Here is a 107,734-nt window from a genome sequence, read left to right as displayed (position 1 = left end):
CACAGGAGAAGCAGCCAAATTTGGAGCTCAGCAGTGCTGTGGCAGGCTGGGAATAGCAGATAGGAGCAGAGACAGCAAACAACAGACCATGACTRTCCATCCTTGGGAGCCAGCCTGGGGTGGTTTGGCTCCTCACAACTATGGAGCTGCCATGGAGCTGGCTTCACTTTGCTCTGCTGAAACACTGAGCCATGGCATGTCTGCTGCTAATTACATTAAGTCCACAGAGGGTGCCTTGAGTGGGTTCCCATTTTTGCCTGAGATGGTTCTCAGTGAGCTCCGTCATGGTTTGCACACTGCAGGTAAGGTCCCTGTCTGGCACAGTCAACAGAGCTGGTACATGCTGGTCTGGGTGAAGGCTGGCTTGTGCCCTCCAAGCAGGAGCATTGATGAGACCAGAACAACCTCTCTGGGGTCACTGAGTGTCAACTGGGATGGATATCCACATCCCAGATTTACTGGCAGGCTGAAAAGTGTTCGGACTAGTGCTTGCTTAGGCAGACAGATAGACTTGGGATAGTGCTTACCACAGACTTGACATACTTTATTTACCCCAGCTACTGAAGACTCCTTTTGGATTCATGTCTAAATTTGGCAAGAAATCTCTGTTTTCCAGACTAAAATTATATATGGCCTGTTTAGTTAGCTTTTGTGCTAACTTGGCTTCAAACTTTACATAGCATCCTCCCCACTCCACTTATTTCCAAAGGTTTTTATAGAAGAGAGATGCATTTSTTCTGCCCTTGGCTAGACAAGTCAACCCCTTCTCGTCTCAGTAAAGTCCTCCTGCTGCTTACCCTGGGAGCTTATCTTTCCACAGCTATTCAAGTTTGATTTCTTTTTAATATGGAAAAGCAGACTTGCAGGCACCATTTTAGGTAAGATCTCACGGGTGGTTGTGCAAGACCCTTTCTTGACGTGCTCTCAACRTTAAATGCAATGTTTTGGTGTTTCTGTTGTGATGGTGGCAGGCAACCAACCCACGGCCAGTTTATGACCCCAGAACTTCCTCCYTTTCCCTTATTAACAGTTGGTGAGATCATGAATTTAGCCTTTGGCATGRTATTGGCTGTCTGCTTGATTTCACTCCACTTGTTTCTCAAGTCCTTAACCTCTTGTATGACTTTGTCCTCCTGTTTTTGGTTTTGACACTTTAACACTGTGTCATCAGCTTATTTCATTAGTGCTCTCCTACTTGTGCCAGAGTGCAGATGAAAATACTAAACGAAATCAACCCCAATGTTAACCTTTAGAAAACCTCCCTCCAAGGGAAAACTCTTCCTCAACCCTATGAGTGATCCAATTCTGAGACCTTGAAATCCCCAAAGTGGCATCCTCAGTGACCTGTGAAAAATTTGCAGATGAAAAACAATCTCTAATGGCATGCCAAGGTGATTAGAGGAGACCAGTAACTCATTGAGGGGTTTTGGCAAGATGAAGGCAATGAGCTTTCTTCAGAAAAAAACCCACATCAAGTTGCTGTTCGCAAAAAGGATCAAGGTGTGCTGCTGCCATGGGATTTTTTTTTCTCCCCCCAAAAAAAGCTTGGCCAGGAAGTCCACAGTATTCTCCTTGGCTAACCTGAGCTCCTGGATGTCTTTTTTTTGACCACCTGGGAAGACACTGATCAGTTCTGGCTTTGCTGTGTGACTACAAACCCCAGGCTAGATATGACAAAGCTAAGCAAGGCCCCCAAAAGGAGCTCTGCTGATGCAAATAATGATCCTGCTGACTTGAAGAGATGGAACAAGAGTAAAGGATTTCACCCAGATAAAAGACGCATGGACCACCAGTCTTCGGAGCCCTGTATTGACACTGCTCAAATGKGGCAACAACACCTGAAAGCTTTTCCCAGGAGGTCTGATTTGCTGGAGAGGATCACCTTGGGTTCCTTAGGAAGTCTAACAAAGTACAAGCTCTTTAGTTGCACCAGTGTCTTTTCATTTYCCTGCAGAATTTCAGTGCCAGCACATACTTGTCTGTGATGTAATTTTTTTTCCATTAATAAATCCGCAGACCCTGCTGGATGCCTCTGCTGTCATGTTTGCAAAATATTGCAACGCTAATGGAGCTCTGCTCATCTCGTGTATCCTGACAATCCGAAACATTGGCCTCCTCAGTGTAGATTTTCCAAGGTCTTTAAAGCGTTCCATTCTCCTTGGACTAACAGGCATCTTGTTAAAGCTGTCAGGCTTCRTTTCTGGTTTGGCAGATGCCGTGAYCTTCAAGTGRAGTGTAGAGGTGCCCTTGGRTTTGTTTTTAACACCCTCATCCAGCCACTGGATTCCCCTATCCCAAGGCTTGCCTCTAATAGAGATGTAATCATATTCTCCCACACAGAACATAAAAACATCCATTTTATTATGTAAAAGGGGTTTGTCGATTACACCACCACCAGTTTTAACAGCCGATCACTCGTTCTGATTCAGAACAGTGTGGTTTTCTGAGATGGGTTGGTTTAAGAGCAGCACAGAGGGAAAATCATATCTTTTAGGGTGTGCTCTGTACAAAGCAGCCTCCCTGCACATGGGATACTGGAGAATGAGGGGTGTATTATGCACTTAAAATAGAGCCCTTTAAAACTGGCATGGGATGCTCTGTTGTCTGACCATCATTCATCACAGTCATGGACTTTCAGACAAAACGAGCCTCGCCTTCGTGTTGCTTGTTAAAATAAGGAATGTATGCTCAGTGTTTCATTTTCACTCACTGCACTCCACAGTGCAGCCAAAACCAACGTGGTTTGAATCATTATTTCACATTTATCTGGACAAATTCTCCATGTATAGTATTTTTAAAACAAGATGGGTTATTTTGTCTATATTCAGTGAAAAAAAATTACTACGCACGTCTGGAATGCAAGAAAAAAGGATTTCTTACACTGCAGAGTGCATTCAGACTGTGATGTGAAATCTGACTGCAGTCAACCTCTAGCGCGTTCTCTTCCAATTTCTCTGCTTTAGTCTTTTAATTCTTCCTTCCCTCCTCCATCTTTCTTTCCCTCTTCCCCCATATTTCTCTTTCTCTATTTCTTCCCCCTTCTTCCTTTCTTCCCTCCCTTCCATTTATTTTTTTCTCCCCTTTTCCCTTCCCTTTCTCATATTTCCCCTGGATTTCTTTTTTCTTCTGTTTCTTCCCTCTCCCTTTCCCCCATCCATTTCTTTCCTCCTTCCCCTGCATTTCTCTTCCCCTCTCTTCCCTCTTCCCCCCACCCTGGATTTCTGTTTTCCCTCTATTTTTTCCTCCCCTTCCCATCTCCCATTCCTTTGTCCCCTCAATAGTCTGTTCTTGAATGAAAAACCTGCCTAGCCCAGGGCTCTGCAAGGCTTTCAGCCATGCAGGCAAAAGGCACTGATGGAAATCCTACTGCACCCCTGAATGGGAAAATTCCTTGCATGGATACGGTGATGCAGCTGCACAGGTGGCTGAAATCCCTGGGTAACAGGGACCTAAAAATAAGGCACTGCCCCGCCTCTTTAGCCAGAGTTCCTCAAAGGGCAGGGGCAAATGCAAGGATAAGGGATCAGGGAATGTGTTATGCAAAGCCTGAAAGGGTGATAGTGCTAAGCCAGAGCTTGGGGAGGTGAAGAAGGGAAGCCTGAGGGATATCCAGGAAAACCAGACTCAGCAATGCTTTGCCTCCAGGATGAGAGCTCAGTTTAAAGCCTCTGCATTGCCCTGCAGAGCAGGTCCTTTTTTATCCACTTGTGTGGGGTCATAGTAAACTTGGCGCCAAATCTGAGGATGTGACGGGCATTCTGGTGCCCAAGCAAGGTGGGGGACACATCCATCTGCTTCTACTGACAAAATAATCATCTGATCCTCGCAAAGGTAAACAGGCCCAGGTGCAAGGAGCAGCACCGATGCAGTATCATTACCCARTCAGTCTGAGGATGACTCAAATCTCAGGTGTTGTACATGAAAGCTGCCAATAAACGTTGAGCAGGCAGGTATTACCTTCAAGTTTAAATCTATGGGAAAATTAAATCATAAAGATTAAATGCAGCTTTCTGGTTAGAAAGGAGTGGGTGAATTTTGTAGCCCTTTTTTGGCCCTTTTTTGCTGTCTGTGTAATAACATGAGCTTGAGAGACTTTTAATTCATATTTAGGGAATTAGCATGAAAATTGAGGTGTAAGGACTGTGACAGGAATCCCAGAAAATACATGTTCCTTGTCAATGTGAATTAATTAAGCACTGATGTACTTGACACTAAAATTAATCATGTCCACTTATACTTAATAGGAAAAATCACTGTTGAAGAGGCCCCACAGATCTATAACACTATGAGAGGTTTCAGGGTGTGAACAGTCATGTTTCTGTCCTGCTCCCCTTGTGTTTGTGGCAGAGGAACACCCCAGTTTTACCACTCGTGAGGTTTTCATATGCATTTCCACTATTTATGGTAAATTCACTGCATCCAGTTCTGGGCTCCTCAGGACAAGAGAGACAGAGCTCTTGGAGCAGGTCCAACAGAGGCTGCAGAGGTGATGAATGGACAGAAGCATCTCTGATGAGGAAAGGCTGAGGGAGCTGGGGTTGTTCAGCCTCAAGAGGGGAGGGGACCTCATTAATGTGTATAAATATCCAAAGGGTGAGTGCCAGAGGATGGATCCAGGCTCTGCTCCATGTGGCCCAGTAAGGGACACATGGAACAGGCAGAAACTGATGCTCAGAAGTTCCACTTGGACATGAGACAGAACTTCTTCACTGTGTAGTGACTGAGCAGTGAACAGAGTGTCCAGAGGGAGAGTGGAGCCCCCTCACTGGGGATACTCCAGAGCCATCTGGACACAACCCTGTGCCCTGTGCTCTGGGATGACCCTGCTGGAGCAGGGAAGTTGATGACCACCACCAGATGACCCTATGTGGTCCCTTCCAACCTGACCCACTCTGTGATTCTGTAATTTCCTACAGCTTGGCGGGGAGCCTGGGCACTGCAGCAGGAAGGGCATCCACAGTGGGGCTGAGGGAGCAGGAAGAGGCATGAGGGGAGCAGCAGGGACCCTACACACCCCGATTTTGAGTGGTGAGGGCAGTGAGCAGGTCTCCCCCATACTCCGATTTCGTGGGGGCGGTGAGGGACATGAAGGGTGAGCAGGGACCCCACACATTCCCCGATTTTGGGCGGTGAGGGCAGCGGGCAGGGACATCACACATAAATCCCGATTTCAGGTGTGAGAGCAGGGAGCAGGTACTCCCACTCACACACATCCTGATTTCGGATGGTGATGGGAGTGAGGAAGGACAGAACCACACACCCGATTTCAGGCGAGAGGGCAGCGAGCAGGGACCCCCAAACACACCCCGATCCCGGGCCGTGAAGGCAGCGAGCAGGGATCCCCTCACACTCCGATTTCAGGTGTGAGGGCAGCAGACAGGAACCCCCAAACACACCTCGCTTTCGGGAGGTGAGGGCAGCGAGAAAGGGCCACCCCACACAAACCCCGATTTCAGGCGTGAGGGCAGCGAGCAGGGACCGCCAACACACCCTGATCCCGGGCGGTGAGGGCAGCGGACAGGAATCCCCCAACACACCCCGGTCCCAAGAGGTGAGGGCACCAAGCAGGGACCCCCAAACACACCCCGGTCACGGGCGGTGAGGGCAGCAAGAAGGGACCCCCAAACACTCCGCACACCCCGGCGGTGAGGGGAGCGAGCACAGACCCACACCGCGCTGTCGGGGGGGCGCGAACCGGCCCGTCCCCTCAGGGCGGGGGGCGGCGGCGCATGCGCGGGGCGGGGGGCGGTGACGGCCGCGCCGGCGGAGGCGGCGGAGGGAGCGGCAGCGGCAGCGGGAGGGTCGCTCGGGGCTGGCGGGCAGCGGCTCCGGGTTCGGCTCCGCTCCGGCCCGGGCCGGTCAGGGACCGCCTCGCCATGGGGACGCCGGGCGCCGGGCGCAAGCGGCTGCCGAACCGGGAGCGCCTGACGGCGGAGGACGATGCGCTCAACCAGATCGCCCGCGAGGTGAGCGGCGGGAGGCGGCATCCCCCCTTCTCCCTTCTCCATCCTCCTCCCCTCGCCTTCCCCCCCGGGCTCCCCCGAGCGCCGCGCAGGCGCCCCCGGCCACCGGCAACACGGCGGCTCAAGGGCGAGGTGAAACCGCCGCCTGTGCCACCATCCCCGGGCATCGCTCCGGCGGTCGGTGAGGGAAGGGCGTGCGGTGCCGGGCCCCCCCGCTGCAGCCGCTCCGGAGGGGACATCCATCGCCAGCCGCTGCCGCTGAGAACCACTGCCATTGGTGTTAACCACTGAAAATAGGCCSCTCGGGTGGATGCATTTAAATCGTAGAATCACAGAATGGTTTGGGTTGGAAGGGATCCTGAAGATCATCTCGTTCYAAGYTCCCTGCCATGRAACACCTTCCACTAGACCAGGTTGCTCCAAGCCTCATCCAAGCTGGCYTGGAACATTTCCAGGGATGGGAGTATATAATGAAAATCAGAATACCGCAAGGTGATGCTGGGTGTGGGCATAAGTGAACCCTGTAACTTGGAAACTGATTTTTACATTGCTGCCCACCAGACACTRCATTGTGCTCAATGTGACTTTACCTTCTAAACCAGCTGATTGCTGGTGCTTCCTGCCTCCTTACTCTTCTTGTGTACACTTAAATGATTCAGTGGTAACTGGGATAATTGAATTTGGTTTTTATGTTTGCTAAATCTGACACAGGCTGTTCTGCATCCTTGCTCCRGCAGTCTTCCAAAGGGGGAGAGGGGGATAAACAGCCCTGGGGTTCTTCTCCAGYAGGGAGCCTACAAGAAAGATGGAGAGGGATGATTTACAGGAGCATTTAGTGACAGGACAAGGGGGAATGGATTCACAGTGAAAGAGAGTGGGTTTAGATTGGATGTTAGGGAGAAATTCTTCCCTGTGAGGTGGTGAGGCYCTGGCACAGGGTGCCCAGAGAAGCTGTGGCTGCCCCATCCGTGGAARTGTTCAAGTCCAGGCTGGATGGAGCTCTGAGGAGCCTGGTCTGGTGGGAAGTGTCTCTGCCTGTGACAGGGGGTTGACACAAGGTCCCTTCCAACCCAAACCATTCGGTGATTCAGTGTCTAAACTGCTCCAGTGCTGGCTGCTGCTGAAGATGACCATCCTCTTCCCTTAGTGTGGGTTATATGTGTCACCCCACCTGGTGTTGGTGTGACCCTAAGATGAGTTACAGGATAAACCACCCTTCCAGAAGAGTTTTAGGTCTCTCTTGGTTCCCTTTCCTGATTCAGAGCTGCAGCAGGACCAGATGAATGCTAATGTATGGCTTATTTTTGGTGGCACTGGCTCATGCACCTTATTACCACCAATGCACCAATAATTGTGCACCATTTTGAAGGGGTTTGTAGCATCTTTGGAATACATTCRGCAGGCTGAGTTTTGTGTGAGTGATTCAGACAGTGATTTTTGTGGCAGTGTGATGAGAAGGTTCCTAAGGGTGGAGTTTGAGGTAGGAGGGCAAGAATGTCTCATGTCCTGGACATGAGATGGCAAGTAAGAGTGACTGTGCTGTCTGTTAGAGCCATGATAATATCCTAAGAATTGTTCTGGGATGACGGTTTGAATTCCTCAGCTATGTCCTGGCTGTGCTGTCATTCGRTCAAGGAAGACATCAGTCTCTGACAAGGAACCCAGTTGCTCTTCTCTGCTTTTTCCCCACTTTCTCTTTTCACTATCTTAGATGTGCTTTTCACTGCATTGTGTAGTGGTTTTGAGGCCTCAAATATTGTGGTGGTTTGTGGCTTTTTTTTTTTTTTCCTTCCTTCTCCTGGGGTTTGTTTAAAGGACAACTCCATTTGCTCAAAAAGCTCAACACAAGCATGTCTTTTATCTTTTCCCTTGAGTGCTAAAACTGTGAACTGCCAAGTTCAAGGTTCAGCGTTTTCCCATATTATTTTATCTATTTGCATTACTCTGTCTCAGAGCACTTTAATTGTTTTGTTGTTTAACTGCCTGTTCTCCACACAAAGGATCCCAGATGAATCCTTCTGTATGATCTTGGAGACTCGTAAAATACGTCAACTAAGCCTTGTCTCCTCTTAACAAGAATGTTGAGAATATCCATGTTAAGAACGCAGGAGGGTTACTGATCTTTTGCCTCTTCCAGCATTCCTCACAGGTGTTTAGAGAAAGCTGGGACACAGACATGTTGCTATTGCACGTACATTCTYACTCCTCTCTTTCCTTTGGTCTTTGTTATCGAGAAACCAGAGGTGCTGGCAAGTTATTTGCAGATGCCAGAGTCTCATTTTCCCTATGTTCAGATGGGAGCCCAAAAGAGCATGCAAACCAGACTGATTCACAGAGGTAYCTTTTGTTTTGTGGCTGTCAGAATATTTTGATAAATCCACTGTTCTCRCTCTACTACGTGCTCCTGTAAGAAGACAGCAAGACTTGGAAGGACCCTTTGAAACTCCTGCCATTTGAAATTAATTTTTGGSAGATTTGCAAAAGTCTTGCTCTGTGTGTGCAGTCTTGCACAGACCAGGAGGGAACCTGGSGTGGTGAAGAGGGCAGTGAGAGCAATTGTGAGGGGAAGTAACTAAGCAAGAGGAAGGAAATGGTAAGAGTGAAGCATCTTGTAGTGACAAGGGTTTAGGAGCAGTGTTAGTCATGTTAATCAGTAGCAGTTTTAGTGTTTGAGGCAGTTTCTGCGGTAGTTTATCACCTTGTGTAGATCTGTTCAGAGCAGAGGTAGAAGGTGCTGCAAACCACTCCCATCAGGAAAGGGTAGTGCTGTACCACCAGCACTGGCTGCAGTTTGACAGATGCAGGAATTAAGTGGATGGCGAATATGTAAATATAATTAACATGAAACGCTGTGTTCTGGGTTTCTAACAGMCTCACAGACTGCCACTCAGGATTTGCTGCTCACACCTGGCTTGTGCTGCTGAGCTTGTTTTTTCCCAGGCCAGCTCTTGCAGGCAGCAGCGAAGCCGATCAATGATCAGCTTCTCTGCTTTCAGGCTCGCCTTGACGCCAGTAGATTGTTCTGTGTTTAGGTCAATGGAAACTTTTGGGCCCTTTCATTCCTCATGTGAGCACATGCCAGCAGTGTTTGCAAAATCTAGCAGTTTGATACTGCTCAAGGTCTGTGCCAGCAGAGCCAGCAGGARCCGCGGCCGCGTGCTGCGCGCTCATCTGCTGGGATGGAGCACGCGTGGCTCGGGAAGGCGCAGTCCTGCCCAGCTGAACCTTCCAGGAGCTGGCTTCCTGCTTGGATTAGATGGCTTTGATGTGATTACTCGAGACATTGTTTCTAGGGGAGTATTTCTTTTTTTTTTTTTGCTAACTTCCACTCTGCTAGCTACAGTAATAATTGTTACGTGAGCAGGAGTTTTGCAAATCTAGCAAGGAGCTGTATAAATGAAATGTTTCTCTTGTAGGCAGATAATATTAGTTACTGTTTTTTGTTCACTTGAATGAGGAAGGACATGGTCTATTTCTTGTTTCCATTAGGAAAGAAACTGACACCTTGTTTTGCCACTGTTTTGTAGACAGATGTGTGTTACACAGCTCAGAAAAAAATGATCCTGCCATGTGTCCTCTCTGTACTAGAAATCTTAATCCACCATTTTACAGAACAGAGTTCTTTAGGTAGTAATTAATTTGATACTAGTAATTCAAGCAACATAATCTATTTTTTTTTGTCGAAGAAAGTAATGTTGTGAGGGTTGTGCTCATTGTACACTTTATGTCACTTTCAAGAACTGTCRCCTACATCTTTGTACATACATAATTATTACTTTTAAAAAACTAGTGTGATCAATTTATAGACCATACATTTGATTATTCCACTGAAGTAAATAGTTTGGGCATTGATTTGTGTTCTTAGTGATTCAAAAATTGGGATGCTATACTCCTGTGAAGGAGCAGAAATTAGAAAAAGCTCAAAATGCAGGTGAAACCAGCAGCCAGCTTTACTGGTTATGGTATAAAGCACTAAAGAACTTGAAAAGCCTAAAGTGGAGTTTGGGGACTAGGGAAGAGATGCTATGATCATTAAATGTGGAATCTTTTTAATGGAGGGGTTAATCTGGGGGACAAAATTCTGTTTTATGCAGCAATTTGGKGGACTTCCATAAATAGAGATGAAAACAATTTGGTAAAAGTTGAAGCTAAACCAAGCAGAATGGATATTTGTAAATGGGGACACAAGCAAACCAGAGCGTTTAAAGCAGTGTGTTCCCTAAGGATATACTCCCCTAAGGATATATTCCTTAAGTCTGAGATCCATGGGCCTTGTTAGGGTAGTGGTGGAACTTTTTTGAGCAGTATTTGGCATTACAGATGTGTCAAGGCTTTTGTAAGCCAGGTAAATGTTCCAAGAGAAGCCCTTAGAAATGGCCTGGTTTATATAGCGCGAGTACTTGACTTATTTTTTTATTGCCTTTCTGCATTTATGAGTGTTACCATATGATCTGAAAAAAAACCTCCATGTCTGGCTTTTCTGTTCTAGAACAGAAAGTTACGAAAGCAAGGGATGCTCTTGGAGGGCTTGACTCAGCCCGGCTGACCTAAATATAGGAAGGAAGGAGGACTTTGTAGGCGATGCTTGCCAGTAGGGCGTGGGGAATTGTTCCAAATTTGAGATGATTTTATGTGGCAAATATGCTCTTCATCAAACACTCCTTTCCCCCTCATGTTTTACATCTATATATCCAACAAACAGCGTTGGCATCACTTAGAATCTTTCCCAGAGTAAATGTGTGAAGAAGGAGCAGTTTGAAGAAGTGAGATAAAAATCTTAAGACCCATCTCACGCTGGTTAAATGGGTGACTGTCTCCCAGTGCACAATCTGCCTCACGACTTGAAATAATTAGTTGCCTGTTTTTGTGTCCGTGCCTGGCCTRAGTCCCCTTCAGCTGTTCCCTTGCTGTCCGAGGAAGCAGCTGTTTCGGAACTGTGATTCCTGTTTCAGTCAGGCAAGGGACTACTGGTAGGATTAACAGCATGGGAAGCCCAGCCTCTGTCTTTGTAAGCCCAGATGCTGAGCTTGGCTGCAGGATGTAGCACTGATCATTACCTCATCTAGAAGGATGTTTTTCCAGGCCTGTTGCTGTATAAAGTTGGAGCTCAGATGTACTTGCGAGGCTTTCAACACTGGGATTTTCTTTTTTTTTTTCATCCTTCACTTGCGAGTAGCATAGGCCACGTAGTATTTTGGGCTTGTGAAGCAAGGTATTTGTCCCTCCTGTCAAGTCAGCAGGTTGCCAAGAGCAGTGAATCTGTCTAGCTAGACAGGAGCACTTGTAGGCAATCCTTAAAATAGCAACTCTGAAATATCAGCTGTTGTCTCACTTGTGTTGAAATACTTTTTGGGGAGAAGCTGCCCATTGGAATGGTGGTGGGGGGAGGGGGAAAGGGAGCTGCAGTTAGCCAAATTTTCTGTCAGAAAAGTGGCTTTGAGGGTTTATGTTAAATACCACAGAAGAGAAGGTGCATGGTCATTTCAATACCAGAAGCAGAGAAAGCTCCCTGATAAATGGTGCTCCTGCTCATCCCTCTRAATCCACCAGTGACAGAGCTGGCCCTCCATGTCATAGGAAAATAGCTGATTTTTGGGCTTCATCCCACAGTAAAGATGTGGGAAGTGGTTAAGGGCTTCTTGTCAGAAGACATTTGTAACCTTTACTCCTAAGACACTCTCCTTTCCTTCACCTTATTTTAGTTATGGAGCGAGAAGTAGGCTGAAAACTTTCCTGGCTGATGCTGGGAAAATAAACTGGTGTGTGCAYTGAAATGAGAACAGGACATCAGGCAAAAATACATTTCAAAAGCATCCTTATGGGCAGGCTTGGTGTAGAAGGTTGCAAGAAGTAGTAGGTTGTAAGAAATGCAAGGCAACTCTGAAAGGCCTRCCTGTAGAAGATTTAGCTGCTGAAACTAAAGCTTGGTATGGCCCAAWAAATACTAAATAAAGCAATATTTAAATGGAAGGCATGTGATAGTTTAATTGTGCAGGAAGAGCCGTGCATGCTTGCAGCGTGCAAATGACTTCAGGTAACTGAATGACCATGTGACACAATTTTCTGTTTTGAAGATGTGGAAGTTCTGGTCATGCTGTTAAAAACTAATGATCTGGTGGGGGGCTACAGAGAGGGTACAAAAGTCTGGGAAAAACATAGAAGTGCAACTTTGACATTGGCAGGATGTGCCAGAATTCTACCACTGGGAGAGTTTGACAGGTGTCCTTACCTGGACTTCAGCACCAAAGGCATTTTCGATTAATATTTGGATGGTTTCTTATTCTGCCTTTGAACAAACTTAACTAGTTCCATGAGGTGTGAAGGGTGAGGCTTGGGAAGTATTTCCCAGTGAGCAGAGCTRGGAGCACTTTCATGGCCTGACCAGATGAGTGTCTGGAGTGTTGAGAGAAGGAAAGACGCAAGCAAACTCTGACTAATGCTGTTCCCAAAACTGAGCATTCCTTGTTTTGGGATGTGGATGTGTGCCTAAACCAAAAACTGGGCAGAAAAGGGTGGATCCCTGGCTACATAAAGCGGTGTCTTCCCAAGATGGATTTGACTTGCACTTGAGCATCTAGCCTGCAATTCAGTGCTCTGTTCTTCCATCCCCTCAAGTGTTTCATGTTTTCCCATAAGTGAAGCTCTGATTCAGTGTGTGTGGCTTCAGGGTGTGGAATTCTGAAAGGAGAGACTTTTGTCTTCAAATAATTTGCAAATACTTTGGTTTTATTCTCAGACATAAAAATGTGCAAGTTTTGTTAAAACTGGCTATTTCTGGGTTAAGGAAAGATGGATATTTTGGGGTTTGAGTACACTTAAATATAAAGGCCACAGCTTTGGTCTAAAACTTTGAGTGACTAGTTCTGACTTGAAAGTTTCACTGAATACATTGAAATCACTTTTGTTAATTTAAGGACTTAAGATCCTGTTCTTTGCCAAGAAATATGAGTGTCTGAGCTAATTGCTCATTAAAAATGTCTGACCTAGAATTGGAAAGTTTGCTAGATTGCTTTGAGGTGTGCTTTCAGTTAGAAATAGCCTGGCTGTGATGCGAGGAGGGGCGGATTTGTTCAGTGGCATCTGCTTTGCCCTTCTGTGAGCCAGCTTGGCATGGGCCGTGGGTTTMTCCACCTAAACACTCTCACAGCTTCTAAGACTTGAGCAGGAGACAAGGAAAGTGATCTAAGAGTGCCAAATCTGAGCTGTTCCTGTCTCAGATGTGGCAAGAAAGCCTCTTCAATTTTTATTGCTTCCAGCTCCTTGCTGGTTCATCACATCTCTTTCCTCCTTCCTGCATGCTGCTCTTCTCTGCAAGATGAGAATTTCTTTTGTCATGCAGCTTAATCCTGACATTAGACTTGCAAAAAACACTGGATGCCTTGTAATTCTCTGACACTTCAGGAGCTCCTGTGCTCTGGGAGGAAATATTTAGATTTTATTTTTGTATTATATGGTGCTGTACAAGAAACTGGAAGCTTTGGTAAACCATAATCGCCAGGTGTATCACCATGGCCATGTTCCTATTTTTAATGCCTGGTAATTAAGGAGAAGAGCCTGTTATCTTTGGCATGTGAAGAAATGCAAAGACAGTAGTTGGGTCTCAGGGCAACAGTTTCCTCTCAGCTGTCAGAAGGTTTATGTGAATGAGACTGGAATATTCAATTTGAATCTGAAGTTCTATCAAAGAAACAAGAAAGATGGTATCTCCAACTGGCTTCCTCAAAAACAGATCYCTCAGAGCTGGGCTTTTCCTACTATGATGTCATTACTTGCAGTGTTTGGGTGTAATTAGTGTGAGATTGATTTATGTCTCCCAGAACGGCCGAGTTTACTGGAGGAGAGTTCCACAAAAGGAGTTTATTTGCGCATTTGCTGGTGTAGCTGTTTGGGCAGTGTTGATGTTGCCTGCAGTGAGGTGATGATGCCTCTGTCCCACTGGTGACTCTTTGCAAACCATTCCCCCAGTCCAACAGATGCTCTGCACAGACAGGGAATGTAAAGGAGCAATATTTCTTCCCTCCTGGTTTCTGCTTGTGCATATCTTGTGACCTTTCCCTTCGCCAGCATCTAATTTAAATTTAATATTACTTTTTTTTCCTTCGCTCTCCTCTTTTGAGTACTTCCTACGTCCCAAAATAACCTTTCTCTAATCCCACTGAATACCATGTTTAGTTGAGTCTCTCTCTTCTGTCTGCCTTTGCCAGCCCTTTCCAGTAGGCAGAAATGGAATACAGGAGGATCTGGCACGCTAAAAGCTGGGTCAGGTTTTTAAACTCATTCCCTCAGGTCAGATGGATTTCAGGCATCCCCACTTGGGTCTTCTAATTATGGAGCGTTTATCAGCTAACATGCTGGGATGACAGGAGAGCAAGGAAAGGCTCTTGGTGTGCTTCACATGCAGAAAAATCCCTGGGCTCTGGTCTCCTATCTGGCTCTTGTAGCGTCACATTTTTTCCCTTTTAAAACACACGTTGCTTCAGAGTCAGATAGTTCAGATATGGGTGTTTTTATCAGTGCCAAAGTGCTGCAGTCTCCACACAAACCCATGAAATCGTATTTGCTTCTGCTGCCTACAAACAGACAGAGAAAACAGCCTTCTCCTTTGGGTTATTTTTTTTTTTTTTTAAATCTGTATCTACGTTTTGTTTCAAACCTGAAGTTCTTTCAACAGACTTGCTAGGAAACTGGTGGAAACCACTTCATGTGCTCTTAGGAAACAAGTCAATTTTTTTGGTGGTCTACAACCCTATTTCTTTGCTGTGTAACTGTGCATTTCCCATAAGCTGTTTTCCTTGAAATGTCTGTTCTCCCATATGAAAAATGCCTGTGTTGGTCTTGGTTTGCTTCCTTTGCTGCATGTGCTGCTGGGCTCTAAGAGGATTTACATTGACAAATATGTTGAACCAACATCTGTTGAAAATGAAAGTGGGCTTTTGGGACATGGTTTGTGATACCCAAAGGTCACGCTGCTCCATTGTCTCTTCCATACGAAATTGAAATCTGCCCCGATGTGAAATGAGTGCGTTGGAGCAGTGATGTGACCTAACCTTTGCATGAACTGTGGAGGAATCCGGGGGCTCTGGGAAATAGTGAGCTTGTGTGTGGATACAAGAGATAATGTTGGTGTATGTAGAGAATGTCACTGTTTTATTTATAGAGGGTTACACAGCATTTTTAGGAATATTTGTGCATTCTTGTTTAATTACCCTGGGGGAAAAAAAATCATTATTTGGTGAACTGGAGCAAGCGAAGAAAGGYTCTCWGTRTGTGCTGGTGAAATGCTTTTGCATCACTGATGGGATAAGCATATCCTGTCAAACTTAGCAATAATTTTCAGTCTAAAGGTAACCCAGAATTTGCTGTTTAACCAAGCAACCTACATTTTTAGCATTAGAAAGTAAAGATCAGTGGGTGTGCAGTGCTCTTACAAAAATCTAGCCTCATTTTTTAGGGGAGGCTCAACCTGTTAATACAGAAACAAGCTTTTTAGAGATCTGCATTACCTAGAGATGCTTCTCTGGGATCTGCTGCCTGTGCTGGTGGCTGAACAAGGCTCCTCTTTCAGTCTTCCCACTATAAAATCAATACAGTGCACCCTAAAAAAGTATTGAGTGCTCTGTGAAAACAGCAATGAGGTACAAACCCCAGAGGAATAACACAGATCTAAGATTCCCTGCTGCACCTCAGGAACTGGTAGAAAACCTTACGGGAATTGGGGTTTTATTGTAATTTCCTCTAACAGAATGTGATTCTCCAGGGGCTGAGCTTTTGCTGCTGGCTTATCCCATTCTCTCACCACTTCTTTTTATTTTGCTATTTTTCAAACACAGCCTCTCCTGACCTTAAGCTTACAGGTCGGCACAGTTTCAGTGTTAAATAGACTGAGGATACCTTTTATAATTGTGTCTCCTGGGTGGTAATGGCTGTTAGGGTGCAATGGAGCAGGCAGGGAAAGGAGCTGCCCAGGGGTGARCTGTTGGTGTATTCCAAGCGGCATTCTGTGATTTCCACAATTCCAGTAAATGCCTACAAAGGTCACTTTTGCTGTACCCCTAGACAAGGTGTGTGTGGCCCCGGTGGCGCATTTCAAACTGAATTAATTTGTTAGTGAGGGTTAGGACACAGATTCTCCAGGTAATCCATTACTGCTCAGACCCAGTTTGGAGGCAGTAATCCCGTCCCACCCCCACGCAAAAGCTGTCCAATCGTTTCTCAAACAATGCTGTTTTTTTAGCCCTAATCCCAGCTGAAGGGTTGTTCACCGCCATCGCTGAACTCTGGGCAACTTGTCTTGACATGTGCTGGCTCTCTCAGGGAATTCCTCTTCCCAGGAGGGAGAGGGTTGTGGAATGACAGCAGCATGAGAGGGTAACTCCTGCCCGCTGGCCAGGTAAGACCATTTTGCAGATGACAAATTTTTGAGCTGGTTGCAGCAGTGAGATACAGAGGAAGTGCAATTTTAGATTCTTTTATTTTTTTTAAATTCATTTTTGACAGGTCTCTTAAAATTGCTGGAAAAGTGTGATTTAAAAAAAAAAATGTGTTCTCTGTGAAATTTCCTCTGTGTGCTTTTTCTGCAAACTGAATGTAGGACTTGGCTCCTCTCCTGGAGAGCTGTGGTTTCAGCGCTGTTGCTAAATGTTTGAAGTTTGATATTTGTGCTTGAAGGACAGAAAATCCAGTACAGCACCGTGTAGTGGAAGCTGTTATCCATCCTCTGCAGCATCCAGCTGTACTAACAAGAAAAGTCAGGGGTTTTTTTAAGGTGGTTTCTCTGGATTTAGGCACTTTCCCTCGTATCGGATTTGCTCAAGCAGGTTTTGGCATTCCCTTGGTGGATGTTACGRATGGAGAATTTCAGCCTCTATTTGAAAGTGTTCTGGCTTTCCCTTGAGAATATGGATAGCCTGAGGGAGAGCTGTGGGCTATTTCCTGTAGCAGAATATCTAAATTAACTGTCCCTCGGCAGGAAGATGGTGCAATTTGAAGAATTGCATGCAACTCTTTCCCACCGGGCTCTCTCCAAACACTTGTTACACARAGAATTGGTCCAGTGCTTAACAGAAATGTATAGCAATGAGTTGCATGAAAACCACAATTTTTACAACAATTCCCTTGTATATTTTTTATTTTATTTTTTTTTAATTTTTATTTTTATAGGGGCTTCTCTTGTATATGGTGAATTTTAAATACAGTGTGTTTTATGTGTAAAATTAAAACAATCACCCCTGGTGACATCTCTTGTAGAGTCCCTCACACGATATAATTTATATACTATGCTTCTGATCTTCTCCACTGCTTCTGATGACTCTGGGCCCTTCTWTTAGATTTCACATGAAATCAGGGCAGTTGGAGAGCGTGGAAAACCAGTGCCTTGCAGCTTGTAACCATTGCACAGTGTCCAACAAAACAGTGCATTGTAAACATAATAAAATGGTCTATTAACAAATTGCTTTATTAACTCTAATCAGTCTAAAGAGCTAAATTTAATTAAATCTGCTTGTGGATGAGAACATTCCACTCATGGAAGGGTGCACTAAAGGTCATCTCCTGTTTTGAATCTCAATGTTTGCATGTAAAAATTTGTCTTTCATTTGCTTGGGGTCAGGTAGGGATGTGCCTTTAGGGATTCATTATTATTATTAATTATTTGAAGAGGCTTCAGCTCCCTGCCTTTTTGTGACAGAAATTAGAAGTACACCTATAAGGCATGAGGAAAAACTTTGTCTGTATGTAGCTGTAGATATTTTAACACTTACTGAAATGAAAGTGCTGTGTAAAAGAAGATGGAACCCTTTGTTCTGACTTGATACTCGAATGTTTCTGTTTCRAACTCCCACTTAAAAAAAGTACTCAACTCTAAGCACTAATTTGTTTTCTAAATACCTTCAAATTTAGATCTACTCTTTTCCAGGGCAAAAGGCTCTTAAATAAGGAAAAAGGAGAACATCTATTTTCAGATGCGTGGCTGGGAAAGGAAAATGCCACTGAGTGCCTGTGAAACCTTTTACACTACTAAAAAGTTTTTTAAAGTTGTTTTTTAAACAGTGCTCAAACAGTATTGAGTGTCCACAGTTTTAAGTGATTTCTACAGCATTATCCATTGTTTGGACATTTTAAAATTAAATTTTGGAAGCAGGCTCTGGACATCTGTCTTACCAAGAGAGTGTTCCAACACAAAGATTTTTCTTGTGCTGTCAATGAGCTGTGGAATTGAGGATCAAAACTGGTGCAGTGAGAGCTTTGCAGGTATAAAATAATAATTATTTTGACTTCCTAGTGGTTTAAATAGTCCTGACAGCAACTGATAATGTGGGGCCAGGTAACCTGGTTTGATTATGCAGTCTGTCAMAGTTAAGTGCTTTCTTGCAAAGAAATGGTGTGTGGCACCTGAGATGAGGAGTGAGGCCATGCTGATCAGTCAAATGCTGCAGAGACGTGCTGAAGCAGAGAATGAGAGTTCTGGAAATTGGACAGGTCAAAAATCCTTCAGTGGTCATTACAAAAATTCATTTCACTTGCATTTTTGACATTAAACTTCAGGAARTTCCAAGAACTTACAACTTATACCATGGGCATAGCAGGAAATCAAAAGTCTGAGTGTCACCTTGGGAAAGCCTGCAGAGTTTTATAAATTTATAAATTTTATTTATTTTTTTATAAATTTTTTAAGGACAACTGTGTTGTGCCTACATTATACCTATGTTTTGTTATAGCTGGAAACCTTCAGTGTTTTCATTTCTGTGTGGGATGAAACACACACTCTTCTCTGAGTAAATGCACGATGGTTTCTTGGATGTATTTTTAATATGTTGTTTTTAAAGAAAGGATGGGGAGGCAGAGGGGAAGAAAGCAAAAGCCACCTGGGGAAAGGTGTGATGGTGGCACAGAGCAAAGGAGCTGCTGACAAGATCTGACGATAGCAGCAGTGCAGCTTTGTCACTCCTGAAGGATTTTGTGAGCTCCTGGGCTCAAATCTTTATTTCTACTGCTTTGAATGACATTTATTTTCGAAAGGTTTTGCTAACTCAAAGAAATTCAGTAATGAAGTGTAAGTGGTAGGTGTGATGGCTTTTTYCCCAAAGACTCTGTGCACTCTTGCTCCTTGAGAATATTATGGGGTGCTTTGGTGCTTTGAAAATTACTCCAAAGGGGGACTTTTTTTTTCCCCTTCATCCGGGAGAATTTGGATTTGGCGTCAGGCAGGCTCTATTATTCAGACATACTGTGCACCAGACAGGCAGTTTATATATAGAAGCARCACACTTCTAGTACTCTCTTTAATGTGCTAAGCTTGACAGAATTCCATCTGAGATGCAGTAAGTGGTTGCTCTGGCTGGATTTGCTAGCTGGTGAGGACTGGGGAAAAGAGGGAAATTGTGCCATGGTGAATAAGGAAAATACAGATTGTTAATGTCATATATTGAATTGTTTTCTTCAAAATATTATACGTGCTTTCAAAATGGCTAATGAAGTAGTTATGTGATTTATTGATTTATTTATTGTCACACTCTTCAATTTGCTTTTGCTTTAGTTGTGCAACAGAAAAGCAGGCACTGGGTACAGTGAGATGAAATATTTSTCCTCATGCTGCCAAACCAGGACAATTGTATAAATGATTTAATTTCCAGTTGTGTAGTGTTTCAGGGGGTTCTTTGTGAGGTGTCGCCTGATTGTGCAGGGCACACCTTGAACAGTACAGAAATGAGATTTTTTGAATTTAACATAATGGGCCTAGTTGATAATCTTCTATGCTTAGTTATATATTTGATACAGCTTTTCTTGCACAATAGTTTTAAAGCCAGTCCTATTTTTATAGTGCATAAAAATACTTAGGCCGGGTGGGAGTTGGCAATAAATATTTTTATTCCCTGAAGTGGTGGCTCTTGGCCAACTTCTGTTCTCTTGCTTATCAGCTGCTGGTGTTAATTCTGCTGAATTCAAACTTTTTTCTTTTTTTTTTTTTTATCTCTGAGAAGCAGCAGTAATTACTTATTCATGATTCTTGCTCCTGAGTGTTGTTTCATTAATGAGATGCTGCGATTCTGTGGTTCTTGAAAGGAGTTCATTCAGGGGGCCTGGCTGAGCCACTGCCCTGTGTGACACCGGGCGACCCAATCAATGGAGATGTTGGCTTCAAAGTGTCCCTGTTTTTTCCTAGGTTTTACTGAAGATGGAGTCCCTTGAAAGATTATGCGGTTGGCAGTGCTCAGTACAACACTTCTTTTCCCCATTAAAAATAGATTAAATCAAACTTCCAKCATAAAGGTCTCTCTTAAATAAAAGATATCCAGAGTGAGGGCTGAGTCTGAGCACAGCAAGGAATTTTCACTATGTTGGTTTTTCTCCTCATCCTGCTTGGTTGTGAGATTATGCTGCATAAGAATGAAATCCCAAGACAAAAAAAAAAAACCCCAAACCCCACACACTTACAGCTTTCTAGAAGTTTGTCAGTCAGTGCTTATTTTAGAAATGGGCTACTTCAGGGGCATGAGACAAAATTATGGTAATGCCACCGAATGCTTCAGTAGTCAGATGTCAAAGCACGCTGAGTTTGTTTTGCTTGAATGCCATTTAATCTTGCTGCATTTAGAAGATAATGTTCTGCTTTCTCACTTCCATGCATCCCATGCTGGCATCAGCTGTCYCCATTATGGAATATTCTAAGCTCATCAAATCCAAAAGTTTCAGTCTTCTTTCTGGTTACTCTTAAGTCAAGTGCAGGAAACAAGAGCCTGGTTTGTTGTGTTGTCTGATGGCTTTTTCCACCATAGCTAGAAATTCCAGGGGAAAGGGTTATGGAATGGAAATGGAAAGCAAACTTCCCTCACTTGGACATGGATTCAAACCGAGAGCAGAGTGATCCTGGCTGAGAACTCTGGGAAAATCTGAGACAGCCAAATGCCATGTTGTGCAACTGTAACTCTTATTCGAAAGGGGAAAAACAGGAAAATGAGTTGATCATGGGAAAAAAGGAAGGGGAAAATGGGGAGAGATATCTTATACATCAAAATATCTTTGAAAGTAAATGCTGGTGTTGATTTTACCAGTCATAATTAAGGGACAGGACATGATCCTGTATGTTCATCCAGGGCACCTGCAAAGAATGAGAGCAGAACCCAGTAACTCTGCATCTTTATTTGCCTTTTCTTAATTCCCAAGCAGTTGCTTCCCTCATCTTTCCTGTTGTTGGGGAGGTGAAGMAATGCTGGCTCTGGAATGGTGTCACTGGAAGATTCTTCCTGCTTCCCTTCCCTGCTGCTGACTCACACTTGCATCCAAAGGACAAAGTTAACACCTTAAAAGAGGAAAAATAACAACTTTTCTGCAAATGTACAGTAAGGGAAAATTGCTGTCTTTTCCTTTTATTTTCTTTTTTTTCCTTTGGAGTTTGGATTTTGCCTCAGCACTGGAAATGTACTGAGCRGTTATCCAGGCTGAAGTAGGTCAGAGTGTGAACTGGCTCAGTCTCTCTGGTTCAGGTGTCACAGAGCTTTCCTGCTTGCTGGCTAAMTTTCAATTCCATTCTGAAAGAGATTAGAGGTCGTTGGCAGCTTTTTTTTTGGATTCAGCATCTTGCGTATTAGTGAAACCACTGCAGGAAATGCTTTTTYAAAATTTCTTGAAGAAGACCTGTCTTTTCCTGCCTGGATTTGGCAAGATAGGAAGCCAGAACTGAAGGATTATTGAGATGAATTGGCTGGGAGATTAACCTTGATGTTGATAGTCCTTCACTATCTCCATGTCAGGATGGTTTYAATCTAGTGCTGGTCTTGCATCTGAAATCTATTACAAAGTGATTACATTGGATGGACTTGCACTTCGGAAACCACAGTCTGAGTTCAGCAGAAATTGCACTGGACCTACTTTCTGTGAGTATAAGCTCCCTGTGAGTATAAGCAATTGATGCTGTTTTATGATRCCTCTAGAAGACAGGGATGTATTTRAAAGCAAGACTGATTTATTAGAAAATCTAGAGAAGATGAGGTTTTATGCTTGGCAGTTCTCCTYCTCCTCTAATGCATATTTTTTCCAGTGCTAATTTGAGAAGTTGTGTGTGTGTCCCCAAAGTCTGTCAAGTTCAAACTATGTAACTTTAAATATTTAATCCCGGAGAAGAGAATCAGTAGGATTTATGAATGAGGTGAAAGAATAGCCAGGACAAGCCAAGAGGTTCTTAATAGTTCTGGCTGCTTTGTATGTGGCGCACCTTTTATCATTGCACTTGGACTGGAGTCACTTCCTCACATCCAAGATTTTTGACATCCTGGCTCTTCCTCTTAATCCAGCTGCACATGCTTTAGACCGTGATAGCTTAGCAGTAGCCTCGAAGAGCTTTTTAACAGAAGAGCTAGGGAAGCATCCTGGTAAAGTTCAGGAGCAGAACTCTTCCCCTCATCTGTTCCTCCCGCTCTCAGAGCCACCCAGCTGGATGTGTGAAGTATGTGCAAGCAAAGGGGGCAACAAATGACATCCCAAAATRGGCTGGGAATGCTTGTGTGCACCTAAATCTGGTAAAAAGTGTTAGTAAAACTGTGAAAAAAACTCGTGTAGAGCTTTGCACTGTGCCTGTGGTTGGAGTTTTCTCCCATGCAGAGAGGCTGAAAGCTTAGCTCATTTCTTTTACAAGATTGTGTTGCCATCACTTGCCATCTGAAACCAGAGCTTTKTCAAAAAAGACATCGAAGATGACAGCTGAGAGCTGAAAAGCTGGCACCCCTAGAAGGGGAGGGACTTGTCACACTTGCTCCTGTTCAGATTCTGTGCAGGGTTCTCTGGAGACACGTTCCTGCTCTGCAGATTCGATATTAACRTTACCACGTGGTCTGTGAGAGTGAAGCCTGAGGGACAGTGAACCTGTGCATGACAGCTACAAGTGAACCAGCCCTTGGYAGCTCCACATTGTTCCCTCTATTTTGCCTCCTCTAAGGTGGCAGTGTCTCCTTTTCCCAGTGTGACAGTCCCCCCTGATGCTCACAGGTGTTGTTCAGGTGTCACTCCTTGCCTAAAAACTAGATTTCCTAATTGCTGCAAAATACCAGTTGAGATCTGAGCCTAAATACATCGCTGAGTTTAAATTTATGAAGCATGGCATTCCAAACAGGTGTGGAAGTAAAAAGATTTATGTAAAATCTTAAGAGAAGCATCAGTTCTCTTCAACACTTGCTCAAAAGCCCATGTCATATCTCCAAGTGAGTTTTGAGAGGGGAAGTGCAGACTCATTGCTGGATGCTAAACCTCGTCCACAAAGATGTTCATATTTACCCATTCCAGATGCTCATTGTACTGAGTGAAGCTGTTCCATCATTCTGAGCTGTTCAGGATGACAGTTGATCAAATCAATTCCTTCAAAAAGTAACCACAAAAAAAAAAAAAACCCTCAAAAAATTACTCAGAGCTTTGATTTGTACTGGTAATTATGGCTAAAGACCTCTCTGAGTCTTATAATTAACTTTAATAACCTTATAAATATTCTCCAAATATAATTAAGGGAAATTACATGTTAGGGAAATAAAGATTAAGTGGCTGTGTTGGTGAGGACTAATAGGCCCTAGCAGAGCTGTGATTTACAAACAAGACCTCACAGAGAAAGTGGCAGCTGTCTGGCAAGGATTTTGTTGATGCTTCTAGTTTGAGGAGATAATACTATTTATATACCTTGTGCATCGAAATTAATAATTATACTGAATAATTTAAGATGGGTCAACACTAATATTACCAACCTCTGCTTGGATTTTTGAAAGGTAAGTTCAGCTTGAACCTGATCTTCTCCTCTTACCCTTTTTCCCATTGGAGGGGAAGGGTGAGAGAATCTTCCTTGGAGTCATTCCCAGACAGGGAGGCACAAATAAGGAAGGGCTGTGTTACATGAGGGAGTTATGAGAGTTATTCGGAGTTGGTCGACAGCTGCAGCCCTCTGCTCTCGTGTGAATGGTTTCCTTTTTGCCACAGTGCTTATTTTAATGAACTCCATCTGCACAGAGCCCAGTCCCTCACAGAGAGCAGCTCATGATCCCTGTGGATGCAGTATGGATGCCACGAGTTGTCCAGTTTATCAGGTTGCACATGAAAGCTGCATATGAAAATGAGCTCATAATCTGTGATTTTTTTTTTTTTTTTAGTTAAATCCCTAGGGTTTTGTCATCATTTGGTTTTAGTTTTGGGTTTTTTTTCCTCCCTTCCAAAGGTCATGATGATAGTGGCTTACCATTTGGGTTTTTCCTGTTGTGCAAAGTGATTTTCTTTCTGGAATCTCTGGTTTTATTCAGATGTTGGTGTAAAAACTCAATGCCCTGTTCTTCAACCTCTTGCCGAGACAAATGTGACAAAGGAAATACAGGATGGGATTATTTTAAGGCAAATTMCATCTTAAATCAAAGAACTTTTCTTAAAACGTAAACAAGGAGGCAGAATCAAACCAGAAATAAGAAAAACAATTGTTAGATTTGCTAATGAGACTTAAATGACACTAYTTTTGGCCTCAGCTTACTCAGGTAAAGTTGCTTCTGCCTGAATCTAAATATGAAGGATGGCATCCAAAGCTATAGCTGGCTTACTGGGAATATATGGTRTAGCATATTTTCCTTTTCCTCTGCCATACATTACGTTATAAATCCTCAAACAGCTCACCACACCAAAAATAAGACTGTATAAATATCTGAGCACATGGAAAAAATACCTTTCCTATTGCTAGGCCATTAGAAATTAAAAGAATTAGTCTATTTGAGGCACTAGGCGGGGACCTCTTAAATTAGTAACAATTCTCTGAACACAAACATCCAGGTTTTAGGCAGATTTCTGGAAATGAGCGAGGCAGTGCTGGCACCGAGATGACAGTTCCTAAGTAGTATTTCAGAGGAAGTGTTTATCTGAGGGCTTGAACAATTTCCAGCAGCTGACATTTTGCAACCAAAAGTGTGCCAAATTAGGTAATTTACGTCGCTTTTTTGCTCTTTGTGTTCCACTTGCCTCGCCTTAATCACAGCATTGACACAGAGAATTCCTGACTTAAATYTGTGACTGCCTGAATGCATGAATTAGTCACCTGAGCACTTTTAATAATCTTAAGTGACACTGTAGAAGGGAGTTAATGCCTTAGGCTGTCCCTTGGTGGGATCTGTAAACTCTCATCTGCAGCTGTCAGGGCTGTATTGATAAGGAATTGCTGTTGCAATTGGATGCCTGTGATAACGATTAGGATGGAAGAGATGCAGACAAGAAACTCGAYTTAATCTGGGGATGGTTTGCTGGCAGAGGCTTCTTGGTGCCTCCTTTGGACACTTTCTAACAACTTTACATCTTCTTATATTGTGGTGCCCAGARCTGCACGCAGTAATCTGTGCACTTGGTAATCTCAGTCTCCCAGGCAGATTTGGGAGTACTCTTAGTGCTTTTCCTGTTAATGAAAAGTTAATACCACCCGCTGCCCACAAAGCCTGTGGATGGAAGGAAGAGAGTGTTTTACAACATCTTCTTATTGGCAKAACTAAGAAGTCGCTAAAATTCAGKGTACTGTATCTGTCTTGGTCCTGTTCCTGAGGCATTTCTTCAGTTAAAGGTTAAACATGACTTTAATATGCTAATCATCAGAATACAGAATGTTCATTCCTAGATTTTAGCCCTAAGCCCCTTGTGTTCAGCTGAGCTGTTTGTTTCTGGTGTGGCTGAGTCTCGTTTCTGTTCAGAGGAAGTGAAGTTTACATGGATGCTCCTGTTCTGGTGGAAGCAAGAATTCATTGCTGTGTCTCTGGGCAGCTTTTTACAGCATGYGTGGCTTTCATTGCTTCCAGCCCTGAAGTTGGGAATAAAAACATTCTTTCAGGTGAAATCAAGTGTTCATGAAGAATTTATCCTGTATAGATTCTGCTCTGTAGGAGTGGACTTCTTSCATTGCTCCCAGGGCTGTGAATCCTTAGACACTGGGGTGACTTYAGTTCTCTTTATGTTTCCATGAACCTGTCCTTTTTCTGTTTGTAATAAACACTGTGCTCAGGTGTATGAACAAACTAACAGTGCCAGTTGGCAAATATAAAAACTAATGCTAAACACGGGGTGAGAATAAAGGGATTGTCACTGGATTAACCAGGATTTTGCTGGAGAACTGGGTTAGAAATTCACTGTATCATGTGCCAAGGTTCCCGTCTGGTTGAATTTGCTGAAGTGTTAAATTTTTTGAAGTTGTTTCAAAACTCAAACATTGATAGACCCTGCTTTACTAATGGGAGCTGGTGGRTATTTCAAATTTTTATGTAGGCTGTTGTTGATGTTGGTTTAAGTTTAGATCTGGAAAAGTCAAAACAGTGCCTATTTTTAAATGCAATATTCTATAAATACCTCTGCGTTAACAATGCGTAGTAACTTTTTACTTAACACCATTTTGTCCCTAAGGTCCTCTGGAGCAGCACAGACACTTTGAAACCTATCAGTGAACTTGAAATCAAAAGCCTAAGGCTCAGATCTWTGAAAATATTTTCTTGATTATCTAGTTCTCAGTGACTTAAAAACACCTTGTGCTTGCCCCTCTCTGCTGTTGTCTACATTTTTTTAACATCACGATCATGCAGTTAAGGCTCAGCTTGGAGTGGGATTTTGAGGCTCATTGTCTCATTCCCCTGTGGCTTCATCACATCAGGGCTGATGTGAACATTTCACAGATCCTGATCTTGTGTTCTCTGAATGCTTGAAGGAAATGCTTGACTCCTGTAAGTTTGCAACCATGAAACTGAAAAACCTGTTTAGAACTATCTAAGTAGAAAAGTCCATAGTTAAAAGGTTGATTCTCATTTCCAGCCTGAGCAGTTGTTGCTGATGGCGGTGACAAGAAGAGATGAATTAATTTTAAAGTACATTTTAAAGTTATGAAAAAAAGAATTTCTCAGTAAATTTTTGTGTTTCGGTTTCTCTTGGAAATGGTTTCCTGGAAAGCCTGGTGATGTGTAGATGGCCCATTGCTTGGGAAGCTGGGACTGAGAATGCCTGGGGGAAGTGCAGTGTGAATCTAATGGAGTGGTCTTTGAGTGCTTTAGTGAACACATTTGAAGGATAAAAAAAGCTCAAGAACTGTGCTGAATGCACGATGAAAAGCCCCGGTAGCATCAAGGGTTTAAAATGTCACTGTGAGGCATAAAAGTCTGGGTTTAAGGAGAAAAGATTATTTTTATACAGCTTGTGTGCTAGAAAAAAATCGTGGTCACATACTGTCAATTCTGATGCTTCTTTAAGATTAGGAATATAATATTCCACTTCTATTTAGCAGGACTATGGCTCTGTGTGAACACTTGAACACTTGTTCTTTTTGTTAAGGCTATGGGCAGCTCTGTGGGATTCAGGACAGTGCTGGTGCTTTTTGACACCGAGGGGCTGCAAAGTTGAGGTCTTAAGTGCTGTTCATGTTAAGCCAATAGAGAAAAGCCTTTAAAAACACACTAATAATTATATTTGTAACAAGTATTGCTACCTACTAGACAGGAAGGAATCTAGTTTTGGAGGGTGATGTATGCTGCGAGGAACATGCAGCTTTCCAGAGTCCTTTCCTGGCTTTCCTGTCATCAGAATGGCATTTGCTCGTAGTAAATGCATTTAATGAAACTAATTTTAGAGCTCTAGGTCAGCACTTAAATTTGTTTTCTCCTTGTTAGYCTCACAGCTAGATCAGGCCTTAGATTTTGTAACAAACAGGACTTGCAGGTCTCATTTCTTCTCCCTGTGCCAGAGCTGTCTTTCACAGCAGTGAAAGAACACAGTTGTTGCCAGTTTTGTACTCTTTGTAAAAAGTCAGATTCCATTTTTTAACACTTGAATCATATTTCCAGCACAAGGGTGGTGCTTTYCCCTGTTTCTTACTCAATTTTCCTTTTGTTCCCCATCCTTTATTTCTTTTATTAGCGACAGAAACGACGGTTGCGCAAATCAGCTKCGTTGTCATGGGGAGATTTCACAGCGTGAACGTGATGAAAAAGGGCCAGTTTTAATTTTTTTTYYYCTCTGCCCTGAGACACCACAGGGGGATGAGCCGGGAAATCACTGATTTCCTGTGATTTTTCCAGGGGCAGCCTRTGGCTGGACAAGGAGGGATGGGTGGTTGGTTCAGCTGTGCCGCCGCCACTGGGCTGAACAAAGGGAACTCTCGGRGTATCCCTGGGCATCCCTCGGCGGTCCGAGCGCCGCTGATTCCTCGGAGCAGCAGATTTGTGGAGTGCTGTGGATCCCGCAGGAAGCGGCGCCGGTGCCATCTGTCCCCTGTCGCTCGGATCCGTGCGGCTGAGGCCGGAGCTGTCGCTGCTCCGCAGGACAAACGGGCTGGGTGGCAGCTGCCGTGCCTGCTCTGGCATTAATTCCCTAAGGAGATCGGATCAAGCCGCGCCTGCAGAATGGGAATAGTGCAGAAGCTACGGATTCAATGTGTGAATTCGCCCTGCAAATGCCAAAGTGAATATTCAGGTTGTGCAGCTGCCCCTGTGGGCACCTTCTGGATAGCGGTTTTCAAGGGATTGGTGATTATCAGCCTATTTAGAGTTCTTCCTGCTGGAGGGAAAACAGTGGAAGAGCGTGGCAGGGGCTCAGTCCTGAACATCATCAGGGGAAAACAAACCCTTCATCTTGGCTTGGTGCTGCTGAGGGATGGTTGTTATTGCAACTGGTGCAATAGCACAGCAAGATTTAAGAGCTTGAATAAGTACAGGGAGAATGATCAATACTCCCAGTGGTATAACTGTGTGSGATTTACAGGACTAATAAAAAACTGCACAAAGAGGGAAACATGATAAATAGTCGAATTTCTTCATAAAAGAGATGGCTGGAAGAAAAGCTGTACGATGYTTTGCTGTAAGGAGGTGGGAGTATGTGACTTCACAGTGACTGTGATAAAGCTTTCCTTTYCCAGAATATTTAAGCCATGGGAATCTGCATGGAAATGAGGAACATATTCTAGAAGTAGCATAATAAACCTGTCACCTGCTTTGCTAATTATGTGCCATTTTGAGAACAAAAGCTAAACCATGTGAAACATCTAATATAGAGCAAACTCTATGTTTGATCCTGCTCAGCTAAATGGTTTATTTTAGGTGGGTGACGGTATTGGCCAGATAAATTGGGTACGGCTGACACTGTAATGGTATCAGTGTTACACTTGCATTGTCCATCACAGCTAGAGTACCTTATGGCCAAATATTTAGACAGGTAAGTTGTGATCTTAGCTGAATCTCACCAAAATATAAACCTTTAAAAGGATATTTTATAAATGAGAGATGAATTATACTTACTTGTGAACAGTAAATATTGGAACATAGCTGCAACAATCTTCTTTTACAGTTAAGGTGGATAATTTATCTCCAGAGGTGATACCTGGTGAACAAACTAAGGACAGTTTTTTATCAGGCTCTTAAAATCAATCATCCTGGTTGTGTTTTTAGTGGGAACATCTGTCAGAGGAGATCAGATCATGACAGTTCCTGGTTCCAAAGTGGCCACTGGAGAGGCAGGGTTGTAAAGCATCAGCATTTGTGYGCTGCATCCTCTGCACTGGGCAGAAGCGGCACCTCCCAAGCCAGGCTTGGAYGGGACTGTGCAGAGCAAGTGTTTGTTTGGCTGCCTGAGATAAGCTCAGCAGGGCCCCGTGTCTGATGTGGACAGTGGAATCCTGTCGGTGCTCACGGGGAGACGCCGGGCTGGGATCCGGTGCCTGGTGTTGGGAAGTGGGACAGTGGCTCAGCTAGCTGCTGGGCTGGYTGCCAGGGCCCTGGAGAGAGGCTGCAGTGGCCGGCAGGAAAACCTGCATCCCCAAGGCATCCCTTAATTATGGAYTTTTGTGGGTGTTCCCTGTTGAAACCGCTGCACATCTCTGCTCCTGCTGGAAATGTCGGAGAGCAGGGGCATCCTTCCCTYCACACCTCAGGGCAGTGTTTGGAGGAGATTTATTCCTAGGTTGGAGTGGGAGAATGCAGAAATGGAGGCTGGGCTGGGGACCTCCATGGCCTCTGGCTCTCCTGGTTGCTGCTTACCCTGTTTTCAGTATCAATGCTCTGCTCTTAGTCTGCCATAAAACATATGCTGGCACGTGCTTAATGCCTAGTGACTTGTTACTCCGGAATTGTGCATTGCTAAATTCTTCAAAAAGCAGCCAGTTAAGCTTTTCTTGCATAGCTAACTAACTGTTTCAGGTGTATCTTTGTACCTACAGTTTCTTTAGGATGGTACTCTATGCTTATTTGTCTTTTAAATATTCTATGGATCAGGTTTTCTCTTCTGGTTCAGATAAAAAATAATTTGGTAGGAATTAAAAAAAAAAAAAAGCAAAATATTTAGCAATATTCTCTCACATCCCAATTTCTGGATGCTAAGTGGGCCTTTGATATGGATTCCACTGTGACCTTTTCTTGTGTATAACCTTTCCTTGTGTCCAGGATATGAGCTGTAGTATCTAAGCAGGTGTAGTGTGATGTGAGAAATATTCTTCTAAGCATGTGAACATTTCCAAGCAGCRGAACAGTTGCAAAGGCATTTTTACAAGAACCTGGGCTGTTTATCATGCTTATTCCTAATATACAGCTGGATTTATGGCAGAGCTTCTCCCGTTTGAAGGGATTTGGCCTTGCTTKTCCCAGGCCTGCTCTGTGTATTTGCATAAGCTGCAGTTACACACTCCAGTGGCTTTTCCAGTCTCTGTACTACTGACTTTCAGCGAAGCAGACTTTGCTGACTGCAGCTCTTGTTGAGCCATTAATTTAACCGGGGAGTGTCCTCTGAATGTTCAAGGTGGTTTCCAGATAACCTTGGCATTGCCAGGATTTCAAAAGCCCTGTCAGGTTAATAACAGCAGGACTCCACAGCCTTTCCCCCACCGTATGAATGGAACAGAGACTGATTCTGTTTGTTGCTGCCCACTGAAGTGACAGTTTCATTAACTGAGTAAGGGTGTGAAATCTGCAGCTCCACATGTTTTATTCAGAGGAAACCTTAAACCTGCTGGTAACTAATGCACAGTGTAAGCTGGGTGCATTCATACGCTGGCCCAAACCTCGGCACTTCCAGCTTTTGTCTTCTCTTAAATGTKTTTTTCAGAGAAACAGAGTTCCGAACCTGCTTTACTTTACTCTCTACTAGCARCTGTATGAAGAGGTGGCTGGATAGCAGGAAAACTGCATCTCCTAGATAGAATGAGGCTTGATGACCTCAAGGGTTTATTTTAAAAACTGTTTTTGGCACCTTTATCTCTGTGTATAAATAGCTCCCAAGTCTGTTCCTCAGCGTTGGCTAGATGGAAAGTAGCGTTAAATGCTTTTGGAAGGTGAAAGTAGGCTTCCTCAGTTCCTTGTGCGTGGAGCAAATCCAAGCTGCATGCTATATTTACACACTTTGGTTCCCTAACAGCTTTTATTCCTTAAGTAATATGTGCTGATTTGGTGTAGTGTATTTATAATGCACACCTAACAAAAGATTTATGCGGGACTTAAAGGATGSGTAAGTGTTTTCCTTAAATCAGTTTGTAGCTGGATGCTGTCAGCAACTCTCTCTTAAATTTATTCATACAGTTTTTAGGGGATAATTCAATCAGCAGCAGTTCTTACATCTTTTGAGGAGTCATTTAAGATGGTCAGGTAGTGCTGCTTCCCCAGTGTTTGCTGTGAGTASCTGAATAAGCTTGTCATTCATGCCCTTGAGTCTCCACTGATTGATTTTTTGGGAATTGGCTTGGCAAGGGTACGTTTTTCTCAGCTCACTGCTCACACCACAGGAGAATTTCTCAACTGTATAAAGTACCCTGGCACCGGATCCTCGTGGAACTGCCAGGGAGGCACAGGTGGAGTTCACCGGGGACAAACCCATGGGTTTATCTGCGTTTGCAAAAGGTCACAAGGAATTCTCAGTGACCTCAAGGAGACTTTTTTTTTGCTTTCAGGCAGCATCTCAGGTTTCAGGGAGCTCTGTCGCTTCCCTGCTTAATTGGTGCTGTTGAGCCGTGGAGATTTGCTATCTATTAAAGCAYCACTGCTTCTGGCGACATGGAAGGCTTTGAGGTCTTCTCTCCAAATTTTAGTTGGTTTAAACTCTTGTGCTGACTGCCAGCTGACGTGAGCATCATGAAAGCTTGGGAGAAGTTGCTGTGAGTCTTTTCAGAAATGCTACTCTCCATGAAATTGTTGCCAGGGCTGAGAACATAACTGAAGTTGTATAAATTCCTTATGTATTGTGGGTTGTTTTTTAAATATAAACTAAAAGCCTACTCTAGTAGTAAGCTGTATTGTGATGATTAATGTTTGACATTAATATTCTGGAATCATTTACAATAAATCTGTTCTCTGGCACACATRCCTCTAAACCCAGTTGTGTTTTGTATGTCTGTAGCTCCAAGATTTTCTGCATCCATAATAGATAGCTKTAAAAAATCAGGGGAGCATTCAGAGCTTTTTCTAAAGTCTGCATTGGGGTAACTGATGTGTGCAGGGTCTATTGCCAAAGGAACCCAGATCGTGTAAAAATGCCTTGTGTGGTTTGGGTTTTTTTTTTTTTTTTTTTTTTTTTTTTTTTTTTTTTTTTTTTTTTTTTTTTTTTTTGTGTGTGTGTGATATTGTCACTGTGTTGAATTTTTAAGATGAATGTAAAATCCTCATTTTTTTTTAACCATCAAGGGCATAGCTTCAATTAAATTCAGATTCCTACTTCCYCCCTTTTTCAATGTGCATATAATGAAATACCTGTGGAGGTCACTGTGGGTAATCCCAGAGGGAGAAACCTGTGAAGGGAGAGCAGTAACAAAAAATACCAGGAGGYTGAGAAGAGGACCAAACACACCCTCCAGGAGCTGCCACAAGAACTAATGATGGGTTTCAGCTGTGGTTCCTGTGTCAGGGACCAAGCTCAGCTGTGCTCTGTTGCCCTCCTGAGACTGCCTTGATGTACAAAAAGTAGAAATTCTGTCTCAATCTATTCCTCAGTCAAAAAGTTTTCCCCAGACTCTGCTCTCTATTGTAATTTGTATTTGAATGSTGTCTCTTTACAATTCCCACTCTTAACTAAGAAAAGGCAATCAATTATTAAGAGTTCTTTTGGAAGGCTGGTTGGTAGTTAAATAAAAAAAAAAAAAACTGTACATTTTATTTGAGTTCTTCAAAACTATTGGAGATAGCACAGAGAGTGAGGATACAGAGCAGGAAYATTGACAAGATAAAGCTAGCTAGGATTTGTGGGTTATTTTGAGAGTCTGAGGGGATCTGCAGACTTAACACAAACTCTAAACATTGCCACTCCTGTGCCAGCTTTATTTGTTTCTTCACATAAGTGGTTGGAATGTATTTTGGTAGTAATTTAGGGCTGAATTACCATGTCCTCAGTAGGAATACAGAAGAGTGTCCCTTCTACTGTGCTTTTCTATCCCCTAATAATAATTTTGCTTCCTCAGTGAGCAAGTAACCTGGTAATTAAATATTTGTATTGAAAATTCAGGGGTCCAGCTCTGTGTGGTGGAAGTCCTGTCTCCTTAGGAACACAAAAGTGTTCTTTGCTTGATTTGCTTGATTGCTGCTCCCTCTTGTGGGGTTCAAGCCAGTTCAAACAAGCTTGGAGTTCATTCTTGGTCTCTTYAAATTGAATAATTAACCAGTGGTTCTCCTCTGATACACTGGGTGGGGTAATGACCTAAAGTCATGCTTCTCTGTGTACCTCTACCAATCAGAACATTCTTTTATATCAAACAGCCCGAATCTGTAAAGCATTTAATTCACTTCTTAAATTTAATTTATTTTTTTCAAGAACTCATCCTGTGGTGCTGTTAATATACAGTGAGGTTTACTTTTCTGTCAAAGCAGAGATGAGCCAGTACCACAGCTGTAGCAGACTTGGCAGCTCTTGCTGTACTGGCAGCAGTAAAATCTCTAACACCTCCTCTCCTGTAGTCGGGGCTTTTGACTCGCGCTCCTTGGGCTGTTGCTTCTGAAAATTAAACCCCAAAAAGAACTCTGTTTGCCTCCCATGTGCTCTCCTGTATCCCAAATAAACACAAATGCCGTAGCTGGGGAAAGATTTTTTTCCCTTSTAGTTTCTCAGCAGTTGCTCTGCTGGCATAAAATCTCTTCGTCTAATGTGTTGTGCCTGAAAATATAAAAATACTGCTTGTGTTCGTTTTCCTCCAGAGGGACAGATAAGTTCTGGACATGTAATCTCTATCCTCTGGACAAGAAACTGAAGTGCTGTGGATTTATTCATTGTTCCTAATTGATGGCAAAGACCTGTGCAACTTCACTGACCAGTTATTGGCGTGAAACCCTTCAGAAATTTCCCACTGAAGCTTAAAAGACAAATTGTCCTGACCTCTTGCAAAATGGGAAGGGCCCACATCAGTGTGACACTGGAACAAGAACAGTTCACATGATCTAATTTCTAATCTTACACCATTTCACAATAATGATGTGATTTGTCTCAGCATTGGAAGCTCCTCAATTTCCTTCACTTAACTCATGTTGAACTGTTTCTGTCCAGGAGCTGGAATATGGGTATTAAATCTCAGCTTTGGGGAGTATTCAGTGGATTACCAGAAACTTCTGATTTTCTGATTTTACTTAGCCTTGAAAGAATAAATTKCTCTGAAACTTGTCTGCATGCAAARTCTGCGCTTCTGTGGAGGGCCATCGCTGTTGTTGGACACATAATTAATTCCTTGTACATGCTTTTATTCTTTCCGTGATGCAGGCAGAGGTGGGATTTTGGCTGAGATTAAACCAGAAAGCAGGTGCACTTAATTTGAGGAAAAAAAGCAGAACTTAGTGTTCTATTTATGCCTTTTCTTAAAGCTATATATRATTTCATTTGTCACAGCCTGGGTAATCCCTAGAACAGTGTCAGTAACCTTTATTTCAAGATCTGTGATTTCTTTTGACTGGTAGTGTGAGCATTATTTTAAGCAGTTGCTGGGGGTTGTATCTACATTTTAATGTGCTCTAAGTGCAGAGCTGTGCTCAGGATTTGCCAGCTTTTATTCAGATAAAATTTGCAGTTCAGTGGGGACCAGAAGGTGATCTCCACAGATTACATTGCTTGTAGCAGTCCCTGACTTTCACTTCTTATTTACACTTCAGATATTTTTACCAGTCAGGAGCAAAACCTCTGTTTATGCCCATGCATYAAGAAGATGCTGGCATCCACCCAGYCCCAGAGCCCTCCCAAACCTGTGTTTATGCTGTTAGGAAACCAGATGAAAAATGCAGYTTATTGCAGGTCCCAAATGGGGTTATTGTGCTTTACTTTATGGTYAAGACAAATGTGTTTGCTCTTCAGTAACGGGTACCAGTGGCTGAATTAATTTTGCATGTGTGCTTCCTTATTAAGAGGCTTTCTGCTGTGTGCTGGTGCCTGAGGACGAGTTCCCAGTGGGAAACACTGCTTGGAGCTTTGCTTCCAAATAGAAGTCAAGCACCAAGAGTCTGAAATATAACTCAACTCTTTTATCTGTGAACTCTGAGTGACTTTAATTGCAGAGGCAATTCTGCAGTTGAACAGAATTACAGTATTTAAACAGCACTCTGCAATACAGCCATTCTACTTGGGTGTTCTGAGGTTCAGTTTTATTTAAATTTTAAATGAGAACAACAGTTCCTGCAAAACGCTGCTGGTGCCATAGAGGGAGAACTAAAAGTAGTGACTGCAAAAGAGAAGCTTCTCTTTTTATAAAGAAGTTGGTTAAAACTAGAAGAAACCACTGGCTGCAGCTTTATGCAAATAACTATTTCAGAAGACAAGACTGGGAAGCTTTTTATGCTTTCCTTGTGAAACTCCAGCCCACATTTGCTAATGCTGCCAGTGGGTTTTGTTTATTTTTCTCCTTCTGTGTATAATTTCTGATTGATTAATTTATTTGTATGAGCGATCCAGCTGTTTGCAAAGCCAATTTGACTCCCCCCAGACTATTTCAATGCGTTAACAGTCTTGATGCAAAATACATGACTGCAGTATTATGCAGGGTGTAGAAAACATATGGATTTTCTCTTGGAGGTAACAGCTGTAGAGGAGTATCCAAATTCTTCCCTGGTGGGAGCAACCACTTACTGACCAGAGAGCTATTTAGGGAGAAAATGCCAGTTGAAGAAGTGACGTAAATGTGGTCAGTTGATACTAACGGAGGAGCTGCCAGCCAACATCCTATCCTGGAGTTGCTCTTTCATCCCTGTTTTGCTTTTTCGGAGTGGAAACAGGACGAGTGATTGATTGCTAAATAGCAGTGGAAGTGGTGCACTCTATATATAGAGTGGTGCTGAGGAACGGAGCTACAATGCTTATGGGAAAAAAAACCAAAAACTCAAACCAAAACAAAACCCCACCAAGAAAAACATTTACTGAGATAATAAATGCCTCTAAACCACTGCCAAGATGGAAATGATAACAAGATACCTCAGTTTTAAGAGGCGTTTTAAGATCAATTCCTTGTAGCTACATTTGCTTTGGTAATCCATGCAWGCTCCTGGTGGAGCTCAGCTATTGTTTAGATTAAATATTGTTTATTGTTGTATTTTTAGCAGCAGCTCCTTGTGACTCCATGGCAATATAGTTCATGAAGTAGGATGCAACTCCCTAATTAATTGTCTCTTGCATTGTCAGGCTGTACAGGCTGTTCACTGCAGAGTAAACATTCTCCTCCTTTGTGGGGGGAAAGGTCTGTGTCAACAAGACTWTCCAGCCTCTGCTCACATGCCTAAATTCTATCTCCAAGATGGGTTTCCTGGCAAACACATCAACAAATGCTTCTCCCAAGTGGACTGTGCTCGTGTATAAATTCCTTCATTAGTCCTGGGTCTCATTCCCTCCTCCCCTTCCCGGTCTTTGGCTCAAAGTGTTAAGCAAGAGGACCAAGAATGCTGACCCCTTAAACACAGTAACTCACAACAGCACCCTCAGCATGTTGGAGGGCAGCATCTGCCTGTTCCTACTCCTGGTGCTTGGGAATTCAGGAAAAGAGAAAACCAAAGCTCTGGCATTCAGAGAAACCTTCTTGGAATGCCCTTGCAAGAAAAACTTTCCATGTAAAAACTCACTATTTTATCTCCCACCAAACTTCCGTCTTGTAGGATCGCAGGGTGTGGATGAGTTGGACTCAGGATAATGGGTTTAGGGTGCTCATAGAAAACACCGTAACAGTTCTTTTGGTCAGGTGTCCTCTGTAGGTGTCCCTGTTATCCTCCGTGTATGGGAAAATGGGACACTCCTCAAAGGGAATTGTCGATTTTTTGCTAAGATKTTTGATAACAGAGATTCTTTGGTGTTTGCAGAGGATCTTAAGGTAAAGATGTGAGCCCTGTGCATTTAAGAATCCATCATAGTTCATTAATATAGTGAATATAGTCAAAAATTTGAGTTAAAATCCTAATGACGTTTAGCTGCAAGACTGACTTTTTTGTCTTGAGTTTTACTGTGAATTGGATTTCAGTTGTCTTTTTCTTTTTCATGTTGAGTTAGAGAGTCTGGTGAGTTAACTGTGTCACTCCCAGAACTTCCAAATGCTGGTGGTGTTTTCCCATGTAGTGTCCCCCGTGGGGGCAGGAGGAAATGCAGAACTTCTGCCCTTTTGCGTAGATTTTTTTTGAAATTACTGTTGGGTGGCCAATTCACAAAATCTATAATCATGGTGGAAATGGTTAATTCAAATTCTTTAATCTGATTAGGTTGGAGGTAGAGCCTGGAAGACGGCAAAGCCTCCTGTTGTGGATATGGCAGCAGAGAAGCACTTTCCCAAGTAAAAGGCTCTTTCTGRATCATTTTTGTGATTTTTTACACAKATACACTCAGGTTCTGTGAGAGSATCTGAACTGTAACTCTTTTAATTTGGTTTGATTTTTCCTTTCATTATTAAGCAAAGGAATGGAAAACCTAAGACCACGTCCGGAATTTTTATTTTGGGAATCACTCTTGAATCTGTCTCTTCTAAAATGGGAAGGTCATGTAACTTTTCCTAGACCCGTATTTCAAACCTCTGAAGCTTTCATGCACCCATATTTCAAATTTCTGAAGCTGAAGTAGTCAGGCATTGATATATTCAATMTCCAAGTGTTGATGGCATCACTGCTTTGAAGCTGAATGACAAATGTGCCATGGGCTCCCCAAGAGCCTCGCAGCTTCCCTGCTGGAGCATGACTCAGTGTGATTGTGCCTGCTCCAGCAGTTTCCTTCCTCCTCCTCCTCACTGYGCCGCCACCCAGCCGGGACAGAAGATAATCTGTTGATGCTGGCAGGGGATTTTGGTGCTGAAAACCGGACATTGTTTTCCTAAGGAGCACTTGGCTGCGTGCGCTGGAGTTCAGTGCCTTGGTGACGGGCTACAAGGAGGTTTTGTTCCCTTGGCCAGCTGAGCTCCAGGCGTGCCAGGATGGCTCAGCAGGCAGGGAGGATGAAGTGATGAGGCGCAGGCGTCACTTTTCCTGTCTGGCTGGGTGTCACTCCAGTGGTTTTTATTGACTTTCTTGAACATTCTAAGAACACTACGAACCTTATTAAAAAAAAAAAMCCCAAAAAATAGAGTAACCAAACATTTTTCTAATATATTTTTCAGCTTTTTTTTTTTTTTTCCCCACAAAATAAGACTTTCTTTCTCTTGCCACTGTTTGGAAAGCCAGTAGTAAATATGATATGGAGGGACACTACTGAAATTCTAAGAATAATAGAATCATTTAGAAATGAAAGATCAAGTCCAGCCAATAATCCAGCACTGGCAAGTCCACCAGAAGTGACTCCACTTGGAGAGAATGAAGGAAATACACGACACAATTTCATTTTTATAGATATAAATTATATAATGTGAGTTATTTCTGTTGGTGATAGGTAGTGTTGGGAAGTGGCTGCTATATTGCTAAGAATTAACACTGAGGTGTACCAAGCTGGAGCCACAGTGCTCCGGGGTGCAGGTTTTTTCAGTTTTTAAACCTGTCTCTAAAGGTTTTGACTGCTTTATTCCTTCTTCCATGCCTCTTAACCTACCCACAACATGCCCTTAAGACAAAAGGAAAAACCTGAGCTTTGCTGGGGGCCAGGCTTGCTTGGAATTTGTTTGAGTTTTCAGTGACAATAACACACCTGGAGGAGGGCTGGGTGATCTTTCCCTCTTCCTTTTGATGCAGCTCCTTGGTTGTTATGGGCAARCTGCAGTTCTGGAAAGATGATTTTTAGGATTTGGGCCAGCATTTCTAGAGGAATGCATTGTGCTGAGTGCAGGCAAGCATTTTTTGTGTGTTTGCAAAGGAGAGGTGTGTTCCCCTGGGGAGATAAAGAGAAAGAGTCTGTGTCACTGGATTCAGAGCTGCTGTCCTAAGTGCAGTAAACTTCCTTGTTTTTCTGCTTAGACATACCCACTCATAGTTATCCCACCAGGTTTCTGGAAATGTCAACTGACTGGTCATCCCCCTTCTAAATTTCCCATTGCCAGTTATTCTTAGGCTCAGTGTAGCATTGTGGTACATGCAATGCAGATTTCCACTGGGAACATCCTTCCTGCTTAGTTATGTCCTGGAATTAATGCCACTCTTCCACAGCATCCTATTTCACATGGGAAATGCATGGACACTAGACCTGTGTGCTGAATAAATAAATAAATAAATAAATATCAATTTTGGCAGGGCTTTAGATACCTTGGCTGTTTTTCCAAACAGGAGAGAGCTATGACGAGGTAGGCACTGCAGTTTTGAAGGGATTTGTCAGGACCTGATTGGAATTGCGAGCTTCCCTTTACATAAAATCAATTATAAAATGCTGACGTGTGTGTTCAGAGCTCTGTCAGCTCTGTATTACTGAAAAATGGAAGTTTGCTGGTGTTAAAAAGACCYCTTGATCCTTCAGTTCCGACCCAGCAGGTCTGTGGTACAATTGTTTGTTTGAATTTATCCCAGGGTATGTATGAAGTGCTTCCTCAAGTAAACCAAATAAAACCAAACACCTTGGCTTGGAAATAAAGGGGAAAAGGTCGGGGGGGGGGGGGGCGGTAATTTATGCCTCGTGTAGGAAATACTTTTGTTTTCATAGTGTTTTCCAAGTGACAGTGCAAACCTGTAGAGATTTGCCAGTGAATGTTGATTCTTGTTAACCAAGAACTAGAACAAATYGTCTGTTTCAAGCTGAGATGAAGATATTTGTCACGCTGAGTTGTTCTGGTGCTTCAGATTTACAGTTAACATCACTCCTCTTCCGTGTTAAAACCTCTGCATATAAGGCAATATGTATTTTTCCTGAAGAATTAACTCCAGTGCTCCAGTGCCTGGTCCTGGCTGCCTCGGGGTGAGCTGCCATAGTTCAGAAGAGCTTTCTTCATTGCAGGAATCCCAAAATCATACTGTTACCTGCACGAAAACTAAATGCTGAGCAGGCTCTGGGAATTGGGGCATAACTCCTCTTGGACTTGGGGCATTTCACAAAAGGCAGACCTGCCTGGGATGGCAGGGCAGAATGGAGATGTTTTCAGGTCCTGCAGATCTGTGATGGTCTTTGCTCCTGCTGACTGAGGATAAGGAAGCGCAGCAGACTGAGAACTTTATCAGCCTTAAATAACAGGCTTAGGGCTGAAGGTTACACCACCTGGAAAAGGAGAGTGTTTCCTGACGCTGTTACGTTGGCCTGGTTCCTGATTTCAGTGTAAGCTGATTTGGAGGATGAAGTGAGTGTCTTTTAAATGTGAATTTACGTTACAGATGCTTCACAGGAACATGAGTATCTATTAGTTTATTTATAAACACACTGAAGTGAATTTGAGACAGTTCCGATTTATTTTGTCAAAGTTGGGTCCTTTACCTGGTAAGGAACATAAAATTAACTTGTAGGTTCAACTGGTGGCTTTGGAGTTTAATGAAAAACRTGGCTTTGGAGATCTTGTTGCAGCCTTTCAGTACTTAAAGGAATGGTTATAGGAGTGATGGAGACTTTGGACAARGTGCATGGAGTGACAGGACAAGGGGGAATGGCTTCTCACTGCYAGAGGGCAGGGTTAGATGGAATATTAGGAAGAAATTCTTCCCTGTGAGAGTGGTGAGGCCCTGGCACAGGKTGYCCAGAGAAGYTGCAGCTGCCCCATCCCTGGAAGTTTTCAAGACCAGGTTGGACGGGGCTTGGAGCAACCTGGGGTAGTGGAAGGTGTCTCTGTCCATGGGGTTGGAATGGGATGAGCTTYAAGGACCCTTCYATCCCCARCTATTCTATGATTTATGTAAAGCCAGTGTGTTTTACAAGGGCTAAGCTTCACCTGAYTTAAGCAGGGTTCCTCCCAGGGGCAGGGTGCAAGTTAGACGTCCTTAATCCCTCTTATTTAAAGGAAGCATGACTGGCCTTCCCAGGGACAGTGGGACATGGCTTGGGTCCAGGGACTGCCAGTGAATCCAGCTGAAGCATTGCCCCCAAACGTAAAACAGTGCCAGCGCTTCCAAATCAGCTAAAATACTGTCAGCAGCATGGCAGCGTGTGCTCTGCCAGCCTGAGCAACCAGATTCCTTGTCCCGGGCCGGCAGCTCATGGAAAAACTGAGCTCAGTCGCTGGGTGGAGGCTTCGCTGGGCTCGCTGACCGGGAAGGAGGGCGCAGGCTGAGTTGCTAAGGAGCGACCTGTTTGGCTTGCCGGAGAAAATCCCGTGCCAGGAAGAGATGACTCCCCGTGTGCTCCATTGTTGCTGCTGCAGAATGGAAGTGGGTAAAGCGAGCTCTTTAAGCCTCATCGTTCTCCCGGCCCTGTCCGGTTCCTCCCTGGCCTCTGCGAGGGGATAGGTGTGTGAGCTTGGGGTGAAGGCAAGGGGAATTGAGAAATGTTTTGCATRAAATCAGGTGGAATCAAGAGATGGCGTTAATTTCCGTGGAGCCAGGGTTTCGGCTCTGACCGTGCATTCATTTGTTCTTGGGGTATTGTCCCATTTAATGCCACTTAAAGCCACTTGTGTCTTCTAATCCTTCTGTGCCTTCAGGTCATCCAGCTCATCACCGGAGACCTTTTGAAATGCAGGGTGTTCTTCGTTTTTGGCCAGCCACTATTCCCCATTGCTCTTCTGCAGTGTTGTCAAACTCCAGTTACATATTTTGGGGTTTTTTTTTCCTTATTTCTTAGCAGCAATGTCATTTCTACCAGCACCAGCCCGTCCAGCGTGGATGGCTTGTTTTTAGGTCGGCTCTACACAACGCAATCCGCAGTACCGATATAATTGCAGCAATTAGCAGTAGCGGGGCGGTTTGTTTCTGCCATGCGAAGGCCACTTGGCGTGAAGATGAATATATATTTGTATATTTATAAGCATCTGCCCATGGTGTTATCTAGTAGCAAGGATACGCAGCCCGGAGGGAGGGCGGGCGTGCGCCGAGTTATTGGGATGTTCTGGAGCTGTTTATCTTCCTCGGGCGCAAAAAGGAGATGAGGAGGCCCTTTCCGTGCTGGATCCCGTGCGGGTTTCGGAGCGGTGCCCGGCGGCGGCAGGTGCGTGTTCTCACACAGCGCTCCGTGCTGCGCCGCCGGCCGAGCGCAGCTCCCGCTCCCCGCCCGCTCCCCGCTCCGCCCCCGGGCCGTGCCGGGCGCGTCCGGGCGGGCCCCGCCGGGGACAGACGGCGGCAGCGGGAGCCATGGAGGCGGCTGCGGACTACTGCCTCAGCCCGGCTGCCCAGCAGCAGGTAAGGCCGGGGGGTCCGGGGGRCTCGGGCAGCGCGGCTGCGGCCCCGCGGGACAGCTCCGCGCTCCACGTGGTGGCCGGCGCRGGGACTTGTCCGCGCTTTGCTTTCCACAATCACTGACCAAAACGTGAGCTGCTTGCTGCKCCGGGAGCGGTCGTGCCAGCGGAACCTGTTAAATGATTGCTAAATAGTCACAGCAGCCCCGTGGGACCATCAGATGGCCACGGGTCAGGCATTCCCTCGACACGAGCTGYCACTGCACGGAGGGAGAGGAGCTGTCAGACCAGCCCGGGATGGGCTGTCGGGCCAGCGGCGCTGGTACGGGGCTGTTAGGAGGGAATCCCTGTGTTTACGTGTAGGCTGAGGTTCATCTTGCCTGCTGCCTCTGAATAGCAATTTGCATTTAAGAGAAARGTGAGGAGTGAAGCAGGATGTGGACTGACCGAGCCCGATGTGATTCACGGGTTCATTACCGTATGAGTAAGTGGTGCAAAGTGTGTTTGAATATATAACTCATATGCAAAAAAATGTCAGATAAATATGCTGGTTTGACCTCTTAAGCATAGAAGTCCTTATAGCTGCTCTTGTTTCAATGCTAAATAGTCAGCACTCACCGGTGAGCTCCTGGAACTGGTTTAGGTCACATGTTGCTCAAATGGAGATGGGAAAAACATTGCCATGGGTTAACACTGGTTCTGCCTGGTAGCTGTGTTGGTCAGCTGTGTTACAGGAGGATTGCAAATCAGGTGTTGCATGTGTAAATAGACTTTACATTATGTAGGTGTGCAAGAAACCTTATCAGATTTTTGTCTGATGAAATGTGACTTGGCTAAGCAGAATGAACAGTTGTATAATATTTAAGGAAGAGGATACCAAATACTGGCATGGGACAGCATCCATTGTGAAAAATTATGCTGGCCCCAAAAATGACTGCCTGGCTGTGTCTGAAGCACATTGGCAGGAGGTTTAAATCAGCCTGAGAATAGTTATTGCAGCAATCRCTGCTTACAGTGAGCAGGTGTAATTTAGTCAGGCAGACTTGTGTTTTAAGGCTTCTCTGGCAGTGGGATCAGAGGGCTTTTCTGGGTATGGTTTGGTGCTGGCAAGCTAACACTTCAATCCTCCACAAAAACTACGATACTGACTTTGATTAGTAGCCTTAGAAGCAGGTAATTTTGAGCGCGTTGGAATTGAGGGGTGCTGTGTATAGCTGGAAAGCTCTTACACATGTAACTATGTGGCAAGTCAACATAGTCATTTTACACCGCTCAAAAAAGCAGCATAACTTCCTGTCTTTGTTGGCTGTGTCTTGGGGCTGCCAGGCGAACAATGAAGGTCTGGCCCTTTCAGGAGGGAAAGGCTCTGAGAATGCACACCTTCAGGATGTGTGTGTGTGTGTGTGTGTCGCTGGCCTCTACCTTAGCAAGTCACCTAAATAATTCTCTCATCGCTGTGGTAATGACAGCGCGGCTTCCCCAGCGTAGTGCTCGGGGCCAGGAAGCCACGGCTTCCTCCACCATTGTGCATTATCCCCTGGCCACGGGCACAGCCAGGCCTCAGCCCCACCAGTGGTGTTTAAAAAGGGGCTGTGTAGGGGTCATCCCACAGCAGCTGCAGATCCCGCACTCCTCCTTCTGCTCACTGCTGCAGGTGGCAGAGGATTCTTCTCACCATTTCCAGCTGATACCCAATACCTGGTTTGGTGCTTTTTCAGATGTCGTTGTGCTCCAGTTACAACCTGCTTAGTTTTTTCCCCCCTTCAGAGCTAAATATACTGAACYCCTTAAGACAGGGCAAAGATTTGCTGCTGCACAGGGCTGGGTTTTTATTTTCAAGATGAGTGACCCTTAGGATGGAGTGTCAAGTGCTGAGCAAGTAGCCCAGCTAAAGCAACGAGCAGTTCAACAGCGTATTTGTTTCAGGGCTTGGTGACTGTAAATCATTCTGAGGAACTGCAATAAAAAGAGAAGAATTCAATGTGTGTATTTGTAGCATTTGAGTGAGTTTACATAAATTAAAGCAATGATTTTTCAGCTGGTGCCCAGTTCCGTGTTCATCTCAGCTRTGTGGTTGCCATCTCTTCTCATTTTGCCTATGGGGCTTTACAGAAGCCTTGTAAGAGGTTTGGGTTTTTTTTTTTTTTGATATGACATGCGCAATAGGGCTGAAGCTGCCAGTTCTTCTCATCAGATGAGCAATATTTCATAAAAGGGAAGTTGCAAAAGCTTTGTCATGAGTGCAATTAGGCTTCATATTTTTATTCTTCTGTTTCTGACAGCTGTCTGTCACTTTTGACTGAGRCCTATATTGCTTGCTGAGTCACTAGTGAATTTTAGACGACTTTAAGATCACTTCCTTCAGTCTTAGCGATTTCTCATTATTTTATTTTAATCTTTAATCCCTTGAATAGTTATTTACGCCTTAAGCAGTCTAAAGCATAGCTTTTAGTAAGCTAAATTTCAGAAGTTGTGTGAATTTTCAGATGGTTTTCTRATGTTCAGCAGTGTCTCTTGCAGGCTGCAATGTCTGTCTCTGCTGCTGCCCTTAGAGGTGACTCCACTCTGGGCTCTGCCAAGTGCTTGGGCTGGATGAAGACCAAAGTCAGCTAGGCAAAGCCTGTTTTGGTTTAGTCAGCACAGAGAGAGAAATGTAAAGTTAACRTTGCTGCTTGCAGGCTGTGCAAGAAATCAAGGTATTTATAGCACAGAGCAGAGTCCAAGAGAATCAGAGAGTGTGGTTTGACAAACTSCGGTGAGTTCCGTCACGCCCGTGCCTCTGAGGAAGGGGCCCACGATAAATCTGACACTCCTCTGTGTTTGTCTGAAAGTCTGCTCTGTGTTTTCATTCTTGAGTGTCCTRAAGGTTTGCAGCTGGAGCAGGTGGGGTGGCACTGGGGTTGTTCTGGGTGTCCTTGCCCCGTGCTGTGCTTGGGGACACCTGCTGTACCTGAGCTGGGCTTTGGCACAGGAGAACCTGTGTGCAACAGGCCCTGTGTGGCTCCCACACTCGCTGTGGGATTTGTTGGGTGTTAGGGTTGCTACCAGAGTTTGGTTTGACTTAGATAACATTGTACACAGTCAGGTGTGGATTCATCCCTGCCATGATGGATTTACTTTCTCTGAGCTCATGGCAAYGCCAGGTTTGTCACCAATGCCACTTACAAAGTATAAAAAAAATTCATTCTGAATTAAGTAATTCCATCCACCGAAGCATGCTAGAAATGGGATTATGGAGGGCACAGGTTGACCATTTAATGGCTGGCCTGACTGTAGCATAATACATTTCTGTTAAGTTAGAGAGCACCCTCCAAAGACTTGTGGGTAGCCTCAAATACTGAAGGATTTTTTTTCCTCCTTGCATATTTCCTGTCCYCCATTCCCTCATTTTGCTGTGGGCTCGAAAAGCCTTTAGGGAAGGATGGCCTGTTTCTTACAAACCCTCCTTTGTCCAGCACAAATGAGCTGGTGTTTGGTCAGGAACCATGGTGAAAATAACTGTGTAATCATCTAAATGGCACCCAGACGCCCTTGAGAACGTGCTTGAAAATATTCCTTAGTGCTTGATGCAAATATGGAGGTACAGCAGCCTTCTGGCAGTGAAGTTGGGGTTACTAAGGAGCTAAGAGCAGGTTCTGACATGGTTTGGGGGTGGGATTTATTTTTTTTTTCCATGAGGCAGTGAAACAGGAGCCTTGGCTGGTGGACCCTGTGGGGTCACCAAACTCAGAGGTTTTCAAAGGCCATTTGGATCAAGCCTGAAGCAACACGATCTGAATGTGATGCTGACCTTGCTTTGAGCAGGAGGGTGGACTGGAGACCTCCTGAGATCCCTTCCAGCCTGAACAATTCTATTTTGATGTGATGAAAATGAATGGCTTTAAAACATGAGTGTTCAGGATGGAATAACACTTGATGACTGCTTACAAAGGTACCAGTGTATGCTAACAACAGGTTTTTAGCTTAAAGTTCAGGAACCCAGGATACAGTTTCTGTTGTTTGTATTCAAAGATACTTAAGGCTGACATGTAGTCGTGGAAAGAAAAAAGTTCATAAATAAACAATATGCTTGTTCCAAGATGTAAGCCATTGTTAGTCAAAGCTGCTGAGTGAAAATATGTTTTTATTCTTACAAGGTTTGCAGGTTGGCTTTAAATGGGCAGCTGGAGGGCTGCAGGGGTGAAATAGAATGAARCAGAGATGTCCCATGGATTGGCACTAGAAACAGAATTRTATCCTAAGAAAYGGCAGGTTACACGTGTGATTTTGCWCAAAGTAAAATTAATTTAACTTCYTGCGGTTGGTATCAGTAATTCAGAAACAGGCAAGCCTCATCCTCAGGAAGGCCTGAGGAAAACTGGCTAAATTAAAATTTTTTATTCCTATTTTTCGAGTTGCTTCATTTCATATAATATTGTACTTGCTTCTGGGACAATATATAATTGTGCAGTGGAGCTAGCAAGTTTGTAAATCCTTCGGTCCTTATCGTACAAGGGAAACAAGGGGAAATACAATTACTTTACTGAAGTACATCTGAATTTTACATACAGACACTTAGTTCTAATGTGAAAGCTCAGCTGGTTATTGAAATTCACGAGGATGACAGCTACAATAATGTTAACAACCAAATAATCTTGTTCCTGCATTTTCTGTCAGGGGAGAAGTTGGGGATACAACTTGTATCTTGTACTCGGTGTGTTTTGTTATGGAGACTTTGGGGCCCTTTGTTTTCCATAGGGAAAAAACAGTTTGTGCTGGTGTCATTCCTCACCTCTCTCATGTGGGATTTGCAAGGGTTTATTTTTAAATAAACAGAAAGGGATCATGTCAAGTGAATATCAAGCTTGTTTCCAGAGCTGTGATTTCTTACCTTCGGCACACATCTCAGGGCATGTTTAGATTGTGGGTGTCATGAGCAATTCCAAACACTGCAGGTGGATCASAGCACTGCCTGGCAGGGATTCCACCCAGGCTTTGCCCAGCAGCAGCAGGGCTGGGGCTTCCTTTGTTTGGACAGACTGCTTCAGGTTGGGAGGTGCTGTTGAAAACACATTTGGGTGCAGGTATGGAGCGGTCTGCTTCTGGTACGAGTTTCTGTCCATGGCAGAAATGGAAATTCAGGTAAAGAATGCAAGGGAGAGCAGCTCTGTGCAAAACCAACCCTTTGTTCTTTCTACCATTTAATTTTTTTTTAATTCTCAGAGAAGGCTTGTTTTCTTGTTACAAATAATTTTTGAGATTTCACAGAATCACAGCATAGTTGGTGCTGGAAGGGACCTCTGAAGTTTATTCAGTCCAATCCTCTGAGTCACCTAGGGCAGGTGACAGAAACATGTCCAGTTGGGTTTAGGATGCCCCCASAGAGGGAGACTCCACAGCTTTCCTGGGCAGCTGTTGCAGGGCTCTGCTACCCTCAGTGCTCAGAAGTTTCCTCTCATGCTGAGGTGGAACTTGTTTTTATTTTATGGTCATTGTTCCTCGTCCTTTTGTTGGGCACCACTGAAAAGAGTCTGGCACCAGACTCTTTGGGCTGTTGGGCACTTTTGGCGCCCATCTTGRAGAGTTTTCTGTGGATTGATGAAATTCCCTCTTGGTCTTCTCCAGCCTGAGATTTTAAGATCTGCATCATGACAAGGCTCCAGGTGCTTCCAAGCTTGGTTTTCAGCCCTTTTCAGTTAGCTGCAAGTTTCAGCCATCCTTCTCMTTTTAATGGCTTTTTTTTTCTTTCCATGATTTGTTTGTGTTTTTGAAGGTTGTGGCTTTTCCCTAAACTTGAGTGGTGAATACACCTGCAGAAGGGAAAAGGAATGACACCTTTCTATTTTTTGTGGTTTTCCTTCTGTTTAGAAGCGCTACTGCAAACACAGGCGTTTTGATTTCTCTGCGTGCTTGACCTTGATATAATGGCAGATTTTCCTGTAAATTTGGATGCTGTATTTACAGTAGAAGGTTTCAGAAGCGGACAAGTTGGGTGTATCACCAGGATGGGTGGCTGTGAGTGGCGCCTTTGGCTCCCTGCTGATCTGTTCTCAGTTCTAGTGAGCGAGCTGCTCAAGGCTGAGCTAATTTTACTTTTTTCCTCTGTGAGACCTGTTGGTTTTGCCCGGGATTTAAAGCAGAGTATTAAAMATGTTACTCTGTAGCACGTTCCAGCACTTCCAACTGGGCTGCAGTGAGGAAGCATCTTAGATCTCCCGAGACGTCTATTCTTGGCAGAATTCCACTGTGGGGAGGTTTGGACTGGAATATGGAATTTTTGAGATTTATGATGGAGCTGGTGCTCCATAATTTCAGCCTTAGCTGTGCACAGTTGTGCTGAACTGCAGTGTTTACCCAAATCCTGTGCCCAGGTATGTGTGCACAGTGTCAGTGGCTGGGAAAAAAGGCACATAATGTGTTTGCTGTTGGTCAGATTAATTTATCAATATGATACAATTCACGCTGCAGGGGAGGAAAAAAACCCAACCAACCCAAAACAAAAAGAGCAAAACCTGCCTTTCTTAAATAAATCTCCCTGTTTCCTCTCCAGCCACACAAACAGTAATTAAAGAGCACTTCTAAACACAAGTGCTCAGGGAGGGTAGAGCCTGCATGGGGGTGTTTTACCTGACTGTGAAGATAACAAGTTACGGAAGGCAGGGCCATTACCTGCAATAGGGAATTAACTCCTACAGAYGTGTTTACAGCCTTGCCGAGTCAAGCCTCCCCATTCCCTGCCTTTCACAAGTGTGTTCCCCGTTGGGTTGCCCAGCTTTCATCTCATCCCATCGCTGTGTTCTGTTTCCAGGCTGAAGCGAGACTCGCGGCGAAGCGAGCGGCGCGGGCGGAGGCGCGGGAGATCCGGATGAAAGAGCTGGAGAGGCAGCAGAAAGAGGTAAGGCCGAGGGTTTGGGGGCTGCCTGGGTTGTATCCAGGGAGGAGGATGTTCAGAGATCCTGGAACAGAGGGTTCATCTCTATTTTGTTGAAATAGTCTGCGTCGAACTAATGTTGATYGTAGAAAAACCCAGAAAAAGCACAAGTTGTGGCAAGGATTTTATCTTGGTGAAGCCAGCATAATTATTCACAGAAAATCCTGGTGGTTAGTAATTCTTGTTTAATATTAAACTTTGATGTGTGCAGCTTCTTTGTGTGCGTATGGGGGTGGTGGATTCTTATCACTTCGTCAGAAATCCAATGAATATGGAAGATTCCTGGCCCTTGTGTAACTCCACTGTGAATTAATTGTTCTGCTGCCTGCTGTGAAGCTGGTGCTGCACCCTCCCCCAGTTTRTGAAGAGGATGGGCTGCTGTTGGCAGGAGTGAGGGTAGAAACTGAACTTGGCAAAGCGTTACCTGGTGAACTGAACCAGCAGGGCTCRAAACTTGTATTTGATGATGTGCATTCAGTGAAACAGCAAAGTGGGCACAACAGGGACAGTAGTCATCACAATTMAATTTTTTCAATAGATTTTTGAAGGAGAACAAAGAAGTAGGGAGTCTGGGGGCAGGTTGTGGGCATATATAGTGTGAATAAATGTGAGGCAGGACAAAAAGGAAATGGCTTCACGCTAACCGCAGGCGAGGTTGGATTAGATATTAGGAAAAACATCCCTGTGAGGGTAGGGAGGCCCTGGCACAGGTTGCTCAGAGAAGCTGTGGCTGCCCCATCCCTGGAAGTGTCCAAGGCCAGGTTGGATGGGGCTTGGAGCAACCTGGAATAGGGGAAGGTGTTCCTACCCATGTCAGGGAGTGGAACAAGATGACCTTTAAGGCCYCTTCCAACCCAGGCCATTCTGTAATTCAGTGGTTCTACATCTGCTTTAGAGTGCAGAGGAGGATCTGGTTGAGCTCTGGAGCAGTGAATCAGGAGGTGACAGCAGGATGTGGATCAGGATGTGACAGCAGAGCGGTGCCAGCGCAGGCTGCAGCAGCCAGCCCACAAGAGAAGCTCTTGGGCAGGTCGCCCACGCTCAGCTTTTGGTGAGGCAGGTCTGGATGTGCCTCAGCTCCCTTGCTGCAGACACAGAGCTGGAGGAAGGTGGGAGCCTTTTCCTGCTGCAGCTGCTGTTATCTGAAGGATGTTTCTTATAACCTGGCCCTCCGTGGGAAGCGCTGCTGGCAGCCGGGGCGGTGGGATTTGGGAGCAGCCGTGGGAGGGCTGTGCTAAACAGGCACCATGTGTTTTGTTTGGGCAGCAGGGTAAACAGGGGTGTCCTGGCAGCTGACACCGTCTAATTTACAGGTGACTTAATGGACCTGATGACCCCTTTGCAGATTAAAAGCTGATGCTGCAAAGGGTGTCTTAGTAAACTGAAATTTTGGTATTAAAACCAAAGSTCCCGCAATTAACATCTGAAGGGCTTGTCCTCCAAAATCCTGTGAAAACTTCTTTGTATAGATAGAAATTTAATAGGGCAGGTTGTCCCTCTGAAATGCCACGTTAATGGAAAACTCAKCCAGATACTCATCACAATCTATTTTGGAACTCACTGGAATAAATGACTGAATACAATATATTTATTTCATATTTTGCAAGCTTGGATATTCTGTAACTTTTCAAAATAGTTTAATCTTAGCCCCCCRATGCCAGGTGGAGATATTGAGGGTAGCTGGAGGAAGTTTTTAATTGTCACGAGTGTCTTGAAGGTATAATAAAACATAAATATAGAAAAGCCCAAGCAGTGATCAACACAAGAGATTTGGCACCTACCCTTTCCTTGGAGGGGAACCTACTTTGACACTGGGATCCRTGCACCTGGTTCTCTGCCATCTTCATTTCCCTTTGCAAACTTTTTGGAGACATAAAGAGCACTTTTCCACTACTGCCATGTTAAATAACCAGAATTTAAAGCCCTTGCWTTACTACTTCAGAAGGCTTTTTAGAGCCCTAACTCCCTTCTGGGAGTTAAAAACCAATAAATGAATTTATTGCGTGTGCGTGTAGTTTTTCATGCTTARAGCTGTGTGCATGCCCTGGCAGGCTTCTTGTGGAGCATGGATTACTTGMAAATATATTTACACTGCTGGTCTGAGTTAAAAGTTTCCAGGTGCTACCATTACAGGCTATAAGTACGGCAGTGAAGGAGGGTGTTTTAATGATCTGGATTTGGAAACTGGCTCCTCTCCTGCCCGCCACCTCATATTTATGACATTCCTCAATCTTGCACTTCATTTCCCTCATTTTAAAAGTAATTGGGTGACTTTTCCAGCAAGAGTCTACACATATGATTGAGAAATTGTACAGCAGCAGTAGATGGGCTTTTGGCAGGGAGCATTCAGCTGCAGGGTGAGATGTGGGAAAATTCCTGCGGAAGACTGCGCTGTGGTGGGGCAGGATTGCAGSTGTGCTCCAGAGGCGGTATCATCTCATCACCTGGCACCACATCATGCCAGGCAGSACAAAAAGGATAACTGTGCCAGTGGTTTGGGTTTTTGGGTTTGGTTTCTTTGTTGTTTTTTTTTTTTTTTCTCCTCGGAGGGGAAGCTAAGGAAGAGAAGATGAGCACAGGCTTAATAGTAAAGTATAAGATGGGTGAATGAAAAGTGTTTTCTCAAGCTGAAGAAAGAAAATGAGCACAAGATTCATGATCTGATGGCAGAATAATCCCAGAATGGTTTGGGTTGAGGGGGCCTTCAAACTTGCCTAGTTCCACCCCCTGCCATGGGCAAGGACACCTTCCACTATCCCAGGTTGCTCCAAGCCCCATCCAGCCTGGCCTTGGACACTTCCAGGGATCCAGGGGCAGCCACAKTTTCAGTGGGCACCCTGTGCCAGGGCCTCACCACCCTTACAGGGAACCKTCCCAATATCCAGTGTAACCCTACTCTCTGTTAGTGGAAGCCATTCCCCCTTGTCCTGTCACTCCAGGCCCTTGTAAATCGTCTTCCCCCATCTTTCCTCTAGGTACCCTTCAGGTACTGGAAGGCCACAACTGGGTCACCCTAAAGCTTTCCCTTTTCCAGGCTAAGCAATCCCAATTCTCTCAGCCTTTCCTCACAGCAGAGCTGCTCCATCCCTCTGATCATCCTGATGCCTCTGGACTGGCTCCAGCAGCTCCAGCTCCTTCCTGTGCTGGTCCCAGGGCTGGAGCAGCTCTGCAGGTGGGATCTCACCTGAGCGGGGCAGAGGGGCAGAATCTCCCCTTTCCTGCTGCCCACGCTGGGGGATCAGCCCAGGACATGGGGCGAAGATAAGGGTATTGATCACTCTTGAATTACAGAGATGTGAATCAATTTATGTATTTATTAGAGAAAGTGTTTCTTGGTAATGAATCTTTTGGAAAAGCACACATCTAACAAGTGTAACAGCTTGAATGCTTCTGACGTCTCATTCAGTGCTACTTTGTTGTTGTTACCCACCASAGATGTAAATAATTAACCTGGAGATCTGGCTGGGTTCTCTGCTTTGCTTCCACACATCAGTGAGAGCTCTCACAGCCAGGGCCTGTTCTGAGCTGAAAGGACAATTACAACKGATGGTACTTCCTCCCTTCCCTGTTTTCCCACCACTGGTGGGAGTCAGAGCAGTGATGGCTCCTGGTTTACCAWGCCAGGCTGCCGTGCTTTTGAAACATTTGGTTTCCAGCTGCAGAATCTGAGGCCAGTCCCTTTGGCTTGTACTTTCAAGATGTGCTTGGTCCCGAGACAAATTCCTGTGYGCACTCAGGTATTTGTTGTTAATTCACACGGAAGAGCAAGCCAGGAGTGGTTAGCCCAGTTTTTCTGAGTAATAATTCGTTAATTCTCATGGAACTATGAGGTAAAATTGGAAGAATATAATTTTTTTTCCTGTACACTTGCTTTTCTTTTTCTCAGAAGCTTGACCAGAACTGTATGAAAACCTTTTTTCCCCAAGCAATATTTAACAGTAAYGTTTCAAGACACGCAAAATCTGCGGCATTTAGGGCTAATTGTGGACAATGATTTCTGTAGGAGTACCTTCTGTGTGCTCTGCTGGCAAGGCTTTGAATGTCTCTTCGAGGGCTGACACTTGGAGACCACAGTGTAAGCTGATATTAGGGCCTGAAGTGAGAAGAGAATGATCTCCTCCCACTCGTGAATCGGTGRGATGAGATTCTGCCCTGCCAGTTCACACAGCAGATGAGCCTGTACTTCTGGTTCAAGGCAAGTGCACTGTGCTGGGCTCCCAGCTGCGTTTGCAGCTCCTGCTTTAAGGGCACAGCACAAAACTTGCCTTGGCTGTTTTGTAAATTCCTTCCTCTCCTCACTTGCACATTCTTCTCCCCCTTTGGATTCATATTCCTTTGGAATGAAATAAGTTACCAATGCTTTCTAGTAAAAAAAAAAAAAAAAAAAAAAAAAAAAAAAAGAAAAGAAAAAAAGAGAAAAGCACATTGTTGTGGCTTGAATGGGGAAATGGGGAGGGTGAGACTGTGGAACATGGTGCTTACTTAAGCAGGGAAGAAATGGAGGTTTTTGATGGTTAATGTGTGTTTTATACCCTCTGTGGGAAGATGCACAGGAAAATTTGAAGAGGCATGATGTGGAAGGTGTTCTTAGTACACTGTACTTCTGCCACCATGTAACCATGCAACACTGGCTTGTTCTGTCCTGTTTCAAAGCTATTTCTATGAAAAATTTATTTTTGTGGGTAATCTCCTGTGATGAGGTAACCAGAAAAGCCATCTGCTTTTAATACTGTGGATGAAACACGTTTGGGATTTTTTTTTTGTGATACCCTAACGCATGAAAGTGCTCTTTAAAGCATTTGACTGCTTAGATTTGTATTGACTCTTTTTTTTTTGGGGGGGACACATCTGCCACAGAGGTGATTGTTTAAAAGTGTGTGTTTTCTCCTGTGGGATAAACTTTCTAAAGAGGACAGTGTCATCACAGAACCCTAAAATGGTTTGGGTTGGAAAATATTTTTTAAATCCCCTAATTCCAACCTCCCTGCCGTGGACAGAGACTCCTTTCCTTAGTGTACTGCTGAGAGATGAGTCACTTCGGAGCAGAGCTGTTGTGATGCCTGTTGGCTAATGGGTTCCTCCAAAATTCCAGGTTTTATAGAAAGCTGGAATATTTCGATGATGCACATGGCTTTATCCCTGAGCCCCCTCCACCTCCCTCCATGGTGCCTGGCCTGAACAAGGGCCCCGTTGTTATCTTTCCATTGGCAGTCTGGGTCCTGGGCACAAGGCTCCTTGCGTGCCTTGCTTTGGACTCAGCAGGGARTACCTGCTGTGCCAAGCCTGAAGCACGAGGCTTTGAAAAACAAAACTTCCATGGAGTCGCCTCCAGGCGTGGGTGAAAAAAAACCAGCRTGGAAACGTTAAAGCTCTGAGGTTAATGAGCTGTGTGGGAATTGCCACATCTGAACCTGTGGTGTTTGGCTCCYGTGCATGGGTGAAAGGCACTCTGAGTGTGCCATGGAGAAGCCAGAGGYTGGAATTGCGTGCAGCCTTGTGGGATGGCTTGGTTCATTTTCCGCTTCAGGGCTTTCTCAGGAAAAGGCAGGWGGGGTGGTTACCTGTGTGGTTAAATGTCCCGATTTCCCCCCCTGTGCTTGTCAGGGAATTAATGTTGCTGAGGCATTAATCTGGGTTGTGCAGTTGTCCTTCAYGAAGGGGAACCTGATCAGGAGGGCAGGGATTGAGAGACATAAGCTCTGCTTCCCAACACTGGGATCCAGGTTCGTGTGAGGTATCCCAGCAGTGAATGGCAGGGATCCTCCAAATACCCCAAAATCTGGGAGACTTGACTACCCTGCTGACCCGCTGGAGGATTGTGCAGCCAGACAGGTGTTTTTGAGTAACATGGGTTTTGGTTTTTTGTTTTTTTTAACCCTCCTAAAAGGTTTCTGACTTCAGGAAAGATGGAGGAAAAAAACTTTTTTTCTGTTTTTACATGGGTTGACAAAGCTGATCAGTCATGGGCAGTTCTTCATGTACACAAAATTCAGATGCAGTAGAGTGGCTGTAAAGGTGTTGTGCTCCAAGTGCTCCAAGACTCTGGAACAACAGAGTCAGCAGTGCATTTATTAGGGCCTGAAAATGGTGTAAGGCTCTGTGAAAACATTAAAAATTGAAAGAGCAGTCYGCAGAGATCCTCTGCTGCTGGAAATGTGTGTGCAAGGAGTTTTCCAGGAGTTTTAATACACTGGCAGGCACTGTGCTGTGCGCAGGTGAAAGGTGTGTAGGGTTGGTGCTTTTGTAACTGTGCTTCATCCCTCAAGGACAAATTTTGTCCCTCAAAGAGGAACAGTTGATCTGTACTTAATGCTGTTTGCTTTTATTGTGGTGGTAGCTGCCTGACTGGTCCCAGGCAAATATTTGGGCATCCATTCCTGTCATGGAGGGAGGCTGGAAAAATGAGATGTCCTGGCTTACAGCTGGACTGGGCTTTGGCCTGGTGCAAAGCCTGGGGATAAAATGTCCCATGTGCATCCCAGAGCCTGGTGGGAACGCTGTGTCCCTRCCGGGCACATGGATGAGGCCTAAGGTGCAAATGCTGCTTTGGTCCTATCTAAATCCACAGGGCTTCAGTGTGCTCTTCTCTGTATTCACATTTTGCTGTATTTTCTCTGTAAATGCTGTTTTTTTCCCTCTAGAACAAGCTGTGGAGCGTTGCTTTGCTATGTATCCATCATTCATGCTAGCTTTGTTCCTTGTTTCTTTCCTCCCCCTTTCCCTCAGATCTATCAGGTCCAGAAGGTAGGGCTTGCTCGCTTTCATTCTCGTTTGCATGTGTTCCCATGCTGTGAGTCTTGCTACAGTTTCATAATCGCAGAACCGTTTAGGTTGGAAAAGACCTCCAAGATCCTCSAGTCCAACCCAGGAAATCCTCTAAAGAGTGGGAGATGCCCAGCAGGCTGTAAATTTCCMCGTAATTCTGCCCTCTCCACCCATAATCTTGTGGGGTGGACAATGAAGGGGAGTGGGGGAAGATGACCCATGTAAAATGTCTGGTCAGGYGCTTGATGTGATTTTTTCCTATACCCTATTTGGCAAAGAATGAGCAATAAGCAGAAGAGTCACTTTTCAGAGCTGGGCCAAAGGAGTGGCTCCATGTGTCACCAAGGACCCCACAGACATTTGTGTGCTGAAGGCCGAGAATCACTGGAAGTGTTTCAGGCTGGCCAAGCGTTTAGCAGGTGCCAGCAGAAAGAACGACTTTCAGACGACTTCATTTGCACGAAGTCACCCAAGGAAATCGGGGATGCTGTGTTTGAATCCATAATCTTTTGGTAAATAAACTGTATGGCCTTCCTTCCAACGGCACCCAAGCATTATAAATGYTTTTAAATTGTTTAATCATGTCTCACCTCAGTTTACAGTCACGGTCTCTTCCCTCCTCCCATTTTCCTTTCCATGATGACATCAAAGAGGATAATAGTAGTGGATCTAACTGAGGTCACTTGTTTGTGTAGCATCGGAGATTTTGGGGTTTGTGTCGTGATGTTTGGCTGTTCCACACTTTMAGCATGTGAGCTATGTAGCACCTAGAAACAGAAATAGCTCCAAAAAAGATTTACAGTGAGGGAGAAAGCACTTTTATTTTCAAGCCTGCCATTTTCTACCTTATCGAATATTTCTCTTTTTTCCTGAGATATTTTTATTGCTTGCTGAGTGATGACTATTTCTCTAAACCACAGTGTGCTTGGTTTTGTTCTGGCACTCCATCTGCCCTAACTGCATGTTTCAAAGCCTGACCCAGCCCTGCATGTGCTTCTTGCAAGTGCTGTTCTCCCCTTTGGAGTGTGCATGTATATGAAGAGAGCTGCTCAAATCATATGTTCTGGTATTTAATCCTGACCCCATCAGTTGGGCAACAAATCTCTCACTCCTGGTTTTATTTCTGGAGTTGACTACGCACTGAGTGACTCAGTGTCTGCCCATRGATCAACAGGCTCATTATTAATCTCCTCTGTGGGAGCCACTTTAACCTTCTGGTGCAGAAGCAGCCCCGTGGGAGCCCAGGAGGTTGTTTACTCTTGGTGTGTCCTGACATGGATGAGGAGATAAGTGGGTTATCCTCCCAACATCCTGTGTCCAGCTCGCGAGTCCGGCAGTTTCACTGTCACTTAGTGAGCAAATCGCATCTGGAATTCTCTCTCAATGGTATTAACATCATTCATTATTTAATTGTAATATCACTTTTCATGGTAGAGGCGAACCTGAGTCCAGCAAGGGCCTCTGGGTGAAACCTGAATGAATGGATGAGCACCATTTCCTCTTTTAACCCGCTGGAATCAGGCCCTTGGGGGCTGAACAGAAGAGCCAGTGTAGGGAAAGAACTGGAAAAAAGGGGCTGTGAGGGGTCAAAATACCTGAGGGCTCAAAAGGTGCCAGTTCAGTCCAGTATGACATGTGGTCTTTAAAAGATTAAAAATTAAAAAGAGTCTCCAGGCAGTGGCATTCGTTAAGATTTTTCTTTAGGGGATAATAAGCACGTAGCCATGTAATTTGAAATGGAGAAGGAAAAGCGTGCAAGTGGAACTTAAACTGTGACATAGCAAGTCTTGCAAGGGCTATTTCCTTATCTGCCTTTTGCAATGCTGAATTCAGAAGCCAGTGTTASGCAGTGAAGAGAGCACAGGGCAGGAAAAGGAAGCAGCAAACCTTAGAAAAATTACCAATGTGTTTATGGATCCTTCCTATGTGTGAAAAAGGATTCTCAATTTTAATAGTGTGGGGTTCTTTTTAAAAGTCAATGTCTGGTGTTAGAAAATGTTCTCTGTCTCCTAATGGCTAAAACGCCTCTAATAAGGCTTTACCTGACCTGCTTTACTACAGAGCATATAATCTGTAGSTTCTCATTGTGTACACAGCCCTGGGAGTTCATGGCATTTTCAGGGGTCATTCTCAGGCTGAGATGTGCATTAAAGTTAATTTTATAATGGGCTGACGCATGGGATATGATTCTGAAGTGGGAATAAAGACTGAAGAACAGGCAGCTGTTTGTTTTGGTTTGTTAATAAATAGTGCATGGAGTTTTTAAGGGTGAAAATAAAATTACATTAATACCATTGAGCAGGGCTAAAACCAGAGTGCAATACAAAACAGATTTCTGATTTTTAGTCCTGCCTTCTGAAGCCTGCAGGAAAGCTCTAAAAAATAAATTATTGTTCCTTAAGCAGGATTTCCATTTGGCTGTTGCTGTGCCTTAGGCCAGTGAGTTTTCTTTGCACCCGAATGTTATGGGGACCAAACATAAAAATGCAAAATTCTTGAGACCAGATTTGACAGGCTTGTTTGGGGAGGAAGAAAAGTCCTGTTAAACCTGCTGATCTTTGAACAACTTGCTGGCTGCTGGAAATCTAAGTTTATTGGGAAGTTCCCAGTGTTCTCCTCTCCTGAATTGGTGGATCTTGTCCTCTTGCGCCCTTGTCGGTGCCACCACTTCTGTCAGGTGGGTCAARTGCAGGCAAAAAGCCTGGTGCTCTGAAAGGAGCTCTGTGGAGCTCTAATCCAGCAAATTGGGGTGCCCAGAGATGAGTTGTATCCAACTTGTCTGCCCAGTTTGASAAAYCTCTAYGGGAAACATGATTTGACAGCAGTTTTCATCCTGGAAGAGCCCTGTGCTTGCCTCCCTTGTAATGAGTCTTGACTTAACTGGGTCAGGAATTCAAGACTCATTACTCTCCTTGCTCCTGTTCCCCAGCACGGGGGGTTTTGCTCTGCTRAGGGAGAAGAAGCTGTCCAGCACCCTGGTCACCCCCAAACTCCCCTTTCCCCTTTCCAGGCAGCATTTCCCAGGCACGTGCTGCGGAAGGCTGCGGAGCCACACGGCGCAGCTCTCCCTGGCACGTTCTTGTGGAGCTGTGTGYCTTGGCCTGCATGTCTGAATGTTCTGTGTTCGCTTTTCTCATCTAAATTGTTTTTTTTCCCTTTTCTGTCTGTAGAAATATTATGGTCTGGATACTAAGTGGGGAGACATCGAGCAATGGATGGTAGGACTTGATCAACGTAGCTCAACAACTTTTGCGTGTTGAAGTTTTGTGTAGTTCATAGAGTTTGAGATCCCTCAGAGGAGGTATTTTCATGCTTTGGGAGTATGAATTCTGCTCCAAACAATCCCAGTGTTGCTTTTCCAATTGAAAAATGACTTTTAATATGCTTAAAACTGGCAAGGACAGGGTTAGAGCCATCACTTTTTACAGACCTGTGTCCACACCATTGCTGGAAGATTARGTTAGGATAAAGACCTGCCAAAGCCCCTTGGGATACACAGAATATTTGTGCTCATTTTACCTCTTGGGGCTTTCATCACTATTTGAGTCTTCTTAAACCTGCCTTCAGGTAAATTGTGGGCAATTTCATTCGTGCTAAGTTTCATTTCCCTTAGCACTTTCTGGCTCAGGGGAATCCCTCAGAGGAATTATTACTGCTATCKTGGCAATCCTTGCTTTTTCCAAAATAATGTCCTGGATTTTAGAATTTGCTAAGGCCAGTGAATACCAGCTGCAGAYTTGGCCACCAGCAACATCTGACTGTTTTAACACCTGTAATATGAGATGAAGAAGTTGCTAATGGGCTGGAAGTCACTGGCTTCAAATGTCTTTCACCCCTAAGTTTATGAAGTCACTTATCAACTGTGCCAGGTGAAAGCTGTGGCCTTACCCTGCAAAGCTGAGTAGTGCACACTGGAAAAGGCAAAACTGAACAGCTGTAGAAGGTAACTTCCCAAACTCCCCAACTTCCTTGGCCCTCAAAAATTAATCAGTGCAAATACTGTTTTGCATGGACCATCACCCCCCAAGGTGCTCCATTTTTACCCTGAGTCTCCCCAGATCCTTGCTGGATGAGCTTAACTCCACCTTACCRGCAATTTCCTTACTTGGAAATCACCTCACCTGTGAGAATCTGCTGACTACAATGTTGAAGCTTTTTTTTTTCTTTTCTGTTGCTGTTTCTAAATTCCACAGCAGATCAATTTGTTAAAATCAGCTCTTTGAAATGTAAAATATCTGATGGAGTTTCCAGTGTTGCAGAGGGGAAGAAATTTGGGGTCACAGAGGAGGGAGGAAGGGTTTTACCACTTTGACAGGGTGTCACCTTCCGTTGTTTGGTCTAACTTCACTGGCTCCTAAGCGTGGCTGGAGTTCACTGTGTGTTTCTGGAAYGCCCCATTGCTGTGTCTGTCCTCTCAACGCCTCCCTCTGTTTTCTCTCTGCTGCCTYGGTAGGAAGACAGTGAGCGTTATTCCCGTAGAGCCCGAAGAAATGCCTCGGTCAGTACCTATTTTTGCTTTTTCTGTTTARCCAGACATTTCAGATTAAGAAAACAGACGTGTGTAAGGCACTTCCTTCTTGAAAGAAAAGAACCAAAACAGGCTCCCATCATCCCCGGCAAGTGAAAACCCCAAAGCCACTTCCTGACTTCTCTGCCCTCTCCCCAGTCACTCCAGGGAGCTTTTGCAAAATGTGCTAGAATAAAGGTGGAGAAATGACCTGCTTGGAGTGTTTAATGTTCMTTTATTGAGACAGAAGGCCCAAGAGCATACAGCAGGGGACACCTGAGCAGGCCCCTCCTTCACCCTATAGTTAAACGCTTGAKGTGTTCCTTGAGCAGGGTATGATTTCATTTGCTTTGTGCTTATAGTTTCAATGCAATTCATTTTTAAAGACATTGAGTTTGTGCATCTTTGCCTTCCTCCTGTCCCATCAAAGCCATCAGCGTTTGCCTCGCTGCCTGTTACTCGTGTTCTTTTCACTGTTCTCTTGTCTCTACGCTCTCTCTTGCTAGGCTTCGGATGAAGACGAGCGCATGTCAGTGGGTAGCCGTGGAAGCCTGAGGGTTGGTAAACTGTAAATCTCTGTGTGCATGTCTGTGTATGGCTGTCACTGTCCCCCTGTGCCCCCACACTCGGAGAGTCTCGTCCTGACGAGGTCCTGACGTGTTCCGTGTTGGGTTTTTCTCAAGTGCACGTGGGTCACTGATGGTCTCCAGTGTGTGCCCTGTGCAGGAGCAGATCCTGTGCAGGGATGTTTGAGGTCACTGCTGTCCACTCTTGCAGGAAGGACTTAGCCAAGCTACTGGTATTTGCATGCACCTTGTAAGCTYCCCTGTCTCATTCCTGGTACTGGAAATTTGGTAACAGGAAGTGCTAGCTTCAGTGTTTATCAGGGCTCAGTGCTTATTGGCTTAGGAAGGCAGAAGTGAATGATCAGTGGAAATAAGTCTTAGGCACTTTGGAATTGCAGGTCAATACTCATAAAATACCAGAATATTCTGAACTGGAAGGGACCCACAGGGATCGTGGATCCAGCTCCTGTCCCTGCACAGAACCCCCAACAATCCCCCCCTGTGCATCCCTGGCAGYGCTGTCCAAAYRCTCCTGGAGCTCTGGGGCTGTGCCCATTCCCTGGGGAGCCTGGGCAKKSCCAGCACCCTCTGGGGGAAGATCCTTTCCTGATRTCCAGCCTRACCCTCCCCTGACAAAGCTCCAGCCATTCCCTCAAGTCCTATCACTGATCACTCGCTTTAAAACTGCTTTAGAAATACCTGAAATTCATCTGCAGGCCTGAGTTTTGTGGAGGGAGGGAGGGATTAGTAAAGCTCTGAGTACTCATCCGTAGGAAAAGTTCAAATGTTTTTTTCCCTCAAAATACCCTGACAATATCTTCCCAGACAACACATATTTATAGAAACCTTAACTCTGTTATAGCATAGAGTCTAGAAGATTCATAAAAAAAAAAAAATTAGAAATTGCTGCTGCAGAGCCTGCTCAGGGGCATCCCACTGTAAGACTCCACAAAATGTGCTTAAAAATACAAAGTGCTGCCTTGTTCCCTTTTTAGTGGAATCCTTATTGCTACTTGTCAATGCTGTTAAAACCTTTATTCCTCAAGATGATGGACTTGAGTGCTTTTCAGAGCTAGGAGATGCCTCAAAACTCCAAAGATTCAGTGAAGCACAGCATCTCTGCACAGCTGAGATGTTTATTTTATGTAGGGTCAAATGTTGCCGTGTTTATGAAGGTGTTTTTTGGGGAGGGAAAAAAAATCCCAATTTCAGTTGAACTATCAATTCTGTCTATTTAGAAAGTGATGACAACACAAATGGGTTGTTTATCTGTGGCTCTGGTGTGGCATGAAGTAAAAACACTGGCTCTGTGTTTACAGCACATCTTCATCTGAAACACCTTTTTTCATGGAAATCCACCATTGATTCTTTCGGAGGAGTTTTTGTAACACAATCCTCTGGTTTATTTGCATTTAAAGAGCAGAGGCCTTGCATTCTGYCTCCCCAGCATCCCTTGGAGAAGCTTTCCTGGCCCTTTTTCCCCCCACCCCCCGCTGAGCAGTCTCAGAGCTGCCCACAAGCCTTCGGGCTGCCATAAGTGAACATCAGCTCCCAAATTCCTCATTCTTTCTGCAAGGAATGTCCTTCTCTGACAGAAGGATCTGGCTGAAGCTTTCCACGTGATGTTGTACAGGCCCTGTCCCCATAAAGCAGCATTTGGTGGGTGTGCTGACACTTGAGCAGGCACAGGAAAAGTTTTGACAGATCTTCCTTCCCTCATTCATGTGTCACTGGGATTGTAGAAGAATGTAAGTATTTGCTGATCTCAACTGAAATTTACCCTTCTGCATCTTCCAGTTGTTTTATTCGCAATTAATTGATGGAACCTAGAATCACAGAATGGTTTGGGTTGACCTTAAGACTCATCTTCTGTTCCATCCCATGAGCAGGGACGCCTTTCACTGTCCCAGGTTGCTCCCAGCCCTATCCAGCCTGGCCTGGAACACTTCCAGGGATCCAGGGGCAGCCACAGCTCTGTCTGGGCACCCTGTGCCAGGGCCTCCCCACCCTCCCAGGGAAGGATTTCTTTCTAATGTTTCATCTAAACCTACTTTCCTACAGTTTGAAGCCATCCTCTTGTCATGTCACTCCAGGCTCTTGTCAGCAGTCTCTCTGATCACTTTCCTAGTGTGGATTAACAGGAGATGCTTTTAGTAATTTGATCGCATCTCTGGCTAACCTGTGAAGGTTTGGCTCTTGATGCATCTGTCTTCAAAATAACAAAGCAAAAACTTTGACCAACCTCAAAAATTTACCTCTGAATTCTGGTGTCCAATTTGGCTTCAGAGCTATTTTACCATGAAGACARCACTAAAAACAGCTGCTTTGAGTCCATAAAGGGTTTATAAAGTGACTTGGAGAATTCAGAATGATTCTGGGTTTTTTGGATATTTGGAGGCTCTGCTTCCATTGTTGGAAGATGCCATTTTTGGAAGATTGATCTTCCACCTCTGGCACTCAGGCTCCTTGCACTGTGAGGGGCTGGTGGTGCTGGGGGTTTCTTTCTGAAGCCATGCTTCTCTTTGTACAGGAAGTTTTCACTGAACTGAGCCAGTATCAAACATTCACTTCTCCCTAGGACTTCATCACCCTCCTAATCTGTGTAGGTTTAATTCAGGATTTTTCTCCTGGGATATTTTGGAAGTGGATGCCTGGACTGCAGGCACCAGAGAGGTTCTGAGGTAGCTTTTGGGGAGCTTCTGGATGGTTCTGGCAGACCAGGCAGCACTACACACTGCAGAACCCCCAGACATGTTCATGAGACCAGGCCAGCAAATTGTTTGAAGCTGCACAGCTGTGAGTGTGCTGTAAACAGGGGCCAGGGGTCCGTGACAGGCCTGGGTGTRTCTGCATCTCCTCAGCTGGCTTGCAGAAGTTTCTTCAGCAGCTTTTCTGATGATCCTGAGCCCATCAACAGCTCCTGCCCCTTCTGTTTCAGGAGTTCTGCACGCTCAGTTCTTTACCATGCAGGCTTTCCTAGGGAAGCTCAGTAACATCAGCTTGTGTTTGTTGAGGCTCCCGAGCCTCTCTTCYGTCCCTTTTCTGTTTTGTTTGTCCTGATTCTCCCACTTCCCATCTGTCTGTCTCTAATCCAACACCATCATCATGAAATATTGTTGTGTTATCRATCACTCGTGATTAATTTGTGCATTTTTCTTTTTTTGTTTGCTCCCAAGTTCCTGCCTTGTGCCTTTGTGCAAGCAGTCCCGCATTATCAAATTCCTTACATCTCCCTGCCTATTTTTGTGTTTGTTTGTTGTTTGCTTTGTTTTGGGGTGTTTTTTTTAATTACATGACTTGTGTTTTCCTTTGTATTCTGATTTTCCTCTCCTCTCATGCCTTTACAGTCTCATTTGGACTATGCCAGCACCTACCCAGTGGTGAGAATAGTCTGCAAGCTGCAGTGTGTGTGTGTGTGTGTGTTYAAAAACTAATCATGACGAAGAAACTAACTCAGGTTGTGATAACTGCTGTGAGATAAGGCTGGTCCGGAAGGATCCTGAGGCAGTTTGTGGTCTRTGATGTCAGGGTGCCACTTCCCTCTCCTCCTGCTCTGACACAGTTCAGATGAGAAGTGACAAATGATTACAGAGCTCTGAGCTGGCTTTAGCTCAGCTGCTACCGCAGGACGGAGCAGMGTGGCTTGGATTTCCCCGAAAAGATTGTCTCTGTTACAGCCTGGCCATTGTTGGACCAGATGTGTCTGGATTTATTTCAGCATAGATAGAGGAATAAAACCCTCATAAACTCACTCTGAATAGATCTAGCAAAGGTGACAGGACAAACACACTGCCTACCACAGCTGCAGCTTGTGTTACTTTCACTTCAGAGGACAAAATCAGATTAACAATGATGCTACAATAGCGACTATTCGCTTCAGAACACGGAGATAAAACTGACTCCTGAAAGAACAGATAGGGACAGTGAGGACTGGGACTTAAAACTCAGTTTGAATTATTTCCTGCTGCCTTGTGTTGAAGCACAGGTGTCCTGGTRTCTGCAGGAAGCAAACTGGGGAGTGCACTTTTATAGATTCCCCAGCTTTTTTCTCCTCTCCTTCATTCCCRGCACTATTTCCAATTGGGAGCACGATGCATCTCTCTGCGCGTGACCTACATCCAGGAATAGTTCAGCACATTTGGATTTTGCATGGATGTATTGATACAGTCAGGATGGACAGCTGGTAGCTCTGTTAATTGACTGGGCCCAGCGAGCGTGACTGATTTTAACCACGGCTGCTAAATTTACCAGCGCTATCATCATCATTTTAACAATATTCCCTAATAAGTGGGCATTTGACTCTGAGGGTGGATTGGCTGCTGGGTGCTCACTGAGCCGTGCTCTGCAGAGCTGGGCTGATGTTCCTGCATGGGGATGTGCATGCCTGGCTCCCRATGGGTGTGCACAGACTCATTGATCTTCTCACCCTGCGTTCTTAATCCCACTGCAGGCTGGATTAGAGAGTGAGAGGACCAAAAAGAAGAACTACTCCAAAGCAGTATGTATTTCCATCTATCTCAGAGAGGGTTTTGCCTACAAACCCACTGTGATAGGACAAGGAGTGTGTGGAGCGTGAGARCTGCCAGCCCAATGTCAAGGATACACTGTTGTGACTATCAGCACTTGCTAAAGGATAGTGAGCGTTATAATGCAAACTCTTTAGTTCAGTGCTGTACATAAAGAGCATGTGGAAAAACTCAAAACCTAACTGGAGGTGCCCAACTTGAGCTTTAACGTTGCACAGAAATAGGCAATATTGAGAGAATATCACAGAATCCCAGAATTATTTGGGTTGGAAGGGACAGTAAAACCTATCTCGTTCCACCCCCTGCCATGGGTGAATCTTATGGGGAGCAATTCCAGGGAGGCAAAGGGGACACGAGAGAGGTCAAAGTAGGAATATTGCTGTGGAGGGAAGGCTCCACATCGCAGGAAGAGGTTGCCAGGCTGGGCTGGGGTTCTTTGGTAYACTGCAAACAAGCAGAATGCTTTTCTGAGGACTGGAAGTTGGATTTGGGATTGAAAAAGCCTGATGGAGCAGCATGACCCACAGCCTGAGGTATMAAAAACATTACAAGTAGAAATGGACACAATGGCAGTGAAATTGTTTTCTTTGTCAAAAGCAAGAAGAAAATTCAGAGAAATAGGGTCAGTGAAGGGGGAACAAGTAGAATTGAGTATTTTTGACCTCCCTAGTCTGCAATTTTATTGGTTTTAGGGTCAGATGTTTCACATGTAAACGTAGCCTAGAACAAAGGTCAGCGAGGTCTGRTAAAACTGACCCTGCTCTCCAAGAGCTGCCTGGAGCATTTGCCTTCAGAAATATTCACTGGAGAGGATTTTGGAGAGGATGGGTCAGAGTGGAAGGGGAAATGACCTCAGCACTGGGGCCTCAGGCTGAAATCTGAAAGACACAGGGCAAATGAGGCAAATTCTTCAGAGGGGGCCTGAACTGTAAARTGATAACCAATTAATGTGGAAATTCAGGAAATTCATCATGCCAGTTCAGCTGAAGTTCCCTAAACATGGTAGTTATTTAAGGGCGTAAAGGCTGTTGCTGTAAGTTGACTATAAGGCTCTTGGCACGTCTCTACATGACATTAAGTGAAACCTTGGGCCAGATCTCATTCTTGTAAAAAGAATGCACAGTTGAAAAACAACTTTGCTAGAAAAYGAGACAGCTGGGAAGGATCTCAGCTGCTCTGTTCCCGTCTAAGACAGCATCATCTGGGTTTTTTAAGGAGGGAAAAGCAGTTCCCCAGGAGTCTGTGTTGTGCAGGGAGTGAAGGCAGTTTTATACAAGGTTACAGTGAAAATATTGATGATAAACAGGAGACAACTTGTCAAAACTGAATAACAGTAAAAACAAATGAGGAATACCACAGCTGGGAAAAAATGAAGGTGCTATTACAAAGTAATAGGATGGTTCAGATAGTGATCTGAGGTTGCATTTAGTCAATATTGCACAGCTGAAAAAGGCAAACAATTCCTCAGTGTAGCAATAAAAGGGGTGGTGGATGTAACTGGTCTGCTCGGGGTGCTGAGGCTGAGCTGGAGTGTTGCCTTCAGCTGCTGGAGATCCATCTTAACYATTCTTCAGGGAAGTGTTCGAGAAATTCAAGGAGCCTGGAAAAAAAAACCAGCCTGGTATAAATTGGAAAGAAGCCAAGCTGTGTGAGAAGGCTACAGCAGTATTTCAAATTTCAAATCAGTTCTTGAAAAAAAAAAGAAGCTTGGATGTTTGCTTTCCATTTGGGGGGATATTACTGCATTTCAATAGAGAATCCAAGCTTTTCCCCAGCTTGGCTCTGAACTGTTTCTAAGTTAATTCGTTGAATTTTTCATGGAAGCTGCTGGGTAGTAGATGATAAATATTTCCCTTGGAAATTGATTCAGATCGGTTCTAGTGGATTTTCATTGTGGGGAACGCATTTAAAACATGGACTTCAAAACCGAATTKGAATAGAAATTCTAATTAAATTTCCACAAAACCCCCACCCCAAACACACAGAATGCTTCCTTGTGTTAAACCAGGGCTGGTTGTGAGGTGATACCAGAAGAGTGAATTGCTGGGGAAACCTGAGCTTTCAATGCTATCGATTGAGGTGACTTTTGGGTCTGTCCCCTTTTCTTCACCACCACATTCCCAGACTAAGGAYTGAGTCACTGTGATTGTTTTGTTTTATTCCCAGTGCTGCTGCCATAGGGATTTGAAGCACCTCACCCTTGTTTATGAAACAATCCTTCTGGGCCTGTTTGTTTTTCCTCCTTTGAGGRAAAACATCTTCCTGACACCAGAGAGGACAGCTGAGCCCACCCTCAAACTGCTGCAGAATTCTGGGGTGTGGCAGATGGCCGCTGTCTGGGTTTAATTTTGATGATCAAAATAAAAAGAAGATAATTTATATGGCACTGCATGTTTACTAAGCTGGATTTCTCAAAGAGAAATTCAGAATTAATTATTTTGCTACAATTTGCTGCTTTTTAATTGCTTAGCTGCCCGAGGTATAAGTAGCTATAGGGATGTGTATCTTTTATTGTAGTCTCTGATCTCCTTTTTGTCCCCTRTTCCCTTCACAGAGTGTTTAAATGTAGACCAGTAATAATAGGGGAGGCAGAAAAWTTAAAAAAGGGATCAAAAAAGGCAAGCAGGAGTATCCTTGACATTTTTGGCTGCTACAGAGGTATTGACACAAATGTTCGTGTCCTCATGTTTGAAATCATGACCTAATCCTGCACTTCTCCTGTTCGTGGTGTATCTTTGAAAATTTCTGTCTCTGTCGTTTCTTTTCATAAGTGATGACATTTGCTTAAAAAATTCCTTTTGGGGTCTGCGTCAATTTTTTTTCTCTCCTTTTTGTCTCTCCTTTTTTTTCCCTTTCCTTTCATTAACAGACCAATGGTTATGAGGARGACGTGTATGGATCATCCCAGAGTAGAAAATCTAGCAGGGTTAGTAGATTATTTCTATTGCTATAAAATTCTATTACTCTATTTAATGGKATTAAAACTAATTAGCAAATTCTTTTTGATGGTGAAGCAGGTTTTTCCTGTCTTGCATGTTGTGGGTTTGGAGTTTGTCAGACACTGGAGGTGTGCAGCAAGAAGCTGTCTGAGAAATAAAAAATCAAAAATCAGCCCATGAGTAGGAAGCGAAGTCTCTGAAATCGGTACAGAAAGATCTTGGAAGCCAGAGCTGCTTTAACTTGTAAACAAAATTGGGTAAAAATGACATTGTAACAGCAGGGAGGGAGGATTTCCACGGGCTGGAAACAGAATGAGTTTTTTTCAGCCTCTGCAAGGTGTTCATGCCATACTGTAACACTGCATCTCCTAATTTAGTCTGTGCTTTGAAATTTGCCTAGTTAAAATGAACTTTGGATTTTGAGTTTTCCCCAAAAGCACGTTTTTTATTTGAAGTTTGCTTAACTAAATGCCTTTTTTTTTTTCCTTTATAAACTCTGTCCCAGGGTCTCTGGAAACACCCACAGAGGTGAAGAGCCAGTGCAAGTGTTCCCACTTAGCTACTTAACATTGATGGACTTTTATTTCTAGAAATACTCGGTCCARAAAAAGCTTAATTATTAACTCCATTGCGAGGGCGCAGGTCACAATGTTCCCTCCTGTTCCAGMACAAGTGTTGAGCGTCAATTATAGCAGCTCCTGGCCCTGCTTTGTTAAATATTGGGGTTTGTGAAAATGATTTAAAGGGGTTGTCCAAGCACAGCCTGGGGGCAGAGAGGGAACTGTTTAAAGTGGGTTTTTTTCCCTTTATTTTAACAAAGCCAGACAAAAGCTCAGAGCCTGTTGATCTTTGTGCTATCAAGGCTTCTAAAGAAATGCAGTGGTATGCAGCCTAAAGCTCTGTGTTTAGGCGAAAAATAAACTCCTTTTAAGCCTCCATTTAGCCGAGTGTTTGAGCAATAGAGGCTGAACATGAGAGGGAGCTCAGGGGGTTACTTTGTGGGCACGAAGTTAAGCAGACGCCTGGATAAACGGTGAAAACAGAACCTGATATTTCACATCCATTTTAAATTGTTGCAGCCATATAATTTGGCTGGCATTATGTAGATAAGGGACAGTGAAATACTGTTGCTTGAACTGCTGAGAAAACAGCCTGTCCTGTTGCTGGCACTCTTGCTCGCCCCTTTGACGAGTTCAAGGAGCTTTATTCTGTAGCACTGGTGACAAATTATGTTCTTATTCTCTACTGACATACTCCAGTGCTTCAGGGACCTCAGGGAGAGGAAAATATTGGCGAGAAAGTCATCCAGGGAGAAGAAGTTTAAATTTAAATAATTTAAAATCATCTTGGAATTCGGGTTTGCAGCGTGGGGGTTTAGTCTGTGTAGAGCTTAATTACAGTAGCATCGTTAGATCCTTGTASTTCCACTGCTGTTTGGATCAGTCATTGCTTAGGAGGGGAGGAAAGTTTGGGGGTGACTTAGAGTAGCTGAAACTTCARATCAAATTGATGCTAGCCTGGCTGGCATTCACTTTTTAGGAATACTCTCTCCAAAAAGCCCAGGCTGAATCATAGCAATTGTCAAAGTGGCAGGGAAAAATGTAAAAGAGAAGAATTCTTCAGGACATCAGGGAAGTGACAGATCTKCTGGCAATAGTTGTTTCCAAAACAGATGTCCAGTTTTAAGTCACAGAACTGATTGACCTCCATGTGGACACTGCACTTGCAGTGTCATGGGTTCATTCCTTAAATATGATTAAGGAATATGATTAGTGCCATGTGCTTAGGTAGTCCACGTGCAGATTGCAGACTCTCTAAGTAGGAATGAAAGTAATTTCTTAAAGCTCAGTTCAGGTTTCTTTTCAGTAAAAGTCTTACTTTACAGGCATTGTTTGGAGGGTTTTGGTTTGTGGGTTGGCTGGGGTTTTTTTGAGGCTGGACAATGATTTACCCTCAATCTGTACCTGTGTCATATCCAAACATTGTTTGTTTGTAGTGACAGAAGAAAGCAAACAAGTTTCTTCAATTTGCCAGGGATCTCCCTCCTTTGTGAATCCATTAACACCTCCATGGATCACAGTGRTGAAGCAAGGCTGAGTTAGGGCTTGTAAGGCGCTGAATGCTGGAAGCAGAGAACCTTGGCTGTCTAAAGCCCCATAAGAAATGTCGGGACAGAAAAGGTGTCAGGGAATAGGTGTGAAAGGAAAACTCTGGAGAGTAGCAAAGGAGGTGAAGGYGTGAGATCTTTCAGAACAACCATTGCTCATTAAGATATCCCCTARGTGGACTGAAAGTGCAGGGATGACTGCATGCAAGGTGGAAAGCAGGGAAAGAAGGTGTTTAATTTAGAGAAGGTGTGTAATTTAGGCAGCCTCACTTCTTAGAGAAGAGTTTTCTCCCAACTCAGTCTTGCCAGTGGGCTGCTCATATTTCCTGCTGGGCACAGCTGACACTTTGGGTCCTGGGCTTTGCTCTCTCTCCCAGGAYCTCACCAGCTCCTCGGGATGTGGTTTACAGGGCATAAACCCCTCAGGAACTCTGCAGGAAGTTCMCCAGCTCACTGACCAGTGTATTTCTGCAGTGCTTGAAAGGAATCACGGTTTTCAAACATCCTCACAGCTTCAGTGCAGTTCTCTCTTCTTTCTGTATCCCTGGCCACTTTGACTCCTTGCAATTTGTAATTACTTAATTTGCTTTTTGCTTCCCATTTAAAGGAATTAGGAATGAGGCTGAGTTCTCAAGGAGTTTTTTTTTGTCTGTTATTAATGCAGGCTTCGTACTACTCTGACCTGGGTCTCCCCAACAGCAGCTATGCCTCCACATCTCAACTTTCTTCCCAAAATGGAAATTGGGTCTGTTGCCCTCTGGCTTCACCTGGCCTGGACTTTGTTTGGATAATACAACCTCCTGCACTTAGAAAACAATTTGGACCAATTGTCAAGAGTCTCTATAGCTCTTTTAAATGAAACTGTTAAAAAAAAAAAAACAAACAAATTAGACCTTTCARGATTGGAATGAGTAATGGAAAAGTTTTTTCAAATGAACACAGTCAGTTTTCCTTTGCTGCTCCTCCCTTTCCTTGTCTGCTATTTGCCTCAATTGGTCTGAAAAAACAGGGGAAATCTTAATTACCTGAAATTCTCTAYTTGAGGCAGCTCCTCTGTGGAGCGTGTCAGTCTGGTGAGCTTGAGACAATCCAGTCTGCACGACATGAAATTCCAGGGAAGCAATTCGCAGACTGCTGGAAGAAAATCAGTGAAGCTGTAAAAYCCCCCAGGAGGTTGGATTGTCCCCTGTGTGTGGCAGAGCTCGGCCAGCCCAGTGCCAGCAGGCAGAGCTCCAGCAGTACTCCAGGTCCTGCAGGGGACACAGCACAGGGATGTGGAGTGGAGCAGTGGAAGCCTTGGGTTGGGGACCACTGCTGGAGTCTCTCCTGCCCCTYGCTCTGCCAGACACAGCTCTGAGTTTGTTTAACTGCTGCATCTCASTGGGGATGGGTACTAACACTTGTTTCAAGCTGCTCTGGCTGAAGCACTTCTAATTTTCCCCCGAATTATTTGGGTTTTCTCTGCATTTGTGAATAATAAAATACATGAGGGATGATCTTGCAGCCGTGTCAAACACTTACAGTGTGTACCTTGAAGCACTTGTGTGTGGTTCTTTTTCTGGCYTTGGTTGAAGTGAGGAGAAACGCCTTTCTGGCTCCTGTACATAAACGTGTGGGAGACAATAACAGCTTAACAACCTAAAATTAAATTATGCTGTTTTGCTTCTGCATACTGTCGTGTCCTCCCTTCCTGTAGGAAATGCACGTGTCTGCTCGGTATTCTTAGTCTTTGTGAGCTGAGATCTRATGCTTTTGTGGTGCAGATGACTAATATTGTCTGTACTGGCTTTCCTTCTGTTGTAGTGTAATGATCCTAATCTCTCACCAAGAGCGTTAATTTCTGCTGTAGGCACCTTTTATGTTTCATTTTCTCTGCCAAAAAAAAAAAAAGCGTTGTGCTTGTCTCCCTCAGCCCTCCCTGCTGTACAGCGATGCCCTGCCAGCCAGGAGTTACAGGGTTTGTTGTGCTGATGCTCTGAGCACCAAGACCAGAGCCACTCACCCCAGCCATGCACATCTTGTCTCTCACCTCTGTCTGTAATTCCTGTTGGGTGCATTTACCTCACGCTCTGCAGTCCCATCCATCTGAATGCCACGTGTGTGATGCTGTTTGTGCAGACCTGGATTTGCTSATCCTTCCTCTCGTTCCTGTTGGAACTGTGCAGTCACTGCTCATGGGGTTGTGATGCTGACATGGTGTTGTGTCCATGTGGAGAGAGTTGTCTTCCTTGGTGTATTTCCAGGAGCGGGACAGGCAACATCAATTCTTTCTGGTTATTTAACAACTAGCATAAATCTATTCACAGTTTTTTTTTGCTCAGGCAAATTCTGGTGTTCTTGTTTAAAATGAGCTGCTCAGAATTTTTTCTCAAAGATGAAAGGTAGAATTTGCTACTCCCCTTGTGTTTCCTGAACCATGTATCTCTGTGCTAAACTATGCATATTCCTTCTCTTTTATTAATTTACTAAACTGGCTGGTAAGTGAAACTCATCAGGTGGGAGTTTTTTTTCTCACTGCCAGCACCAGCAGTGGAGGTGAAACAGATGGGAACAATTTAAGAATTGATGTAGCCATTTTGTGGATAGGCAGTCCAAGTGTTGAATCAAACTGCCTGTTGAGCTGAGAGCCTGGGAGAAGGGTTATAATGCATGGGGTGCGATGGCCTGGGGGATGTGTTCAATCCTGCAYGTGTCCCGTGGTTGCGTTGGATCTTCCCTTGCATGCTGCTCGTGTTTGCACATGGGAGATGTCCCTGTCCTTGCCCATCCTGCTCCTTGCCACGTGTCCTCGGTGAATTTGTGATTCTGCAGCCTGAGCTGCCGCCCCGGTGCTGACTCTGTGTTTTAATTGTAGGCGTCTGTGTACGAGGAGAGCGTTTACAGCGGGAGCCGGCGCTATAGTGCCCCCAGTTCCCGTGCTGTAAGATTTTTCTGCATTTCCCTGCTCTGTGTCTGTCCTTTGCCGGGCTGAGGAACATTTCACAKGGGCTATGTGACATCCAGGGCCTGCTGCTGTAGGCAGCACCATTCCCACAAGCTTCCATGAAATAAGGAGTGGTGATCGCTGGGCATCTGCCTCACGCTTGGTTGGCAGATAAAACACCTTGGAAAGGCCATAAACAAAGTTCTTTCCCTCCCTCAGACTTAATTATTCTTTTGAAAACTGAGAAAAATGCAAATTTAAAAAATAACCAGACAAAATTTTAAAAATCAGTCCCACATTAGCAGTGATTTTTGTGAACATATGGCTTGCTCGGTTTTGTTTCTTGGATTTATGTTCAAATATATTTTATATTCATGTATGGGAAAATGTTTTCAAAATACCTGTTCCTGAGAGTGGAGGGCACATCCTCTGTCATGGATGGGGAGCAACAATATGAGGAATGACCACATAATTTGTTTCCTTTCAAAAATGAGAGACTCCAGGACTCAGTTTATGGATTAGAAGGTGGAAGATGCCTTCACCTCTTCTCCTCCATGGGTGTTTGGGCCAGGCAGTACATCTGCTGTTGTGCAATACAGGCAATACAGGCTGCTATTGTGTCCCCTTGGGAGAAAAAAAAAAAAGCCAATCTTTTTTAAGTCCTGCTCTGCAGGCCTGCTGCTTATTCTGCCTCTCATCCCGTCCACTGATGGTAGAAAAATCCAACCAACCAAAAAAAAAAAAAATCAGCAAACAAATAACCACCATCTAAGGCCGTAAGAGTAAAAAGCCTCAAGACAGAGTACTGATGTTACTGTGAACATTTCATTTTTATTAGCTTGGAGGAGGAAACACTTTCAGGAATGCTTGCTAAGCGCTTGTTAGTCTTTAAAGGGCTGTGCCATCCTCCTGCAATCCCACTGATTCACAGTTGTGAGAAGCCATTTACAGCAAACTCTCAGCCCAGAATGCATTTTCAAGTCCTTCACTGGCTGTCAGTGGCTGGAGCAGGAAACACTGAATAAAGCACTGGTGCTCTTTCCCCTCCCTCATCCCCATCCCACCCTGTGCCACAGGTATTTGGAATTTGTGGTAACGCAGCCTTTCCAGTTCCTGCTGCCTGTAGTAATGAGAGACTTGAACAGGAGGGGTTTGCCTCAGAGGGAGGGACCTTGTCACAGTAACTGGGGTTATTTTAATGCCTCTGAACCTTGTAGCACTTTCAAGGTGGAGAGGGAGTGCCGCTTGTATGGCTGCTCCCAAAAAATGGTTTTGGATGAGCAGGTGAATGCASGGGTGAGGCTCAAGGTGGCCTTGCTTGGTCACAGCCACTGACTTCCATAGCCTGTCCTGTAATGCACAMAGAACAAATGTGGAATAAATAGGGGCTGGAAGCATTAATATGGGACTCCTCAGTAGTTAAAACTTCTGCCCTGTCACGTGTTTCAAATTTATTCTAAGCTCTTCTTATGTTAAACATAAAACACCAGCAGTGGCCAAAACTTCCGTGTTAGAATTACTTCATAAGAAAACAAAAATTTCACTTCAGTGCTTTTTGTCTTTAATTGGGGAAYTACTGTGTGATTGGCAATAGTTGTAAACAGTGTGCAGCAGTTTTATATTAAGTGTGTTCTCACCTCTGAAATGAAGATCAGGTGTGCAAAGCCAATGTAAGACGTAGAATCCCAGAATGGTTTGGGTTGGAAAGGACATTAAATTTCGCTTTGTTCCAACCCCCTGCCCTGGGCAGGGATACCTTCCACATTCCCAGGGTGCTCCAAGCATTGTCCAAGCTGACCTTGAACACTTCCAGGGATGGAGCAGCCACAGCTCCTTTGGACATGCTGTGCCAGGGCCTCCCTCTGGGTGYATCCGAGGACACTGCCCTGCCCCGGGGCTCGCTGAGGGCTGTGCACCTTGCACGGARTGTTTTGTGGTCAGTGGCTGACCTTGTGCTTGGTGCCTGGCTGGGGTAATTTCCAGCTTACCCGCTCACCATTTATTAGTGCTGGGAGCTTAATTTTAATTTGCTGCTATGCTGCTTTGTTACTGTGACTAATGATGATGGAGCAGCCCTGCAGTGGCTTCGTGAAAGCCTGGCTGTTTCTGTAAAGCTGAGAAGTCCAGGGATTCCTGTAATGGTCAGGTARCTCAATAAAACAAACCTTGAAAAACTGCACAGTATGTCCAGATAATTCTTTAGATTTCTGTGTGTTTGTGTCTAAGAAACAGTCCTAGTCACCTCTAAAATAAACTCATTATTTCCAGAGTAAGTTCTAGTTCTGTTTCCCTGACACTATAAACTTCCATTTCCCTGCTCAATTTCCACTACATAAAAAACCCTGGAAATAAAACTGCATCRAGATGTTCTTTGTCCTTGTCAGCAGCAAGCCAGCCCTGTCCTGCACCTCTGCTTAAATGTTTCATTTTAAAAAAAGGTAAAAGACTTTCTTTGGCAGGAGATGAGCAYTGCAGGCGCTGGAAAAGCAGGAGAGATGCTCAGTCTCTGAGCTGGTCTCAGTTTTTGCTTTAATCCCCATGATGGTCTCAGTTTTTACTTTAATCCCCACAATGATGGATGTTTCTTGCTTTGGCCTGTGGAGCACAGATGCGTTTTATATGTGCACAGTGTTTGGAACATGGGAAAATGATTCACCAGAGAGCCTCRGAGCTTTTGGAACGTAGCAGGATGRAGCCTTTTGTGTAGAAACTGAGTTGTTTACTTGTGACTGGTACCTGAAGAGATATAAATAAATCATCAGTATTCTAAGAACTGAATCAAAACTCTACTTGAACTGCCAGTGGAATTACTGCTTGTATTTATTTTCTGATTAACAGTTGAGGTGTCTGTTCTCTGACTTTCACTGCTGTTCCTTTGTCCAGCTGCATGTAACCATTTCCTTAACTAACTTCAGATGYGATGCTCTGCATCCTCTCCTGCTTCCCTTCCCGGTTCTAACGCCTTTCTCTTTTCTCTGCCTGCTGTTCCTGGGTTTCCTGCTGCAGCCTTCTGAGTACAGCTGCTACCTTGGGTCGGGATCTCGGGCATCCTCCAGAGCCAGCTCTGCTCGGGCCAGTCCAGTGGTGAGCTCCTCTATTTCTCTTTTTCCCTCAGCTGTTTCATTCCTCTGTTCTTCAATGTCTTTTTTGTGCAGAGAGGTCACTGTCCCTCATGAGACAGTTTCTTAGGCAGTGCCTAAGACTAAGAAACCAGAGCAGAAATTGTAAAACTGAAGTGATTTTTATGCAGATGCACGTGTTYTTACAACAGAAAGTACCCTTTGGACTGTCATGACAATGCTACATTTGCTTTAAATTGAGAATAAAGCTCAGCAAGGTTATTGTGGAAAAGACTGGGTTGTCGATGGAAGTGCTGAGTCTCCTTTGGAGGAACAGGGAGCCCTAACTCTCACTGCAGCATTCAAGCAGTTCAGTTTCTCTCCAGTGAGCAGTATTTTGCTGCAAAGCTGCAGGGCTCTCCAGAGGCTGGATTTGAACATCTTTGTGGGACTGTAGAGTGCCAGGCACTGCAGAATCTTTTACATGGTGAAATGCCAAATGGACAAGGTTACCCAGCATCAGTGGTGGCTGGAGAAGGCTCAAGTGCTAAAGGCTTATCCAGCCCCCACTTTTAGGGGTTTCTCTCTTTCATTATTTTAATGGCATGTTATGCTTTCCCTCTGTGGCTGTTCCATGTAGCTGTTTACAGCTTTGAGTGTCTTCCCGGATTTATTTCCAAGCRTGCGGACAGCTGCAGAGTGCAGTAGGATGTAGGATGTCTTGTAGAGGAAACGTGCAGCTTACAGTAAACTAAACAAGAACAACATTAATTTGCCACAGAGAGGGAGTTTTGTAGGCTGCCACTTGAAAACTGAAGTTTTTGTGTTCCAAGGGTACATTCACTTMTTTAAATTATTGAAAAAAGAGGGATTTTCATCAGATAATGTMTGGCAGCCGGTGAGCTATAAATAAATCAGTATTTTAATTAGCCCCTGAACCTGAGTCCCTGAGCTATGAGTTCTTGCAGAATATAACTCATATAAGTATTACTTCTTAAATGGCTTTGCACACTGAATTTCAATTACCCCCCAAGCAAAAATTAATCAGAATAAACAGGGTTTCCATTAAAATTCTGTAAGGGTAATAAGAACTGGGTGCCCACATACTGCAGTTGGTTTCCACTAGGTGTTTTCTGTATTCCAGTTGAGTTATTCATGGAAGTTGCTTATGGGAATCACAAGATGCTGCRAGGTGCACAGGAGGTTTTTTTTGTTTTAAATTCTCTGCTTATGCCTTGGCCCCTTGGTATGCAAGTGGCTGGGGATGGTTTGCTGTGTCAGCACCAAGCTGAATCTGCTCTGCAGGGAGACAACAGCCACTCYTTAAATTACCTTTTCTTGTTTTAATTAGTGGTTTATTGCCCRGTGTGAAGAGCTTCCCTTATCTCTGTCACCTTGAAGAAGAGCAGAGAGTTAATGTCATAGTGAGTCCAGCTGATCCTAAAAGTTCTTGTTGCTACACAGGGTCAATTCCAGCAGCACCTTGTGATTATGATATATTTTYCTGTATTAAACAGACGTTGCTTTTCCTGTAGCTCAGAGTGAGGGATCACTTTTATTGACAGGTTTCAAAGTGTTCTGGTAGCATTTTCACACTTGAGAGTGGAGAATAATTCCATTGAACTTTCTAAATTAAAGTGTACAACAGCTTGTAACTGCAGCTCTGAATTTTTTTTCTCAGAATTGTTTCCCCCTTCTATCACTGTTCACTGAACAGTGAGCAAAAAGCAGCAGTGGTTTTCCTGTAGTAGTTTTCCTGCTGTGCACAGCTTTACCAGCTCGTGTTCTCATTTGTGTTACCATGTTGGTAATACAGTCAAAGGCAGGAAGATGCTTAAACACAATGTGTGAATATTTGCCTTTGTAGTTATTTTAAGAATTCAYAATATCTGAATGAAGTTTGCTGTTTGTTTTTCTTTAACATTTTTCGTGTTATCCCCATTGGTAATTATCTGCTGCTCTTGCAGTTACTGCAGATATGCAAATATTCTGTTTAATATTAAATCATCCTCACATGAAATACAGATCTTAAGACTCTACTGAGAGCAAACATCAAATATTTCTGTACAGATGGGGGTAAAYCTTGTGCCTGAGCGTTCTGCATGTTTTGGCTCAGATGGACTTTTAATATGAATTTCAGGAATTTTGTTGGTTTTCTTTTTTAAATTAGGAAGCTACTAATGAAAAACAACTATTTATAAATCTGAAACAGAACGCAGTGGTATTTGTCTGAAGGCTTCCTAAGGCCAGGCAGGCAAACAAGAGGAGAGGGTATGTTTTGTTACCCTGAGAAGATGATGGTTAATCCTGGCTCTCTCCCTTCTTGGGGAGGCTCAGGCAGCAACACGAGCAGCCAGAGTTCAGCTTGAGTATGTGTAGAGATGTAGAATATCCTGAGCAGGAAGGGACCCACAGGGATCATGGATCCAGCTCCTGTCCCTGCCCAGACCCCCCAACAATCCCCCCTGTGCATCCCTGGCAGCGCTGTCCAAACGCTCCTGGAGCTCTGGGGCTGTGCCCATTCCCTGGGGAGCCTGGGCAGTGCCCAGCACCCTCTGGGGACAGAMGAACCTTTCCCAAAATCCACCSTAAACCTACCCTGACCCAGCTCCAGCCATTCCCTGGGTCMTGTCCYTGTCACSGAGAGCAGAGATTGGAGCTRCCCCTGAGGAGGGAGGAAGATGYAGGCCATGATGAGCTTTGCCCTCAGGCTAGTCTGCTCCAGCTGAACAAACCCAGTGCCCTYGGCTGCTCCTCATGAGGCCCCTCCAGACCCTTCCCCATCTTTGTGTTCCTCCTTTGGACAATCTTAGCTTTATATCCTTTTTATATTGTGGCACSCAGCTACCCCCAGCACTCRAGGTGAGGYTGCCCCAGCCCAGAGTAGARCAGGACAATCCCTGCCTGGCCTGGGTGGCCGTGCTGGGTCTGATCCCCCAGGACAGGGATGTCCCTCCTGGCTCAGGGCACTGCTGACTCAAATCCAGCCCAGACCCCCAGGTCCCTGCTGTCTCCAGSCTCTCGTTCCCCAGTGTATCCGTGCATTCAGGTCATACATACAGTGCTCGGGATGCATCAGTGCCCAGCTGTGAGCAGCTTTGATCACTGGAAAAAGCTTATCATGTTCTCACCAGAAAKAAAACGAGGACACTGACAGACATAATTTTGATAGAGACAGTTATGAAGCTTCACCTTCTCTCTGTCTGAAGATTTAGGGTAGGTTGCATCCTAGCCCTGCCTCTGACAGTMTGGATGTGCTTTGGGCCCCTCTGGAGTGAGGATTTGCAGCAGTGCTAACTTGTATTTCTGGGACTGATAAGTTTGTTTAAGCAGTGACGTTTGGCATAGCACTCATTCCTGAGAGAGGATTCTTCTCACAAACTCTCTTCAGACCTGACAGATTTCAGCAGTGGTTTTCCCCTGCTGACTTTGAACGGCTTGTTGCTAATTGCTGGAGTTAAGGTGGCTCTTGTTGGAAAAACAGCCGGAACTCTCAGTTGCAGCCTGCCCCAGCTCAGCTGATCAAACGGGTAAGATGGGGGTTGTAGGAGGGATTGTACTGACTGCAGTACCTCTTTTCTTCTTAACTCCAGATTGTGTAGATACCGTCCTGTGTTCAGCTCTACCTCTCATAACCATTTTTCTCTGCTGTGGGCCGTATTTCCATTTCAAGCTGTGCTGTGCTGCTTCTAAGGGCAGGAAATTATCTTAATTTGATTTGTCACCAAAAATCCCCCTTGCTTTCATGAGGAAGTTGAGYTGAGTGCAAGATCTGAGCTGGAGCTGAGCAGTGACAGCCACTGAGGGTTGTTCTGATACCTGAGCGTGGGACATGGCATAGACAGAAGAGTTCCAGGTTTCCCTTCTCTGGCCTTGTTTAGGAGTGTGGAACCTGTAAACTCTGCCACAGTCCTGGTTCTTTCATTGATTCTAAGATCCCTTTACTTGCAGTAGGTGTTGGTTTGGTTGGATGCTCTGTGGAAGTGCTCTGGGGACTCATTTTGGCCTGGACTSGTGGCAGAGAGCTTCAAGGGTTAAAACCCTTCTAATCTATGGAAAATAGGCACTTTATCCATATAAAGGCTTGTGGGGTGATTTTGCTCCTGTTGTGTTTCCAGCTGTGGTGAGCTCTGATGTTGCTGACATTTTTGTAATGTGGCTCTGGATTTATTCCGAAATTGCTGTCAGAAGAGGCTGAACTCTGATCCCACTGCGCTTATTTTGCAGGGAGCAGCCAAAACAAAGAATGTGCGTGCTGGAGTTCCTCGGAAAATTACTTCCTTTTCCTGCTTTTTTACGCACTAAAGTACAAATCGTTGGTGAAGAGGAAGATAATCTGATTAGAGACATACCCAYACCCTTGTGCAAATGAAAAACGGGAGGGTAAATTAAAGGTGCAATTAAGTGAATCCCTCTTTAAATCTCCCTTTCTGGCAAGTATTCTGTCAACCCTTTATATTTGTGTCTGGAAAAGTCCCCAAAGCAGGGTAGTTTTATGAAGGGCTGTGCTGAGTATTGTGAATGTGAAGTTACTTCCAGTCTGTTTATCAATTGCAGCATTCTTGATTGAATACTAATACAGAAGGTAAGTGTTTTCAGCAAGAATTCTGTACAACTTCAAATAAAAATAAATAATTCTCTCCTGACCTTTCTCTGCTTCATTTCTTGCTGAATCAACTGCCAGAGGGCTTGTGGGGGACTGAGGGAAGGCTGGGAACCTGGAGTTCCCTCTGGTGGCTGACTGCTTCAGGAAAAGTTTATCTTTTTAAAGGAGTGATCCTGTGAATACATTAATCCAAACATTAGCTGGATGAAATCTGTATAAAATATTAATTTAAAATAAGCTTCTCTCTTTCTACAAGATAGATTTTGGTGTATTGCTGCCATGTAACCATAAAATGCTGCTTGTTTCAGACAGACTTTTTGCTAAGAAAAGTGTTGTGTAGCAGGAAGCATCTATGTAGTATAAGGATATTATTCTGGAATGAAGAACTAGCTTTTCCCAAATAAATTGAATTTTTAAGTGTTGGTTAAATAAATTGGTAGGGATAGTTACTGGGTTTGAGGAGACACTGCTCTGAGTGGCATTGATGGCACCAAATGGGTGAGCAAGGGCATCACTTATGACAATGAAATCTGGTTTGTTTTCTTAACCACCACAATATTAGATGTTATTTAATAGCTTTCCTTATTAAAGATTGGGCCCCATTACAGCTATTATTTAAAGTAGTTTTGCAATAAAGGTGTAGCAGGCTTCACAGGTGTGGTTATGAATGCTCTGAGTAGAAATACTCAGTGTAGTCATATCACTCACCACCTCGTCTTCAACATTCCCCTTTGTAAATGGAAGCTTTTATTTGACTCGTGGGATGCATCATTACAATAATACCAATATTTACTCCCTTCTTTATTTTGCTAAAAACTGGGATTGAACTTTGTTTCAGAAAATAGAGGCCATTGTGCAAATGGCTGAAGGAAAATAAATATTTTGAGTTGTGCCCTGAGCCTGTAAAGAAGATTTTGCAAAGGCTGCACATAAATTTGCAGAGGTAGATGTGTGTGTACACACTGATCTTTTGTCACATGCCAGTATTGACACTGCCACAGCTGTCTTGATAAACAACAACACACTGTTCGGCCAGGCTAGAAGGCTGCCAAATCCAGCACTTGGAGCTGTCTGGCATGAAAATAAAAAGCTGTTTGCACAATGCAGTCCATCTTGTTCATTTGGTCTGAGCTGAAGTATCTGCCTTCATTAATGACCTGCTCTTATTGCCTCCAGATTCAGAGATTTGAGGGCTTTTTCCTCAATATTTTGTGTATTCAGCGTYTTTGCAAAGTTTAGATCTAGTCCTTTAATTAAGTCTGGCTTATTTTACTTCAAAGCCTCAGACTTAAATTTCCTTRATGTGATGCATAGGGAATTTATACTGTGAGATGTCAGTGTAAAAATCTGATTCATAACAGGCACCTCTCAGTCCTGGGATAATTTTTTTAAATAGGGTACCATAGGTAATATGAAGAATAATGAGTGGAATCATTCCCGTATTATTCTATATAATTCAAAGAAAAAAAACTCAACTGTGGCAAATGTGAACTGGTTGGAAAAAGATGTAGGTTTTGAGTGTGTTTTCAATGGAAGTTATCAGTTTAACCTCAATTATCCCCTGCCTTTCACTGAATCAGGTCTATTCTGATTGTTTTTCCAGTCATTTCAAAAAACKCTATTCCCTTTGGCAATGAGGCTCTTCTTGATCTGGGAAAGACATCAATTTTCTAGGAGYCTTTTGGGAAACCATCTTGACTGTGCTGAATATTCCAAGAAGAATGCAGGACTTGTTGAGTTCTGCTGAGTTTTTCATTTCATTCAGTCCTTTTTGCACTTAGTTCCATTTTAGATGGAGATGTTCTGTAACTTTTAAATCTTTAAGTTGTCTGTATCCATGGTAATTTCTGGTACTCCTCAATGCTCCTTTCTCACTCTTTTGTTTCTTCTAGACTAGTTTTAGTGCAGGATCTGTCTTMTAAATTAGTAAATTGCAGTGAAATACTGAAGCTCTAAAAGAGCCATTTATTTAGACTTTGGACTGATGCCTGATATTTGACTTGAGGAGAAGTTTTGTATCTTGGATCTTTGCTTGAAGTYGCAGTCCCTGTTTGTCTTGAGTGGAGAATATTTGCCACAGGTTTGAAGCTTTAGATTTCAAGTCTAACTTGGTACCTTGCTTTTTGGGATGGGGAGAATGTGGTGGCGTTTCTGGTATATTATTGCTTTTCCTTATAACATTGATTATATTAATGATTCTTTCTCCGTATCTCTTTCACAGATTGAGGAAAGGCCAGAAAAAGACTTTGAGAAGGTAAGAAGGATCTTATCAATTATGCTGACAATAATACTTTCTTAATTTTTTTTAGAAGGTAGAGCTTGCCATGAGTGTACAGAAATCTCTTATCAAATCCATTTTGGGGCAAAAATTTGAATTTCTGGAGCCTTKGGCTACAGCATTTTTGAAGATGAACTTTTCAGCCCCTGCTGACTCAATGTTAAGTAGCTGACCTTCAGCAGCAGTTGGCTGAGTGTGCTTTAGGCTAAGCTGCCCAAATACCGAGTGTGTTTATTAGAACTTAGTTATAACATCTAAGTTATTTGTGTAAAAATAAATAAATCATCGTAATAAAAGAGCAGGCTGCTACATTAACCCTGAGTACACAGAACAGTTCACGTGGCCACTGTTGCAGAGTAAACGAATATCCATAAAGGAATTTCCAAAGCTTCCACAAATGTACTACTACAAATTTTGAAAATGTCTGGCAGGCTGATAYCAGCCCCTAAAGGCTTTGTCCAATTAAGAATTAATAGTTAGAAGCTAAATTATGTGATCTCCTATTGCAATATTATTTAAATACTTCTGATCTGCCTTTTCTCATTAGTTTCCCTTGTGAAATCTTGATTTTGATTTTTTACTTCTTAGAAAGTTTGATTTTAATCAGAACTGCGTAACTTGGAAGTGAGAGGATTGTTGTGTTGTGTGTATTAAAAAGAAAAAAAAAAAAGAGGAAAGCTACAAACCCCTTAATTCAAATGGAAAAGGAAGTTCTAAGCRGGTTTGTGTGTGTGTGATTGTAGGGAGCACGAACTGTCTCAAGTTTATCAGCAGCTACCTTGGCTTCTCTGGGCGGGACTTCATCACGGAGAGGCAGTGGGGACACGTCCATCTCAGCTGACACAGAAGCATCCATCAGGGAGATCAAGGTGAGAAATACTTGAAYCCAGAGTAAATGATGGCATATCCTTCAGGCTCCTTTCCCAGGAAGAAGCTGGCACTTGTGGCAGTGCATCAGCTGCTGCGATTGAGAAGTGAACAGCTTAGCTGGAGACATCTCCCAGATGGGACAGTGGCTGTAAAGGACAACTCCCATCCTGAAATAGGGAGTGATAGGAGRGTGGAGATAACAGGAGAGAGGCTGTGACAGAGGGTGCTCACCAGTCAAAGGGACTGAGAAAAGCTGGAGTGAGGTTCTTGGAGCCTTTAAACCTGGCTCTTATMCTTAAGTCTCAAGATTCTGTTTTTTCCAGCTGAGAGAAGCTGAATTAGCACAAACTCTTACCCAAGAACTCTGGTTGTGTGCCAAGGCCTCAGACTGGGATCAGGGCCCTTCACCTGGGTGGGTGAGGTGTTGGAAGGAGCTCTCCAAGCACTGCTTATCCCTCCCTGCTGCGTTCTGCCCGTTAGTGTCCGTGCTGTCGCTGACCTCTCTCACCATCTCCCTCAGGACATCTATGAGTTAAAGGACCAGATTCAGGATGTAGAAGGCAGATACATGCAGGGGCTGAAAGAACTGAAGGTACCGATGTGTGAGCATTAACCCTGGYCCCAGTGTGAGCCCCAGAGCTGCCCTTGCATGCTGTTCTCCTGGAGAGGCTGGGAGCTGTGTGCAGAGTGTCTCATTAACTGGAAAAGTGTCTGCTCTGACCTGGGTTGGTTGTGGTGAGGAATGCTTCCAAGTGTTCACTGTGAGGCTACCGGTTGCTACTGCACGTTGTCTTTGCTGGTTTGAGGTAGTCTTCATTTTGCTAACAAATTTAAATTGTCTGCGTTTTTTTAAATTGTTTCATAATCCAAGAGACCTTCCAATATTGGAAAACAAGCTAGAACTCATTTCCTGCAGTAGTMTTAAAAATATGAGTTGAGAAGCTTGTATGTTTGTATTTTTATTAAGGTCATGTGAGGTGTCATTTTGATTTCATCTTTAGATGGCAGAATGCACCCTGAAATAATTCTTGTAACAAAACTCTATGTAACAAAGCATTTTACATGAAGAGTGAATGCTGAAGCTCTTAGAACTTCCTTGAAGCCATAAATACATTTTGGTGCAACAACCTACTTGTACATCCATGTACCTCCCACCTCACAAGTGAGCAGCGACATGAGCTGTGGCWTTTTGGCAGAGGCAAATAGATAAATGCAATATTTGCCATCATTAACAGCTGATTGTGCCATCAGYTCAGTGCTGTGACAGATGGAGGTGTTGCCATCTTAAGTGAGTTTTCAATGGAAGCAGAGTAGTTAGGCCCTTTTCTGGTAAAATTTGGTTTTTTTCTGGGTCACTGGGTAGCAGATGGGCAAAATAATCACAGTGCATAAAAAAATGTCGGTAATTTTTTAATCCATGTCCTTTAGGCTGCCTTTTGGGGTGATCTGTACCTAAGCTGCACTGTTTGATACTAAGAAACCATGGCATGCAGAAGGAGTGGAGCAGCAACTTCCCTGACTTCTTCCTTGCATATACTTCCTTTCCAGCAAATTTCTGAGCTTTCCAAATCCTGCTGGCTTTTCCCATGCTTGGTATTTCTCATCTGGGGCTGGAGAGTCCACCAAAACACAGTTAAGCATTTGGAACTGTACAAATTCACGTCCTCAAAGACAAATCATCGAATTCGTTAATAGAAATGTCAATTAAACTGATTTAGACATTGCCTCTACCATCCTTAGTTCTTTTTGTTGGCTGAAAAAGGAAGTATATGAACCTCACCCRTACTTCAGTTGAAATTATTAAAATTACACGAGCTCCAAGAGAAATTGTTTGATCTGTAAACTAAAACGTTGACATGTGTGTCCTCCTTGTTTGCACGTTTACACTGCTTTGTTTATATAACTCTTTTATTTCAGTACTAAAATCAAGTAATGCAAAGTTGTCTGCATAAATGAAAAACTGTGCTTCTCTTTATTTTGCCATCATTTRTTGTTGTAATTACCTTGGTATCTTGTACTCAGGTCAGGCTGATAGCAGGGGTTTTCAAGGTAGTGGGGATTGTGTCTTARAGGGTAGATTTGTAAAGAAGGGATGTCACATAGGAAACTTAATGGGAAATCAAACATCAGGTCACAAAAGCTGCAGCTCTCTCTCACAGTGAATTCTAATCCCTGAGTCAGTGTATTGAAGGGTTCCCACACAGCAAGGATCCCTGAAATTAGTGTGAAGTGACTGTCAAACTGCCTTAATTTCAGGCCTCAGGTCATCCAAAGTGGTCTTAAATCAAGGTCAGTTTACCTTTAAAAAAAAAATCCCAACTTGTCATCTTCAGCAGCTGCTTTGAGCTGCCAGYGTGCAGGGGCAGGGGGAGGAGGGAGAAGGAAGAAAACCGGGAAGGCAGAAGCTGAAGCAGCAGAGAACAGGAAGCATTTTATCCGTGCTGAGGTAAGGCTGCTTGCTTRRARGTGGGAACAGGGGAGGTTTTCCTCATCTTGGGATAGCTGGGAATCCTCCAGCACAGGATTAAAGCTGGTTTCTGTAGCAGACGTRGCGTGCTTGTGGTTTGGTGCTTCATTTTCTCACTGAAGGTCTTGGTTGGCAAAGTGTCCTTTATTTCTGACTCTGACTGGGGTTGCTTGTTCTCTGCAGGACTCTCTAGCTGAAGTTGAGGAGAAATACAAGAAGGCTATGGTGTCAAATGCTCAACTGGACAATGAGAAAACCAATTTCATGTACCAAGTGGACACCCTGAAGGATGCGCTCTTAGAGTTAGAGGAACAGCTGGCAGAATCCAGGAGGCAATATGAAGAAAAAAGTAAGGTATGTATGGAGCTCTGGCATGGGAGAGATTTGGAGGGGGGTAGAGATCTTTGGGAGGAGGCAGCTAAATTATTATTGAAGATTTTGAACCAAGTTGCTGCTTTAATTACTATTATGGCAAGTGGAAWAGAAGCTTATTGTGTATTTGTGATCATACAAAGATGGATTTTCCCTAAGCAATTTCTGAAGAAAGGGAGAAATTTTCTACCTGGTAAAGGCTATTTTGATACTTMGATATATTGGTATTATCACATCTCCTTTTACATTCCATCTCTAAAGTAAATTTGTAGGATTTTTCCATGGGACTTCTGGAGCAGTTTTACATACAAAGGTGTTTCCAGCAGCCTGTGAGAGAGTTGCACTGTTCTGATAGTTCAGGCAGCTCCATGGTTAAATGTTGAATTAAATTTTGTATGAATTGAGTTAGTGATTTGGTATTAAATAATACAACTGGGGCTTAGGTTAGTTTTTCAGAACTGCCTTCTTGTATCTTGGGGGGCATTTGATGACACCCCACTTCAAAACACAATTCCTGAAAGATGCAGTATGATTTTGTATTTTTGTTTAAAAGTCAGCTAACTTTTGGTATGTGACCATGTGGGAAGAGTGGGTTAAATTCCCATCCATTTATCTGTGCAGTCTGTAGGACTGGAGTGTAAAAGCTCTTCACTCCAGCCTGCTGCTCAGCTTATGAAATRGGCTAAATGATGGCTGTCACTTCTATATTTGGTGCAATAATAGCATCTTGGAAACAGGACAAACTTGATAAAAATTGTACTCTTGTGGGATTGTGATTAGAGGGATATTCAAGAATTACWTGGCAGTAAGCATTTTCTTTGTGTTTGAGCTGATTTCCCCCCTTTTTTGATRGGATGCTATTTTTGATTAATAATAATCTTGTGAATATTTCAATATTCACAGGAATTTGAGAGGGAGAAGCATGCTCATAGCATATTGCAGTTTCAATTCATGGAAATCAAAGAGGCTTTGAAGCAGAGAGAAGAAATGCTTGCAGTAAGTAGTTTGKTTTTTTTCTTTTAATGGCTTCTTTGATTGGTACATTCCTAGCTAGCAGTAGAGTGGAGAATGTAAGGCATGGAGAATTTTATTCCCTATTTAAGTTTCTCACCAGAAGAAATAGTGTTTCAGGCCAAACAGGTTCAGAGCTGACTGAGGGAAATAGTACTTTCTYAAGTATTACCTTCTAAGTATTCAATTTTGGACAGCTGTTCACAGAGATACAGAGGACAATATCAGAACTGTAGAACTTGTTTTAAATCGTGTTGTGAATATTAAGATTGTCCTCAGGAGCATAGGTTCAACTGAGACATCCGAAACTGTGCATTTTTGATACATATTTACTTTAGCACCTGACTTTATTCATTCTTTGGCATCACTGCAATCTTGACCTTCCTTGTTAACCTGTTACCTGCTTTCTGTCTTCTTGTTTTGCTCCTGCCCCTCAGGAAATCCAACAGCTGCAACAGAAACAGCAGAGCTATGTCAGGGAAATTTCCGATCTCCAGGAGACAATAGAGTGGAAAGACAAAAAAATAGGGGTAGGACTTGTCAACTCCTGAAGTGTGTTCAAAGTGGCACTGTCATCCTCCACCTGACCCTGCTTTTGTAAAACCCCATGGATAAACCCTCCTTAGTGCCTTTGCTTGGTGTGGCTGTCCAGTGAATTAGCAAATAGCAAGTTTTATCTCTGGCCAGTACTTTAAAATCCAAGGAAAATCTAGCAGCTGGTCTGATCTCAAACCAAGGGTCATTGATTTGCTGTGCTGCACCATGTGCATTTGCCATATGGAGAAAGGAAGTGCTATTTATAATGCAATTCCATCAGCACCGAATTTTCRCTTATTCACATTTAATCTGCGGACTGAGCAGAAACTGGAGTGGGATAAAGAGGTAATAGAGCTATTTATAGGTTGGTGGGATGAAAGTCTCCCTTGCTTCTCATCCCTTCCCACCACCTCTTATCAAAGCCACAGGGAAACCCACTCTAGTTTTCTTTTCCAGCTGAACASTGAAAGGCTTCCTGAATATAGTAGGAGAAGGAAATCTGGCAGCTTGCCCATGTTTGTGATATCCATTAATTTGTAGCAGCCTGAAATTAAAATTGCCTTATTTTTTTTTTTAATTGTTCTATTTGTACTTACATAGAAATACAGGGAGAGGGGAGTTCAGTACCAAAATATGTATTTGCACATGGTGCATCCCAGACTAAGGATAACTTAAAGGCAGCTTTCAAATTAATTAAAATGTAAAATAAAAAGGCTCCTGAAATCCGTGGGCCTACTTCCATGCCCTTCTGTTAACATATGGGAATGGCATSATGTCTTCAGTGTACATGCTAAAGCAATGTGGATATGGATGAGCTTGTCTAGCAGATAAAAATAAAAAGTGGACCTTCATTTGAAGGATCCCTAGTAAAGAATTTGGCTCRGAATGTCTTTGGCAGGAATTCTTGGTTATTGAATAAACTGTGCTTTTCTTGGATTTGAAGTTTCTCTCTCTCTGTATGCAAACTCAGTCCTTTAATCTGTAAACTCGACCTTTTTCCTCTGTACCCCTTCCATCCAACTCTGAATATCTTAAATCTGCTCATTCTTGTCTACATTTGCTTTTCATGGCCTTTACTTGTCTCCCTTCCTTTCTTCACATCTCCTCGCCCTCTGTCTGTGTTGGTAACTCAGGCACTAGAGAGGCAGAAAGATTTCTTTGATTCCATAAGGAGTGAGCGGGATGACCTTAGAGACGAAGTGGTTGTGCTGAAGGAGCAACTGAAGGTATGCAAGAGGAATAAAAGAAATTTATATTCATCTGCTGACCCTCTTCCCTKTACATTTTGGCAGAAGAATTAAGTCTAGCTCAGTAGCAATAACTYGATTTTGATGTTGCCTTTAAATTGCCATTTCAGGAATTTTCTGCATAAAGTCCTTTCCCCTACTATTGATTGTAAGTTCTTAGTGTAGACTGGAGTATTAAGAAGTTGTTTTTGTAGGAGACACTTCTTTAAAGAATATCTTAGGCAGCAGATTTATGTTTAAGAAAAAAAAAAAAAAAAGAGAAAAGAGCTGGGATCACATGCTTTCTGTCAGAATGGCTGAACTGAGAACTGCAGTATCTGTTCTGCTTCCTGACTTCCAGCCATGTTTAATGGAATGATTGAAGCAATTGTTTATTCAGAGYATCATGGACAAAAGCACTTGACAGTCCTTCCCCTTGCAAGCAGCAGGCTCTAAAGCATTGCTTTTGCTTCCCACAGAAACATGGAATAATCCCAGACTCTGATGTAGCCACCAATGGGGAGACATCAGACATTCTGGATAAYGAAGGACACTTGGATTCTTCCCGAACTGTTCCAGGCACAACTCAGGCATTAAAGACAGGAGGGGAGGGGATGCTAGGTAAGTGCTGTGTGTCCTTTCAGCCCCTCCTGCCTGTCTGTCCTTCATTCATCCACCTTTGCTTGGATTGGGGCAATTGTTAGTGGGACAATTAACACACCATGCAGCATGCTCCTTGTCGAATCACCACCTGTGCATTTTCCTGCTTCATGTTGATTGTCACTCCCAGTGTGTCGTGCAGTTTCCTCCAGAGCAGACTTCACTTCCCAGTCAAGGTGACAAAGGATGGGAATACAAGTAGGACATTACAGATCAGAAGCAGTCATTCACATCATCATTTAAACCCTGAATTGGAAAATTGTCCCAGGATAAGCCTATTGTTGCTCAGCATTTTTCAGCACATTAAGCTATGTGCTGAATAATCAGGGAAAAAAGGCATTTTGGTTTTCTATAAAGAACTTGTACCTTGGTTCAYTCTGAGAACTGTGTCTGCTTGAACAACAGTGCTGGGCTCTGCCAAAGCACACCGAAGGATAAATTCTTTGTTCCTGGTATCCTGTGCTATTGAACAGTCAAAATTAACACTTTCTGCATTTTTACTTGTAACATTAATACTCAAAGAATATTATTGATATGGGTAGCATTAGGAAGGAGAAATCTGGTTGGCAAACCTACTTACGTTTTTATGTGGTGAATGGCCATTTAGAGAACCATTGTACTAGTATAAGGAAAGGAAGTAATATTTTTGGTTTGTTGGATTTTTTCTTGTTCTAAATGAACATGCTAATAAATTGCAGCAGGCAGCCAGTTGTTGCAAGTGCAGGTTCTCTTGCTTTGAGCTTTTGGCTGCTTTTTTCTCACTCAGTTTCTGTGTGGAAACAATGTGGAACACCAAAAATCAAGGTAAGGGTGTGTTTTTAAATGTAATATGTTTTCTATATCTACTAATTCTGGGGTTTTTTTTCAGAATAGTTACAGCATAGACCAAAAATTAACTAACCACAAGCACTATTGTTGTAATATCTGTTGCTTCTAAATAAAAAATGAAGGAAAACTGATACAATAAAAATAACCTTTAAAAAAMCACAGAAGTCCCCACTGAAACAATGGGCACAGATTACCTGGGTTTTGATCTGTGCTGGGATGTCTGAACAGCCAAACCATTTGCTTGCCAATCAGATTTTACATTCAGTGTCTGTCATGTGCACTGATGATGCTGTTTGAGATTTTAAAAGCAAAATTATCACTGAATAATCCTTCATGATTACATTGTAATGGCATCAGACTCCTACATGAATAGAGGGGTGTCAGGGTTAAAGTTGTGGAGGATATTACTGGGGAAAAAAGAGTCTTTAGAAATACATCTGCAAGTATTGCTGTTAAATTGCACTGCTTCAAATAGCTGTTCTGTATGAAAGCTGTCATTGCCACAGCCAAGAGCATAAATCATCTCCTTTACAAAAACATGAGCCAGCACCAGAGACTTCTTGCTTTGAAAGGGTGGTGGTGAGTTTCACTGATCAAATCCCCTGGATCCTTACTAATTCAATCGCYGCTTTGCCTCACATAATTGGCAAAAGCTGGTCTTTTATTAACCTGTTCTTTGACTCATTCTGTCTTTCGGGTTTTAAGTGGGGAGGTAAGTGCTGTGGTGTGGCCCCCTCAACTTTCTCAATGGTCTTTTAGGCAAAACCAATGAAGTGGAGATGAAAAATGAGATTTTGGAGGMTGTGGGGAAAAGAAAAATCTTGCAGAATACTGAGCATGAGGAACACAAAGAGGAGTCTGAGGAGGAGGAAGTACAGACATTGCATGCTCCTGAAAATGCAAAGGCAGAACAAATGGTTGAAGAACGGGACACCCTGCCAGCAGTGATGGTACCRGAGAGTAGGTTTGCAGAGCAAGCTCAGAGCCTCACAGAACCTGTGTCAGGGAGCACTTCTTCCAACAGTGATAATGACACAGATGGCCYGAGAAAGGTCACAGAGTTCATGGGCACAGCAGTCCAGCAGCCTGAGAGTACAGAGGCTGAACACCATGACTTGAGTGTAAGGACAAATGAGAACTCAGAGCTGGGCTCTCTGCAAGGCCACCAGATTCTTGAGACTCCTCAGGAAACGCTTTGTTACTTAGGTACAGAGCAGGAGCAGGGAGAAGCTGCACCCAAACAGAAAGAACAAGAGGATCTTAAAACTGGCCCTGCCTTGAATGATAATGAAATGGATGAAGAATCTGACAGTGCAAGTGAGAGCAGTGAGTTGGATTCTAACCAGGCAGGGCTACCTGAGGGTGCAGGGACAGGCTTGCTTAGTGAAGAGGGAAATGTGGAGAATTCCGCTCCAGAGGAACCCGAGCACTCAAAAGAAAGTGCTGAAAACAAGGTTATAAATGCCTTAGAGGATAAGTTTGTTGCATGCACCGATGGAAGAAGTGATAAAACAGCAGGTGACAGAGCTGAAAAAGAAGATGAGGTTGGGCACCAAGTTCAGGGTCAGGTGAGGGAAACTGAGTCTGTGGGTTTGGAGGGGACAGAGTCACATGAAAGGGATGTCCCAGCAGAGTCACTTGAAAAGGAAGGTGGAGGACATCAGGCATTCACCCAACCAGCTTCTGCAGAGGACCATCCTTCAGCATCATCAGAGGAACCAAGTACAGAAGATAAAATTGAACATGAAACTGCTACAGCTGAGAAGGATGGACAGAAGGAAGAACTGATGGAAGAGCTGGAGAAGTGTTCAGGTTCKGCTGAAACAGGCGAGCAAGATACGGCATCTGTAGAGGCAGGAGGCTGCATTCCCGAGGCAAAGGGAAGTGAGCTGCAGCAGGCACAGCCAGGCACGGAGGTTGTGAGAGAGGTGACCACTCAGGAAACCCAATTAGAACCGTGTCTATTAGATGATAAAATTGAGGAGTCAGAGTTTGAAACAGGGCCTGAGGCTGGGGAAGGGAAGGAAAGTAGGACAGAATGGGTAGAAGATTTGAATCCACAGGTAGAAGTTCAAACGAGTCAGTGTAGTGAAAAAACAGCAGGTGGTACAGAAGGAGAGAAAAATGTTCCTTTAGAAGGTGAAGTGCAGAAGGTGGTTCGACAAGTGAAAGGTGAATCTAAAGAGGAGTCAGATGTAGGTGTTACTGTAACTACTGAAAACAAAGCCAGTAAAGAAACACTGAAAGAAAATGAGCAAGAGTTAGAGCTTGCAGACCACCCTGATGGGGAATTTGCATCTGAGGAAGGTGCAAATACTGCCCTGTCACAGATGCTTGTGCAGGATGACAACTTCAGTGAACAAGTTGAATTGGAAGAAGGTACAAATAAGGTCCTGTCACAGAAACCTATGCAGGATGACATTAGTGAACAAGTTAAATTGGAGGAAGGTGCAAATAAATCTCTGGCACAGAAGCCTGTGCAGGATGAAAACATTAGTGAACAAGTTCAGTTGGAAGAAAGTGCAGATAATTCCCTGTCACAGAAGCCTGTGCAGGATGACAATGTTAGTGAACAAGTTCAATTGGAAGTAAATGCAGATAATTCCATATCACAGAAGCCTATGCAGAATGACAATGTTAGTGAACAAGTGAAATTAGAAGAAGGTGCAAATTACACCCTGGCACAGGAGCCTGTGCAGGATGACAGCCTTATTGAACAAGTCAAATTGGAGAGTCAAGCAGAGGAAAGCCTGGAAGATGATGGTGATGCATTTGATTTTGATGAAGAGTCAAATCAAATACTAGAAACTGATGAAAAACATGATGGAGAGAAAGCTGATGCACAGGGAGAAGAGGGTGATGGAACAAAAGGTGCTGTTCGAAAAACTGYCCCCACAGACAAAGCTGGCGAGGGAACAGACAAAATGGAAACCAAAGATGCCTTGACCAAAATTGAAGTCTTGCAGCATCAAAAAGATGAGCCTGAAGAAATGGGGCACTTGCAAGGGGAAGCGTCGGGGAAAAGTGATGAGAAGGCTGATGTGGAAAAAGATGAAATCAAAGTATCAGGTTCTAGTAAAGGGGAAAAATTACAGGAACAAGATGTTTTGGAACAGTGTTTGGAAAGTGCTTTCATTAAGAGGGCTGAAAGCAGGGAGGATTTGCAGGGTAGTAGAAGGAGTAAGGGTAGATCCAGAGATGACTGTACAATCTCCTGAGTTCAGAATCTCAAACCTACGTGAGTTCCATGTCCTGTGACCAGTCCCAGGACACAAACATGCACTTTGCACAAGACATCAAACYTTGGAATACTCTTAGAGCTTTGTCTTTGTAGGTAACTCAGCATAAAGCACGTGCGTGGTAATGATGCAAGTATTGCTATTCACTGTCGGACCCAGCCACAAGAAATCATGAGTGGGCTGGATTTTGCTGTGTCTCAGGTTGAAAGCTTATCACCTAATGAGGAAGATTCACAAATTGACAAATATTCAAACTATTATGCAATTAAGGTACCTCTAGTGTGGATAGCTGCTCCTGAGGAATTTCTATAGGATTTTTTTTATTCTAGGCTAGTTGATCAATGTCTTGAATGTACATTGGGCCTTCGTGAACTTATGCACATTATGCTTACTTGTACTTAGATCTACAGCAAGCACATTAACACTTCATGAAGGAACTCAGCAGATCAGCCACACTGGTGGTGAAAYTTCTTTCAGAATGATTAAAGCCTATGAAACAATCTTTTTTTTTTAATAGAAAGAAAGAGCACATATTTTCATTCCACTTTGTGTGTATTTCTAATATGGTCATATTCCAAAATATAGGTAGATCATTGTGAATCTTCTTAGTCTGAGCACTTTGGAAGAGCAATATAAAGTTTGGAGAAAGTGCAACATACAGGTCTTAGTTTGCTGAAAGGAATAAATATATACATGTTTACTTCATCTAGGCACTTTGCACCACAGTAGGCCTTTTGCACCATGTTTCACATGGGGTTTTTATGTTTTCCAGAGAAAGTGTCAATACACACTGTAATGTGTGTTTAGGTTTGTTATCAAGTACTGTCTAGATACAAATATATATCTATTTTTCCAAGAAGATTTTTGTTTAAAATTGCATTTGCTTATTGCATTGTATTTTTTTTTTTTTTTGCAAACACTGATCCTGAAAGAATGTTTTTATCTCTGAAACAAATCTTACCTCTTCTCTTCTGGAAAGAAGATAACTTTGCATGTCTTAACTCTTGCTGGATATCAGACCAAAGAACTGTTGTTTTGTGTACTAGCCCCCTGTGCCTTTTGGAAAAGCTGGATTGCTTTGAATTGCTGGCATAAATTAGGCTCTTGGACTCCCTTGCTGTATTTCTTCTTGCATCTCTGCTAGTGCTTGGGAGGAAGAGCATGTTTTGCATATATAAATATTCATTTAAAGTGTTAAGCATTGAATGTCCCATGGGAATGCAAATCGAGGGAGGGTGTGGGCTATGGAAGGCTGTATTTGTGTTGATGTTACAAAGTTTTCGGAGCACAGACAGAAAGCAAAATTTGAAGATGTATATCAAAATCTACTGCTGTATATAAAAATAAATATAAATAAACATATTTTATACTTTAAAGTACCTGTCCAGAGCACTGTTTCTAAACCTGCATAAGTAGTTATTTAAACTTGTATAATTTCAACGCCATTTTTCTGCAGCTTTTGTTCAGTTTATTGCCTTGTGCTACGTAGCTACAAGAGCCATCTTCCTAGGACTGGGCAGCCTCGGGGTTTGAGCACCTTGAATATGTGATGGCACCTTAACTATAGAGCTCTAACAGGTCTGTAACCCTGTAACTCCTTTCATGTGGCTTCTCTCCAACTTACAGCAGATCCACCATGGTTTCTGTAAGTATTGGYAGTTGTTCCTAAGGGTTTACCCTAAATGCTAATTCAAAAAGTCATAGCTCTTATAAGCATTTCTTATTAGCATGTAGCAGTGTTTCTTCAAAGATTTGGCTCTGCTATACTCTCAACAGTAGTACATAGTTTAATTTTGGAAGTGAGTTTTATTTGTTAAATAGACTTAAATAGATCATTAAATGTTCTTACCAGGCCTCACCTCTATTGTGGATGGATCTATCAGAGTGAAATTAGGTGCATGCTGTTATATCCTGTATTGCTTATAAGTTAATTTCTGATTTCAACTAGTTTTTCCACTTCAGAGGACAAAGCATCTGTAAGAGAATTTTTTTTCAAAGCCAAGTTACAGGAGCAGAAACAACTCCAATCTTAACCTGTCCATGTACCTGCTTTCACCCCACTCCTGGTGTAACACGGGGCAAGAATATGGAGAGGCAGTGCAGAGTAGCTGATGTGCCAGAAATCCATCCTAGAATGTTGAAAATTAGTATGGGATGCAAGAATGAGACTTTCAGAATAACCCCAAATGCTCGGGTTTTCTGGTCATCACCTAGTGGCACATAAATGCTRTATCCCAGGATTGTGCATGTCGGAATTCAGAGCTAGCCTGAAGTGCAGTAGCTGAAGAAACTCGCCTGATAAAAGAGSGGGGGAAATAGTGACAAGGTCTTGGTCAATATTTCCTTCACTACARAGAAGAATAGTCTTCCTGTCCCACTCAAAATCAGTACTGCAAGCTGGTTCTTCCAAATCCTGTGCTGTCCCTGGCAGTACCCCTCTTCTGAGAAAGAAAGGAAGGTATTTATCAGTATTTTCTGTTTTCTCATGATCCAAAATAAATGGACAGATCTGGAGAAGGAGTATTGTCCAACCTGCTGTGACAGTTCAATTCTTGCAAGCTGTTCTGAGCATCTGCTTGGGGCAGGGATTTCATGGGATGTCTTTCCATCCTCCAAGGGCAGTTTACCCCTTTTGTTTACATCAGGATTAATTACTTGCTGGGCCATGCATCACGTAAATCATGCAGGTAAAAACAGCTGCTTTGCATTCCCGTGCTCCCTTCCAAGTGAAAGAGACGTGAAGGTTCTGTGACTGATTTGGGAATGTCTGGTGCCTCTGAAGTAGCACCTGAGTCACCTGCAATGCCAAGGCAGTGAGGACTTAGAAACAGGCCTGAACTTAGAAACCACTGCAGAAGACACAACATTGCAGTCAGCGCCATCCTCACCGCTGTGTGTCCTGCTCCCTCACAGGCCCCATCTGCTCCTCAGTGCTCAGTTAAACTCCTTGGCATCTGAAAGCCACGAACTGGTGCAGTGAGTCCCCTGGGAATCATGTTTCCAAAGCTAAGTGAGGTGAATGTCACACTCTAATTATTCACTGTAGTATCTTTATGTGTGAAATAAGGATAATAACTGTTACAAATTAGAATTTTAATTAGCTGCTTCCTGTCCTGATTCAGTAGATTGCTCTTTCCTGCTCACCTTTCCTCAAGGTCCTCAGATCCTTCATTTGTTGGAAAAATGTCTCCTAAATGCAGAATTAAGGTGACCCTGTAGAGTAAGTTTTCTGTGTTAATGTGGGGGTTTAAGATAAGTGAAACCCAAGAGACACTCTTCTCTACAGGCAGAAATCTTTTCTATATGAGTGGCGATTTTAGCAAACTAATTTCTTCCCTGATCTGGTAAATGCTGCTGCTAGCATGTCCCAGTTCACAGATGTCCATRATGAGGGCAGAGAGAACTGAGATCCTGCTTGAAGGTTTATTCCAAAATGCATCCTTTTTGCAGGAACAGGGATTTGGGGAAGCCAGTGTGCTTCCTTACTGGAAACTGGAATAAGTGTCCCTTCTTCAGGCAGGCAGGTTTCACCCCACAGCAGTGGTTGTGTTAAATGGACATCATAACAAAATTATTTTCAGGATCAGAGTGGGTTGCTTGGTCTCTTTGGAGTCAATAAGTTTGGGCTAATTTTGTAGTGGCCTAAAGGTTTCCTGCTGCATCAGTCCTCATTCTCCTTCCAGTCCTTGGAATTTCATTTCTYGGTCTTTGCTGACCTGTGAATCCCMACGCAATCTCTTGAGTCCAAGTATCACCAGCCTGTGTGAGGTTTGCATTCTTGCTTTCTTCATTGACCTTCATTTTTCTTCCATATCTTTTGCAGAATTTCTGTCTTCTTTCCTTCCCATATAGATCTGTAAAAATTGTTTTATTGTTTTGAAGAGGTTTATAGTTGTTAATTTTGGTTATGGGTGGTATTTACAAAAATGTGGTTTTGGTTTTTTTTTTTTGTTTTTTCCATATCAGTGCTCAGGTGTAACAATGTTGAGAGTATTACAAATGGACTAAAAAAAAGATAGGACTTCAGGAGGTTCAAAATTAATCCATAGATCTGCTGAACTGGGATGTCATGTTAAGATCTGTATTTGGGTATTACATCACAAGCCAAGGTAAAGATTTTATTCTATGATCTGTAATGGGATTACATGAGAGTGTGATACCCAGGAGGGGAATGACATCCCACATTAATGGACTCTAATCCCACATTAATGGACTCTACATGTCTTCTGCGTAGAAGGATTTCCATTGAAAAAACAGTTTTCCCCATGATTTGATACAATACAGACTCTTAATTCCCTTTAACTGTATGTGTTAAAAAAAAAGGGGAGAACCACAAGACTTTGGCCTGTTCAGGAGTTGTCAGCAAAGAAGAAATGATACTTTYAAAGCTTTTCAAAAATATTTAAGTCTGTCTATCAGCAGAATTTAGCTGGTCAAAACCCACCAGGCTCTTCCATGTTTATCAATTATCTTGCTTTCCTAAAGTGTGCATAAAGGTCTTTTTCTTGAGTGACCTTTGGATTTTAACCATTTAATCAGCAGGCCAGACCTCAGCTGTGGAGTTGAGCTCTGAACAGTTGGGCTCTGCACTGCTGGCAAGGGAGGCCAGCTGAACAAACCTGCAGTGAGACCCAGCTGAGGTCAAYAGATCCTCTTCTAATGAGTGTGTTTGAACGTGATGTTCCTGTGTACTCCTCCCTGAGGTGTACCTGAAAAAACTCAGCTTGTTAATTAATGAGGTAATCTGGGTGATACAAAAATGTGTGAGCACCTGCTAAAATGCTTTCACGTTTTTCTACCCTTAATGGGGAAGGAAAAAAATGAAGTGATTTGGTTGCTTACTTTGTAGTTCTTTTTTCCAGTTGTCTCATTCTTCAGAGTGCACTTTATTATTGAAGCCGGCACTTTAATAAATAAAAGGCTGCTGATCTGTAGCACTTCCAAGTGTAGCACAACAGTTGGTGCAGATTGTCCATTGCCTCTTGATGTTTGACCAGGAGAATTGACTGTGAAGASAAAACAGAGTTTTACCAGACTGCTGCATTCGAAACACAAATAATTTGATGGGCAAATGTTTTTCTGGTTGTAATATATTGGAGATGAAATGTCACTGCCTTGTAAAAGAAGGGAGGAGTTAAAGTGCTGAGAATGTGCTTAGCTGTGATTCTAGGTGTTTACAGTATTGTCATTGTGTTAAACTGTCAAGATTTGTGAGATTTTGTGTTGCAGTTGTGCTTGACCCTAGAGTTCTTGCATGCTAACCTAACGTAGAAGATTAGCCTCTTTGCATGCAGCTGGCTGCTGCTACTGCCGGGACAAGCATGTTCTGTGAGAATGCCATAACTCCCCTGGCTGCAGCCCCCTCGCAGCCCTGTCTGGGGCCTCATGTCCTGTGGTACGTGCCCTAACTCCCTCCATCAGTAGATCACTAACCTTAACGGTTCAGTCACGTGTATCAGATGCATTCCCCGATGTGCTGCTCGAGCGGATCTGCACTGAACGCTGTCTTTTCTCTTTCAGACCGGTTTAAAAAGCTCATTGATGAACGGGAGTCCTTGCTAGACCAGGTAATCACAGGGGAAGGGAAATGCTGTTGGCTGCATTCAGTGTCCTCAGTCACCTAAAACTCCCTCTCCAGGACTATTTTCAAGTAATAATCCTTCCGATTGGCCAARCCCAAAGGAAAAACACATACGGCTCAGAAACTGTAAAGTAAATTTTCTTTCCAAGAGTAAGCCCTCCCAGTTGCTGAGTCTATGGGTAATGGGCCATTTGGAAAGATATGCTGGAGATACACAGTTGATGGGTAAAGAGCAATTAAAGTAATTATTGCTGGTACCATGGTATTCCATAGTGGCTGTAAAGCTTATTCAAAAAAATTCAGCTGATCTGTGTCCCTGCAGGACACTCTGTGCTTTTGTTTCTGCTCTGAGACCTTGGCCTTGAGACTTGCACACAACCAAACACAGTTTTGGGGGTTTCTAAGAATGTTTTACGAGAAAAATTTATGGCTTTTCTAATAAACCAGTCATCTTTCACTCACTGTTTCCATCCTGAACTTGTTTATAAGCATTGATACATAAAATACTRTGAGTCACTTGCCAAAAGAATTTCTAGGATGTTATTTTGTAACAAAAGATTTTTTGGAATGTAGGCTTAAAAAAGATATGATTTGTCATCTAATACTGGAGTGAATTTGAGCCATAATTTTCCCTTAGTGATTTTAATACCTGTTTTGTGTCCTTCAGATTAAAAAATTAAAGGGACAACTGGAAGAAAAGCAAARGAATGGCAAGGCGGAAAATACACAGTCAGAAGATGAAGTTCTGGAAAATGGGACTGATATGCACATGATTGACCTCCAAAGTGAGCTGTGTTTTGATTTTAAAGAGAATTTTGTGCCCTGCATGTGAGTGAGAAAATGTATCTGTACAATAATAACCACATGKCTCTGAGTGAGAATGAGCCCTCTGTTCCAAGGGAGTTTCAGCCTGGGAACAGCCATGCACCTCTACAGAGGTGAGGGAATTAGGAGCCTTTAAGACTGCAGTTGGAAATCTCTATTATTGCTCCTCAGGAGAACTGGGGTGAGTTCAGATTAATTCTGTTTTCAGAGTGATTGGAAGGGAATCAGGCAACACTGGGATTGGTGCCTCTCTGCTGGGCACTTTTTGAGAGAGCTACTCTCCTGCTGCCCCATRTAGATCCCTGATGCATGGAAATTTTATGACAGCCTTGTTAGAAACTGTTCGCACTTGTTCTGACAACTCTGAAAATCTGCAATTCTTTTAGGAGATGCCAACAGACAGATCAGTGATCTCAAATTTAAACTAGCAAAGTCTRAGCAAGAGATAACAGCATTGGAGCAGAATGTAAGTTTTTTGGCTTGTTCTGTTTGTTCAGGCATGGTGAGAACACAAAGGGAATGTGTATTTTGATAAATGATAAATGAAAAYATGCTTAATGTGATTTTCCCTTAAGAAACAGGAGTGTTGGAGCATGAGGGCTACCATGACATTTATGTGTGGGGAAGAAGGAATATATTATTCCTCTGTACTAAAGGAAGAATGTTCAAAGACAAAAATACTTGCTGAACTCTGCAGAACACTTCRTTATGCCTAGCTATCAACAATTGTTAAATGGCTCCCAGCATATGATGTCGTATAGATGGATTTTTATACACAGCTGTTCCATTTTGATTATTTTCTCTTGTCCAGAGTACATCAGCAGTGCTCTTGCTAAAAGAAATTTAGTCAATGGACTGTATTTTTTTCTTGCTGGAAGCATATTAAATACGGATACTTATAAAAGGTCGGGGGTAAGTTACTGTTGCCAGGCTACCTTGGTTCCCTGAAAATATGCTTTTATTTTATTGAAGAGGATTTAGCATCTCTCTGGTTATTTCTTCAGTAGTGGAAGAGTAAAGCTTCAGAGTAACTTCTTGATATAGCTTCTAATTCCAAACCTTTGCCTTCACCTCAGGTAATACGACTGGAAGGCCAGGTAGCCCGATACAAAACTGCTGCTGAAAATGCTGAGCGAGTGGAAGACGAACTGAAGGCAGAGAAACGCAAACTGCAGAGAGAGGTAACTGTGCCTGCAGCTGTCACAGGTCAGCCTGCTCCATGTGGGGGAAACCTGCCTCTCTGGGGTGTTTCAGAGGAGGAACCATCCTTCTTGGCACAGCAAAGAATAAACATCTGATTTTTTTAAAATTGCTTTAGTTACTCCTTAACGTGCAGCCACATTTTCAGCACTCAAACTGGATTAACAGTCACAGCTATGAGCTCCTACTGTCTTCTCACCATTCCTCCCTAAGCAGACTTTCTAAAGGGGTGTCAGTTGTTCTTTGTGAGCCTGTTTTTCTTGCTCTGCCAATCTGTTCACACTTGTTTGGGGTAATGTTGCTGTCCACAGATCTGTCCATACCTCTGTCTCTTAGAGCCTGAACACTTTTATCAGCTTCTCTCACACTGCCTACTGCAGTGTTTTGATTTTTATTTCAGTGTGGCTCTGCTTTTTCTAAATACTCCTTCTGCTTTGCTGCCTAAATATTGCTCTGTGCAGTCCACCTCTGTCTCCTTTACTCTGATCCRATGGTGGGTTTTACAGGAAACTGAGACTCCGAGTCACAGCTCTGGAAGTAGTTCAGGGAACCAGAAACATAAAAGCTGAGCAGTGAGACAGGTTTACATCACCCAGAGCSCTGTGCCTCTGGATTTAGAGAAATTCTTGTGAAGCAGCATCTCCTGTTCCATGGGAGTAACTTTCTGTTCATGCTGACTGCTTCAAGAAACACAATTCTATCAAGCCAAATCCAGACTTGGGAGACCACATTTCTTTTTAACTAGGCCTTCTTTGTTCCACATTCTTAACTCTGCTAAAGGAATTTTCAATTCCTTTATGTTTTAAGCTAATATGGTCAATTAGGGTTGGTAACTACAAACCTGGTTCTGCCTTCAGAAAGGGAAAACATGGTGAAAGTCACAGCTTCTTTCTGTTTGCTTCCTTCCTTCCTTCAGCTTCGTTCAGCACTGGATAAAACAGAAGAGCTGGAGGTCAGCAATGGCCACCTGGTGAAGCGGCTGGAGAAGATGAAGGCCAACCGGAGCGCTCTGCTGTCCCAGCAATAGCCACCCCCTCCCAYGGAAACCACCACTACTTGGAACGGGAACGACGTCGCAGCTGCTTCTGTGTCCTGCTGCCCRGGACGCTTCGTGTCATTGCCTTCTGAGAACAGGCCACCCAACACCTGCTCCGTGCCACCCAGCCAGTGGCTCCTGCAGATCCCAGCCTGCTGCACTACATCCATAGGAGGAGCTGATCCGAGTGGCTGTGCCCGCAGGAGCCCAGCCGAGCGCTGGGGACACTCCAAGTACAATACATAAAAAGCACATGGAATTCTCCATCCAGAGGGCACAGCAGCCATTTATTGCCGTTTAAAATGGCACTCAAAGAAAACACTTTGACTGGAATTTTATGTCTTGCTGAAAATTTTAAAACAAACACTGTAAGTTTTGGGACTTTTCTCATGACAGTATCTGTAATTAAGTGACTACAGTAGAGTTATTCATAGTAGGTTTTTCATTTACAAATCACTGTGGAACCACAAGCCATTACAAAGCAAAACTCCTTCAGTGGAAACCATGGAATAAGATGGTCTTGGAAGCAAAAGTGACCTTAAATGACTTTGCCAATAAAACAAATGTGTTTGGAGGGATTTTTGCACCAGTAGAATCGTGAGACTCTTTTATTTCAGGGTAAATAGGCAATAGCTTCATTGAATTTTCAATTTTTATTTGTATTATTTAATCCCTGCTCTTGGAGTTGAAGTAAATGACTTTTAAAGGATGTAAGGTTGCATTAATAAACCAGCATAAGGCTGTATTTTCAGAAATGGTGGGGTTTGCACTTAGATCACTCTCTTCGGTGCATTTATCAAAGCAAGTGTCATTTGCTTAAACAAAATATGTAATGGGTTTTTTACATCAGAAACTATCTGCTGGTCCATGACCTAGGAAAAGATGCCGCTACAAAATACAAGTCTGATTTTTAAAAGAGTTACTGATAAGTAAAGAAGCACTTTAGAAAATATTACTGCCTATGGGTTTTCTACAGCTCCGGAAGTAGCGAGTTATTTCCTTCTAAGATCATTACAAAGGTTTTCCACTTCTCCTGCAGAACAGCGTAACCAGTTAAGATGTTGCAGGCAATTCTTGTGTGTATAAAAGTTACACACAACTGGCACTACAGCTCTGGCTTATTGGAACTCATTCTGAATGTACTACTCAAAGGAGAGCAGTGGCTACCTGAGGAATAAAGCTGCCTGTCCCACTTCAGCCCTAACAGGAAAGCCAGTCCCTTCAGGATCTGCTCACGCAGTGGAGCAGCATCTCCTGTCCCGCAGGAGCAACCATGACTGCCTCAAGAGGTTCTACCAAGCCAAATCCAGACCCAGGAGATCACATTTCTTCCTAACTTGGTCTTCAGACCCTGCGATCCAGGTCTTTCCCCAGCCTCTTCCTCGCAGACGGGAGGTTAGAGTAGGAACCGCTGCTATTCTCAATGCAAGGGGATCACTGGTATCTTCCTCGAGCACCTTCATAAATTAAATAAACCAAAACCACTGTCTGAATGTGTTTCTCTGGCTTGGCTAGGAAACAACACCCTCGTCTTCATCTCCTCCCAGTGCCCAAGGAAATTTAGGAATGAAGTACTGAAATTATTATTCCAGGAAAAGGATGAAGAAGCTTTTTTTGTGCCCCTGGGGAATCAAGTATGTCCTTGTTGATGAAATGTGGTGAAACATTGGGATGGAAGGAATCTTTTAAAATTAAATTTCCACTCCAGTTAGGGCTTTGGGTTCATTTTTTTTTAATTGTTTTTGAGAGGAACATTCAGGTGCAGAGCCRGGTTTCTTGTGGAATACCTCAAAATGGCTGTGGATACCAATTTACAATTTTCTGTGCTTGACTTGTGTAATTTCTGGTGTACAAAGCCTCTGGGGCCTAAAAAAACGAGCTAAGGGATTTTCAGAATGCCAATAAATGTGCTAAATACAACATCTTACCAACAGTAAGGTGTGTGATTGCCACCAGTCATCTGTTCATTTGTGGCAGCGGTGAAAGCTGCCTGTCCTGGCAAGGTTCAGGAGAAAGAAGCCAGCAACCAAGTATTGGTCCAAAAGGCAAAAAATAAGACTTTGTTCATGAAAAAGGGATGTGTTTATCATTTYGAAGTAGATTTCATCTCGCACCCCATAAGCATTAACCTCATGACGAAAATCAGATGTGTATTTCAACCTGGATATGCTCTTAGTAGAAACCTTTGTGTGTGATAAAAGTAGGTGAATGTTGAAGCCACATTTTCCCCCTRCCCCCAACTTTGAGTATGACTTAGCTTTAGAATAAGGGAAGAAAAAGAACTGGTTGGTTTACTGCAAACTGTTCTATGTTTTTCTGTGAAGAATGTACAACAACAGGGCTCTGAATGGTAATAATGGTAATAATGGTAATAATGCCATTGGTAATGATGCCAATGGTAATAACAGCACATGTCCCAGTCCTTTCATTTGAGCTCCAAACGAGAGCACCTCGGTACCCAAAGCAGGGCCGAGGTGGCGGCAGCCAGGCGAGGAACAGCTCCTGGGGGATCCAGAATGGGTTTTCCTAGAACTTCTGTTTCAATTTGTTACCCTCTATTTTATTTTTAAATGTTAAATGGTTTTTRTCGTTTGCAAGTGGAATGTTACCCAAAATGTTTTTGTTTTGGTTTTTTTTTTCCCCAACTGCTCTGTTAGGAGATGTGAGCGTGGAAAAGGAAATTCATTATGAGCAGAACTCGCCAATAAAATGTCACTTGTTTGGGTAGTTTTTATGGAGTGGTCTGTCCATGGTGATGTTACCAGTGCACATTCTCTTGGAAAATACTGACCTTTGGGGTGATACGGGTGTAACAGCTCATTTTCTTTTTTAACACATTGCTGCAGGATCACACAAAACATGAGTTACACTGGTTGCAAAATGTAGAAATTCAGGGGCTTGTGTGACTGAGGGCACTGGTGTGAAACATACCTCCAAACATCAACATTTTAAATGGCAGGGTACACCTCCAAATTTTGATATTTTAATGGCCAGGTGCACTTGGGGTGGGGAAAGACAGGGACATTGCCCCATCAGGAGAAATCTGAAGGCTGTTCCTAATTGGATTAAATTCTCCACTTTTATTTATGGTGAACATAGAGGTAGCCCACACATTAACTTTCCCTGCAAGAATCCTTCACAACAGGAAGAATCCTTCTCAACAGGARGCAGCTTGGTTCATCAAAAACATACTGTTTTGGTATTAAACTTCATCTTGCCCTGATGTGTTGCCAAAGCAGTCACTTACATGAAAGAGAATAAGGAGGAGGATAGTTCTTGTCTCGCTTGGCTTTAGAGGCTCTAAGTCTCATGTCTTTTAGGCAGCTGAGTGATGATTTACACACTTTTTTACAGCCTTTAGACATACGTGTTTAAAGGAAGAAGCAGAGCCCTTTGCACAAGTAACGTGTACCTGTGTGGCAGGTAGGTAACTGCATTTGTCTCTGCTCCTGCAATGCTTTCCTTCAGGCTCAAAACTCAGGTAGGTTTTAATGTGTGCTTGGCGAGGTTTGAGCTGGATGTTAGGAAAAGTTCTTCCATCAAARGGTGGTTGGGCACTGAACAGGYTTCCATGGAATGGTCAGATCCCACGGCTGCCAGAGTTCCAGGAGTCCGGGGACAACGCTCTCAGGGACGCACAGGGTGGGATTGTTGGGAGTGTCTGCAGGGCCAGGAGCTGGACCGATGATCCTTGTGGATCATGTGCAACTCGTGATATTCTGCGATTCTGTAGCAGCTGTACAAGGGCTGCTGCGCTCTCTCCCCGCCGGTTGCTCTTTGGTCTGTCAGTGCTCAGCGGCGGGAGAGCCGTGAGGGAAGGGACCGTGAGGGGAGAGCCATGAGGGGACACGATGGTACCGACCCTGAGGGGACACGGCGGCAGCTGCTTTTGAGGGGATATGGCGCTACCGGCTCCGAGGAGAGACAGCGGTACCAATTCTGATATGGCGATACCGGCTGAGGGGATAGTGTGGTATCGGCACTAAGGGGGCATGGCTGCACCGATTCTGAAGGGATAGGGCGACACCGGTTCCGAGGGGATAGGGCGGTACCGGCTCTGAGGGAAGGGTGGAGTAGCCACGCGCGGCGAGGGCGGGCTCCGCGCCGSCCAATCAGGCGTCGGAGCGCTCCC

General features: G+C 43.7%; 1 protein-coding gene across 1 annotated transcript; it reads left to right on the top strand.

The window, feature by feature from the left end:
• Positions 1–5,729: 5,729 nt before the first annotated feature.
• LRRFIP1 (LRR binding FLII interacting protein 1) lies at positions 5,730–106,324 on the top strand. The gene is made up of 16 exons (XM_057389804.1): positions 5,730–5,966; positions 49,352–49,438; positions 76,814–76,891; positions 83,694–83,726; positions 84,494–84,619; positions 85,141–85,212; positions 87,271–87,441; positions 88,363–88,455; positions 88,908–89,000; positions 90,141–90,233; positions 90,713–90,854; positions 100,481–100,527; positions 101,209–101,326; positions 101,753–101,832; positions 102,443–102,547; positions 103,483–106,324. Exons 1-16 carry the CDS (start codon positions 5,730–5,732, stop codon positions 103,591–103,593), a joined length of 1,686 nt encoding a protein of 561 aa, XP_057245787.1. The 3' UTR covers positions 103,594–106,324.
• The last annotated feature ends 1,410 nt before the right edge of the window (positions 106,325–107,734 follow it).

This window comes from Malurus melanocephalus, unplaced genomic scaffold (genome assembly GCF_030028575.1).
Source record: "Malurus melanocephalus ecotype Western Australia unplaced genomic scaffold, MMel_1.1 scaffold_20, whole genome shotgun sequence".
NCBI lineage: Eukaryota > Metazoa > Chordata > Aves > Passeriformes > Maluridae > Malurus > Malurus melanocephalus.
The sequence above is the reverse complement of the archived record's forward strand: the minus strand, read 5'-3'. Positions and strand labels throughout refer to the sequence as shown.